At 38.0% G+C, this 144,179-nt stretch overlaps 1 protein-coding gene across 5 annotated transcripts; it reads left to right on the top strand.

The window, feature by feature from the left end:
- Positions 1-12,735: 12,735 nt before the first annotated feature.
- On the top strand, positions 12,736-97,918 carry PTH2R (parathyroid hormone 2 receptor). 5 transcript variants are annotated; one of them, XM_055290423.2, is made up of 13 exons: positions 12,736-13,125; positions 33,005-33,107; positions 45,437-45,547; positions 45,660-45,781; positions 50,583-50,680; positions 51,568-51,757; positions 52,956-53,109; positions 58,939-58,999; positions 63,189-63,255; positions 84,519-84,613; positions 92,447-92,585; positions 94,068-94,109; positions 96,681-97,918. In XM_055290423.2, exons 1-13 carry the CDS (start codon positions 13,051-13,053, stop codon positions 97,074-97,076), a joined length of 1,653 nt encoding a protein of 550 aa, XP_055146398.1. In that variant the 5' UTR covers positions 12,736-13,050; the 3' UTR covers positions 97,077-97,918. The 5 variants fall into 5 exon arrangements, with proteins under 5 accessions (XP_055146398.1, XP_063501104.1, XP_055146400.1 ...); XM_063645034.1 differs by lacking the exon at positions 96,681-97,918 and adding an exon at positions 94,292-94,438; XM_063645033.1 differs by lacking the exon at positions 12,736-13,125 and adding an exon at positions 17,376-17,425 and having other exon boundaries at positions 96,681-97,885.
- The last annotated feature ends 46,261 nt before the right edge of the window (positions 97,919-144,179 follow it).

A 144,179-nucleotide genomic window follows, 5' to 3' on the forward strand; every position in this document is an offset into this window, starting at 1 on the left:
CTGGAGTCTGATTTCTTTTCTTTTCTTTTTTTTTTTTGAGATGGAGTCTCGCTCTGTTGCCCAGGCTGGAGTGCAGTGGCATGATCTCAGCTCACTGCAAGCTCCGCCTCCCGGGTTCACGCCATTTTCCTGCCTCAGCCTCCTGAGTAGCCGGGACTACATGCGCCTGCCACCACGCCTGGCTAATTTTTTGTATTTTTAGTAGAGACGGGGTTTCACCGTGTTAACGGGGATGATCTCGATCTCCTGACCTAGTGAGATCGCCTTGGCCTCCCAAAGTGCTGTGATTACAGGCATGAGCCACCGTGCCAGGCCGAGTCTGATTTCTAATGGTGCAAAAGGAAGCTGTGGTATTGCTGTGAAAAAAAAAAAAAAAAAAAAAAAAGTGCCTCATGCAGAGGATTTCTATTTCCACTAGGTGGTGGTGTTGGCTTAGAAATACTGTGTGCTCACCAGCGATGTGGTAGCAAGAAACCTCACCACCGGGGAAAGGGAAGAACTCTGTTCCTAGAAGATTGCAACGACATTTTCCCCATCTTGCCTAACAAGATTACTTTTCTAGGCTCCGCAAATCCCTGCACATTTCACACAGAGAAAGAGTATGAGACTGTGGATAGAAAAGGAAGGAGAGTTTTGCAACAGGATAGCTGAGGATTCTCTGCCAACACCCAGAATGGACTGTCAGAGGCTGGGTCCAGTTCAGAGGCCTTTGAATCATGCCAGGGTGTGCCCTGGCCAGAAATTCTCAGTTACCTCAGGACTTTTCCCAAACTTGCACGATGGCAAGGTCTGCCTGTGAAAAGAAGCTGGTTCAAAACATGGCCAACATTCCCAATGATGCTGGGGTACTGTGGGTTTCTCCATGTTTTCACCAGCAAGCCTCATATCCAAGCAGTCAATGCTAAGCATGTGTACTCATTTGATGGATGCCCATTGATTTATTTTATTTTTTTTAAAACAGAGGCCAAGACCAGGGCAATCAAGCAAGAGAAAGAAAAAAAGGGTATTCAATTAGGAACAGAGAAAGTCAAATTCTCCCTGTTTGCAGATGACATGATTGTATATTTAGAAAATCCCATCATCTCAGCCCAAAATCTGCTTAAGCCAATAAGCAACTTCAGCAAATTCTCAGGATACAAAATCAATGTGCAAAAATCATAAGCATTCCTATACACCAATAACAGAGAGCCAAATCATTAGTGAACCCCATTCACAATTGCTACAAAGAGAATAAAATACCTAGGAATCCAACTTACAAGGGATATGAAGGACCTCTTCAAGGAGAACTACAAACCACTTCTCAATGAAATAAAAGAGGACACAAACAAATGGAAGAGCATTCCATGCTCATGAATAGGAAGAATCAATATCGTGAAAATGGCCATACTGCCCAAGGTAATTTATAGATTCAATGCCTTCCCCATCAAGCTACCAACGACTTTCTTCACAGAATTGGAAAAAACTACTTTAAAGTTCATATGGAACCAAAAAAGAGCCCATATAGCCAAGACAACCCTAAGCAAAAAGAACAAAGCTGGAAGCATCATGCTACCTGACTTCAAACTATACTACAAGGCTACAGTAACCAAAACAGCATGGTACTGGTACCAAAACAGAGATATAGACCAATGGAACAGAACAGAGCCCTCAGAAATAACATCACACATCTACAACCATCTGATCTTTGACAAACCTGACAAAAACAAGAAATAAGGAAAGGATTCCCTGTTTAATAAATGGTGCTGGGAAAACTGGCTAGCCATATGTAGAAAGCTGAAACTAGATCCCTTCCTTACATCTTATACAAAAATTAATTCAAGATGGATTAAAGACTTAAATGTTAGACCTAAAACCATAAAAACCCTAGAAGAAAACCTAGGCAATACCATTCAGGACATAGGCATGGGCAAGGACTTCATGACTAAAACATCAAAAGCAATGGCAACAAAAGGCAAAATTGACAAATGGGATCTAATTAAACTAAAGAGCTTCTGCACAGTAAAAGAAACTACCATCAGAGTGAACAGGCAACCTACAGAGTGGGAGAAAATTTTTGCAATCTGCCCATCTGACAAAGGGCTAATATCCAGAATCTACAAAGAACTTAAACAAATTTACAAGAAAAAAACAAACAACCCCATCAAAAAGTGGGCAAAGTATATGAATGGACGCTTCTCAAAAGAAGACATTTATGCACCCAAGAGACACATGAAAAAATGCTCATCATCACTGGTCATCAGAGAAATGCAAATCAAAACCACAGTGAGATACCATCTCACACCAGTTAGAATAGCGATCATTAAAAAGTCAGGAAACAACAGATGCTGGAGAGAATGTGGAGAAATAGGAATGCTTTTACACTGTTGGTGGGAGTGTAAATGAGTTCAACCATTGTGGAAGTCAGTGTGGCGATTCCTCAGGGATCTAGGACTAGAAATACCATTTGACCCAGTGATCCCATTACAGGGTATATACCCGAAGGATTATAAATCATGCTACTATAAAGACACATGAACATGTATGTTTATTGTGGCACTATTCACAATAGCAAAGACTCGGAACCAACCCAAATGTCCATCAATGATAGACTTGATTAAGAAAATGTGGCACATATACACCATGGAATACTATGCAGCCATAAAAAACGATGAGTTCATGTCCTTTGCAGGGACATGGATGAAGCTGGAAACCATCATTCTCAGCAAACTATCACAAGGACAGAAAACCAAACACTGCATGTTCTCACTCATAGGTGGGAATTGAACAATGAGAACACTTGGACACAAGGTGGGGAATATCACATGCTGGGGCCTGTTAGGGGGTGGGGGGCTGGGAGAGGGATAGCATTAGGAGAAATACCTAATGTAAATGATGAGTTGATGGGTACAGCAAACCAACATGTCACATGTATAAATATGTAACAAACCTGCATGTTGTGCACATGTACCCTAGAACTTAAATTAAAAAAAAAAAAAAAAGAGGCCAAGAGCACCTTGGAATGACAGAACAGATTTTAAGCTTACTCCCATACTTGCCACTCTGATGAATGCTGTACCTTGGATTCCTGGCCAATGCACCAAAATGATATGGCTTCGATGACTGGAGGAACACCAGGGTCCTTGGTCTTGCGCCGGTTTGAATAAAACGACACAGACACATGTGGAGTGGCTTTAGGGAGTGGAGAATTGTAAAAGGCAAGAAAGAAGGAAGAGGCTCCCTCTGTACAGAGATAGAGGTGGGGGGGCTCTAAGCTGAAAGAGGGAACCCTGAGTGCGGTGAAAAACAGCCATTTATATGAGGAGGCTGGAGGAGGTGGTGTCTTACTGGCATAGTGCCCAGAGGATTGGTTTGACCAGGTATGCCATTCAAGTAGCCGGCGAAAAAACTGGCCCTCCCACCCTAGCCTTTTAATATGCAAATGAAGGGCGCCATGATGTTCTACACATGTGGGGATATGTGGGGTGGCCATCTTGCCAGGCACATGTGGGCACAAGAAGATGGCAGGAATCGCCATGTTTGGTGGACCTAGTTTCTAATGGCCTGCATTTGCATATCAAAGCTTGCCTGCCGGGGTCTAAGAGCCAGGGTTTTTCTGCTAGGCAAGAAACATTTCTGGAGCCGCTTTAAAAGAAAAATAAACTTCCCAAGGACCCCTTTTCTTCTTTATCTGCCTAAAATAATTTTTTAATAACTCCTATAACATAATGATTACTAGAAAGCAATTTATTCATGAAACTTAAAACTAAAATCAAATAATTGAAAATTAATTCATTGGGTCTTTGATGTTAATATTCTTTAAGCCACAGAAGTCATGGAAAAGACTGAATTTGTCACCCTAGGCATTTCATTAAAAAAATGTTAGTTTCTTTTGTCTCAGAATGAAGTAGTCTAAGTTCCAGAGCAGATATATCCTCATTATAATTAGTGAAATGGTGGTTTACTTTTTAACATATAAATAGAGTCACATTTATCACTCCTTGGCATTCTCTTTAAGGATCCGATGCCAGAATGGCCATGGAAGTCAAACAGCTCACGCAAGAAATGGAACAAAAAGTTTCTATGAGTTTATGGTAATGGTTGGTTGGAAGTGTTTATTTTTTGTAGTAGCTAATGGTTGGTTGGAAGTGTTTATTTTTTGTAGTAGCTACTGTCAGTCTTCCAATTATTTCCGATGATCTTGGTGATTTGGTAGATAATTAGACGTGTGTCCTTAGACCAAGAAACTGCAAAGGCATAGAAGAAAGACAATCACGCTCTTGTGTTCAAAATGAAAAGCTTCTTTAGGGGCATTGTATTTTACTTAGATAATCATTTTAGAGCTTTATATGAGGTGTCTGGATGTGGTTTGGGGAATGTAATTAGATCAATTCCCTTAAAACTGTTTAAAGTGATTTCTCTCTTTCCATAAGTTATTGTATTACTAATGAATTTATTTACTATCTTGATTTTGTGCTGTTTGAATCTTAAGGCAGAAAAGAGTTGTCTGTATCTCTTGTGATAACACATATACTGGAATTATAAAATTAGACTCTCTTGAATTCCAGCTCTTAACCAGTCCCAAACTTGACTCAGAATTCAAAGGACCGGGCAAACACCAGGCACAAATAAAACAGTCTTTTCTTGGAGAAGTCTGAGACCATTTGGCACAGATTTCCAAAATAACCCTATTCTCATGCAGTAGGATAAGTTTTAGATTTAACAGACAAGCTTCTTTATAAGCAATATGTGCAGAGACATTGTTTAAACAAAGGGAATAATTCCAGTTATGCAATGTCTCTTCTTCATACCTTACTGTTTACATAATCATCTCTTAGTTTCCCATATCCACAAACCTGTGAATTCTAAGTTTATTTATACACACAATCAAGATGTGTGCTCATAAAAACATTTTATACTCTCCATTATCTTTCCATTCCTAGTAATACTTAGTGGGTTTACTGGAAAATTTGGTTATTCACATGTGTGCAGGGAAGGGTTAACTCAGTAGGTCTGGGTTGCTCAAACCCTGTACATTTCCAAGAAAGGCCAATCCTCAGGACTGGCCCTTGGCTGGTTTCTGGGAGATGAGCTCTAAGTCCTCCGCATAATCTGCTGGATAAGAGTGGTTTGTATATCTGCAGCCTTGGGCTATGCTGTACTAGTTTGACCAGGTAGTTTATGCTAACAATGTGATCTGTGAATGCCTGTTTTTGCTTGTGGCAGAGTTATGGTGGGGCTGGGTTCCGAGTAGGTGATTAAAAACCCTACACACCAGGACTCAGATAAGCTTCCCTAGTTGGCAACACTTTGCACAAGGTGTCATACATCATTGCTGGGAGAATTACATGCATCTGTGTGACTCCACTGGGAGAAGACTCCTGGAAGTTTGTTCCTAGTTCTGCCTGAACATCATCTTATGTGACATTTCCCTATGTTGAATTTAATCTGTATCCTTTCACTCTGAGGAATCATAACCATGAGATAACATCTTCTGAGTCCTATGAATCCTTCTAGCAAATCATTAAGCATGATGGTGGTGGTTTTGGGGACTCCCAACACAGCATGTTTACCAAGAGATTTATTTGAGGTTTTTCTTTCCTTTCTGAGAGAGAAAAGTTCATACCTGCTGTTCACCTTTTCCTTCCCACCATGTAGTGTGGAGCTATGAACCTCTATGCTGATGTCCTTTCAGCCCTTTTTATTGATACTCACCCTGTCTCTGGGGCCTTAAACCTTCATTAATAACCCTATGGAAAGTAAAACTTTATTTCAGTAGGTCTCCAGTTATAGCACCTGGAAAATTAAACTCTTCTTAAAACTTAAAAAAGTTAGTTCTTTCAGTGATTTGACCTATTTTGTTTTTCAGAAAACGCTCCTGTTTATACCTTACTAAAATATTATATTGTAGTGGTTATATGTCCAGAGGCTAGTAGAGTACCTGTTTATTGAAAACAGAATAAACTATGAATTCTAAATAGTAATGTCTAAATTATTCAAAATGTCAGTGGTGGAATTGACTTTGATAGCCCTTTTCTCCTGTAATATATTGTTGTAATATCCTGAGACATACTCAGCATAAATATCTGCCCAGTCATTAAATGAGTCATCAGCACCTCTCTTTGGGGACTGCCTACAATGAAAGGATATGTCCTTTGGTGGAGTATTCTTATATTTCCAGGGGTAGCAAGAGCTATTTGAATTTCTCATTAGAATGTCTTTTTCAGATGTCTAGTTTAACCTGGTATCCTAGTAAAAATGGCAACATCCGGATCACTAAGGGATGGTTCAGAGTAGATTATATTAGTGGTTATTTTGGTATTAGGTTTGTGGCACTATCTGTGACCTTTTATAAAGATCTCATTAATTTACTTTAATGTGGGGAAAATCATTTTAGACATGGATGAATCAGACAATAACTTAATTTTATCTAAATATTTTGCATATTAGATCAGCAAGAGTTCACTATATAATTGCTAAAATAGTCTCTTTAATTTCCAAAGCATATATATATTTTATTGGAAATGTGATTTATGTGCATTATATTCAACTAATAAACATTATATTTGATGTCTTAGTAAGTATTTAACCAGATGTATATGTATCTCTTGAACTTTTATTGCACAAACATAAAAGCTCTGTTTGTGGAGAGAATAAAAGCAAATTTCATAGTAGATCTCAATATACATTTGACAAGTACTGACCTCATAGTTCTAGAATAGAAACCAACTGGGTATGATACATGAGAGTCAGTAGACGTAGCTTATGATCATTATGCGAATTCATTGGTTGTATTCTAGATATCAGAAGGAGGTATACAATAGGATTATGCCATGCTCAGAAATATTGGATGTATGTGTATGAATCCTATGAGGAAATCATTCATATTCCCATAAACACTGAGTTTCTTCGCAGTCTCTCCTTCCATCTGTATGGGAACTATTCCCAAATCTGTTTTCAGCACTTACCTGAGCCCCATTCTCCAATTTCACATTCTTTTCAAAAGTCTCCAAATTGTCCCCTACCTGCCACCTGTATGTTCCAATGTTACCTGGAATGGAACATGAGGAGAGTTAGGATTAGCATCTGTCCCCTGTAAAAACAGCGGCCTTTCCTGCTGCCTTCCCACTACTATCAACACTAGTCTTGTTCTTTTGGCCTCCAAGACTTGCAAAAAGGTTTCTTTCTTTCTTTTTTTTTTTTTGCCCCGTCATTCCTTTTACCTTCCAAACCGCTCAGTGATCAGGTCCTGTTAATATTTTCTTTATGGTATCTCTCCTTCTTATTCCTTCCTGTGTATTTTTTAAAACTTAATCCTTTTCCTCCTCAGGGTTTGCAGCTGCCCTTCTTCCTCTGGGGCACACCTGCTGTTTTAGAATCCCTCCTGTTCTGCACGTCTCCTGCTTTGCACATGTTCTTCTTTGCTTCGAATGCCCTCTTCAGCATCCTCCATTGGGTCACACGCAGCCCTTCATCACACTCAGTTCTGATGACTCCTCTGGAAATCCTCTCTCACCACACAGGGCTTAGAGGACTTCTGCTGTCTTCAAGGCTCTGGGAGTGCACTGGGAACAGGACAGGATCATTCTCCTTGAAGCTCTGGTGCCTAAGAGACCCTAGCCACAGTGTGTTGTTGTTATTACAGGTTGTCCCCTTACACAGCTCCCTGGTTCCTCTCCACTGCACCTGTTCTACAAAAGCCAACACAACACTTTTTCCTACAAAAACATTTTTGTATCACAGCCATTTGGTGGCACATGACTGGCTACCATACCATTGCAATGCCATGTCTTAGCCAGGCTTTGAGGGACCCCCAGTTCCTGCTACTCCTCCTCACTTTCCCATTTTTACCAACAAGGCAGTTTTCTTCCTGTTTTTGCACATTATATAACTCACCCAGTTTCTTGGTGTGCTTTTGCCATTCAAAACACTTAAAAATGCCCTTTCCCTTTGTCATAGCTTCTGAGAAGCTTTGCAGATTTTCTCACTATCCTGGAAGACTTCTTCAAGTAACCTTAGCCTCAAAGTAATCAGTCCCTCCCTCTGCAGCCTATAGCTACTTTTATATTACATTATTTTGTCCATGTTGATATTTTGCTTTGTCATATAAATTCTTCAGGGGAAAACCAGTATGTTCCATTTTTTTTGTTTTTATCAATATTTACTTTTTACAGTGATCTTTCTTGTCTAGAAAGTACCTAGTATAAATTGCTAACAAAATGTCATAGCTCCCTACATCTTAAAAAGTCCTTAATCAAATTTTATTTTTCAAGGCTTCTTGTACTTATTTTAAGTGATAAAGAAACAACTAGATTGACATTTTCAATGTTCTTTCCTAATCCATCTCCAGATTAAAGGGTTGTTACTTATCTAGGTGAAATTTCTCTTTCTTGTGGTATTTGGTACATTCTTGGGAGCATATGCCTTTGTGTGCTGAAAGACTCAACATAAATTGCTCATAGATATGTCATACTGCCTGTAATGTTGAGTGATCCTTTGGTTTAACAAGGATTAAAAATGTAATTCTACTGGGAAGTTATCTCTGTGGGGGAAATGAGAAAATGAATGAGAAGGTGCTTAGTACATCTGTGAAGTTCTATGGAAATGCTAACGCGCATTCTATAGGGGCATGGTAGAATAGTAGAAAAAGTGATAAATGTGGAAACAGAAGACCTAAGCTGAAGTCTTCACTGGCTGCCGTGTGTCCTTCTGCACATCATTTAGCTTCTTTCTGAGTTATAGTTTCCTCATCTAAATGGGTACTACCACTAAAATGGATATCTTAGTTTATGTATCTCTAAGGCTTGTTTGGGGAATCAGGATATTTTGCTGGATGCAAATATCTTGCAGAATGCAGATTTATGAAAGAAATTGGTAATATGTTAAAAATATGAGCTGGCCGGGCGCGGTGGCTCACGCTTGTAATCCCAGCACTTTGGGAGGCCGAGGCGGGCGGATCACAAGGTCAGGAGATCGAGACCACGGTGAAACCCCGTCTCTACTAAAAATACAAAAAAATTAGCCGGGCGTGGTGGCGGGCGCCTGTAGTCCCAGCTACTTGGAGAGGCTGAGGCAGGAGAATGGCGTGAACCCGGGAGGCGGAGCTTGCAGTGAGCCGAGATTGCGCCACTGCATTCCAGCCTAGGCGACAGAGCGAGACTCCGTCTCAAAAAAAAAAAAAAAAAAAAAAAAATTGAGCTATTGTTATAGCCAGAAAATTATAGCCATTTAATCCATGATATTGTCTAGTTCAGTCAGATGTTTTCCATGGATGCAGTAAGATTTTCATGATTAGAATTGTTTTTATTGAGGAAATATGCTATACATATGTAGGGATGATTTAAGTATTGGGAAGAAGTTAAATGATTTTTTCACATACTAAAATCCTATGGGGTTTCTAGAGAAGACTTACAGCTCTCCTAGATTCTTGACAGAAGAGTGTGTCAACTCTGAGAAAGCCATTTAATTTTAGAAAGACAAAATGGAGGTACAAAAAGCAGAAGGGGCTATTTGTCCAGTTAGCATTTGGACAGGATTAAATCCTGGTGCTAAGTGATCTAACAATTAATGAAATCACGTTGCTCTCACATCAGATGCTAGCAGCTAGATTTCACACTGCAAGCACGGGAGTTCGATGACAGGATGGTGTTCAGTTATTACTGGTGTGTAGCAAGCTACCCCCAAACTTAATGACTTAAAGTAAGTACAACCACTTACATAGCTCAGAAATCTGTAATTTGGACAGGGCTCTTCTCTGCTTAAGTTGGTATCAACTGAGGCAGCTCAGCTTGGGTTAGAGGATTCAGTTCCAACATGGCTCACTCATAGGGCTGATGAGTTGCCACTGGTTGTTGCCTGGAACAGTGGTTAGGATTGAGACCTGAGATCTTCAGTTGCCTGCACTGGGCTTCTGTATGGGCGTCTCAGACTTCCTCACAGCATGGTGGCTAAATTCTAAGACTGAAAGGAAGTCCTAGAGCCTAGAAGTAGAAGCTGCCAGTTTCTTAAGGCCGGAGTTTATTTCCACTATATTCTATAGGTCAAGCAGTCATAGAGCCCATAATCATGGGAAGGAGACATAGACCCTCACCTCTCAATGAAAAGTGTGTGTCCAAGAGTTTTGGGGACATATTTTAAAACCTCTACAGTCAGAGAGTGTAAGGGGAGATCAGAAAGAAGAAGAACATTAAGTCTTAGGAGGACAAGCTTGAGTTGGTGTTAGCTGGCTACTGAGAAGAAAGTTCTCATCTAATTATTTGAGAAACAAAGGCAGAACATTGGTAATTTAACAAGTAGGGCAGTGTAGATTTAAGAGAGAGGAAATGGCATGGTGCCAAGCACATAATTGTCCAACTTCTTAATTTTCTTCAGGCTTTATCTTGACTGAGGTGGGCCTTGAATTTGTTAATAATTTTCTTTACTCCTCACTAGGGAAACTTTAAGATTGGCGATTGCTTCCTTTTCATTATTTTCCCTTAAGCTACAAATTAATCACTATTTCCATAATAGCTTTGCATATTAATAATTATAAGTGGAATGTAATAGTGTATATGAAAGTATTTTGCAAATACCAAGCTTACTGTCATTTGTATAACTGTACAGCTGATAAAGTTTCTTTGACATTGTCATTATCTCATTTAATTGTTACACGGGCCTTATGAGGCAAGTTGTTATTAGTAATAACAACCTTTCCTAATTAAACAGAGAGAAAGACACTTGCACATGAGCCACTGCACATCAGTTTGGAGTCAAGACAAAAACCCTCGCCTTGGGGAGTACCTTTTCTCTTCAGATGTACCCCGAGAAGTACCCGTGTTTGAATGGCCAGACTTCCCTGTTGTTATCTGCCTACTTCCTGAGTTCAGTGAGAAAGCCCTCAGGACTGAGCTTCAGAGGCCTAAGTTCTTCAGCTTTCCAAATATAACAGTCAGGCACTCAGAGGAAAGATTGCCAACAATTTGATGGAGGTGTTTCACATCTGAGTTTCATGAATGGTATTCCACCCTGGATAAACTGGAGAGCTGCTCTATTTAATCAATTGCAAACCCTACTTTGATTTCTAAGCCTCTTCTATCAGAGCAGCCTTACATGGAGCTAAAGTTGTGATTTCAGAGGCATTAGCAAACTTTTGTCCTCCACCTCCCTTCAAAATATCTTTCCCATTAAAAAGATGGATTCTTTAATAAGTGACGTTGCATTAACTGGTTAGATACTTGGAGAAATTGTTACATTACTTAAAAAATTGATACTTTAAAACATTAAATGTAAAATTATGAGATGGTAGAAAAGAACTAGAAAAAAGATCTGATGAAAAGATTTTCTAATTTTTAGTATGCAATTCCTTTCTCGCATAAAAAGCTAAGGAAGAAATTATAAAAGAAAAGATTTCTAGATTTAGATACATAAATTAAAAAAACCCTCTGCACTGATCAAGATATTATAAATTAGGCCAAAAACAAAGTTGAAAAACATTTTGGTATTTATGTCAGAAAAATATTTTATATTGTAAATATAGACAGTGCTTTTCTACATAAATAGGGAATACTCAAACTTACCACAGCCCTTTGTCCATTCACAGACTATGATCACAATAATAATAATAATATTCATCATCACCAAACAATGCTAATGATAGTAGCTAATACTTATTGAGCATTTCCTTGGACTTTATGTTTGTTTACTCACTTAACTTTTCCAACACAATTTTGAGGGACAGCAGTGGGCTGAATGTTTATGTTCCCCCAAAATACATATGTTGACGTTCTAGTCCTTAAGGTGATGGCTTACTAGGCAGGGACTTTGAGAGGCGATTTGGTCATGAGGGCTCTGAGATTAGTGCCCTCATAAAAGAGACCTCGGAAAAATCCCTCATCCCTTCTGCCATGTGAGGTTGCAATGAGAAGACAGCAGTGGTCAATGAGGAAGCGGGCTTTTATCAGACACTGAATCTGCCAGCACCTTGATCTTGGACTTCCCAGCCTCCAGACTGTGAGAAATAAATCTCTGTTGTTTATAAGCCACCCAGTTTATGGTATTTTGTTATAGCATCCAGAGCTGATTAAAGGAGGTTCTCTCATTTCTCCCATCTTACAATTGAGGAGATTAAGACAAAGAGAGGCCAGTATGTAATTGGCTCAGGGTTATGCAGCTAGCACATGGCAGAGCCAGAATTCAAAGGCTTTCTTCCTTCAAGAGGCAAGAACAAGAGATTTTAAAAGGATGTAATACAATTGGCCAATGAATGTCTAAAATAGTCAAACTTAAAAATAAACTAAAAAAAAAAAAGAATATTAGTTGTCTTTTTTTAATGCCAGGATTCAAAGCACAATACCACACGAAGAACTTTTGACCCACAAGAAATATATACATTATTTCTACTTAACACACACACAGTATTATTATAATGGTTAGGAGAAAATGAATCAGAGCATTTTAGAGGGCTTTAGGACTGTCCAGCGAACAGCCCAGACGCAGGGCCCACCTGGCCTCGGGAGCCTTTAGCCATCTTGTCGCTGTCCTCGGGGCCTATGGTCAGCGCACGCAGGACAGGAGGAAACTTCTGGATCACTCCCCGAAGACCCAGGGCGCCCCTACAGACAGGGCCCTGGAACCCTGGACGGAGTGGAGGGAAGCAGAAACATTGCGAATCGGGGGTGGCGGCAGCAGCGACGTGGGATCCTTTGCCATCCGCCCCCTGGGCTGCGGGACCCAGTGACTTCGAGGAGGAGCGCGAGCGCAGCCGCGCGAGGCGCACCGGGATCCGCCTGGCGCGGGAGCCGCCCCCTTCCCGCCGCAGGCGGCGCGGGGCTGCGAGTCAAGTCCAGGACTCGGGCCAGTCTCTCTGGAAGACAAGACCAACCTCGCGCCGCGGCGCAGCAGGACGCGGGCTCTGAGAAGCGCGTAGCTCCGGCGACAAGACCCCAAGCACCCTCGGCCGGTGGCCCGGGCCCGGCCACCCCAGCTGCGCGTCGTTACTGGCCACAAGTTTGTCCCGGGCCAGCCAAGTTGGCGACTTGGAAGCTTCTTCCGGGCTCTGGAGGAAGGTCCCTGCTTCTTCCTACAGCAGTTCTGGACATGGCCGGGCTGGGGGCGTCGCTCCACGTCTGGGGTTGGCTGATGCTCGGCAGCTGCCTTCTGGCCAGAGCTCAGGTAAGAGCCCGTGCTCCGCGACACCTGTTTTCGCGGAGCCTCCGGCGGGGACTCAGCTTTAGCGACACGGAGGCCAGGTGCGCGCGAGAGCGCATTCACGTTCACACGTCCACACACGCCCCGGCACGCACCGAGGCGTACCCGGCAGGTGCTGGCAGGCAATTAGTGGAGCTTCAAAGATCTGCTTTAGTGGAGTGATGTCCTGGGGCCGGCACTGTTTAGAGCAGCATCCTGGCATCCGCAAAGTAAGGGGATATTTCCTAACAGCGGAGTCGTGGATCAGGTGTGTGAGGCTGGGAAGGTGAAGGAACTTTTCTTACTCTTAAACTCCGTGGTCTCCATTTAATTAATCGAAATGACTTTTGTCTGCTGGTAATTTACCATCGCTTTTGAGAATTTAAACTTACAGGATGGATTGTGACCACTATCTGAAAGAATAATTGGCTGTCTGTGATGCAGAATCACATACGTTCAAGTTAGGAGACAGAATAAAAATACCAAAATACAGTTTATATTTAATGTTAAGAAGCGGTGGCTGTCACTTTTGTACTGCTAATATCATTTAGAGATTTTCTGGGAGATCTTTTACAATGAAGCCTCTTTAATGGGCAAGATACAATTCATACGCACTTTTTTTTTTGAGTCAAATCAAATGTAGGGTTTACAGTCAGCTTTTCAGATGAGCTAGAGAGATGCGTGTAGTGGTGGATGTTATGCAGTTCAAGAGCCCTGTGAATTTAAACCGAATCAAGGTATTTCTCTCCGGTTCGGTAGGGGGTGCACCTAGACCGTCAAATGAAGGCCCAATAAAAAATTATTTCACAGTGAGAATTTAAAGCAGTGATTTATGTATTGATGCTATCTAAACTTAATAGTATGTTCTCAGCTTTCAGGTGACTAGTTTAAATTTCAATTATTCTAAAAGTGCAGTTTTAAAAACCTATCTGTTAAAGTCATAACCAGAGACATGAAAACTTACAGGGGATTTCTAGGCTAAGTGCCACGCTAAAAGTGGGCTTTACTTAACATGACCAAGATGTTCCATGTAGATTTATTTTGTTAATAAATAAATTTTGTTAATAAACTAAACAATTTGTGTGTCATACATTGAGTAATAATATTAGCAATGGATAGCTGAAAGTAAGGTACACTTAAACCTGAAAAAATTCATCAAGTTACTAGAAGGAATATGAATGCGTGCAAAAAAATTTGGTGATAAATTTCCATGACCATTATAGAACTCTGGTATAATCTCTACTATACTTCCTACATTTTTATCTCATAAGATATTTGGATAATATGCTAAAAGATGGCATCTTCTTGTATACAAGAGGCAACCGAACTCTAACCATTTATTTTATTTAGTGTTCTAGATTACTTTTTATAAGGAAATGGGGAGGTATTATTTAGTACAATAAGAAAAAAAAAAGGCTTGGTGTGGTAGCTCATGCCTGTAATCCCAGACCTTTGGGAGATCGGAGGATCTCTTGATCCCAGGAGTTCGGGGCCGCTCTGAGCTATATCATGCCACTGCACTCCAGCCTGGCAACAAAGTGAGACCCTGTCTTGAAGGAAGGAAAGAAAGAAAAGAAAGAAAAGAAAGGAAAGAAAGGGAGAGAGAGAGAAATAAATAAATGATAAATAAATCACCATGGGTTTGTGGGCAGAATATTTTCTTTTGCTTTCAATAAAACAATCAGGACACTGAATACTTTTTCTATAACTTTAAACCAAGGTTTCCCAACCTTGGCATTATTGACATTTTGGGCCATATATAATAATTCTTTGTTTTGGTGGGGGTGGGAGTGTTGTCCTGTATATTGCAGGGTATTTAGCACCATCCCTGTCTCTTCTATCCACTAGATGCCAGTAGCACCCCTCCCCGTAACTGAGACAACCAAAAATGTCTCTAGATGTTGCTATACATACTTTGGAAGGCGAAATCACTCCTGGTTGAGAATCATTGCTTTACACGGATTTCCATTTATATCTATAGATTATGAATTGCATAAAACGACAGTGTGTGGTATTATATTACATTTGCCAAATTTTTGACATTTTAAACAAAATCTGGAGGTTAAATTCAAGTGATTTACATTGACAAACTGATACATTTTCTGACCTTCAGTTTCTTCATCTTCAAAAGAGTCATATTGGTCTAAGATTATTTTAATTCTATAAGTCTTGGCTTATTACTTTAGGTTACAGTAATTCTCTACTCTGAAATTCCATTAGTTAACCTGGAGTATAATAGAGACTAAATACATTCTGGGTATTATTTACTTCAAATATCAAATGCTGATATTATTAGCTTAAGTATGAGAGACAAGGTATTTATGAAAAATGAGCCTGGCTTTATTAATTTTTTTAGAGTACCCAGTTAATGATGAATATATTGCTAGCTAACACAGATATTTCAAAAAAATTATATTGAAAGAAAACCAAAGGGAACTCACCCAGGCAGAATGAGCTTGTGTAGAGTATATTTAGTATTCAGTAAACATTGGATCACACCACAAAATAGATGATATAGACCAGTGCTCATCAATTGTTTTAAGGGTCTCTGTGGTTTCTGGTTGGTAAAGATATACTTTTGTTTCAATGCACAGTTCAAAACCGATGCATTCATACATCATTACAGAGCCCAGCAGTGCATTTTCTGTAGTCAGATTATCACATGGTAATGAGGACCACTATATAAACATGTTCAGCATTTTCTTTACTGTGTTAGTGGATCTTCCTGGTAACAGAGTGTGGGATGGAATTGGGGTGCCAGAGGTTTATTAGGGGAGGAGGTAATGCTTGTGAAAGTTGAAATGGAGAGGGAGAAGGATTGGACAGGGGTAACCTCAGACCGGCAAGCGAATCTGACAAAATTTTGTCCAAGTCAATGGAGAACCTTGGGGGAAAGGTTGCCCATCAGAGGAGTCTCATGCTGTGAAAAAATTGCCAGGTCTTAGAATTCCTACTGTTGACCTTCCAGTATGAAGATTCAGAGCTTACTAGAAAATCAGAAATCTCTTTCTGGGTGTGGAAAAATGGTAATCAGTGATCCTACTTGCCAAGTACCAAATACGGTGCTAAGTACTTGATTCTCTCATTTAATTATCACAGTAACTTTATGAGATGGGCACTGTAATTGTTCACATTTTTATAAATGAGAAAATGGGGCTATGAGATGTTAGATAATATAGTCAACTCACAGAAGCAGCCATGATTTATACTCTGGCTTTTGGTACCCTCATTGTGGAGAGCAGCTGGGCACTGCTTAGTGACATTATGTATACACATGTCCTCTGTCCCAGCAATCTCTGCCCCGAGTCTCTATCCCAGGGAATTTCTCACCCAGGTCTATAATGATCCTTGCAATAATTCTGTGGTGTTAGAGAATTAGGGACAATCTGGGTGTTTATAATGGGGTATTGTGCAGCAATAAAAAGCAATGGCTTAAATGTGCACAAATCAGCATGGACAAGATCGTAAAAACAGGATAACATGTGACACAGAAACAATAGGATATATGGTGTGATGTCATTTACATACATTAAAATACATGCACATAAAACAGTAATATATGTTTTATGAACATATTCAGATAAAAGATTGTCTATGTGTGTGTGTGTGTCTCACATAAATGCTTGTATATGGGAGGTAGGGAAGTAGGAGTGGGGTATAGAGATAAAATGGGATAAATCAATAAATCAAGTAGGCCTACACTCTGCAACTCAACGCATGTGTTAATTGCAAATTGTGGTGATAATAAACAGAACTGTCAAAACTATTACTGGTGGAGTTAAGAACGAGGACAGTCAGGTGCAATGGCTCATGCCTGTAATCCCAGCACTTTGGGAGGCTGAGGCGGGCAGATCACTAGAGGTCAGGAGTTCGAGACCAGCCTGGCCAACATGGTGAAACACCATCTCTACTAAAAATACAAAAATTAGCTGGGTGTGGTGGCACACGCCTGTAGTTCCAGCTACTTGGGAAGCTTAGGTGGGAGAATTGCTTGAACCCTGGAGGCAGAGGTTGCAGTGAGCTGAGATCATGCCAAATCCTAAAATATAGGCAGCTTCTCCAAAGTGGAAACTAGGGACTGTCTTTGGCAGAATGAAATGGAAACTCGACAGTTGATTATCTCTATACTGTGTTTATTGCCACAAACACTATTGTAGTTAAAGATAAGAGAGTTGGTTTGTTCTCATTCTTTTCTGTTGACAACCAGGACTGTTTCCATTTGTCTTCTAGTTATAAGGAAGTCTTAAATCCCTGAGGAATGGGCTTCTTCGTGGCTGCATTAATTGTAAGTAGTCTCTTCAGCCCTGGTAGACCAGAGGCAGTGAGATGGAAGGGTCCCAGGTGTGGCTCTTTCTTGCCAATGCACAGAGAGTAGGTTTCATATTCCCAAAACTTCCTCAATTCTTTGTGACAAAATAAAATATTTTCAACAGGCATTCATGCATCTCACTTATTTTCCTGTCTTGAACTTCAATTGGTTTTGTCATCTGCTGGAACCTATCTTGTCCTTTCTTTCCCCTGTTTTGTTTTTATCTTTTCTCTGGGTTATTCATTAAATTTTTAAACAGCCATGTGACTTTAGGCAGTTAATTTCATCTCTTGGTTGTCTCCACTGGCTCCACTGTAAAATAGGACTTACTCATAGAATAAGCATTATAGTGACATCTACTCATAGAATGTGAGTCTTGAATTTAAAAATATACAAACAAAAAGCTTAAAGGTTCCTGATAACAAAAGATGTCAGCTCTTTCCTCTTCTTTTATTAGCAGATCAGTCAAGTTATTTTTAATGGAATGATTACTAGATTAAGATTATTTCTAAGCATTAGTGAGAACTCCTGAAGGCTTTTAAATGGGGTGTGTATGTGTATGAGGATTTTGTGAGGCTGTTTTCTCTTCCTTTTGTTTCTTATGACTTCTCCTTCAGAAACCATATTTTTTCTGATAGCAATTGGACATTTTCTTCATAACACTGATAGCTGTTATATTACATTTATTAATATAAGTACTTGATCAATATCTAACTTCCTCATTGCTTTTGCTCAAAATTTGTTTCCTTCTTGCTAATGGATATTACCACTTTACTTTTCCCAGTTGCTATTGTCTCCCAGGATTGCACAGCTGTGCTGCATGACAGATGTGTTGCCTAGAGGGAGTGACACTAGTTAGAAATGAATAGGACATCGGCCACTGTTGCTATTATGTGTAGATCTATAATTTGGCCTTCAGCCTGTTTTCTGTAATCTCAGATTCTCGTTGCCAATTGATGGCAGGAAACAATCTTCCTGATGATTTGTCATGTCCAAAAACAGGTCAGCACTATTTCTAGAGTGATAATCATTGGCTGATTTCATTTCCCATGAAATGAACTCCATCACTGAGTAGAGCTGCCATAGAATAGCCTTGAAAGGCAGAGGTAGTGCTGTGTGAGGACACTGTACTGGGAGATGGGACACCTGGCTGTAGTCCATGTTTTACTATAAATTAGCTGGGTGGCCACAGATAAGTGGCAAAATTCTGGGTCTCATTTTATCATATGTCAAGAGTATAAGGTTTAGAGTTCCAGCATACCAGAGATTCAGATTTTTTCAGGTTATCAACAGTGCTAGCTTTAAAAAGAATGTTTTTACTATATACATATAACAGGGATCAAAAGCAGAAACTACCCACATTTCTATTTAGTCTTTGTCTATGTGCCTATTCAATTAATACATACTTTCAATTATGTCATAAATGAAATTTTATATATATTTTCACTTGACATTATACAATCCACTTTTTTCCCATTTTCCTATGACTATTTTCCTGTCTTACATACTCATTCTCTTTCTCTCTCACTACTGCCCCATCTCCTCTCAATCCCACTCAGATAATACTGTGTATCTTCCACCTCTTTCTCCATAATTTATTTGCTCATATAAAATATATACACAGATGTAGTTATTTCATCTTTATTTGTTTAAAAAGTGACCACACACACACACACACACAGAATGTTTATAAACAATGTAGAAGACTGGCAATTTGAACTCATTAAATTATATTACAAATGACAGAGCCAGCACTTGAATCTTGAGAAAGTGGTCCTCCTTTCATCTTGGAGTGTTATTATCATGGTATGTGCTCCCCATGTGATGCCACTCTAGCAATTTCAGACACAGCTACATAGAAGTCATGATTACAGAAACTCCAAGAGCCAACCTTACCAGAGAGCATTTGACACTATCAAGTGTCACTGAGGTACAGAAAGAAAAATTAGGCTTTAAGGAATGAAAATGTAAAAAAGATTCTGTGCTCAGGAACTATAAAGTGAGTTACTTCAAAATGGAATTTGAGCTCTGTTATGATTTCAATAGTGCAAGAACACTTAATTATTCCTGCATTAACCAATATTTTTATATTTTTGAACATTTTTAACATGGAGTGTAAAATATTGACTAAATGGAACATGTGTTATTTTTACATTCGTGAAGTTTTCTATGTGTTGCTGAAAACCATTTATTTATCTGTATTACCTAATTAGCTACCTTGAATAATGTCACAACTAAAAGCTGTAAGGGTTGAAAAAGGAAAAAAGAAACACAAAAACTGGCTGAAGAGTCAAAGACAGGTTTATTTTGGAGAATAAACCTGAGAGGGGCTTCTGGCCAATTTTGGTCAGGAGCATGCTCTCTTACAGACTAAGAGTATTTAAGGGTTCAGGGCGGGAGGGCTTATCACAGGCTTGGACTGCTCCTGTGCCTCTTTGTCTTGCTTGTCTGGGAGGGAGAGTTTTTGTGTTTGTTCCCATACATCTTCCTGCAGCTGCAGGCATATCCCCCATGTCTTTTAGCTTCCCTATCTTAGTGCACGTAATGGGAAAGGAATATGCTTATTAGGGCTCACTGTTTTACTTTGGTTCATTGTATGAGTGTGAAGTTTGGTGGTTACTCAAGAGACTTTCCCTCTCCTTCTATGCCTGAGATGTCTTATCTTTGTTTTACTGTCTGCTCTTTCTGGTTGCTTGTTTAGAAGAGAAGTGATTTCCTTGAAATGCATGAGGTTAGAAAGGGAGCTAGAACTTAAAAATGGTGGTGTTTGTCCAAGATGACAGTGCTCCTGCTCTGTCAAAAGCAACTAAAAGTGGAGGTAACATTCGCTCCATAGCCCGTTTTCTTAATATATATGGTGACAATAGTAGTTAATGATATTTTTGTATTCAGTCTTGTCCATGTATAGATATAATATACTCTACATGGTTACATTCCTCATAGTATTCCCCCAAGTTCAATAAAAGCAATAACCATTGTACTATTTCTTTTTCTGGTTATCTTTTGAGTCCTTTGTCAGCTAATGAGGATAGCAAATTTTTTTTCAGTTTTTTTTTCTATTAGAATAGCTATTAGAATAGGTAATTTTGGGTTGATATATCCTGAGTTCTCAAACTTTATTCCAAAATTTTTATCCACTAGAACAAAAATGGGCAAACTATTGCCTGTTATCCAAATTCGTTCCATCATCTGTTTTTCTATGCCTCATAAGCTAAGAATGATTTTCACATTTTTAAGTCATTGAATAAAAATCAGAAGAATCTAGGTTAACATTAAGAGTGAAGTCATGTTGATAGCTTGCACTCTTGATAGGTGAGTGGCACTTTACCTCTGTGGTCTTCCTTTTCAAAACATATTGGCCCAGTTCCATAATGAGAAAACCATAAAAAAAAAAACCCAACTGTGGGACATTATACAAAATGTCTGACTAGTGTTCCTCAAACTATTAAGATAATTAAAAATGAGGAAAGCCTGAGAAACTATCACAACCTAGATGAACCTAAGGAGACATGACAACTAAACGTGATGTGGTGTCTTGATGAGACCCCAGAACAGACAAAGGACATTAGGTAAAAACTAAGAAAATCTGAATAAAGTATCAACTTAGTGAATAACAATATATCAATATTGATTCATTAATTATAACAAATATAGCTACTAATATAAGATTTTAATAAGGGGAAACTGAGTGTTTATGAGAACTCTGTACTATCTTATATAACTATTTTTTTCTGTAAATCTAAAACTATTCTAAGATTTAAAACATTTAAAAGGGGATTTTACTGTATTTTAAAAGGATAATATTTTGTAGATGTGAAGATTAAATAAAATTAAAATTTCAGTGTTCATAAAATTTTATTTGAACACAGCCACATTCATTCACCTACTACCGCTTCGCATGGCTGTTTGGTGCGTTCTGAATTGCAGTGACTCAGTCATAACTTGACACATTTCAAGTGCTACAGGTATTGCTCTACATTTTCACTTTGCTTTTTTCACTACCAGGGAGCACCCATCACGTCAAAATAAGAAGAGAAAAATGGACTAAATATTCTGCTTCTAAAGGCACAGTGTATGTGGATATTTTTTGCTATCAAATAAAATGGAAAAGCATTGTGTTTATTATTCAGTGACACCACAGTTGTGCTAATAGAATACAATATATGTTGACATTCCCAGATTAAGCAATCATTACAATATTCCCAGCTGATAGCACAGCATTCAGTCAGAAAAATTAGAAAATTTAAGATGAGATATCTCATCATATAACTTCTTTTAAAAAATGAGGCTGCAATAAAAGTAAAGTTCAAAGTAAGGTTCTCATTTGTTAGCTAAGCAAGGAAAGCCATTTACCAATGGTGAACTAATAAATGGGTTAAATCATGTTTGACTGTAGTAGGCATGAAATGTGTCTAGAGAAAATAACTAGTTTAAAACTACTTACCTTTTGAAAAGAATAGAGTTGAGGATGTTGTAGCAACATCAATAATCAATTAAAAAACAAAGCAAATGATTTTAAGGGGTTTTCCTTGGCCCTTGATGAGTAATATCAGTAATAACATTTGTTACTGATATTAATCAGTTGTTTATTTGAGGAGTCAGTGCTGAGTTTGGTTTACTGAAGAGTTTGCCTTGAAAAATAGTCTGCGTGGAAGAACATTTTCAAAGAATTTGAGAAAATGACTAATTTAGTTCAACCTGAAATGGAGTGTGCTAAGACGTGTTAAAAATGATGGTGTTAAACCTTTGTGTGGAAGACCAATCAAAAGCTCATGAAAATATAAAGCATTTAAAATCAATGGTTATTTATTGTATTATCTGCAAGCACTTTGTAGGAAATATTTGAATATATCGTGTGTCATTGAACCAATAATGTCAATGGCCAACTTTGTTCACCCTTACTAACTTAATTATCATCAGTTCTTTAAAGTTTTGTCAGATACAGAAGCCGCATACTTTGACTTGCCCTACTATGGCTTAGCCATGATAAAGCTTACTATGATATTTCTGAGCTCAGGGTTAAAACGTTGAAATTAGGTGAACTACTTTTTCAAGCTATCTGCCGTTCTGTATGTGATGGTTAATGCTGATGGTCAACTTGATTGGATTGAAGGATACAAAGTATTGATCCTGTGTGTGTCTGTGAGGGTATTGCCCAAGGAGATTGACATTGAGTCAGTGGGCTGGGAAAGGCAGACCCACCCTTAAGCTGGTGGTCACAATTTAATCAGCTGCCAGCATGGCTAGAATATAAACAGGCAGAAATATGTGAAAAGAGAGACTGGCCTAGCCGTCCAGCCTACATCTTTCTCCCGTGCTGGATGCTTCCTGCCCTTGAAAATTGGACTCCAAGTTCTTCAGTTTTGGAACTTGGACTGGCTCTCCTTGCTCTTCAGCCTGCAGGTGGCCTATTGTGGAACCTTGTGATTGGTGAGTTAATACTTAATAAACTCCCCTTTATATATATATATATATATATCTATTCCATTAGTTCTGTTTCTCTAGAGAACCCTGACTAATGCAATGTACCTCTCAATGAAGATTGGAAAAGAAAGAAGGGATGAAGACAAAAAGAGTTTAGTTTTAGGTCTAACAAGAGTCTCTTGATCTTTGGTACTTTTTTTTTTTTAGAAGGGGTTTATAATTCAGTGATGATGGATGAATCTCATATTAGTTTCAGGAAATTTGTTAAAGCTGCCAAAATGTCCTTCCTAGATTTCATTATTTATCTCTCGAAATGCATTAAGGATCCATTTTACATACATTGTAAAATTAGCCTTTTTTGCTATAACCCTGGAAGCTGAGTAACTAGGCATGTGTATAAAGAAAGAAGAGGAAGAAAATTCCTATGCCAAAATTTGTAACTGAGGTGTAGCTAGATGTTTTTTCTCTTGGAGGCAATCTAGTTCATTTGCAAGAAATGGTGTTGAAAAGACATGGATTTATTTATTTGGAAAATTTCCAGGTCTGTTTGTTACAATAAAGCTGGTCATAAAAACACAAGTACTTGTTAAGAGAGAAGTACTGTTCAAAGGTGGGAATCTTTTTTTTTTTAAGATGGTGTCTCACCCTCTCACCCAGGCTGGAGTGCAATGGCACAATCTCAGCTCACTGCAACCTCCTCCCGGGTTAAAGTGATTCTCCTGTCTCAGCCTCCTGAGTAGCTGGGATTACAGGCACATGCCACCATGCCCGGCTACAAAGATGGGAATCTATGGTCTAACAGGAGGAGAACATCATTAGAATAAGCTGGATAAAATAAGAAAGCTAAATAGAAAATCCAGGAGTAACTGTGCAAGTCAGCCATCTCTTGAGGGAGAAACAAAGGCAAAATATTGCAGAAGTAGATCAGTCTTGCTTATCATTGCAAAACATGAAAAATCAATTTTAACTCTATGTTAAAATACAAATAACCTTATGAGCAATTTTGGCTTTATTCTGTTGATTCTGTTATTTGCAGATGTTAGCAATACTTTTATAAGAAAGCCACGAGAATTTACTAGAAACTATTAAAACTAAAAAGAGTTCAGTAATGTCACCAAGAATGACATTAAAAATAGGAAATGAAATAGCTTCCTTATGTGTAAAAAAACTACCACTTAGCATAATAAAACTATCCTATTAGTAATAGCGATCAAAAATAAAATAACTAGAAATGAATAGAAGAATTATGCTGAACCTATATGACAAAAAAGAAAGCTTCACTAAGGCTTAAAAATGTAAACATTAAATAAATGAAGAAATATGCCATATACTTATCAAAGGATGATAAAGGGAATGTCTCATATTTTCAGGAGCCTATGTAAGTTGTGAGGGACTACCTAATGCATGAGTTCTTTTGCACTCAATTTTTTTTTTGCTAATGAAGTAGTCTTAATATATTTGACCTTACTTTATCTCAAAATACTATATTGTACTTAATTTATAATTAACTTAAAATTTAATTGGTGTTTTTCATGGTTATAGTCATTAAACTAAACAATTCCTTAAAAACTTTAGCAGATGAATTTTTAAAAATCTGTATTTTGAGAGAATTATAGATTCACATGCAATGTAAGAAATAATACAGATACTAAATACCTTTCATGTAGTTTCTCTCAATGGTAACATCTTTCAGTACTATAGTATAATATTACAATCAGGAAATTGACATTGATATAATCCCTCTGTCTTATGCAGATTCCATTGGTTTTATACATACTTATTTGTGTGTGTGCACATCTATTTAGTTTATGCAGTTTTATCACATGTAGAGTTGCATGTGATCACCAACACAGTGAAAATATAGAATAGTTTCCACATAGGAATCCTTTCATAGCCACAACCACTTACTTCTTCCTTCCCCGCAACACCTGGCAACTGCTAATCGGTTCTTTGTCTCTGTAATCATTATATGACTCTTAAAAATTTAACCGTGCTTTTTTTTCTAAGTATAATTGGAGCTCTACAAATATCTATAATAAATTCACATGTAGTTAATTAAAATATAAGAGAAAAGGATGAGTAATAGCTTTGAAGGATGACAGCTCAATGTGATCGCATTCTTAATGTTTTCATTTAACTGTGTATGAGCCACACCACAGATAGATACATGTTTTTCTTTTTTTTATTAATTTTTTTTGCACACAAAACAATAAACATTTTCTAAAAATACATACAAACAAAAAGATGCATATCAAACATATTAGGAAGGTTGCACATGGGAAGACGGGGAATAGAAATGGGGAGTGGGAATTAAAGAAAATGAATGAGAGAGGGACTTTGTATGGATCAATGATAATAACTCAATCCTCTATTTGACAAAGAAGAAGGAGAAGGAAGAGGAAGAAAAAGAAAGTGGGATAAAGGATCAGAAAGGGAGGAAAATAGAAAAAATTAGAGTATGACTCCAGGGTAGACCTGTTTTATTGTCGCTGGGTTGGTTGGTTGGTTTGTCTGTTGCATTTTTCGTATGTTTCGCCATGTTGGCCAGGCTGGTCCCGAACTCCTAGCCTGAAGTGATCAACCCACCTCGGCCTCCCAGAGCGCCGGGACTACAGGCGTGAGCCACCACGTCCAGCCGTCACATTGCTTCTGGCCTCCGTAGTAGACCTCCCAGACGGGGCGGTCGGGCAGAGGTGCTCCCCACATCCCAGACGGGGCGGCCGGGCAGAGGCTCTCCTCACTTCCCAGACGATGGGTGGCCGGGCAGAGGCGCTCCTCACTTCCCAGACGGGGCGGCCGGGCAGAGGCGCTCCTCAGTTCTTCTCTACATGTTTTTCTTAAATCATTTTCAATTTGCTTCTTGCATGAACAGGGTCATGGGAATTTTTAGAATTTGTAGCCAAATGTGCAAAATCAACTGATCTTCAGATTTAGCTTGAATTAGAGTTCATTATATGAAATGATTAAAAACTTAAGAAGCCAAGACATTTTCATATTGTGTGTGTGTAGTGTCTGTGTGAGTATGCATGCTTCCTTGTGTGTGTTTGTGTATATATTTATGCTGTATATCTTATCTGTTTTTCTTTTTTTATGTTGAATTAAAAAAGGACTAAACAAAAAGTTTCATGGTTCATAATTTTTTTTTTTTTTTTTTTTTGAGAGGGAGTCTCGCTCTGTCGCCCAGGCTGGAGTGCGGTGGCGCAATCTCGGCTCACTGCAAGCTCCGACTCCCGGGTTCACGCCATTCTCCTGCCTCAGCCTCTCCGAGTAGCTGGGACTACAGGCGCCCGCCACCACGCCCGGCTAATTTTTTGTATTTTTAGTAGAGACGGGGTTTCACCGTGGTCTCGATCTCCTGACCTCGTGATCCACCCGCCTCGGCCTCCCAAAGTGCTGGGATTACAAGCGTGAGCCACTGCGCCCGGCCCATGGTTCATAATTTAAAGGTAGATGATTCAATAATATTTTTCTCAAAACTATAATGTTTATTATAACAGATTTCTTTATTTTAAAGCAGTATTACAGACAATACATTCTAAGTAATTAAAAACATGTTTTCATTGTTAAACCTCCTTTAGAACATAAAAGCTTCAGCTACTCTCAAGGGAATCACATTCGTGAGAGTGACATTGGCATTTAAGAAAAGGAAAATAAAATAATTATAAGTTCATATGAACTTTTTTGAGGCCTGTGGGAAAACATGGAGTAGAGCGTTCATAAAATTGATTTGTTACTTGGCCCATTCATACTGGAGTATATGAGAAACCCTGAATTCCAAGCAAAATTCCTTCTTATAAACCAGCTCAGTTTTCTCTCATACTGTGGAAAATAGAATGGCTAGCTGTATTAGAGTTCTTCAGGGAACAGAACCAGTGGGATATATATATACAAAGAGATTTATTGTGAGGAAGTGATTTACACAATATGGAGGCTGAGAAGTACTAGGATTTGCAGTAAGCAAGCTGAGGATCCAGGAAAGCTAGTGGTATAATTCAGTCCAAGTCTGAAGGTCGGAGAACCAGGGGAGCTGATGGCATAAATCTCACTTTGAGGGCTAGAGAAGATGAGATGAAATGTTGCCAGGAAGGGAAAAAAAAGGTGCAAATTCCTTCTTCCTCTGCATTTTGTTCAACTGACACCTTCAACAAATTAGATGAGGCCCAGTTACACTGTGGGAGGGCAATCTGCTTTGCTGAGTCTACTGATTCAAACGTTAATCTTGGATGAAAACAGACACACAGACACACTGGAAACAAATGTAATCTGGGCACCCATGGCCCACCGAAGTTGCTACATGAAATTAACCACCACACTAGCCTAGAAGGGAATTCATTTTTAACAAAACATATCCTTGTGATCCTTTCGAAATTCAAGTAAAACTTAATATATAAATGTTATAATAACTTTCCAAGAGAACATTATATTTGTTAAGTAGACTTCACTTTAGGAAAGATATATTTTTGTAAAATTATAAAATAATGATATCTAAAACATTTTTATATACCTTTTTTAATGATCACCTGTGGTAGATTCTCATTTGCTAGAATGAGGTAATATTTTGTGGTTTTTTTAAGTGAGAGAAGAATGCTGCTTTTTTTAAAAAATGATTTCTTTGGTGATAATTGTAAATTCACATGCAGTTGGAAGAACTAATGAGAGAGAACATGTGTATCCTTTACCCAGTTTCCCCCCTTATCACTTGTAAGATAACATCTTATAAAACTATAGTAAAATATCACAACCAAGATAATAACATTGATAACCGTCAAGATACAGAACATTTTCTTCCCAGAAGGGTCCATTCTGGTGTTCTTTATAGCCAAACCCCCTTCCTTTGCACTTACCACTCCTCAACTCCTGGCAACCACTATCTCTTTTTCATTTCTATAGTTTAATTTGTGTATTCTTCCTTTTTTATCTTGGTTGGCTTTCTAGAAGCTTGTCAATATTATTGGTAATTTTAAATCACCAGCTCTTTGTTTCACTGACAGTCTGCATTGTTTTTCTGTTTCAATTTCATTGATTTCTCCTCTTATCTTTATGATGTCCTTCTTCCTACTTGGTTTGGTTTTATTTTGTTCTTCTTTTTCTAGGTTCTTGAGGTGGGAGATTACATTATTGATGCAAAACTTTTCTTCTTTTCTAATGGATGTATTTAGTGCTATGCATTTCTCTTAGCACTGCTTTAGGTCTGTCCCACAAATTTTGATATGTTGTTTTTGTATTTTCATTCAGTTCAATGTACTTTTGATTTCCCTTGAGACTTTCTTTTTGACCCATGGATTGTTTAGAAGTGTGTTTAGTTTCTAAGTGTTTGGAGAGTTTTGTTATCTTTTTGTTATTGATTTCCAGTTTGATTCCATTGTGGTCTGAGAACATTGTGATCTGAGAACTCTGTATGCTTGCAATTCTTTTAAAATTGTTGAGATTTGTTTTATGATTCAGGATATGGTCTACCTTGGTATTTGCTCTGTATGTATTTGAAAAGAAAGTGTATTCTCCATTGCTGGGTGAAGTGTTCAGTAAATGTCTATTAGATCCTGTTGGTTGATGGCATTGTTGAGTTCTATATCCTTGCTGATTTTCTGTCTAGTTGTTCTATCAATGTTGAGAAAGGGGGTTGAAGTTTCCAACTGTAATTGTGGATTTGTTTATCTCTTCTTTCAGTTCTATCAGTTTTTGCTTCACATATTTTGCAGCTCTGTTTTTTTGATGCATACACATTTTTGAGGGCCATGTTTTCTTGATGGAGTGACCCTTGTATTATTGTATAATGTCCCTCTTTTAGTCTCTGGTAATTTTGTTTGCTCTACTTTATCTGGTACTAATATAATTGGGGAAGTGGGATTATCACCTTATTACTGCTCATAGAAGTAGAAGTTTTGATTCCTCCGTCAGCTATCACTGACACCTATGATGGGCTGCTCCATGGTCCTGATGGGTGGGGGTATGAGTTCTGCTCCTCATGTGGCCTCCACTGACACCACAATGGGAGTAGCCTTGTTACTGCGAGGGTGACTCTCTACTAGGTCTTCTCTGACCCCCCTCCAGCAGAGAAGTAGAGGGACACTGTGTTACTGTCAGGAGAGGTGGAAGTCCAGGCTTCTCACATGCAGATTGTGAAGAAATGGTGGGGTGTCCAGAAGCCTTTGTTTCAGGCCAGTGAGAGGGAATGTTTTAGTTCTTTACTTTGCTCTTAAACCATTCTGGGAGGTTGTAGGGGTCCCTTGTCATTTTGGGTTGGGTTTGTGAGACAGCATGTCAGGCAGTGTTCTTGTATAAGTGGTTAGCTGTCCTTGTGTTGCTAGCTGTCCTTGTGTAAGCTGTCCATGTAGTAAACTGTGGTTTGGGAAAATTTCTTGCGATAGTTCCCGTTATCCAGCAAATCATGTGTGACAGCCCTGCCTTCATGGGTCTGCCCTGTTCCACTTGCCAAGGCTTGACACAAGTTACTCTAGTTTGGATCTTACAACTTCCACGTTTCTCTGAAAGCATCACTGATCGACTCTCCTGTGGGTTGGTTTTAATTGTCCCTTGGTGCTGAGATACACCTGTCCTGGATTGTTGGTCTGGTCTCACATTGGGAAGAAGTGATTGGCGACTAGGAATCAGTATCAAAACAGTTTCAGCCACATTTGAGCAACAAGCCTGACCTGGAGAAAGTGGCTCTCAGGCTAAATCTTCCCAGAGTCCACTGTTAAGTTCAATTTTGTTGGTTCCGTAAGTGTTGGTTATCATTTGAAGCACTGGCCCAGCATTATTCTATCAGAAGTGTTGTTTCTATATAATTGGGGCATGACACAGTTAGGTCCAAAGCTTAAAGGAAATAATACAAAGTAAAACCAATAGGAGCATAACGAATTTATTTTGTAGAATGATTTTGAACCAAGAGGCCAAGCCTGAGGCCAAGAAACTAAGCAAATCAAAAGACCATTGGGAAACCAGGTGAGACCTGTTGTAGCCATTGAGATCAATGGGCTAAATAAAAATTTTTAAAACTCTAACGAAAAAACTAATGGGTTCATGAAGCCGCAAATCAAGATCAAGCAGAACAAAATAATTATATAAGATTGAATACTTCTTAAAAATTATAATTTTTATGATTTTAAGGAGAGTACATCATCGTGGAGGCAATGATTTATGACTTGCAAATCACATGTATTGAGATGGAGTAAAAAGCTGAACCCTTGAGATATTGAGGTAGGAGGCGGGGCTCGGAGACCAGACCAAACTGAGGACTAGCTAAAAGAGGGAAATGGTGGAAGCAGCTTTCCATAAGACACATCCTCCAGTGTTCCATGCCAGTTTATCATTGCCATGGCAACACTGAAAGTTACCACCCCTTTCCACAGCAATGACCCAATGACCCAGAAGTTACCACCCTTTTTAAAGAAATTGCTATATAATCTACCTCTTAATTTGCATATAAGTGGGTATAAACATGACTGCAGAACTGCCTCTGAGCTGCTACTCTGGGCAGACTGCCTAGCCCTGCTCTGCAAGGAACAGTACCTCTGCTGCTGCTGTATACTGTCACTTCAATAAAAGTTGCTGTCAAACACCACCAGCTTGTCTTTGAATTCTTCCCTGGGCAGAGCCAGGAACCCTCCCAGGCTAAGCCCCAGTTGTGAGCTGCAGCTTTTTCTGTGGTGTTTTCCCAGGCTGTCTTTTTTCTTCCTTGGCTAGAGAGCAGGCTTCTCTTGAGACTTAAATTTTTCTGCCTGTGCCTATTGATATTCCAGGGTTTCCAGCTTCTTTTACTCCAAGTTGGGGATGTATGAGGCAGAAAGAAAACCCAGGGAATTTACCACCATGTTGTTTTCCAGGATCTGTAGCCTGCTCTGCTATCTTCTCTCTGCCTTTTAGAATATTGTTATATCCATTTTATATGTAATGTGTAGGGCTTTTGTTTATATTTACTGAGAGGAATTGGGGAAAGCACATCAACTCCATCATGCTGGAAGTTCCAGAATACCTCTTAAATTAAGCTAACTTATGGATTTATGGTTACTTAAAAATTGAATAAATGTGAATATTGGGTTAATTATGAAGATTTTCATATCTTGACATTAAAATTGGTATCTATATTTACAACTTTAGGGGCTTTTACTAAAGTACAAATTACCAAATTAGGGCTTCTCTTAGCTATCAAATATGTGACAGATTGGAATTTAACATTTTATTTCAAATCATAAATGATCACTTGTCCAGGAAAAATTACTAACATCTGTTTTTCTAAATGTAACATTTTGTTTTGGGTACAATTGTTGCTTTTGGAGAACTAGACATTGAAAATGTAAACTGCTCTTCTGTTTGAAGTACACTATCATTTTAATGTCATTCTATGTTAAAGAGTGCTTGTATCTATAACAGGAATAAAAGAAAGCAATATAAAAAACAAGTACTTATTTGCTTTTACTGGAAATGACTGATTTGGTTTGGCTGTGTTCCCACCCGAAATCTCATCCTGAATTGTAATCCCCATAATCCCCACATGTCAAGGGTGGAAGCAGGGGAGGTAATCAGATCATGGGGGTGGTTTCCCCCATGCTGTTCTGATAGCGAGTGAGTCTCATGAGATCTTGTGGTTTTGTAAACATCTGGCATTTCCTCTGCTTGCACTCACTTCGTCCTGCTGCCCAGTGAAGAAGGTGCCTCCTTCTCCTTTGCCTTCTGCCATGATTGTAAGTTTCTTGAGGCTTCCCCAGCAATGTGGAACTGTGAGTCAATCAAATCTCTTTCCTTACCCAGTCTTGGGTATTTCTTCATAGCAGTGTGAGAATGGACTAATACAATGACTAAAGATCAATTTAACAGATTGTGATTTAGCACATTCTGATCATACTTGCTCCTGGCTAAACTGACCAGATGTTTTAGAACAAAATATCTTTAGAAGCTGTAGTTTATAAGATGCATAGTTTCTGGAAAAGGTTATCCCTATAAAAAGGCTGCATTGTACACAGAAAGAAATAAAAAAGAATATTTTCAAGTAAAAATGGTACAAGGGATGATTTGAAATATTCACGTTTGATAATTGTAGACAAATTTCTCTGAATCAAATGTATAGTTCTGAAATTTGGTCACAATTTACACAATGTTTTCTAGGATTGAAGTAAAAGGAAGTAACGGTTTAACTGAAAAAAAGCCAGGAAAAAAACAAAACAAAACAAAACAAAAAACTTCAGTTGTGCCTGACTGTTTCTAGAGAACGAATGGGAAGGAGTCAATTTTTCCTGCCATGCCCACTCAGAGACTCGTGTGTTTCCAGTTCATTCTCTCTTTTTGATATGTGAGATTTTAGGCTCACTTTCAGTGTATCTACTTATAACTCAGAATCTGTGTTGTATTACATTGATAGATAAATTCTGGTATGTATTTCAACCCCCAAAATTAGTTTTTGCTTATTCTCTCATTTCCTAAAAAAAATTGTTAAAGTAAATATGGACATTGAGCTATGAATATAATCCAGAAATCTCCAAAACTATGTATCTGACTATTCACTGAGATTCTCTTTGTGCTATAAATATCTTAGAAAATAATACCCAGCTAAGCATCTCCCAAACTGTGAAACAAATTAATGTTTGTTATTTTAAATCACAACAGTATTTTGGGATGTTTTGTTACACAGCTATAGGTGATAAATACAGATGGTTTCTTCTTTAAGGTTCTGTTCCTCTGGAACCAACCACTCTTGGTAGTAAATAAATTGTATCATGTTAGATGGAAGCATAATATTGCAGGAAATTGTATATTTTTTTGCATATTATTTCTATTTTTTGTAGTATATGATCTCTAATATAATTATTTTATTTTAAAATATTTTTTCTTAGTATAATATCTCTATTTTATTTTTTTCATAGTCTATTATCTCTAATATAATTACCTAACTATATTAAAATTTTCTCACTTCTTCTGGTATGGGATTTTTTAAAAGGCTAATCAGGTAAAAGTAAAATTATTCTGAAATCTTACACATTGATGGATTTTGAATTTTGATTCAGATAAAGGACTATTTCAAATAGCTTGATATCAAAACTCATTTTCAATTAGATTAGAAGGTGAAATAATGAAAGCTTGTATCTGACTTGAAAAAACATGATGAAAATGTTTGTATTTTGTTCATTTCTACAGCTGGATTCTGATGGCACCATTACTATAGAGGAGCAGATTGTCCTTGTGCTGAAAGCGAAAGTACAATGTGAACTCAACATCACAGCTCAACTCCAGGAGGGAGGTAAAGATGCCAAGAAAATTGGCTCTCCTTCTACCTCCTATCTGTTCTCATAAAGATTGCACATTTCCCTCCTTCTTTAGTGTTAGGGAGATCCTTATCAGTCAATCCACATTTCCATGTGGAGGGGTGTGCAGCAGAATAACAACACTGTTTTCATCTCTACCCTACATGCTTTTCCTTCCCTGTGGAAAATGCGACTTGCCTGATAGTGAGTATGAGAATAGCAATTGGGCATGTGCACGTCAGCCTATCGCTTAGTCCTTTCTTCAGGGTTTGTCTGCCTGTAGAGAGCGTGCATACTGATTTGCCCTTGACCATGCAGTATGCTTGGAGGAGTAGGCTCTGTCCCTGTGGACATTGCCTCTATTATAAAATATGCAGTTCAAAATCTACTTCATACTTCTCTAAATGCCAATAAATAATTGTGACTGATTTCTCAATTGTTTATGATCAGAGAATGTGGTGTGCATGATACTGAGTTTTAAAAATGTGTTGGGACGGCCGGGCACGGTGGCTCACGCCTGTAATCCCAGAACTTTGGGAGGCCGAGGTGGGCAGATCACCTGAGGTTGGGAGCTCCAGACCAGTCTGGCCAACATGGTGAAACCCTGTCTCTACTCAAAATGCAAAAATTAGCTGGGCATGATGGCGCATGCCTGTAATCCCAGCTACTCGGGAGGCTGAGGCAGGAGAATCGCTTGAACCCAGGAGGCGGAGGTTGTGGTGAGGCAAGATCGCGCCATAGAACTCCAGCCTGGGCGACAGAGCAACTCTCTGTCTCAAAAAAAAAAAAAAGTGTTGAGACTTAATGTCTTATATTCTTGTCAATTTTGATAATTTTCCATGTGGTCTTCAAAGGTATGTATGCCCTCTAGTTTCTGAGTACAATGTTTTATAGTGTCCACTAGATTAAGCTTGTTAGTTGTGTGGTTCATATATTCTGCATCCATAATGATTTTTTAAATGTGCTTGACCTATTATTTTCTGAGATATATATATCTTAAAATATGCTACTATGATGATGAATTTTTCAACTTTTCATTGAAAAATTCATTGGATATTTTTACTTCATATATTTTGAATATATGTTAGGAGGTTATTTAAGTTTAGAAATATTAGATTTCCTGGTGAATTAAACCTTTTGTAGATATGCAGTAGCCCTCTTTATCTCTAGGATACTTGTCCTTTATATTTAAAAAATATGTACAATTTAAAATTACTATATTAAAAAAATTTAACAACACTAGTTTCCTTCTTTCTTGGTTAGTATCTGCCTTGTGTATCTTTTCCAATCCTTTAAAAATGTTTTAATTGTGATAAAATATACATAGCATTAAATTTACCATTAAAATTTTTTTCATTGTACTGCTCAGTAGTGTTAAGTATATTCACATTGTTGTGCAATCAATCTCCAGAAATTTTCCATCTAAATTGACACTCTGTACCCATTAAATAACAACTCATATTTCCTCATTCTTTTATTAAACTTTTCTGTATATTTACATTTCAGGAGTATCTTTTACAAACAGGACACACATAGAGTTTTTCTCATTATCCATTCTGATAATCTTTGTCTATTAACTGAAGAATTTAGCTCAATTACATTAATTGTAGTTACTAATATACAGTATTTGAGTTTAATTCTAAAATCTCATGTGGGCTTTCTATTTCACCAGCTCTTCCTCTGCCCTTCCACTTCCCCAGTTCCAACTCTCTTCTGGATTGATTGAGACCTTTTCCTTATTTTATTCCATCCCCTGCCACTCCCAACTAGTATGGAAGATATGTGTTATATTTAATTCTTTTAGTGGTTATCCTAGAAATTTTTCACATATATTTAATTTCAGAAAGTTTAAAGTTTATCATTCGCTTCCCTTTTCCAAATAATAAACACAGTTTGAGATACTTTGCTTCCAAATTATATGCTCTTTAGTTCTACCTTAATTTTATGTTATTATAATTTTTCTTCTTTGAATAAAATGTCCTTTATTTATATATTTTTGAATCTTTATATTAGAATATGTTTATAGTGATCTCAGTTTTTGTCTGTTGGAAAGTGTCTTTATTTTGGTGTCAACCTTGAAAGATACTTTTTCTGGACATATGATCCTTGGTTAAAAATTATTTACTTTTATCACCTAAAGATATTGTTTTTTTTTTTCTAGCTTCCATTGTTATTATTGACAAATCAATTCTCAGCCTTTGTTGGTGATTAGCTTTTTCTGTCTGGCTTTTTTTGAGAAGGAGTCTCTCTCTGTCACCCAGGCTGGAGTGTAGTGGCATAATCTCAGCTCACTGCAAGCTCTGCCTCCCGTGTTCACACCATTCTCCTGCCTCAGCCTCCCGAGTAGCTGGGACTACAGGCACCTGCCACCACGCCCGGCTAATTTTTTTGTATTTTTGTATTTTTTATTTTTTTAGTAGAGACGGGGTTTCACCATGTTAGCCAGGATGGTCTCGATCTCCTGACTTAGTGATCTGCCTGCCTCTGCCTCCCAAAGTGCTGGGATTACAGGCATGAGCCACCATGCCCGGCCTCTGTCTGGCTCTCTTTAAGAACTCTTTTTTTTTTTTTTTTTTTTTTTAGCTTCAGTTATTTATTTATTTATTTATTTATTTTTTGGATGCTTAAGAGAAATTTATTTTCTCAACTCTGGAGGCTAGAAGTTTGAGATGAAGGTGTTGGTAGGCCTGGTTTCTTCTGAGGCCTCTCTCCTTGGCTTGTAGATGATTGTCTTCTGTGTCTTCATGTGGTCTTCTCTCTGTATGTCTTGATGTAGTTGTCCGTTTACGTCCTAATCTCTTCTTTTTTTTTTTTTTTTTTTTTGATTTTTTTTTTTTTTTTTTTTATACTTTAGGGTTTTAGGGTACATGTGCACAATGTGCAGGTTTGTTACATATGTATCCATGTGCCATGTTGATTTCCTGCACCCATTAACTCGTCATTTAGCATTAGGTGTATCTCCTAATGCTGTCCCTCCCCCCTCCCCCCACCCCACAACAGTCCCCGGAGTGTGATGTTCCCCTTCCTGTGTCCATGAGTTCTCATTGTTCAATTCCCACCTATGAGTGAGAACATGCAGTGTTTGGTTTTTTGTCCTTGCGATAGTTTACTGAGAATGATGTTTTCCAGTTTCATCCATGTCCCTACAAAGGACACGAACTCATCATTTTTTATGGCTGCATAGTATTCCATGGTGTATATGTGCCACATTTTCTTAATCCAGTCTATCGTTGTTGGACATTTGGGTTGGTTCCAACTCTTTGCTATTGTGAATAGTGCCGCAATAAACATACGTGTGCATGTGTCTTTATAGCAGCATGATTTATAGTCCTTTGGGTATATACCCAGTAATGGGATGGCTGGGTCAAATGGTATTTCTAGTTCGAGATCCCTGAGGAATCGCCACACTGACTTCCACAATGGTTGAACTAGTTTACAGTCCCACCAACAGTGCAAAAGTGTTCCTATTTCTCCACATCCTCTCCAGCACCTGTTGTTTCCTGATTTTTTAATGATGGCCATTCTAACTGGTGTGAGATGGTATCTCACTGTGGTTTTGATTTGCATTTCTCTGATGGCCAGTGATGATGAGCATTTCTTCATGTGTTTTTTGGCTGCATAAATGTCTTCTTTTGAGAAGTGTCTGTTCATGTCCTCTGCCCACTTTTTGATGGGGTTGTTTGTTTTTTTCTTGTAAATTTGTTTGAGTTCATTGTAGATTCTGGATATTAGCCCTTTGTCAGATGAGTAGGTTGCAAAAATTTTCTCCCATTTTGTAGGTTGCCTGTTCACTCTGATGATAGTTTCTTTTGCTGTGCAGAAGCTCTTTAGTTTAATGAGATCCCATTTGTCGATTTTGGCTTTTGTTGCCATTGCTTTTGGTGTTTTAGACATGAAGTCCTTGCCCACGCCTATGTCCTGAATGGTATTGCCCAGGTTTTCTTGTAGGATTTTAATGGTTTTAGGTCTAACGTATAAGTCTTTAATCCATCTTGAATTAATTTTTGTATAAGGTGTAAGGAAGGGATCCAGTTGCAGCTTTCTACATACGGCTAGCCAGTTTTCCCAGCACCATTTATTAAATAGGGAATCCTTTCCCCATTTCTTGTTTTTGTCAGGTTTGTCAAAGATCAGATAGTTGTAGCTATGCGGCATCATTTCTGAGGGCTCTGTTCTGTTCCATTGATCTATGTCTCTGTTGTGGTACCAGTACCATGCTGTTTTGGTTACTGTAGCCTTGTAGTATAGTTTAAAGTCAGGTAGCGTGATGCCTCCAGCTTTGTTCTTTTGGCTTAGGATTGACTTGGCGATGTGGGCTCTTTTTTGGTTCCATATGAACTTTAAAGTAGTTTTTTCCAATTCTGTGAAGAAAGTCATTGGTAGCTTGATGGGGATGGCATTGAATCTATAAATTACCTTGGGCAGTATGGCCATTTTCACGATATTGATTCTTCCAACCCATGAGCATGGAATGTTCTTCCATTTGTTTGTATCCTCTTTTATTTCATTGAGCAGTGGTTTGTAGTTCTCCTTGAAGAGGTCCTTCACATCCCTTGTAAGTTGGATTCCTAGGTATTTTATTCTCTTTGAAGCAATTGTGAATGGGAGTTCACTCATGATTTGGCTCTCTGTTTGTCTGTGATTGGTGTACAAGAATGCTTGTGATTTTTGTACATTAATTTTGTATCCTGAGACTTTGCTGAAGTTGCTAATCAGCTTAAGGAGATTTTGGGCTGAGACAATGGGGTTTTCTAGATATACAATCATGTCATCTGCAAACAGGGACAATTTGACTTCCTCTTTTCCTAATTGAATACCCTTTATTTCCTTCTCCTGCCTGATTGCTCTGGCCAGAACTTCCAGCACTATGTTGAATAGGAGCGGTGAGAGAGGGCATCCCTGTCTTGTGCCAGTTTTCAAAGGGAATGCTTCCAGTTTTTGCCCATTCAGTATGATATTGGCTGTGGGTTTGTCGTAGATAGCTCTTATTATTTTGAGATACGTCCCATCAATACCTAATTTATTGAGAGTTTTTAGCATGAATGGTTGTTGAATTTTGTCAAAGGCCTTTTGTGCATCTATTGAGATAATCATGTGGTTTTTGTCTTTGGTTCTGTTTATATGCTGGATTACATTTATTGATTTGCATATGTTGAACCAGCCTTGCATCCCAGGGATGAAGCCCACTTGATCATGGTGGATAAGCTTTTTGATGTGCTGCTGGATTCGGTTTGCCAGTATTTTATTGAGGATTTTTGCATCAATGTTCATCAAGGATATTGGTCTGAAATTCTCTTTTTTGGTTATGTCTCTGCCAGGTTTTGGTATCAGGACGATGCTGGCTTCGTAAAATGTGTTAGGGAGGATTCCCTCTTTTTCTATCGATTGGAATAGTTTCAGAAGGAATGGTACCAGTTCCTCCTTGTACCTCTGGTAGAATTCAGCTGTGAATCCATCAGGTCCTGGACTCTTTTTGGTTGGTAAGCTATTGATTATTGCCACAATTTCAGAACCTGTTATTGGTCTATTCAGAGATTCAACTTCTTCCTGGTTTAGTCTTGGGAGGGTGTATTTGTCAAGGAATTTATCCATTTCTTCTAGATTTTCTAGTTTATTTGCATAGAGGTGTTTGTAGTATTCTCTGATGGTAGATCGTATTTTTAAGAACTCTTTAACATTGATATTCTGCAGTTTCACTCTGTATCTAGGTATAGATTCATTGGATTTCCTGAATCTGAGCATCTGTATCTTTATTTGGTGATTGGAATATTTTAGTTATTTTGCCTCTGAAATTTTGCTCTCCTTTATCCTCTCTCTTATCTCCCTCTGGAACTTTAAGAAGACAAATATGGGACCTATTCATACTACTCTTTGTGTATCAATGTCTTATGTATTTTCCTTTTCTTTCTTTCTTTACTGCTATTTTGGTAATTTCTTCGAATATATTTTCCAGTTTGCCAGCTCTTTGTTCAGCTTTGTCTAACAACTGTTCAATCCATCCATTAGTAAATTTTGATTGTATTTTTATTTTCTGAAGTCTTCATACTCAATTTTGATAGTCTCTTGCTCCTTCAATATTCTTTCAAATTTCTTCTTTCTTTCCTAGACATGCTTTATATGCTGCATATGATAATTGTAATATCTATAGACTGCTGGTCAATGCTGACCACCACACATGGTGGCTTATTTCCTTGTGTGTCTAATGATTTGTGATGAGCAACTCGTGAGGTTCTTGTTTAAAGAACATTTTCTTTAGAGAAAATTTGTGTTTGCAACTGCAAGGTGCCTAGATGAATTATTGACCTAAGTCCAATTTAAACTAAATTTAGATCACACGTAAATATGGGCTTGTGGTTAGAAATGTTTAGAGAAGAATTTCCCCTCCACTGTTTTCTATTCCAACTCCAAATGTAGCCAAGAATGACACAAACCAATCTCTTTCTGAAGGATGGTTTTATTTCTTGCCCACCCACTTAGTGGGAGAAGTGTCATCTTTTGGGGGTACTGACTTTCTAGAGGGGTCTCCTGTTCAATTTCTCCACCCCATCAGGCCTCAGGCTCTTCTTTTGTTACCTGAACACCAGCAAAACTCTAAGTAAACAGGTCAATAGAAGCCTCTAAGGTAAACTCCAAATGTAGAGCTTGCTGCTCCTATATTTCTGGCTTACAATTTATTCCTTTACTTTACAGCCAGCTAAGCCATATTTAAAGAAAGAAGGCTTTTACATTAATATAGCCTTTGTAGGTATCTTGTACTGAGAGGAAGCTTTCTGAATGGCTAGTCTAATAGTGTCTGAAAAGGGAATCACTCATGCAACTTCTAAAGAATGCTGATCCTAATATCTTAGATATGGAAATCTCCTAACAAAGAGATATATCATCATGAAAAAATTTGAAAGCATTATTATCTATGATGGCTGAGTAAGCTGTTTTCTATGAAATCTTATAAACTGTTGAGCTAGAAGATATTTCAGAGATCACCTAGGCCAACATTATCATCGTCAGTGTCCCTTTAACAGTTCAACAAATATTATTATGTGCCCAGAATAAGCTCTGAAAAGTATGAATAAGTTTCTGTCTTTTCTCTATGGGGTTAATGGCTTAATAAGGAAGGCAGGCATCTTTCAGGATGGTGTATGATTTTAACAACAGAGGTATTTTAACAACTATAGAACCATTGAAGATGAATCTTAATTAGTCAGGGAAGGCTTCCTGGAAGAATAATGATCTCATCTTAAAAGTAAAGAAGTAGGAATTAGATGTGATGAGGGGAAAGTACGACTGTATTAGTCAAAGTTCTCCAGAGGAACAGAACTAATAGGATATACGTATATGTGAAAGGCAGTTTATTATAAAGAATTGGCTCACATGATCACAGGGTGAAGTCCCATGATAGGCCATCTGCAAGCTGGGGAAGAAAGAAGACAATAGTGGCTCAGTTAAGTCCAAGAGCCTCAAAAACAGGGAAGCCTTCAGTCCGTGGCCAAAGACCTGAGAGCCCCCAGCAAACCACTGGTGTAAGTCCAAGAGTCCAAAGGCCGAAGAACCTGGAGTCTGATGTCCAAGGGCAGGAGAAATGGATGGAAGCATCCAGCACAGGGGAAAGATGAAAACTCAGCAAGCCAGCTTATCCCACCTTCTTCCCCCTGCTTTGTTCTAGCCAACTGGAGGGTGCCTACCCTCACTGAGGGTGGGTCTTTCTCTCCCAGTCCACTAACTCAAATGTCAGTCTTCTCTGGCACCACTCTCACAGGCACACCCAGAAACAATACTTTGCCAACTATCTAGGCATCTTTCAATCCAATCAAGTTGACCCTAATATTAACCATCACAAAGACATTTCAAAAGAGGAAATAGGATGGGCCAAGATAAGCAAGTGTGCATCAGTCATACACCATATGAATTATACATAAAAGAATAAATTAACTGGTAGTAAACTTAGGTCACATCTAAAATTTGTGAGGATGTGGATGATGTGAAGCATGTAGATGAATAAATACTAAAAGAAAAAAACCACTTTCTTCGAGATCCTTATTTGAATGGAGATCTTTTTCTATGCAAATAAGACAGAATTAAATGTGGTCAAACTTTGGTTTACCTTTCAATTAAAATGTCTAATTATATATAAATTGACTCAAGTGCTCTTTAAAATTGTAAAACACTAGAATGACATTTTGAATTCACTAGCTAATTTCAGGAATTTTCATTTTTACATTCTTCTAAAATCAAGAGATGCATATCAAAATATTTAGGAGTGAGCTGTCAGACTGTCTATACTTTACTTTAAAAATCTGTAGCAAAAAATAAATTAGATTAACTTGCAAAATATTAGCAGCTGTCAATTCTAGGTTATGAGTGTATGATTTTCTGTTTTATTTATGAAAGATTTTTTAATAAAAGAACATAAGAACATAAAAGTATTCCTCATGTTTGTGAAAGAGAGAAAAGGATATATAACTGCAAATATTCAGCTATAAAACTATTCAAGTACTTAAAAAACAAAGACCTAAATATTATTGATCCAAAATATTATTTCAAGTGTGGTCACATTTTGTTTGAAAAGAGAAAAACGTTCTCCAAATTTTAGATTGTTCTGTGTAAATGTCATGGTTTGACAAGCTTCACTCATAAGTAGTTTGTCCTGGCACACAAAAATAATTACAGTTATAATTAATGGTGCTAATTTATAAAGAGAGATGGGGAGCTATTAGTCAATTAATTAGGTCCTTGCCAAATAATAAAAGTATTTACTCACATTGGATGGCAATCTGATCAAGGAGAGAATGCTAGTTAAGATCTCTATTTTTGGCCAGGCACAGTGGCTCATGCCTGTAATCCCAACACTTTGGGAGGCCGAGGTGGGCGGATCACCTGAGGTCAGGAGTTCAAGACCAGCCTGACCAATATGGTGAAACCCCATCTCTACTAAAAATACAATACCGTCATAGTGGCGGGTGCCTGTAGTCCCAGCTACTCGGGAGGCTGAGACAGGAAAATTGCTTGAACTCGGGAGGCGGAGGTTGCAGTGAGCTGAGATGGTGCCACTAACTCCAGAGTGAGACTCTGTCTCAAAAAGAAAAAAAAAATCTCTATTTTCTATGTGAGATTCATGGCTTCTTCAATTTTGTTCAACCTTCTGTGAACATTTACCATTCTCTTTGTCAAAGAGCAACCAAAAAAATAAGCATGATCTACAGAAGTATTTTGGGAGAGTGTCAGTTTTCTAAAAATTGGGCAGCATGTGTGAGGCAGTATCTTGTAGGGAACGAGAAAACTGTCCCTTTTAGAGCATGAGGAAAAAAAATTTCCATGGCAATTTAAAAACTATATAATTATAGAATAAACTGGCCATTGACTTTTGCTAGAAAACAGCACATGACATTGCAGCATACATTTTGGAGGGATATCTAGTTAACGAGAAATAAGAATGTGTGTCCAGGTCCAATTTATGTAATTACACAATAGATACTGGGCACATATCGACTGGACAGTTCAGATATATAAAGACATGTGACTTGTTAATGAAAAGGTGAATTGAAAGATATCAAGATATACTGTTGAGGGCAAAGGTGGAGTTGTTGGGAGAGGTGGAGTCATTACATTCTGTATAAATGAAAAAGAAAACATACAAACAACAAAGCAGATAATGGTGGAAAGAGGCAGGTGGAGCTGTGCACCAGAAGCAGGGGCCAGTGGGATGGGCTCCTTCCTTGCCTGTGATATGTAAAGCTCGGGCTTTTATTATGTGAGCAAAGCAAGGCTTTTTCTAAGAAAAATGTTTTTGGAAAGACATTTTCTTTTCTTATTGCTTCAGCAATGCACAAAGCAAATCAAGTATTTGTTTCTGTGTGATATGGTGGATGCTAAGAAGTTAATTTCAGGTTCATAACTGAATTTATTTTTCTGTAGAGATCAGTGTTTCTGTAAGGTTCTGTTATGCTGACTGTTCAAAACTAAGCAAACAACTTGACAAAATGAACATTAGCTAGAACAAAAATCCTCAGCACAGTTAGTGTAACTGGTAACTAAAAAATTGAGAGAGCTATAATGGGTAGTACTTGTGGTGGCAGAACGATGGCCCTCCAAGGACGTCCATGCCCTAATACCTGCTGTTGTGCCTGTGTATGCTGTGTCACATGGCAGAAGGGACTTTGCAGATGGAATTAAGGTTATGGACCTTAAAATGAGGGAGCTTATTCTGGATTGTCTGAGTGGGTTCCATGTGATCATACGGGCCCTTTAAAGTGGAAGAGGAAGGCAAAAGAATCAGAGTTGAAGCAGAAAATGAGAGAGGAGGAGATATTAAACATGTGAGAAGGACTCAACCTGCCTTGCTGACTTTGAAGATGGAAGAAGGGGGCCATGAGCCAAGGAAAGCAAGCAGCTTCTGGAAGTTGGGAACAGCTCTCAGCTGACAGCTGACAGCAAAGAAATGGGGACCTTGGTTCTATGTCTGCAAGGAGCTGAATTCTCCCAACCACCCAAATGAACAAGGAGACAGATCCTCCCTCAGAGCCTCCAGAGAGGAATGCAGCCCTGCCCAGCCCTTGATTTTGGCCTCACGGGTCTACAAGGAGAGAAACAGCTGAGTCCAACAGACTATTGACCTACAGAAATAGTGAAAAAACAAATTTCTGTTATTTTAAGCTGTGAAGTTTGTGGTAATCTGTTACAGTAGCGATGGAAAACTAATACAGCAGTCATTGAAGGCATCTCTTTTTGAGAAGTTGGGGTATAATTTGGCTGACAAGCTGTCTTCTTGGAAGTTCAGTTCATCACTAATTGAAAGGAGTCTTGCAAGAGCACAGAGAATTGACACTGAATATTTGTTAATCCTCCACCAAGTGCCAGGTGCATTCCCGGAATATGGCTAAAGCTTGAGACAAAACAGGCAAAAACCTCAAGTTTCTTAAATCCTGTGACTTAGGAATATAATAATAAAATAACACCCAATATTGGAAGGTGATGAGAACTCAGGTGAAAAATACAGCAGGAAAAGGTATAAGGAAGATTTTGGGATGCAATTTTAGATAAGCGTGTTTACTCAGAAGTTGACATTTGAGTGAAAATACGAAGGAGGTAAGGGAATAAGTCTGTCTGGGTGAGAGGGCAGATCCTATGTGCACTTCAGGCATTATAAAAACTTACGTTTTGAGATGGGGAGCTGTTGGAGGATTTGGGGCTATTGTGTCAAAAACAAAGGAACGAAAGTGTGAAGCAGGTTTACTGTGCACTAGTTACCAACTTGTCTGAGTCCAGTGAGGCAGAATACCCAGAGCATGAGTTGTATGAAATGGGTTTATTACTCACAGGTAGGCAGCAAGGAACAACAGAAGCCTAGAAGTCATTGACAACTGGTGCCCCACGGTTCGGGAAAGCTGCCTGGGCTGGATGGAATCTCAACTGCTCATGACCTGCGTGCACCACAGCAGAAGGACCCCATACAACAGCCCAACCCTGGTTATATACCTCAGGGAATACAGAGTGCACTGGGCTAATGTCTGGAGACATCCTGTTTCTAGGAGGGCTTGGAACTGAGTCTGGACTGTTCCAGGCAGTTCCTCACCCCTTATCTCAGCATGTTGCATTCCCAGCACATTTTGTAGTTATTCTTGAGAACTACAAGAAAAAAGGGCAGAGAGAATTGGGTTCATCCAATGCCACCCAGAGAACTGTCCTGCAGAAAGAAATGTTGGAATCAGGAGGGCCAGTCATAGACTGTTGCACTCATTCAGGTTGGAGATGAAGTGGCTTGGACTATCGTGGTGGCAGTAGATATTGTGAGAAGTGATGAAGTCTGGATTCATCTTGAGAAGAGTAGAGTTCATGAGAATGTTGTTTGAGATGAATGTTAGACTCAAGGAAAAGTACTGGTAAAAAGATAAACCTGAGTCTTGGGGCTCGCCAGTGAAGTGCGCTGCTTCAGGTGTTATGATCTTTAAAAACAGTTTTCAAGAATCTAGTGTAAAAATGTAGTTACAACTATGGTGGTCAGACAAACTTTACCACAGAAGTGGTTCACAATGATTTCCAATGTTTCTTATAAATTAATTGCTATAGCTACCATAATTAGTATGCTGGAATAATTTGAATATTTTTGATGTATGCAAAGCAAATGTTCCTATGAATGAGCCTTTGATGAAGCCACACAGATGAATTTTGGGACATTTGCATCATATCTATTCTATCTAGTTTCAAAAACTACCAATTTGTTTTAATTTTGCTATAGACAATGACCTAAAATTTTGTTTTTTGAATGCATTTGTTCTCTGGTTCCAACTACATTTTTCTTTGTTTGTTTACTTTAATTTTTTTTTCTCATTAGAAGGTAATTGTTTCCCTGAATGGGATGGACTCATTTGTTGGCCCAGAGGAACAGTGGGGAAAATATCGGCTGTTCCATGCCCTCCTTATATTTATGACTTCAACCATAAAGGTATTGAATTTTTCTGAAATGATTAATTTAAAACAAACATTCACTTGTCCATTTTCTTGGTAATAGATTCTAAGGGAACTGAGCGATCTCAGCATCTTTCATGTCTTTACAGGAGTTGCTTTCCGACACTGTAACCCCAATGGAACATGGGATTTTATGCACAGCTTAAATAAAACATGGGCCAATTATTCAGACTGCCTTCGCTTTCTGCAGCCAGATATCAGCATAGGAAAGGTAATGGAATTTTTCTATTTGTGAATTCCTAAGGGAAAGCAGAATCATGTTTTAATGCAATTCTCAATTGCCAACCATTATATATAAAAACCCTCTTATTCCACGACACAAGGATCATAAAAGATAAAAGCAATGTTGCAATCTTTTCAGATGCATATCAATCATTCTGGTATTTTCTATAGGCTAGAGCTACCTGGCTGAGATACATACATCCGTACTTATACCTGTGTGTGTGTTATGTTTGTTATGTTGGATTACATTGTTTACATTGCATTATATTATGCTATATTATGAATAAAAATCCCAATAGGTAGTTAGTAACATGATTCATGATTTCTCCTTAGTTACCTATGAATGGCTACATCTCATCTGTATATTCCAGAAGGACCTTTGCATTTTAGAGGTGTATTTTCCACCTCATAAGATTTACCAATAGATGATCTCATTAGTGTATAAAAGATTAGAGTTTTAGGATTAAAGGGGAGCAAGGGGCATCATATAAATCTTCTAGCACAATATCTTAATTTCAGAGATGTGAGTCAACTGAGAACCGGAGATTAGGTGTTGGTTAAAGTGACATAGCTTGGTGGCAAGAGGGTTTAAAATAGAGCCCTTATGTCCTAATTTCACATCAGTGCTGTTTCCAATATAGAAATCATATGTAAACTTTGGGATATTCTAGAGAGTTACTTTTAAGTTATAAAAGTTGGTTTAAAAGTCGTGTTTAAATTTATATCACTTAGATCTCGTGAGTAAAAATGCATGATGATATATGCATATGATGCTAAGAGTTAATGTGATAAATTAGCTTTATGAAAACCCTGAGAATAGTCCATCATACATAAACCCTTCGAATTTTTGACATATTTCTTTATGTCTGGTGATGTTTTGGGGAGGTGGGGGAGAGAACAGCAGCAAGAGAAGTAGTGAGTTGAAGGTTTCTTTGATTTTGCATTAATAGAACTTCCTGTCTTAACTTTCTGCCTTAATGAGTTCCTTAGGAATTGGCAGAAAGACTTTCAGTTATCTGTTTAATTGTTGAAAAGCTTCTTAGATAAAATAAGTCAATATGAGGAGATTGTTAGGTACTCTACAATGGAACTAACATCAACATTCAGTTAAGCTAAAATGCTTCAAAAGAATTTCAGTCTCATTGATAGAAATAAACATTCACTGATACTTAGTGTACTCTGTGATTATCTTCATTTTTGCATTACATGATGAAAAATGCAAACCTTTCAGAGCTGTTAATGGCCATTAAATTAAATCATGGTTTTATTTATACTGAACTCTAATCTTATAACCATTTTCTGTGGTTACTGTGTATTTTAAGAATAAAAATAACTAAAGATGGTTGATGTACTCAATATATATGCTAGTTTATGTAAAATGATTTAAAAGTTAATAGAAAATTTGAAGAATTGTGTTAGTATAATTTAACCTCCTTAATTAAAAACACAAAGAATGTTTTCTATTGTTTGCAACCTTTAAGTAATAATTTAGAAAAACCCAAGAAAAAAATGTCTAATAAGAAAACTAGATATCTCCTGAAGTTTTTACACACAGTAGGGCAAAACAATATTACTTATTTGTGAGATATAAATTATTAATAGTTAATAAAATTTTTTTATAAGGAAGGAAAAGCAAAAAACTAAAAAAGTGTACATTTAGAATAAATGCCACATTTTTATCAGGAAAACAAAACCAAGATATTTTTGAGCACTATTTTTTTCTCTAAATTTTTATATAATTGGCTTGGCAAAATGAGGTAATTATTTTAGTTAAAAAAGGGAAGGAATTCTAATGATAAGTCACAAGATTATTAAATTTTTTAGAGTGTGTTATTTAAAACAGTAGCATACCGTAGAAACTACCATATAATACGTCTCCTATCCAAAGGCTAGATGTACTTTTGGAAAGCCATTTAGCAGTATATATCTAAAAACTTCAAAGGAATAATATTTTTGATCTTATAAATTTACTTCTAAAATCGAGCATAAGGATTTAGAATGGGGGAACTGAATGGAAAAAAATGTTCATTGAACAAATTATTATAATGAATGTTTCAACGAGTTTAAATTTCTAATGAAGAACTGGTTAAATAAGCGCAAATATATGCATGTAAATTTTATAAAGAGTTTGCAGCCTTGGGCAATTATTTTGTCACACAAAAAAATTCAGGACTAAACTTGTATATAAATTGAGAATGCAGATGCTTAAAATAATAGGCAATGCTTCACAGACATAGAATGAAATGAAATTGATGAAGTACTAGCTGGGCATGGTGGCCTGTGTCTGTAGTTGCAGCTACTTGGGAGACTGGGCCGGGAGTTCAAGATCAGCCTGGGCAACATAGGGAGATGCCATCTTTTAAAATAATAACAACAACAACAACTTCAAGAAATATGTGAAGTATATGAAGTACTAACAGTGTTTCTTTCTGATTGGTTAGAATTTGTAAGATTTTTTTTTCCTCCTCTCTTTTATGTTTTACACATTATTCAAATATTTTCTTTTTTTCTTTTTTCTTTTTTTTTTTTGAGACGGAGTCTCGCTCTGTCACCCAGGCTGGAGTGCAGTGGCGCAATCTCAGCTCACTGCAAGCTCCGCCTCCCGGGTTCAAGCCATTCTCCTGCCTCAGCCTCTCCGAGTAGCTGGGACTACAGGTGCCCGCCACCACACCTGACTAATTTTTTTGTATTTTTAGTAGAGACGGGGTTTCACCATGGTCTCGATCTCCTGACCTTGTGATCCGCCCACCTCGTCCTCCCAAAGTGCTGGGATTACAAGCGTGAGCCACCGCGCCCGGCCTATTCAAATATTTTCTACGAAAAGTTTTACTATTTTATTAAGAGAAAATAATAAGTAGTAAATAATATTTTTTTAAAAGAAATGAGGCAAAGTCTTCCTGCTTCCAGTCAGATTGTAGGCAGTTGCAACAATAAGTTGGGTTAGATGCAAAATTAATAACTTGTAAAAATGAGTTGAGGATGCCAAGAAATCTAAATGAACTAAATTCCAGAAATGGGCAAGCCCTTCCTATGAGAGAAGAGACCCATAGCTGCGTGTATCCCTAGGACCACAGTAGAAGGGGAGAAAACAGGCTATTGAAGGGGACAAAGAGAAAAGAGACAAGCTTTTATACCAATAGCAGACAAGGGCTGGCATAAAGGCTTAGAATTCCAAGGAGTAAGCCCTAGTCTTAGTGAGCTATGATCCACCAGGCAATTCTTTGCCGTGAGGTCTTCACCGAGTGCATGCGGGAAGTATGCCAAAGGCTGGGACAGGCAGAGGGCTCAGAGAAATTCCTTGAGATGTGCACAGGGCTCTCACAGAGTGAAAGGCAGCAGTTGGCTGAAGGCATGTATCAGGACAGAGGAGCTGAGAGGCATCCCTTGAGGCACGTGGGACCCTCACTAACTGCATGACTGATGCAGCCCACAGGCCAGGAGAAGGGCAGGGAAGCTGAGACAAACCCCCTAGAGATGCATAGTTCTCACTGAGCGCAAGGCAGCAGCCAATCGCAAGACCAGGCCCCTGGAACTTCTGACTAACCACCTTCAAGTTGGGGTTCCCACGAACCCCTCTTTAGGCTCGATTAATTTGCTAGAGCAGCTCACAAAACTCAGAGAAACATTTATGTTTACTATATATTATTATAAAGGATATTTTAAAGGATACAAATAAACAGCCAGGTGAAGAGACATATAGGGTGAAGTCTGGAAGAGTCTGAAGTGCAGGAGCTTCTGTTCCGGTGGAGGTGGGGTGCACCACCCTTCTGGTAAATGGATGAGTTCTTGTTCACCTTCCTGCAAGCCTCCGTAAATTCAGCTGTCTAGCAGCTCTGTATATCCCATTTTCTTGGCCCTTTTATGGAGGCTTCATTGGATTAGCCTGATTGAAACATGGAAAACCCTTGCTGGGTTTCCCCATTTAGTCTGTTAGTATTAGATTACATCCTTTTTGTCCAATCACATTTCTACACCATTGTCCAATCTTAAAAGATCCCATACTATATAATTCTGCTTATATGACATTTATGAAATGACAAAATTATGGAGATGGAAAACAGATTAAGGGTTGCCAGGTGTTTGGGATGGTGGAGAGGAGGTGGTGTCACTATAAAGGGACAGAACAAGGAGAACTTTGTGCCGGTGAAATCGTTCTGTACTTGATTACAGTAATGGTTACAAAAATGTACATATGATCAAATGACATAGAACTATAAATATGCGTGTTGCATCAATATTAAATTTCTGGTTTTGATATTTTAGTAAAATTACGTAAGATGTAAGCTTTGGAGAATACTGGGTGAAGGGAAGCTGGGGCATTTCTTACACTATTTTCTACTTCTTTTGAATCTATAATTATTTTAAAATAAAATAATTGAAAAGGAATGAACCATTTATAAATGTAACAATATCGATGAATATAAAAAACAGTATGTTGACAAAGAAAGTGTATGCTGTAACATGTAATCCTAAGAAGTCTAAGAATAGTCAAGAAGTATATGAAGTATGTGAACAGAGAAAGCTAATCTGTGGTGACAGATATTGGAGCAGTGATTTCCTGGGGGTGGATGGCAGGTGTTTCTTTGACTAGCAAGGGACACAAATGAACTTGGTTTGTCAAAACCTATCAAAATGCTCACTCCAGATCTCTACATTTTATTGCATGCAAATTACAGCTCAAAAAAGTTAAAGGGAATTAGAAATAAGATTCCGAAAATGACATACTATTTCTTTGCCAGTTTATTGGTAAAATAGCCCCATATCATACATGAGCGTCTCTTCCCTTGCAGCAAGAATTCTTTGAACGCCTCTATGTAATGTATACTGTTGGCTACTCCATCTCTTTTGGTTCCTTGGCTGTGGCTATTCTCATCATTGGTTACTTCAGGTGAGTGATGCCCATCACTTTCCCCATGAAGGGACACATTCTCTTTCCTATCCAGAGAAGACGTAGAGGTCTCACAGTATTTTCCAAATGTTTTCCTCAAATGCAAGTTTTAAATTCAGCCTAATGTTATTATATTATTTGACAATTAATTTTTCATGACAAATTCAGGGTTCTTTGTTTAAAAACTTAAAGCATCAAAGTAGTATGAAACCTTTAAGCCAATAGATATGTATCGCAGTATATTTGTTGCAAAGTGAGACAGCATTGAGTTGAACGAGTTCCCAAGTGATTTTGGTGCTACTGGACAAAAATTCATCTTAAATAATCTCCCAAATTATTGGATATCAGCACATAAAGAAACAGTATTTATTGCTTTTGTTATGGTTTATTTTTTATCCACTTTAACATGTGTCCAATTCCATTCAACTTAATCTAAATCATTACAAAATTTTGAGCACCAATTCAGTCAGCCCTTCATATAACGGGATTTCACATCCCCAGATTCAACAGACTGTGGATGGAAAATACTCAGAAAAAAAAAGTCTGGTTGTGTTTGTACTGAACATTTACATACTTATTTTTTGGGTCATTTTTCTCTAAACAATACAGTATAACATCTACTTAGATATCATTCACATTGTATTTGGTATTATAAGTAATCTAGAGATGATTTGAAGTAACAAGATGATGTGCATAGGTTATGTGCAAATACTGCACTATATCATATAAAGGACTTGAGTATCTGCAGATTTTGGAATTTGTGTGGAGTCTCGAACCAGTCCCTGCTGGAGGGGAGCAGGCTGGTTCGTGGTGGCAGCAGTCGCCCTGGGTGTTTCCCCCATTTTTAATTTTATCCAAATTTAAATACCGAATATTTCTCTCCATAGACGATTGCATTGCACTAGGAACTATATCCACATGCACTTATTTGTGTCTTTCATGCTGAGAGCCACAAGCATCTTTGTCAAAGACAGAGTAGTCCACGCTCACATAGGAGTAAAGGAGCTGGAGTCCTTAATAATGCAGGATGACCCACAAAATTCCATTGAAGCACCTTCTGTGGACAAATCACAATATGTAAGTGTTTTCACCATTTTCTCTCATTACTAATTTGTATAACATTACAAATAAGTACGATTTTACAGTCCACTAAACATGTTAACTTGCTTTTACTTATCTCTGAACTAACTAAAATGGATTATCAATTTGTATAGTGATGTTTTCTCCCTCAATTCTGTCCTTTCATGTCTAATCAATCATTTTATTAAAAGTTCTTGGTTTTTTTCCTCAAGAATATTCTGGAATGGAAACTGCAAAATGCACAAGATTGGAATGGTATTTGGTGTAGGCACCACAGCAACTGTCATGGGGCTCACCACTTTTGAAAGTAAAAAATCCGTCAGCAAAACCAGAAGCTTGCAATTTAAAAGCCCATGATATTTAGTCCCTTTATTGAATACTCAAAGACTTGTTCCAATATAAAATTTTATGTTACTTGATTCTGCTCTTGAATGTCCTGGTGGTAGTAAATAGATTGATCCAATAATTTACTCAATTAGATCATTGAAGCAATATATCTGAAATTAGGTATAGTAGATTGATTGTCTTGATGGTGTGAATTAATACCCTGTCTGGATCTGTGCCTTTGCCCTATAACTTTATAGTCCCTGCTGATTCTGATTCTGGGCTGGCACTGTGATTTGCTTTCCCCAACAGAAGGAAGTGGAAGCAACAGTGTACCAGCTAAGAGTAGACCTCTAATGAGTGAGCCTAGTCGAGACAAGCCTAGCCCAGATCAGCCGAACTACCCAGCCCATCCACAGATTTATAAGATACGTTAAATGTTTATTGTTGTAAGTCACTAACTTTGGGGGCAGCTTGTTTTGCAGCAATAGCTGCATAAAAAGACCAAAATAAAATAAATTCAAGCTAGAAATATGGGCAACATTTTCTTCTTTATGCTTTTCCATATGTTCCTAATTTTCTGTGATGGTCGTGTATTATTTTTATAAAGTGAAAAAATTGAGAAAAGGTGATTTTTTTGGTAACTTCTTAAAGACAAAAACTTGTTTTAAAAATAGAATCAAGTCCACAGTCTTCAAAAATGATGCATTAAAATAACTGTTTTGGCCTCTCGACAGTTTTGACTTTACTGTGTAAAGGAGACATATTAGCCTGAAAAAGAAACTGAAGACTTGTTTTTTATTGGTCTAATGTTGGCATCCAGTACAACGAAGAGTTCTAATATGATGCAATTCTGGTTTATTTGTAATAGATCGGGTGCAAGATTGCTGTTGTGATGTTTATTTACTTCCTGGCTACAAACTATTATTGGATCTTGGTAGAAGGTCTCTACCTGCATAATCTCATCTTTGTGGCTTTCTTTTCGGACACCAAATACCTGTGGGGCTTCATCTTGATAGGCTGGGGTAAGGCATTTATATCTCGGTTCTTTTCAAACTGGATGATGCATTTGATGACATTCTATCATGCCCATCATTAGCATCCCTACAGCCATTTTCCTGAAACAATCACTCCCATTCTTATTTTTTATCTCCCTTTCTTTTATTGTTCTATTCTTAGACAAAAATAATAAAGATCAAGTCTATAATTCTCCCAGTGGTGACGAACTTTTAAAGTTATTCGTGGCCAGTATTCTTAGGCCAGATTCTTGAGAGGATTCTTTGGAGGAAATATAAGAGAACTCATTGTAAGCCATACACATGTATAACTAAATGTCAGTGTTCTGCTTTATCAATAATTTCATCTTACAACTTTTTATTTTTGAATTTCTAAGCCATGATGATATATTTTTGGTTTGTATTTCTAGGTCATATGATGAGAATGCCAGAAATGAATTTGTAGGACCATCCTGACTGTATTTAACAAATACAAATTACAAACTAATTATGTGGACTTACCATGTGTTTTAGAAGGAAATTATTCAAATTACTTTTGGCATAAGTAATTAAAAAAGTATTCAGTTCTCATTTCAAAAATGATTTAGCAGTACAAGGGGGATTACTGGATTAGACACTGACTCAACATGACATGGAGAAAAGAAATTGTTTGCTTGTTAAAAATTAAGGGAAATTAAAACTCATACGTGGTGAAAATTGAGAAGAGGTTGGAGATTAACAGTTGCAGATCTCAACTGCTGTTTTAATATTTAAATTAGGAGGTGCTCAGCATAGGAAAAAAATTCACTAAGTAGCTCACGACTAAATTTGAAGGTTTTTTTCCTCTCCAAAATAAGAATATGCCTTTGCCTATTTTGCCTTAACTTTTTTTCTTAACAACTGAAATGTGAAGTAAAGAATGCTGAACTTTCTGCTAGCTAATTAATAACCTTTAAGAAGACAAAGAAAATCAATTTACTGTTAAACTTATTTATTATGAAATAATCATCACAATTAAAGTTGTATATTTGTAGACAGCTCATCTGTTTTAAGGCTGCTTCTTATCTTTGACTAGCAGTTACTGAAAATAAAAAAGAGAATATTTTGCTTTTTTAGGATCCTTTGGAAATTTTCTTGACAATTTGTGGTAGTTTGCCTTCCTTCAAATCAAAATTATATCTGTGAACCCCCATAATTATTAGGAGTTGGAAAAGGTGTTGATAGAAAATTCAATAATGAGTGTAGACGTTTGTTTATTTGGGTTATATTTTATTTTTCAAATTTCTTCATCATTGCTCACATTTTTAATAAATTCTTTTTTTCTCTTTATTTATGCCTTGATAGCTACCTGGTGCAAGCCTCCTTATTAACTCTTTATTTGGGCTTTATCACTCAGTCTGTCTCTCCTTACAGTTAGGAGTTTGTCCCACTGAATCTCAGAAAACATAAATCTTTCTATGAAAAACAGAATGTAAAGAAAAGCTAAGGTGCTAGTGAGCTTCTATGCGAGTATGATTTCTTACCTTCCTTTACAGCTTTTATTAATTTGTCCACAAAAGTTTAGGCATAGAAATGACAACTACAATAGAAATCTTCATTTCATGAACTAGTTTGAGAACACACATGAAAACTAGTCGACTTTTCATGGAAACTGTCTGTGAAAGCATTTTACATGCCATATTTTCCTCACTTAATTAGCCACAAGTCAAAAGAGTAATAACTATTATTTATGGAATTATGGTTCTATAGCTAGTCTGTCTTCTGACTCTCTCTTTGCATTTCCATTCTTTAAAAATACACTCTGGTCTAGGGCATATATAATGAAAATAATAGTAGTATTCTTTTAAGATTCTCTGTCTGCTCCTAAAACTCAGCTATCATTGAATGAAGTACATATCAAAATCTGTTTGATTTATGGATTGTCTTTCTCTTATCTCAACACTGACAGACTGATTTAAAAACATTATTTATATATCTGATTCATTTTTCTAAATTCATTTTCTAAATGATCAAAAACATTATATATGCTTTGCAGGATACTTTGCTAGAATAATTGAGAGTGAGCCCAATTTTATACTTACTTGCAATGATGTGATTTACTGGCTTCATTAGAGCAGAGAACTTGCTTAAATTCCTTTGTTACTCATTTGGACCCAAATGTTTATAACTTTAAGCTCTTTTCAGCTAGATAAATACTCAGAACTCTGTTAGTCACATTGTAGTGATGTGTGGAGTTACTCTTATATTGATTGTGATGATCCTTTTCTTTTTAAATGTTTTATTATTTTATTTCTTATTATTTGTTAGAGATGTGGTCTTGTTATGTTGCCCAGGCTGGTCTTGAACCCCTGGCCTCAAGCAATCCTCCTGCCTTGGCCTCTCAAAGTGCTGGGATTACAGGTGTGAGCGACTGTGCGCAATCTGATTGTGATTCTTAAAAATAAATTGGAAGGAGGCCGGGTGCAGTGGCTCACGCCTGTAATCCCAGCACTTTGGGAGGCCGAGGCGGGTGGATCACGAGGTCAGGAGATTGAGACCATCCTGGCTAACACGGTGAAATCCTGTCTCTACTAAAAATACAAAAAATTAGCCAGGTGTGGTGGCGGGCGCCTGTAGTCCCAGCTACTCAGGAGGCTGAGGCAGGAGAATGGCGTGAACCCAGGAGGTGGAGCTGGCAGTGAGCTGAGATCGTGCCACTGCACTCTAGCCTGGGCGACAAAATAAATAAATAAATAAATAAATAAATAAATAAATAGATAAATAAATAGGAAGGAAAGGAAACGACAATCTGAAGAAGAATAGGTGTCATATCTGACCTTTACTAAATTAAGGACAAATACTTAAAATAACTGTTTTTACATTTTTTTATTATAAAACAAGATGTATAGAGAATAAAGGTGAATACTAGTGATAACTGTTTCTTTTCTTTCAACCAAGCATTGTTATTTCCCCTATCCTTGTCTCAGTTTTCCCATAAATAAGGTGCTTTATTCTTAGTTCTATTTTATTTCAACTACACATTTTCCTCTATTTTAATTCTGTATGTAAAAGGTATCTCTTGTTTTTTATTGTTACTAAATATGGTAATTTATTTCTATATTAGCAGCCATCCTTAATTTTCAACTGTCAGATGAAACACCAGTATGTACATATCATCATATAAAAGCACCTATCCTAGTAATACCATCTTACATAGAATATTTTCACACAATATGTTCCCTGAAAATAATCAGGAGACAGTCCCACACTCCCATTTTATTCCGTTCGTAAAATATCTTAATCCAACAAACATTTTTTGATCATCCACTTGGCAGTAAGTGTTTAAACACAGAGACATGTGTTAAAGTCTCCCACACAAGATGCGTGCACTCTGACCCTTTAGGTTATTTTGTTTGTTTGTTTTCTTGTTGTGATCATATGTATCATATTCAACATTTTTAATTTGTAGTTATTTTAAAGTTAATTTAAAGTTTTGTCTTCACGAAACTTATTTATTTTGTATTGACATGCCTTATGAAAGTAACTCCACTTTGGGAGGCTGAGGCGGGTGGATCACGAGGTCAGGAGATCGAGACCATCCTGGCTAACGTGGTGAAACCCCGTCTTTACTAAAAATACAAGAAAATTAGCCAGGCGTGGCAGTGTGCGCCTGTAGTCCCAACTGCTGGGGAGGCTGAGGCAGGAGCATGGTGTGAACCCGGGAGGCGGAGCTTGCAGTGAGCCGGGATCACGCCACTGCACTCCAGCCTGGGTGACAGAGCAAGAATCCGTCTCAAAAAAAAAAAAAAAAACTCAACTTTCAGTAAATGCACATATTGGATAACATTTAAATTTATATTAAATTTACTTAATTTAACATTTAAATTTAAAACAACATTTACGTGTCAAGTATTTTTGCCTTTATTTCTGTGTTCTAAATTATGTAACAATTCATATTAAGGCTGGTGATCAAAAATCCTTAAAGGATCCCAAAGTAGTTTTCTGTTCTTTATTCTTCCATGGTAGTCTCTATGCTAGTCTTATGCATAAGATTCTTTAAGAAGATGAGGAAAGCAATTCCATGAAGACATAGTGCCTGTGTATGATATTTGATATAATTATCATCTAAAACATAATGCCAATTCAACCACCATTAATAAATATTGTATAGAACAGCATTCAGGAAGTACCTGATCAGAAGCATGTAAAGGAAGCAGAAGATGCAGATATAAGAATGATAAAATGTGAAAATTGATGAAAGACAGGCAGACACTTTTTGAAGATAACCAAGATAGAACAGCAGAGGGATCTATGTCAGGCCATATGGTAGGATCTATGCCAGGCTGTATGGTGGATTTATATCTAATCATCCTACCAGAAGCAGCTGTCCCCTCCCAATTACATAGTATAACTTTTATTTATTCTTCATAGCGCCAATTCATAACCAAAAGCAACTGAAGTTGCTTTGTTAATTTTGACTGCTTCTCCAGAATGTAAGTTTTAGAAAACAGGGATTTGTTTATTTGTTCATTATTTATGTCATTTAGAACAATCTTTGACACATAAATAGACACTTAATAAATGATTAATGGAGAAATGTGATAGATAGATAGACAGAATATGCAAATGGAACCTAAGAAATAACCAGAATTAGGTAGGTCTATTTTGACAAAAAATTCCTAGAATACAGAATTTGAGCAGATTAAAAAAAGAATACTATAGAAACAAGAAATAAAATTGGAATATAGAATCATAAAATTCAGTAGTGGTATAGGCAGGCTGAACTTAAGTTAGATGGTCACCAAGGAGACCAAAGACATTATTGTGCATATCATCATTTTCATCTTTTTCTGAAAATTTTCTTTTTCTAAGCCTATTTCTTTGTTCACTTTGTTGCTAAGAATATAAAAAAAACTACAAATTTTTTTTAAAGGTAAAGAATTTAAAATTATGCTTGATAAAAAATGTTCTTGGCTAGACCAAAATTTTGTTTTCCCCTTTTGTAAGGTGCTTCCTAGAGTCTTCCTTATGGTTTCTGTATATCCTTTATTTAAACCTCTTTCATAAAGGCCACATAATCAAAAGTCATCTCTTAAGTCTTTCAGTCCCCTACTGCAGTATTCCATAAAAGTTATGGTTCATGATTTTTTTGTGTGTGTGATGTCAGAGTTTAATCAAATACAACATGAGCTGGACAGTGAACTTTTACTGGGGGGCAAAAGAAAGTCGGTATAATGGATTTGATGTTACAAGCCCAGAAGGTGTTTAGCACTTATGAAGGACAAATATCTCGCACTAAAATCATCAGACAAATATAGTGGTCACCCTTTTCTGTTAATGCATGAAAATGCTTCTGTCTTGTGCCAATATGAACTAAAAGAAGAGACTAAACTGGTTAAAACTTCCTGATTTTTATAACTTGCCTCGGTATGCCTTCCACTTTTAGGATGAAAAAATTCTAAGTTTTTAAAACAACAGCATCTCTCAGCTTTTCAGGAGTCCCTGTTGTTGCTTCACTCCTTGAGAGCATGTGATGGTCAGCATGACAAGAGTCAAAGTCAAATGCCAACCATTGCTTACTTCCGACCCTAGGAACTTCACTCTTCTCCAAATATGGCTTTTCCCTACACCCCTCAAATGAAAATTAGGCCAGTTTTTATCTTCAGACTAGAGGAACAAATAACATCAATATTCTTGCTAATTTCTCAAACTGACATGATTAAAAATTAAGTGGACTTTTCTTGTTCACATATCAGAAATTTTCATGTCTATTTTTCTCTCTGAACTGCTAATAGTATATTCTTATGTATGGTGAATTTGAGGAAAAAAACCCCTTAATCTTAAAATAAATCTAGTCTCTGAATCGTTTTCTGATTGCAGGGTTTCCAGCAGCATTTGTTGCAGCATGGGCTATGGCACGAGCAACCCTGGCTGATGCGAGGTGAGTGAAAAGGCAGAGGAAAAGAGAGAACCTCAGATGTTCTCAAGACTCAGGCTTCCTGCTCAGAATTCACACTCGCTACTGTTCTTGATGCCATTGCTCTTTAGGGATGCCACAAGGAAAATTACCTTGATGCGATGATAGCTTCCAACACATTACCAGCAAGCTGTGTATTCCAGAAGTCATAGAGCAGAAACACTTGCAGACTAGATGAAGGTGCCTGACCTCCATAGATTATGAAACAAATTTAAAATATAGTGTGAGAAGCAAGTGGAAAGAGATAGGTAAGAGAATCCACTTAGGATTTAGTGCAAGCAGGTTGAAGAACCACACTACCTGATTCCTAGGATAGGCAGCATTCATACTCTCTCTCTCTCTCTGCCACATCAACTTTCCCTGAGGATGGTGTGGTTATGAGGACCTGGGATAAGGTGGCAGGAAGGGGAACTACAGACACAATCTGGTGCCCTGGGCCAGTGACACATACTCCCTCATAGAGATGGAGGGGCAAGTACACTGGCCACAGTTGTAGCTTCCTAATTAGCCTGCCGAGAAGTTCTGGGTTTTATTTGTGGCCCTTGGGAAAAGGACATGTGGGAAGGAGTTCCATCAATCAGTGGCTGATGATGCCCTCAAAAATATTAAGAACTTCCTGTGTATCAGGGATTGTTTGTGGCTCTTGTATATTTAGTATATTATGAATGTTTAGAGCCCAGTTGCCTCATGTGTCTTTAGTACCTGTGTTTAACACACATGTGGTCTACTAACTCATCCTTATCTATATTTAATGCAAACTGTGGGTTTCATCCATCCCATTTGTTATCATATCTTCTATAGCAGAATTAAATATTTTAAAATAATAAACACACATTAGAAGTGGAATTTATCTCTAACTGTGAGTCATTAAGTTCTTCCAGGTAGCATGGAGCTAATTTAATGTATCATTTTAAAGTACGGGGCAACAATGCTGTAAATCTTTTAAAATGTATCATTTTTAAGAATACATTTTAATGTATCATGGTACACCTAATACATTTAAATAACCATTTAAGTGTAAAGGGTACATTTGCATTAAATAGTAAAGAATCCTTTCTTTATATTTTGACAGACCTGAGTTCAAATCTTGATTTAACTGCTTTGCTCGGTTAGGGACCAATGGACCCAAAACACATGATCTCTTTGTGTATCAGTTTCTCGTGTATAAAGCAGAGATAATAATGTATAAATGACATTAATACATTATTATGAACACTTAGCATAGTACCTGGCACTAAATGGGAGTGTGCTGAGAAGGAGCTCAGGTACAGCTGTCTTATAGGCTTGTTCTGCTACTTCTTGGTTCTGGAACAGCAGATGTACAACCTAACCTCTCTGATCTTTCCAAACGAAAAACCTGATTCCTTCACTTTCCAATGTCTAAACCTTTGGTTGTCACCCCTTGCAGGATTAGGTGTCAATTCTTTAGTGAGGCTTAGAAGCCCCTTCAGAGTCTGGCCCAGCCTCCTTTTCAGCTTCAGCTCTTGACACAATTCCACACCCACACTCAACCTTGGCACAGACCATTGGAATGTTCTCGTACCACTTGCCAACCTGTGATGAATAAATTTCCCCCATTAATCACTACCACCTTTGCTCATGATTTTGTGTTTATTATTTATTTCTAATGCAGATATTAAATTAGTTTTTTTCCAAATGTTAATCATGCTTACAAAGCTCTGGTCTTTGGCATTCTAAGTGTAAGGTTCTGGTTGATTTGGCTGTGGTATGTTCTCCTAGTGGAATGCGGAGCTGCTGAGCTCTGTTGGTACGGATATGCAAAGAAATAAAAATACACTTTTAAAAGGAAAAAGCAAATTGCAGAATAGTGCATACATGACATTTTTGTATGACAGAGGAAAGTAAGAATATAACCTTTGTATTTGTTTGCGTATGCATAAACATGGGAAGCATACACAATAAGGTAATAAAAGATGTTATCTGTAAGGAGAGGGATGGGGTCAGAGGCAGATAGGAACACGGGGAGGACTGAGACATCTCAATGGCTGTCTTTTTATATAGTTTGATTTTAAAAATGAGAACATATTGCCTATATGTAAAAGTTAAACTTTAAAAAAATGTAGTTCTTAGTATGTACTGAAAATGTTTTACCCTTAAGGAAAAGTCAAAATGGTATTTTATTATCTATAGCTTGCTCATTAATAAAAATTAACTTTGTGATAACTTTATTATCTAGAATTAAAAAATTATCATCATATCCCACAAATTTCTTTATATTATTTACCATTGCCACAATCAATACTGGGTTTTCTGAAAAGAGAAAGAAACTAAAGACTTTTATTTATGTGTCTTTAGTTAGAAAAGACTGTTTCAAGTGTTATGTTAAAGTGCCAAGTGGTACTAGTTTCTTATTTCTGTACTATTTATTCCAATGTAAGATCTTTACTAGTACAAACCAGATTGGGTGAGCATGAGTAAAACTTAATTTGAATTCAATTGATGTCATTCAATCCAATAGATATTTATTGACTACCTACATACTGTTCTAGGACTTGCAATACATCAGAACACAAAAACAACAGTGATCTCTGCCCATGTAGAACTTAAACTCAGGGTGGAAGGGAAGCACCAAATATAAAAAAAAGGCAAATTATATAATTTTTAAATTAAGTACTGTTAAAAGCAAACTTTTTAAAATTAAGATAAGGTCATGGATCTTATACAAATAGAAAATGAACACCTGTCAAAGATTTTTAAAAAAATTTTTATTTTAGGTTTGGGGGTACATGTGAAAGTTTGTTCCATAGATAAACATGTGTCACAGAGGTTTATTGTACATAATATTACATCATCCAGGTATTAAGCCCAGTACCCAACAGTTATCTTTTCTGCTCTTCTCCCTCCTCCTACCTTCCCCCCTCAAGTAGACCCCAGTGTCTGTTGCTTCTTTGTCTTCACAAATTCTTATCATTTAGTTTCCACTTATAAGTGAGAACATGTGGTATTTGGTTTTCTGTTCCTGTGTTAGTTTGCTAAGGATGACAGCCTCCAGCTCCATCCATGTTCCTGCAAAAGACATGATCTTGTTTTTTTTGTGGTTGCATAATATTCCATGGTATACATGTACCACATTTTCTTTATTCCGTCTGTCATTGATGGGCATTGAGATTGATTCCATGTCTTTGCTATTGTGAACAGTGCTGCAATGAACATTTGTATACATGTGTCTTTACGGTAGAATGCTTTATATTCCTCTGGGTATATGCCCAGTAATGGGATTGCTGGGTTGAATGGTAGTTCTTCTTTTAGCTCTTTGAGGAATCGCCATACTGCTTTCCACAGTGGTTGAACTAATTTACACTCCCACCAACACCATATAAGGGTTCCCTTTTCTCTGTAACCTCACCAGCATCTGTTATTTCTTGACTTTTTAGTAATCACCATTCTAACTGGTGTGAGATGATATCTCATTGTGGTTTTGATTTATATTTGTCTAGATATATTTTAACCTTATTAATTAATGAGGGAACTACTAAGAAGTTATGATTGATTCCAAGGAGAAATCTAAAGAACCACATTTACATTCAGTACAATAAATACCAAAAATTTACAAATAAATGCAAAAACTACTCAATACTTACAGGATACTAATCACATTCCACTGAACATCACAGCTAATTTTCATTTCTATGGACAAGAATAGTTTGCATTCATTTTCTATTGCATTTCTATGGATAAGAATAACTTGCATTATTGTAAGGATTCTACAATTTTTGAAGTAAAATAGAATTGCTGTAATGTCTGTGAGAGAGAACTTTCTCTATCAGTGAATTTAAATTATCATGGCTCATTCTAATAATAGTAAAAGTGAAGTATCAATTGTATGACATTTAGAAGACTATTACCTTTTGTGGCTCTGGAAACATGGTTGACTCTCATCACAATAAAAGTAATTCAGTAATATTTATAATTCTCTACTCATCTTCAAGGGGTAGCTAATAATATGAAAATCAATACCTGTTACACTTTTTCCCTCCACTGGGTTGGGTGTTTTAAGATAAGATTTCTTTGTCTATTTGTTTCTTAATTGGAAGTGTGGGGTTGGAGTTTTTGGTAAAACTTAAAATTCTACTTAATACTACCCATTTGCTTTGCCAATTTATTCATGAAAGCTTTTTTTTCAATGTCTCAGGTGCTGGGAACTCAGTGCTGGAGACTTCAAGTGGATTTATCAAGCACCAATCTTAGCAGCTATTGGGGTAAGTTTAAAAGTTTATATAGTTAAAAAAGAGATGAAAAATTAACCTGCTGCTAAAATCCAGAGAAAGTGTGTCTGTCAGTGCATTCTACAATAGATTTCAGGAACTCTCATGTACAGCAACATCTATTGGGAGAGTCTGGAACAGAGATCAGACGCTTATTGTGACTGACACTGAGATCCATGCAGAAAGCCTTCCTTTAATCAGCTAACACTTGGGGTCAATTCTGAGACTTCAAAATATCTATGAGCATTTATATGTTTAGGGAGTTGGAAGGCCCTATGTCTCCTTTTCATCCATTATATTATTTTACCACTTTAACATTCTGATCACCTGGTAGTAGGTCGGTGTGGCAGGGAGGAAAATGTGGAATAGCAGGAAAGCAGAGAAATTACTGAGAGAGAAGAATGGTAATATGATGTATAAAGTATTCCCTAAAGCTTTTATTTGGCATACTTCCCCCAAGGAGTTAAGTGCATCCTATACCAAGAAATATCCCACATAATTCTATCTAATAGGTATTAGATAGAATATTAGAATTGAAAGTAATGGCAAAAAACACAATTACTTTTTCACTAACCTAGTAATAGGGAGAAAGACCACAATGCATGTTGCACTGGACCTTATCTGCCTATAATATTTCCAGTGCACATTGCATCTGTGTTGCAAAGGAAAACAAAATCACACACTTCTTTGTATCTAATAAAACTTATCAAAATGTTTACTCTTGATCTTCTTTGAAGACTTTAAGGCATCAGCTTCTTTAGGCTTGTTAAAGAGATTATACCACCTTGTGTTTTCCTGGTGTCCATGTATGTAATACATATTACAAGCATTTTAAAAAAAACAATTACTATCTTGATAATAAATGTTAAATTAGAAAACAATGTAGCAACTTGATTATTAACTAATTTTGATGTTTTTCTTTGTTTCCCAGTTTCATATTCTTCTTGTTTTCTTTTGGACAATGTGTCACCTACTTTGTCAGAAGGGCAGTTATTAATGTAGTTAAGGTATTGTAACCTCATCCAAAGAATCAGATAAAAGCTTATTTACCTCATAGGAAAAATGCATAAAGAAAATAGGAGAGATCAAAAGGAGTCTTCAGTTTAGAAGCCCATTGAAATAAATGTTTAGAGAGGGGAAATAAAATACAGAACATGTTTAGAGAAGCTATTTTGTATCCTTGCTAAGCCATCCTATTAACAAATTGGTGCCAATGTCATATATCCTAGGAGAAGCTCAAAAATCGATTATGGATGAATGCATGGCTTAAATGTATAAACACCTGTATTTTTAATTTTTAATGTAAATGAAATGCTGCTATATTAATTTAGTGATAAACAATCCTAGATCTGTAACTATATCCCTGAGAGACATCAGTGAACTTAAAGATAAAAATTAACTGCTCAGATTTCCCTTTCACTCATTGGTATTTAATCCTTATTTACAGTTTCAAGCCTTTTAATTTCTTCCTTTCTAGTTCCTCCTCTGTGTGTTTGCTTCTCCATATCTTACTATTATCTTTTTAAGGGAACAATCTATATCTTATTACTTTTTCTTTGCCTTCAGTGTCTTGTACTGAGACTGACCAGTAAGAGTTAATTAATGCTCTTAATTTTACCCACATTTTAATATAATGATTATATAACGATTAAGTCTGATTTTACATTTGATGAAAAGGAAGGACCTATTGAAATCCAAGAGATCCTTGTAAAATTATCAGGAATTGAAGCAAAGGACAGTGGAGAAAAGGAAATCCTAGGGCATTTTCCATGGAAATGACTGATTTTTATCCAAAGCTTTATAGTTTGTTTACAGATCTAACTCACTCACATCATCAACATGGATGAAAAATTTATTTTCTGAGATTTGTAACTTGCAATGTGAAACAGTAAAGCTAGGTGATTAAAAGCTAGAAGATTCGCCATTGTGAAGGAGAAATAGAAGTGATGGCACACTCAATAAACTTTGAAGAAAATTAATGTAGAAGGCCATTTTCATCTTCTTGAGCTAAAATTATGACAGTTCTAAGCTAAGAATTCTGAAGTACTTTTCCTATATTATGAAGTTGATTTAATCTCAGAAATCACAGCTGAGACTCAAGAATATCTTTCTGTTCACTAAGTTACCTTTTTGTTTCATTATTATAATTTAGTGTTATCACAATTCCCTTGAAGGTTCTTAACTTACTCACAATCTACTAGTGTATCTGAAAGTTTTCATAAAATGTCAAGAATTGGATTTGAACTAAATAATTCACTTATTTAATCAATAATTTAGAGATGGCTGAGTTATGAAAGAGAAAAACTAAAAAAGCAAGTGGAAAACTAAAGGAAAGAAAAAATAGAATTATAATGAAAAGCTCCAAGGTATAGTCTTCAATTCAAAAGAGGGAAATACCTCAAGAGACAAGAAGATACACCTCAAGAATATAGAGCTCCTAGGAGAGAGATTTGACCCTCCTGGGAATAAGAATGTGGAAGGCCTGTGTGGATAATTGTGTGATGTGTAACACCAGGTAGTTAGATTGCTAGTGGCACCGGTTCAGAGGATCAACTTGAAGCACACACAGAAATCCTGGAAATCCAGGAGTTTGGATTATACATAGTGAACCCAAGTTGATATGTTTTAAAACCTGGATTCCAAGGACAGTGATTATTTCACTTAGAATGCCAAAGACCAGAGCTTTGTAAGCATGATTAACATTTGGAAAAAAACTAATTTAATATCTGCATTAGAAATAAATAATAAACACAAAATCATGAGCAAAGGTGGTAGTGATTAATGGGGGAAATTTATTCATCACAGGTTGGCAAGTGGTACGAGAACATTCCAATGGTCTGTGCCAAGGTTGAGTGTGGGTGTGGAATTGTGTCAAGAGCTGAAGCTGAAAAGGAGGCTGGGCCAGACCCTGAAGGAGCTTCTAAGCCTCACTAAAGAATTGACACCTAATCCTGCAAGGGGTGACAACCAAAGGTTTAGACATTGGAAAGTGAAGGAATCAGGTTTTTCATTTGGAAAGATCTCAGGGCTTTGTTGAAGCTGGCAGTGGGTAACCACTGTGGGTGTCTGCTGGGTGGGGGTTTAAGCCACAGTGATGTGAAGTGGAAAGGACATGGGTCTGAGAGAGTTAGGGCGTGGAATTCTGAGCTCTGTCCCTTCACACTTGGCATGCACATTCTCCTCATTTCCATGACCTCCCCCATCTCATGTCACCTTATCTTCTCCCTCCTGCTGCCTCAGCTCCACACAATGGCTTTCTTCAGTTCCCTGAACATGCTACACTGTTCCCACCTCAGGTCCTTTGCCTGTGCTGTTCTGTATGCCTGATGTACTGTTCCTCCTGCTTGTCCATTCTTCCTTCAGGTCCCAGCTTATGGACAACCTCTTCAGACAGCCCTTTTCTGACCACTTGACAGTGTCACAGTGGTTACAGCATAGGCTCTGGGCGAGACTGCCTTCGTTAGAATCCCAGGTCTGCCCTTTTGTTGAGGGTGCAGGCTGAAATTTTATGGTACAGGCTGGCCTTGGGCAAGTTACTTAAACTCACACTCCCCTTTTGCCATCTACAAGATGGGAATAATAGTGTAGATTACGAGAGTTAATCATTGGGCTGCATTAGGAACAGTGGCTGGCGCATAGTGCTATAAGCATTAGCTATTATCATTTTTACTTTTCACGTGTTAATAACTTGCTCACACTCCAGGTAGATTTCTCCTACTCCCTGCAACACATTAACTTAAAAAATGTCTCCATAAAGTCATAAAAATAATGTTGGTTTCTGGACAGCAATAAGGCTAACACAGTGTACGCTCAGACCTGAGGGGACTCCCAGGGATGATCTGGCTTCCCAGACTCCATGGTCCCCTAGGATGACACCATGATTGCTTCTCTGTTTGTGCATAGGCACTTCTGATTGCAGAATGTCCACTCTCCTTATATCCCATAAAACCTGGCATACCATTGGTGTGACTATTTTTTAAAAGGCTGTAACGTTATCTACCCAAAATGATATAATTATTAACTCTTGTTGGTAGGAGTAGAGCTTATTTTTAACCTTTTGTTAAAATTTTAGTATTCTCCATCTTAGGGGTATCAGAAGGCTTTACTTTATAATCGAGAAATCGATATTTATGTTTTGAAAAAGTTATTAAGCTCTCACTTTTGTAATTTTCTAGGTAAACCATTCCATGATTCACCTTCTATTCAAACACAATAAAACACGAGGTGAGAAAAGTATAACATAATGTTATTTTCACTTTCGCTTTCTTCCTATGTGAGGTCCTGTTATTAAATGCAATAAATATTTGATGAAAAAGAAACCTCTTCCTAAGTACATTCTATGATCTTCCCCGTGACTTGCTGGCAAACCAAGGAGACAGTAAGTTAGCGCCCCTGTGGTGAACCTGACGGGTACCCGAGGTCTCTTCTCTCCAGGTCTGCGTGAAGATGTAAAGACGGGGAAAGCTCTGCCACACCAGTGCATGATTTGTCTGTCCAGCCCGTTTGAGATGCACATGGACACAGTATGAAGGACCAAGGAGGTCTGCCCTTTCTTGGGAGTGATGCCAAATGTGTCACAGTAGTTACAGCATAGATTCTGGGCCAGGCTGTCTTTGTTAGCATCCCAGGCCTGCCCTTCTGTTGAATGTGCAGGCTGAAATTTTACTGGGCAGGCTAGGCTTGGGCAAGTTTTAAAAACTCAGGGTCCACTTTTGCCATCTATAAAATGGGAAGACTGGGCATGGTGGCTTGTGCCTGTAATCCCAGTGCTTTGGTAGGCATAGGCAGGAGGCTTGCTTGAGGCCAGGGGTTCAAGACCAGCCTGGGCAACAAAACAAAACCCCTAATTTTTTTTCCCATAATGACTGTACCTACTCACATTCATACTAACAAGGTACACATTTTTTTTTCTCTCCACATCCTAGCTAACGTTTATCTTTTGTCTTTTTGAACTACCAACGGCCATTAAGCTATTCTTTGTTTGTTTGTTTTTTTGAGACACCATCTCACTCTGTCACCCAGGCTGGAGTGCAGTGGTGCAATCATGGCTCACTGTAGCCTTGATCTCCTGGGCTCAAGTGATCCTCCTGCCTCAGCCTCCTGAGTAACTAGGACTACAGGCATGTGCCACCATGCCTGGCTAATTTTTGTATTTTTTGTAGAGATGTGATTTTGCCATGTTGCCCAGGCTGGTCTCAAACTCCTGGGCTCAAGCAATCCACTCGCCTCTGCCTCCCATAGTGCTGGGATTACAGGTGGGAGCCACCATGCCCAGCCACATGAAGCCATTCTAACAGGTATGAGGTGATAGCTTGTGGTTTTGATTTGGATTTCTCTGATAATTAGTGATGATACTAATTTCACATACTTGTTGGCTATTTGTAAGTCTTTTTTTTTGAGACGGAATCTCACTTTGTCACCCAGGCTGGAGAGCAGTGGCGCGATCTCAGCTCACTGCAACCTCTGCCTCCCGGGTTCGAGTGATTCTCCTGTCTCAGACTCCCAAGTAGCTGAGATTACAGGCACGTGCCACCATGCCCAGCGTATTTTTGTATTTTTAGTAGAGACGTGATTTCGCCACGTTGGCCAGGCTGGTCTCAAACTCCCGACCTCAGTGATCCACCCGCCTTGGCCTCCCAAAGTGCTGGAATTATAGGCATGAGCCACCGTGGGGCCAACTCCTTTTTTTTTTTTTTTTTTTTAAGTAGTTTAATGCGTTTTTGTAGCAAACTGACAGGAACAGTGCAAAAACAACATTAAAAACATGTACTTGCCTGTAGGATTATTCAGAAAAGTATAGTGAATGGATGGAATTTACTGTATGATAAAAGTGCTACAAACACCAGTTAGTTACTGTCAAGAAATTTGTTTTATAAAAAATCCAAATGCTGGCATTGTTCAGAAAAATTTAATAGGTCTATTTATAACTGCTGTAAAGGTGAAACTGCTGAAACTTGTTCAGCTGAAACATTTGGTGTGCATTAATACTTTGTTTCCATGCATTTATATTACAAATTCACACAAAAACGAAAATGGAAAAACTGCCAATACCTGATTTCTATTCCCTATTTTTTCACTCACAGTCATTTACTTAGGCGCCTTTTGACTCCATGGGGGTGGCTGCAGGGGGAATCTAACGCTCAGAAATACCAATAAGAGGAAGAAGAGCTTTTTATTTTTTTTCTTTGAGAATGAAATGTTTCCCATCATAGTGGATTGTCAAGCAAGTTCTCCATGAATGCAGCATGGATGTCTTTTGGCATAATTGTTACACATTTGGCCTGGATTGCACACATCTCGGTGTCTCCAGAAAGGCCAACCTGATAGATCTCACTTGTTTCCTGCAAAGCACCAGCAGCTGTGCTCTGGATGTGCTGATCTGTTTTGAAGTCCTTAGCAGTTTCTTGCACCAGATGCTAGGAGGAAGGTTTATGGATTAGGCATTCAGTGGACTTCTGATAACATCTAATTTCACCAAGTGCCTTGGTATCCAGCCTGTTAATGGTGAAGTTTCTTCACCCCTCCAGTAGATGGCACACTGGCCTTTGTAGTTTTTTTGTAGGTTGCTTTGAGGGCAATCTGCATGGCATAGAGACCTCCTAACTCACCCCACTTGGGCTTGGTGAGCTAGAGCTGTATGTCTTCTTTTGAGAAACGTCTATTCAGCTCCTTTGCCCATTTTTAAATTGGGTTGTTTCTTGGTATTCAGTTGTCTGAGTTCCTTATATAATTTGGATATTAGCCCCTTATTGAATACATTAATTTTATTGAATACATTAAATACATAAATATTGCAAATATTTTCTACCATTTCACAGGTTGCCTTTTCACTCTATTGATTGTTTCCTTTGCTGTGCAGAGGCATTTTAGTTTAATGCAATCCTGCTTGTTAATTTTTGTTTTTCTTGCCTGTGCTTTTGGTACTTATTTCTAAGTATTTTATTCTTTTTGTTGTTATTGTAAATTGATTTTGTTCTTAATTTTTTTTTGGATAGTTCGTTGTTTGTACAATTTTTCAACATTTCAGCCAAATTCTTCTTATCAGCTAGCTTTTGGCATCTGCGCCAGGGAAGCAAGTGCTTACATTCCATCCTCCTTGGAGATGTCAGACTTTCCTTAAATTTCGAGTTAATTGGTCATCCTGTAACTTTGTTCTCTGATGCATTTTAAAAAGTTAAAAAAATTTTTGTCAGATTATCCAGCATTTGTTTGTTATAATGGTGGGAGCAAGTTTTATTTTCTTTTCTTTCTTTTCTTTTCTTTTTTTCCCCCTAGCTTTCTACTATTGGGGAAATATAATTTAATACAAAAATCTTCTCCTAACCTAAAAATCTTCTCCACAAAGGTAATACAGAAGAAAAACACTTTTAGTATTAAGTTATTCAACCAGAATGTGGTGTGCGTTACACACAATCTGCTAAGAGATTGCAAAGAGAAAGAAATCTCACTCCTTTTTATAGCCAAGCAGTTATAACGCATTATATACACGTTTTCAAGAGACACAATAACTAGTTCTCAAGTAAGACGGACTTGACAATACTATATGCTACACATGATTCATCCTAATTTTACCTGGTAATTGGGGTGACCACCTGTTGTGGCTAAGTAGCTTTACTGGAGGAAAAACAAGCTTGTCATTTCTTTATGGCAGGAGGAAGTTCTGCAACTTCAAGATAGGTGCCTACAGAAGTTAAGCTTCTACTCTACAAAAACCAAGAGATAGGGATGCTATCTCTCTTGATGTTAGCATTTCAAAAAGATGGTTCCTAGGTCCTTGCGAAAGACATTCCTGGGCCATAAAGCTAACCAAAGCCTATCTAATCTTCAAAAGGATTTATAAACATTTCAGGCCGGGCGCAGTGGCTCACGCTTGTAATCCCAGCACTTTGGGAGGCCGAGGCGGGTGGATCACAAGGTCAGGAGATCGAGACCACGGTGAAACCCCGTCTCTACTAAAAAATACAAAAAATTAGCCGGGCGTGGTGGCGGGCGCCTGTAGTCCCAGCTACTTGGAGAGGCTGAGGCAGGAGAATGGCGTGAACCCGGCAGGCGGAGCTTGCAGTGAGCCGAGATTGCGCCACTGCACTCCACCCCGGGCGACAGAGCGAGACTCCGTCTCAAAAAAAAAACAAAAAAACAAAAAAACATTTCAAAGACATGAGAAAGTACACACAAGTTTTCTAAGGTAAATGCTCTAGGAAAAAGGAGGAAAGTGAAATCTCTTCTCCCATTTTCAACAGGGAGAATGAAGCCTCTTATTTTTAAATTTGTATTTGGCCTTACACCATCTCCTATGCAGCAGCTGACATCTCTAGGCTAATCTGATAATGAAATGCTCTTGCAGTGATTTCCAGCAAAACTCTCCTATATATTTTCCTCCTGGGATTTCAGGCCCACATTCTTAGGGACCATGAAGCCTACATCCCTCATTTTACTTTAGAACGTGTCTGTAAAGGGAGAAATAAGCCCAGAACTTAACCTCCATGTGTGCAGAGTGTCGTGCTCCTTCTTCTGAGTTGTTCTGTCTGGTGAAGCCAGGCAGGATGAAGATAATAACAACAACAAACATGACATAGTTCTTACAACGTACTGAGCAGTGTTTTCAATGTTCTATGTATATCAATGTATCTAATCCGACCAATAACTCTAAATAAGGAAACTGCCCAAGAATACCCAATATTAAGTGATGGAGCTGGGTTCTGACTTCAGGATCAATGTCCCTACCCAATGAACTCCATGCACTTATAATAAAGTCTAACATCTCTGATAATCCAGCAAAGATGCCTCACTCGTGCTTGTGCCTCTTTACATGCCACACCCTGGCTATGTTGTTTTCCAGTCAGTTGCTTGACCTTGTCCGCCTCTGTTTTTCTCAGGGCTGTTCTACATGCCCCACTGTACTTTTAGAAGGTTGAAATGTACTTCCCCCTGTGCCTCATTTGAAATACTACTTTTTCTTTGTGACCTTGATGCTCTCCAATCTAAATTAGATTACCAATCATAATCTACAGGGCACAGAAAGGCTTTTTCTTTTCAACATCACAGTATATCCTGTCTTTCATTGTTGAATGTCCCTCTCATCCACCGAACTGCAAGGTTTATGTAAACAAGAACCATTTTTTTTTTCTAAACTTATGATACCTAGAGCTTAGCTAGTTTCCTGGCACAGAATGACCACTCAATAAATACTTGTTGGAAAAACAAAACATGCATATAAAATAGAAATCATGGGGAACTGGGAAGAGGAAACAGGCAAAGTAAGAGCACAAAGCAAGTAAAATTAAAGAGCTTGTGAGTTCATTTTATGCAATCTTTTCAATTTCTAGAGGAGAAAACTACAGCTCACCCAGTTATAGGTCACATGACTAGTGTGATGAAACAGACCTTAATATGCATTTTGTGGCCACGTTCTTTTCACTTGCTTTCTAAAACCTGTCAAACTGTGTCTTGAATTTATGGGAAAAATCTTTCCATTTATATAGCTGTGTGCATAGTTTTAAAAATAGGTTAACTTTAGGATATAAAGTTGTTTTTTAGTCATGCATTGCATGTGGCATGGTTTTATGTAAATATATGCATCATATATGCTAACAAAGAAACTATTTGCTCAGAATTTAAAATCCAAATTAGATCCCTTACTTAATTCTGTCTTTGGCTATTATAATACTGTAGATTCTATTAATTTGATGTTTGTATACCTAGGAGTAAAATTAGATAAATTATGGTCAGAATTTCTAAGCAATATATGAAGTAAACTAAATTTAAGAGAGTAAAGGAATTTGTTAAGTATGAGCAGTCAGGAGAAGTCATGTCAAGATAACTGGTTTTTAGAGATAACCATAGACTGCAGTAAAGTTTGGAAGGAATCACTTAATTTCGGAATTGTAGGATCTATAATTATAGCGTTGTTGTTTTTTGTTTTGTTAAAGTGTGTTAAAAGTATGTTTAAGAGAACTAGAGTCATTGGAAAACACTAAATTTTGTTCTGAAAATAAATATCCCCAAATGTAATCATTTATCAGACACCTGTGTTGTCTTGGTGTTGATTTGAGGATGATGTTTTAATTCTTCCCTGTAAGATAAAAATATAAGAGAAATATTTCCTAATTAACAACAGAGCGTGATGCTTTGTTTTGGTTCTGGGCCTCCTGAAGCATCATGAGAAGGCGTAGGGATGCTCAGCCTGAAGAGCAGGAGACGCTGCAGGCAGGACAGCTGGCCTGGAAGAAGTGGGAGAGGTGAGATTGGTTGATTCAGTACATTCTGACCAAGCTGAGGCACTGACTGAGACACGAACACCTGCATTTGCACTGAAGTCAACCAAGAGGTACTGTAATAGCTGAAACAAAATAAAACCAGAGACATAAAAATACAGATTGGGATATTGAGCAGACTTACTCTTGGGCACTTATGAGAGGGCCTTGAGAATACCAGTATTACGGTGTGGACAGTTATATGGTACTAGCAGAAACCTGAGATCTTGAATTTACAGGTTAGGGAAAAGAAAAGGATGAACTGTGGTATTTGTCTTTATGTATTTCCTTCATGCTGTGTTACTCTCCCCATTCACCCATCCTTTCATCCAGCATCCATTGATAGGTGATCAAACTATCTTTCTAGGCCCTGCTCAAATTTTATCTTTACCAAAATGTTTTGATATGGTTTGGCAGTGTCTGCACCCAAATCTTATCTTGAATTCCCATGTGTTGTGGGAGGGATCTGTGGGAGGTAATTGAATCATGGGGGCAGGTCTTTCTTGTGCTGTTCTTGTGATAGTGAATGTGTTATGAGATCTGATGATTATATAAGGGGGAGTTTCCCTGCACAAGCTCTCTTCCCTTGTCTGCCGCCATGTGAGAAGTGCCCTTTCATCTTCTGTCATGATTTGAGGCATCCCCAGCCACGTGGAACTGTAAGTCCATTAAACCTTTTTTAAATTCCCATTCTCAGGTATGCCTTTATCAGCAGCATGAAAACAGACTAATACACTAAATTGGTACCAGTAGAGTGGGGCGCTGCTGAGAAGATACCTGAAAATGTTTAAGTGACTTTGGAACTGGGTAACAGGCAGAGGTTGGAACAGGAAAATGTGGGAAAGTTTGGAACTCCCTAGAGACTTGTTGAATGGCTTTGACCAAAATGCTGATAATGATGTGGACAATGAAATCCAGGCTAAGGTGGTCTCAGATGGAGGTGAGGAACTTGTTGGGAACTGGAGCAAAGGTGACTCTTGTTATCTTTTATCAAAGAGGCTAGTGGCATTTTGTTCTTGCCCTAGAGATTTTTGGAACTTTGAATTGGAGGGAAATGATTTAGGTATCTGGCAGAAGAAATTTCTAAGCAGCAAAGCATTAAAGAGGTGACTTGGGTGCTGTTAAAGGCATTTAGTTTTAAAAGGGAAACAGAGCATAAAAGTTTGGAAAATTTGCAGCCTGACAATGCAATAAAAAAGAGAATCCCATTTTCTGAGGAGAAGTTGAAGCTGGCTGCAGAAATTTGTATTAGTAACAAGGAGTCAAATGTTAATCCCCAAGACAATGGAGAAAATGTCTCCAGGGCATATCAGAGGTTGTCTTCACAGCAACCCCTTCCATCACAGGCCTGGAGGTTTAGGAGGAAAAGTGGTTTTGTGGGCTGGGCCCAAGGTCTCTGTGCTGTGTGCAGCCTAGGGACTTGGTGCCCTGTATCCCAGCTGCTCCAGCCACGGCTGAAAGAGGCCAATGTAGAGCTCTGGCCATGGCTTCAGAGGGTGCAAGCACCAAGCCTTGGCAGCTTCCATGTGGTGTTGAGCCTGTAAGTGTATAGAAGTCAAAAACTGAGGTTTGGAAACACCTGCCTAAATTTCAGAAAATGTATGGAAATGCTTGGATGTCCAGGCAGAAGTTTGCTGCAAGGGCAAGGCCCTCATGGAGAACCTCTGCCAGGGCAGTGTGGAAGGGAAATGTGGGGTTGGAGCTGCCACACAGAGTCCCTACTGGGGCACTGCCTAGTGGAGCTGTGGGAAGAGGGCCACTGTCCTCCAGACCCCAGAATGGTAGCTCCACCAACAGCTTGCACCATGTGCCTGGAAAAGCTGCAGACACTTAATGCCAGCTTGTGAAAGAAGCCAGGAGGGGTGCTATACCCTGCAAAGCCAAAGGGGCAGAGCTGCCCAAGGCCATTGGAGCTTGCCTCTTTCATCAGCATGACCTGGATATGAGACATAGAGTCAAAGGATGTCATTTTGGAGCTTTAAAATTCAACTACTTTTGTGAATTTCAGACTTGCATGGGCCCTGTAGCCCCTTTGTTTTGGCCAATTTCTCCCATTTGGAATGGCTGTATTTGCCCAATGACTGTACCCTCATTGTATCTAGGAAGTAACTAATTTGATTTTGATTTTACAGGCTCATAGGCAGAAGGGACTTGCCTTGTTTTGGATGAGACTTTGGAATGTGGGCTTTGAGCTGTTGCTGAAATGAGTTAAGACTTTGGGGGACTGTTGGGAAGGTATGATTGCTTTTGAAATTTGAGGACATGAGATTTGGGAGGGTCCAGTAGTGGAATGATACCTAAATCATTTCCCTCCAATTCAAAGTTCCAAAAATCTCTAGGGCAGGGACAAAATGCCACCAGTCTCTTTGATAAAAGATAACAAGAGTCACCTTTACTCCAGTTCCCAACAAGTTCCTCACCTCCAAATCTCATCTTGAATTCCCACATGTTGTGGGAGGGACCCAGTGGGAGGTAATTGAATCATGGGGTCACTTTCCTGAGCCATTCTCATGATAATGAATAAGTCTCATGAGATCTGATGATTATATAAGGGGAAGTTTCCCTGCACAAGCTCTCTTCTCTTGTCTGCTGCCATGTGAGATGTGCCTTTCACTTTCTGTTATGATTGTGAGACATCCCTAGCCACATGGAACTCTAAGTCCATTAAACCTTTTTTTTTTTCTTTTCAGTCTCGGGTATGTCTTTATCAGCAGCATGTAAATGGACTAATACAGTCTTCCTTTGTCTCTTAACAAAGTTAATCTCCTATATTTTATTAATCATCTGATGAATAAATATTTGAGTCCATTTTTGTTTCAAGCATATTTCAGAGTCTTTTTTTTGCATTAATCCTCAAATAACTTTTAAGTACGTATTTTTATTATTCCCAGTTTGGGTTCAAGAAAGGTTATATAACTTGCCTGAGGTTATACATTTAGAAAATGCTGAAGCCAAGGTCAAACCCAGGCAATGCCATGCCAGAGCCCACAGTTTTTGCTCTTTCTTGCAATAGGATTTAAGCTAGAGCAGTGTTTCCTTATGTAGGGGCACATACCCTGGTGCATGAGAGGACTTAGGTGGTATATGCAAGGTCATTAAGCAATACTGAATCATATATGAATATTGATCACTTTCCAACCCTTCTGAACACATCAAGGAGAAAGTTTTATTTTGGTCCTGGTCTTGAACAACACTCACATGTGTGGTGTCTTTCTTTGGGGGTAGGGGGAGGTATGACGGCAACCCAATCTAGATAACATTTCATAAGGCTTTTTGTTTCCATCATATGTACTTCACAGTTGTCTCTTATTTATAAAAGCTTCTACTGGTTCTTTATTTATGTTTAATGGTATGAAATATGAATTTTAATAATTTAATGAAAGTTGATTGAAGAAAGATATGAAGTAGACAATAGTAGGTAAATAATATCAATATGGCAAAATCACGATGATGGCACCCTAAATGACTTATTTGGAGAACACTGGACTGGACAAATTCCTTCAACAATGAAACCTGAATTTACACAAAAGTCCTGGCCAGTGTAAGCAGTGGGTGTTCACATGGTTGTGGGAGGCTAGTTGTGTTTCATGTGATCAGACACTTTAGAAGTGTACCATATTGCATTTTATTTACTAGCTCTGTCTTCCCTGTGTGCTCCTCATGGGGAGGGATGATCTATTCTTTTATTTTTCTAGAATGCCTGACCTTTATTGGTGCCTAGGAAATATTGGTTGAATGAAAATATAAATATATATTTAACGATATTACTTATAGTGGATCATAAGATTATTTGATAAGCATGCCACATGTAGGTACCTTACAATCATTTAAAATATAGTTTTCTTCATAGTTAACTGACATAAATATATCCATATGATTGTTTCAATTTTATGACTGGCAATACTGGCACACAGAGAAATATTTGACTTAGAATTATAGGGTTTTGGAGCTGGGGGTATCTTAGATTTTGTTGAGTCTCACTAACTTTACTAGTCTACAAGCAGTCAAACTCATATCCAAGGTCATACAGGTCATTAGTGGAGGAGGTGCAACTCATAATAGTTTTTATTATAGGGTTGGTAGTTGTGTGAACAAGTGTATGAATCCTGTGTGAACTCTTACCAGTTGCTGACTGTACTATGATTTAGCCCCTTTTAAAATGAAGTTTTCTAAAAAGGAAATTGGATATTCTAATATCTACTTCATAGGGTTATTAGGAGGACTATGTAAGATTATTAAAGGGCTTAGTATAACCTATGAAAGGCATTCAGTAAATAGTAGTCTATAATACAGGTAGTAATACTAGTAATACTACTACTAGTGGTAGCATGGTAATAGTAGAGGTGTAGTAACAGAAATGGTGGTTCATGTAGTAGTGATATAAGCTTATCCAAGTCTTTCTGACACCATCATGAAGTTCAGAATAGGGAACAGACAGCACCAAACTCTGTCTGGAGGGCTTAATAAAAGGAATCAACAAGAACGTGAGATTTGAACTAAAAGTATGAAGGAAGAGTAGAAATCACTTACCTAAATCACTTAATAGGTAAAGCACAGAGAAAGGTTTTCCTGGCTTAGAGATTAGCCCATGCCAAGTGGGCATGTTATGTTTTCTATGGCTGGAAGGAACAATGCATCTGCAGAATATGCAGGAGATCAAACTGTGAAGTTTGATGGGAGTGGACTCACATGTCATGCTAAAGCACGTTGGAATTTTCCTTAAAATTGTGATGAGACATCAAAATATTTTAAGCAGGTTAGTAAGTGGGTCAGATTTGGGTTTTAAAAAGAAAACTCTAGAGGTATTATGATGGATGGATAAGATGAACTAGCTTGGAGACGCAAATGTCTAAGAGAGACACTATTCACCTTTACGTGCATAGTCCTGTTTGATTGATTCTGACATCTGTATGATAGACTGTACCCTTGATGCAACCTTCCAAGAAAGAGACAGGAATTAAATAGTTTTATTAAAATGGTAACAACCGTAAATAACTGTCAGCTGCTGATGTGAGTAATGGAAGGAGATCAGTGCTGCAGCAGCTGGTGAGCTTGGGCAGCGAGCATGATGGCAATCCATGGCTTTTGCTATTTGATGAGAGTTAGTCCCACATATTCCATTCATTTAAATCCATTTCTTTGGAGATGCTGTAAAGTCTCAAAATATTTTCCTTTATAATGAGTTGATTCATCTTAGCTGAATTAAAATGTGAATGTGCAGTAAGGAGAACTTTTTTTTTAAGAACCAAGAAAAGGTAAATATTGTCATAAAGTGTAAATGTATAACTAATTTAATGACATATCTTTTATCTTTGAATAATAGAAATTTCTTCCAGGGTCACCTTTCTTATAGTACATACGTCTAAGCTATGCTTATAGAATAGGAGTAATAAAAGAGAAAATCCTAAACTCAGTGTTTAAAGCAACCCTTAACTGGCATTAAAAAAACAAACAAACCATAAAACCTATTAGGGAATTAGGGTCTGTCACTCATTGAGACTTTAGAAGTCATATGCTTATTTTTTTGCAGTAGTTCAGGCAGTAGTTCCTTTTCTGGTAACTCCATAAAAATAATTCATAGAATCAAAGAATGTTCAAGTTGGGAAGCATTTTGGGGATATTTTGTCCAATGTTTGTCTGACAACATTATTGCAGACATTTTGACCTTTAAATAACCCTCCAGAGAACTAATGTAACTGACACCTTGTGGTTTGCATTAGAGATGTTGATGGGTATAAGGAATATATGGGGCAGTGGTGATTATTTCTTTTTCAGGTCACTTTTTATTGGCATATATTTACTTACTTTTAGATGTTTGTTTCATCATGCCTCACATCATCATTGTGTATCCAAGCTAAGAACTAATCTTTCTGGTCAATAAACAGTTTGTGGTGTTTTTCATGGGTTTGCTCATTGTATCAGTAATGATCAAATTTGAATATTGAATGACGTTGAATGACTAAGCAAGTAGGTGACTCCCGAGGAAGCTGCATACTACATAGAGTGCATTAAATACTGAGCTGAATTTTTTTAAATAAATGTTTTGTTTTGCATACCTGTCACAGGGTATCTTAGGGAGCTCTGGCAGAAGGAATAAGATGGTATTTCTAATAAAGGCCTTTAGGAAATGTTTTAGGTGATAAGTTTTAAAAATATTATATCTAGTGCACTTTTCAAATTATGAAAAGAAAGGGACAAACAAGGTACATGCTTCTCAGCTGCTCTTGGGTGAGTGATTCATTTTCTCCCAGTTGCAGGGAGCGGTGCAGTCACCAAAAACGAGGGTTGACTGGGAAGGAAGGAATTTTAAGAAAAATGGAGAAAATTTAATCTCTGATCATTGACACAATTATAAATACCAAATTGATTTTTCCCCAGAGAAAAATCTCCCCTTCAGAACTCCTTTTCTTTTATAAATCAGTTAGAAATATAACTTTAAATGAAATTAAAGCTCTAACATTTGCCATAGAAACTGTCTCCCAAGTTATAAATTGGATTCCAACTGATTAGAAATGAACTATATATTTTGTCTTTATATTTGTGATACAGATAATCAAATTATAGTGTTTGATAGAGATCAGGGAGTTTATTACCTGTTATGTAAAAGTTCAGCATTTAGCACCAATATGCAAATAAGCAGTGCAAAAAAATTCTTATGTTTGTGATATTGAAAAATAAGCCAATATGTGGGGTGAGCAGATATGATGTATTTAGAGTGTCTCTGAGGGAAACTAACACATAGCATCCCTCTTGGCTGCCCTGATTCTAAACATGTTAAGATATAACGCAAGGGAGTGAGGGAGAACCTTATTGCTGTGGGAGGCTGGGGTGGATCATGTGACCCTAGGTCTGTTAGACAAGTGGGTCTATCGAAGAACCCCATAATTAGTCAGGATCTTCCCACCTGGGCACAGGATGCTGAGCGGTAGGCTCCTATCCCTGGAGACGCTGCAGAGAAAGTCTGCTCACTGCAAGTTGCCTTTTCTATGCCTAAATTTTGACTTCTTTCTATGATTACATTTTTGCGAGTTCTGCCTAGAAGTGAAAATTCTACATTGAAGGGAGATGTGCTGATTTACCTCAATATAAGTAGTGTTTACAGCGCACGTATCTCATTCGCCTATTTATTCACTCTCATTGGACAAATCTTGATTAAACACCAAGAACATTGCAGGCCCTGTGTGGGGCAATGGAGAGGAGAGAGTAGAGGGGAAGATAGACACCAATTTCTTCTCCCACAGCTAAAGCTTAGTGAGTGAGACTAACATTTAAACATGAAAAATGCTTCTGAGAATAAGTGACATTCAGCTTGAACCCTGAGAACCGACCTAGGAAGGGCGAGTGAGCGGAGAGAGTAAAGGATCCAGGCAAAGAAAACTCCAGGAACCAAGTCTCGAGACAGGACAGACTGAGCAGCCAGCGCTTCCATGGCTGAAATGTTTTGTTTTAGTTCATCTGTGGTTCACTCTGAACAAATCTTTACATTTATTTAAATCATTAATTGCAGACTACGTATTGGGTACAGTGTACACTGCTCAGGTGATGGGTGCACTAAAATCCCAGGAATCACCATTAAAGAACGTAGTAATGTAACAAAAAAACCCCTCTACCCCAAAACTATTGGAATTAAAAAAATGAATCTTTAATTGCAGAATAATTTGATTTCTATATTTGCATTATTTTAAAACCATATTTACAAAAAATTCATTCTATGTGTTATTGGCTTTAATGTTTATTAAAGGTCATGTTATTCTAAGCCTTCTCTCTTTTTTTAAATTTCTTTGCTTTGTTTTGTCTGTAGTTTGCTTCAAGCAAAATTTTTCCTACAGGAAGTTTACATGAAATATGCAAGAACCTTTTAATGATTTTTTTCTTAGAATTATGTCTTAATTTAAAAAAATTACTACTACTACTGCTACTTCTACTACTACTAGTACTTCTACTACTAAAATCTCACCAGAAACTTCCTCTTTGTCTTATTCTCTTTTATTTCTTTTGCCTGGTATAAAATATAACCTTCCCATTTGCAGACTCAAGTCTTCCTTTAGTGCAAGATTTTTCTTCTGTTATGTTTTTATTGATTTATTCTATTTGTTGTTATCTTTTCTTCAGAAAGAGAAGTAATCTGCCACATCCTCCAGATAGGCATCTTATACCTCATATACCTCTTCACACCAGTCTTTGTTCTTCTTCGTTTCTTTTTTTAGTGGCTTAAAATAACATGCATTTGTTCTCTTACAGTTCTGGAAGTCAGAAGTCCTAAAATCAGGGTGTCGGCAGGGCTGCCTTCCTTCTGGAGGTGCTGGGGGGAATCCTTATCTTTTTCAGCTTCTAGAGGCCACTGGCATTCCATGACTCTTGGTCCCTTCCTCCATCATCAAAGCCAAAAGTGTAGCAATTTCCTCTCTTACATCCCTGGCCACATCCTCACTTGAACGCCTTTTCTCAAACTCTCAAGTCTTTGTTCTTTTTCCCTCCCTTTGGGAGGATTCTTAAAGTGTCTCCTAAATTGCCAAATCCATTTTCTTGCTTGGTCAGATCTACTGTTTTTTGTTCTAATATTGATTTTAAAACTTGGTTATATTTTAGATTCCTTATAATCTTTTGTTAATCCATCCTGCTCTTAAATTTCTGTCTCCATCTCAGTCTACTATTAACTCAACTCTATTTTATGGACACTATAGTGCAGTGCTTAAGGGTGTACAGTGTGGATCCAGGCCGCATGGGCTGCATTAAGGCCCTGCCACTTGCTAGCTGTGTGGCTGGGCAAAATATGTGGAATCTGTGCCTCAGGTTCCTCATCTGTGAAATGGGAACAAGAAAATGCCTGTCTTATAGAGCTGCTGTGAGACTAAGAGTCAATTCATTTACCATAGCTAGTAGTCAGTAACTTAGTTTCTAATTAACCCATAATCTATATTTTTCTAAATTATTCAGAATAATTATTTAGAATGTCATCCAGCTGTTGTTGCATGTATCAGTATGTGTGTATATAGGTCCTGTGTGTGTTTTGTTACTTATCTTTTAAGACATCAAGTTTTACTCAGTCTTAATATTTTAAAATTCTTAATTCTTTCCAGAATCAATTTGGTTGGCCTTGAACATATCTTCTCAGTTATTAAATGGATGGACTGATTGGCATGTATTTCCTTTAGTCAATTTTCTGGGGGTGGGGGGTGCAGATTTATTTAGTATAATCTACTAAAGGACAGAGTGCTTGGTCCTGGGCCTTTTAATAAGGTGAAGCTTAAGGTTGGCTCATCAGAAGCCATCTATACTTCTTCCTTTTCTGGGATAAGGCATGACAAATGGCAATCCAGCTGGTATTGCCCCACAGCTCTTCCAGCTTCAGCTCCTAGCACTTAGTCCTTCACCCAGCAGTTCCATGCATCACTCCCCAATATCTTCACCTCAGCTACATCATATTGCCAGGGGCTGTTGTCTTAGAGAGACAAGAATTAATGGGGCATGAAATAAATCTTGTTATTCAGAAAGTAGCACTCACGTGCTTCTTTCTCAGTGAGCTGAGCAGTACTCAAGTAGCTTTTCACCTTATTAAAACAAAATCTGTCTGTGAGCTGCGAGTTGTAGTGGGTGAAGATGGAAATCCTCAACTCTCACATTTTGCATCTTTTTGTCCTCCTGAACAGAAGGTATCAGATGGTGGTTAAGGATTCACAATACAGACTGACATAGACCTGCTTCAAATTCTAGCCGATTGGTGGATATTCCAGGTTAAAACAGTTAATCTCTTTGAGCTAAAGTTTCTTCATCCATAACAAATGGATGTAAAAAAATTAAAGGGTCTCCTGCATGTTCATGTAAGGTTTTAAATTAGAAAATGTTCAATAAATGGCAGCTATTATCAGCCTGGAAACATCCCTTTCTTTTCATCAGCTCACAGCACAACTTTGTCTTTTGCCCAAGTGTCGGGCTCAAGACCTAGCCCTCAGTTCTTGTAGAAAGTTGTGATTGTTGAGAGGTGCTCACAGGGTTGTCAGTGGTCGGATAGCAGAGAGTTTGGTGGGGTGTTCAGGGCTGATACAGTCAGCTGAGTTTGGGACTGAGACACACAAATCCTCTGATAACCAAAATTCTCTAACTTGTAGAAATGATTGAGGACTCTGCCAGACAAGATATCCCCAGGACTGCAGGACTTGATGGCTTTCTCTTCTGCCCCTGCTCTGGCAGGGACAAGTGCCTACTGTTGGCAATCTACATTTCCGTTATTCCTAAGCACTAGCACTTACTGGAAAGCAGACATCTCCCTGAATGGAGGGACCCAGAGTTTCAGGCCTCCTTCCCCTTATGACCCCAGACCTGGAGACATATTCTTCATCTGGAATGTCTTCACTGATCCTTGAGGTCCTCAGACAGAAAGGGGCTTATTCTTTCAACACTCCTGTCCTTCCCCTTTTAAAAGCCAGAACTTGATTATCCCTAGTGGTATTCACACTTATAACATTTAAAAAATCAATCTCATTGACTACACTGGGAGTCTTTTCTTATATAGCATCTTACTTCCTGTTTAAAAAAAAAAAAACACCTCATATCACCTTCACCTAATACTTTTCATACATCATAGACAGAGCGAATCCCCAAAATAGCTCTATTATTCCTCCCTGTAAAGTAGAGATGTAGCTGGGAATTCATTTTAAAGAGGACAGTTGATTACATTTATATAATAACTATTACCCTTTGTCCTGCCAGTTTGCCAAAGGGTTTCATCTAAACTTCAGTTTAGAAAGCTCCTGTGGATCCCAGCAGATCATCCTCTGGTACTTTCAGTGTTGTTGAAACTTTATATTTCTTTGTGTTTTCATGAGGGTGAATTGAGAATCACTAGCCTTCCAATATCTGATCTCAGGTTCCCCTGTTCACATTTATGAAATGGATAATTTTTCTTATTTGAATGGAAAAAACTTCAATTTATGTAAATGTTTATAAGAATCTTGAAGACCAACAATAATTCTTTGTAATCTTCTTCTTAACCTTCTTTTTCAGCTGAATTTTATCCTGTTTCTGAATACGGTTAGAGTTCTAGCTACCAAAATCTGGGAGACCAATGCAGTTGGGCATGACACAAGGAAGCAATACAGGTAATTTCAGGGCAGGCATCCATCAGAGGAAATATTTTGGTTACTATTTCTTTCCTTTTTTTTTTTTTTTTTTTTTGAGACAGAGTCTTGCTCTGTTGCCCAGGTTGGAGTGCAATGGTACAATCTCGGCTCACTGCAACCTCCACCTCCCGGGTACAAGCAATTCTCATGCCTCAGCCTCCCGAGTAGCTGGGATTACAGGTGTGCGCCATCATGCCCAGTTAATTTTTGTATTTTTAGTAGAGACGAGGTTTTGTCCTGTTGGCCAGGCTGGTCTCAAACTCCTGACCTCAGGTGATCCACCTGCCTTGGCCTCCCAAAGTGCTGGGGTTACAGGTATGAGCCACTGTGCCCTGCCTTTGGTTACTGTTTCAAGTAAAGAACAGATATAAATAGATTTGAAGTATCTTTAAGAGATTAAGTTTATGAATGTATATTTATTGTGTGATTTATCAGAAAAGCATATATATATATTAAGAAAACATAAGTAACCCCAAAAGCTACCCCTTGTGCTTAAATTCTAAGTATATTTTAAAATCTGTTTTTAGCAGATTGGGATGTTCCCATCAACTATATATGAACTCCCAGAAAATATCTTGATGATCTCGGCAGACAATTTTATTTGCATTCTACAAATATGTCATAACTGAAAAGATCAAGTGGATTTGCTGTATTGTTTCTAATCTTTACATCAAATTGTCTCTCACTGAATATGCAAATGTATTGATTGAGAGAGGTCCATTCTTCAGCCTTTCATGAAGAAAAGGACAAATCGAGTGTTCGTGATTATTATCAAACTATCTTAAGGTTGTGTGCATTTCACATAATGATCATTTTGGAAATTTTGAATATTAGTGGCATCTATCCAACTGGACACATACATCTAGTAATCAGGTAGATGTGGATTTGCCTTTATAATCTCCAGTTAACTATTTATTTCTGTCTCAGATTGTTATGAAATGCTATCTCAGACACAGAGAGGAAAAACATCATCGTCAGCATTTTGATCTCTCACAAATCTTCCATAAGTCCTCGTTGATTTAGTCCTCTCCACTGTTTAGGTAGTTATTGTGGGATCTGGCCAGCAGCCTGCAATGCAACGGGGCTCTCTCTTTGTTCCCAGGCAGATCGGCAGGTCGAGAAATAATAGACACACACAAGATAGTGAAAGCTGGGTCCAGGGGGGTCACCGCCTTCTGGTCCCACAGTGCCAACAATGCAATGGATATACCAGTGTTTATTATTTAATTTAGTGAGGGTGGGGGTAGGTTAGTGAGGGATTTAGGGTCATTTGATTATGAGGTGAGATGGTCACATGGGGATGAAGTAATTCTTCAACATAACATCTGTATGCAGAAGTACAGTATACAGAGATAAGAATTTACAATATAGTGTGTGCATCAGTAATTTCTAACAGAGCCTTAAAACAGAAACACAGTCTTTCCATAACCTATGATTAAAAAGATATTAATCAGCAGTAACAGTTGCAGCAAAAGCTGGTTACAAACAATCCATAGAAACAGGACGTGAAGCTAGACAATTGGTTAGACCAGAAATTCTCAGAAGGGAGTATGCCTTAACCCTAAAGAGGCCTAGAAGAGCCGTGGCAAGATGAGGGCGTTTATAGCCCTATCTTATCCAAATGGACAGGGGCCCCTCATGCGTCCATTTATAGGCTCTCCGCAAGGGTCGCATTCCACTCCCAGAGCTATGAACGTCTGCTTTTCTGGGATAGGAATCTTGGTGATGTGAAACCTCCCTGACTGCACATCCATTCATAGGCTCTCTGCAGGGGGAAGCACATCACGTGCTGTTGGCTCATTCTGGCAGTCCAACCTGGCGTTATCTTTACACAATCCTGCATGCAACTTTGTATTTACAATAATCAGGAACATTTCATCTTTTATTCCATAGCAATAGTTTCAGGGGGTCTCCCTACAGGTAGTATTTACTGTTGAGCTGCAAAGACTACAGGTATGACCTGCAGGATTCACAGTATCCTATGCCCATAGGATGCACAGTATTAACAAATCAGCAGCTGCTAGTGCCAGTTATTTTTAATATGCTGTCAGTGGTAGTATTATACATTGTGCATGAGTTTACGGTGAAAGGTCTATGCTATACTAATATAGCTTGTCTCTCACGTCACATCCCATCTGAGAAGACATAGGCCAAAGGATAGAATAATAAAAAATGTAAATAACTTTTCACTCTTCTTCATAAAGTGGAAGAGTATAGTGGTGTTTAGAAGCTACTTCTCTAGTTCTGAACAAAGCTGCTTATTTCTATAGTTCTGAATGACATGAACTAATACTTTTAGTAAAGTAAATTTTGGAGGTAACAAAGTGTGGACTATCTTTAAAAATGGATGGAATAGACAATAGTTTGAATTAATTCATGGAGGATTATTTCCCAGAACAATTGAAGAGAATAATTTATCAAGGATTGAAATAATCAACTACTCAGAATTCAGAATAACTTTGAAATAATCTGGTGCCCAGAAGATTTCAAGTATGAAATTGTTAATTAGAACAGTTTAGACTAATAGAAGTCAGAAAAAGTATTTTTCATCCAAATACATTTTTTTAATGGCTGAAACATATTTGATATCCTTAATTATGTCCAAAGTTAAGTCACAGATAAAAATGTAGTGAAGAGTGACTCTTTTTTCAGAGAAAAATGTGGGAACCTACTTGACACCAATTTGAGAATTCAGTTCCATATTCTGTTTCTGAGGCCTTAGATTTTCAAGTTTAAATAGCATCTCACTTTTTAAATAGGCTTAGGAAAATTAAATCTGTGTCCCTGTCTCAGTGACATTCCTACAATGAGGGTTGAGTATTTAAATTTATATCAGCTAATTTTTGTACCTTTAAACTTATCTTCCATTCTGTTATCACCTTTGTCTAACAAATGTTCAAATATTCTTGCTAAAATAAAACAATATAAAATTTCCAAATGTTGGCATCTAAAACAGTTACAGAGCATGTTTCCATGCATACTACTATGAAAAACTGAAAACACCTTTCAGAGCTGAGATAATCTCTCCAGGTGAATGTGTGCTCACACACAAATAAGAAAGACTTCTGAAAAGTACATAAAATCCCTTAGTTGGCATGGTGGTTTAAAATGGAAATGAGTTAATGAATCAGTTCTTAAAATAACTTTTTATCTTGAGATAATTGTAGATTCACATACAGTTGCAAAAATAACACAGAGAGATTCCATATATCCTTTAACCAGTTTCCCTCAATGGTGGCATAGTGTATAACTATAGTTTACAATCATTTACCCTAAAACAAAATTGTGTGAATAAAATTCAATCATCTATTAGATTTAATAACATGGATAATACATTTTTTTCCTTTTAAATTACAACTCAATTACTTCATAAAGCAAGAAGAGGTTGCCAGGCCTGGAAAAACAGATATGAAAAAATGCAAGATTCAGTGAAAAAGAATACTTGAATGTTTTGACTGATTTCACTCCCCATTTAATGTCAGACAAAACTCATATTTAATGTTTATTATTTTTATAATAAATCCAACCAGTATTTATTACGTAGCATGAGAGTAAAGAGGAGAGGTTTTAAGGCTGCATCCATCACTTACTGTATCACATTGAATGGATACTTTCTCTCTGAGCCTCTATCCTCTCTTGGCAATGGGATAATAGTAGCTCTCTCCCATGGTTGTTAGAATAAAATGAAGCAACCAGCATGGGATGTAACAGGAGCATGGTGCTTAATGGCCAGTAGCGTCATTTGCTGAGTGCCCTTCTTGAACCCCCAATTTAGGTGGGGATGGGTAGAGACAGAGAGAGTGAGAGAGATAGATATTATGATTGATTTAATTAAATAAAATGGGGAAAGTACCAACAGAGATGCCCGTACAAAGTGCTATGTATACAGAAAATAGGGAAGGATTAATTCAAGGCCATGGGGATCAATCAAGAAAGGCTTAAGAGCAATAGTGGTTTTTTAAAGCTAAATTGATTCTTAAAAGAAAATCAGAGATTTTCTAGAGCTGCTTACCTGGAGAGACATCACCTAGGGAGAGAGCACAGAATTAGGAATCTATTTTCTAAACAGGACACTGAGTCCTAAAACCACCTGACTTCTTTGCATTCCTCTCATGGCTTTGCCCTTGGACACAGTGCACACCATGTTTCCAGCAAACCAGAAGACCGCTATCAGTTGGTACATCCCTGAATCATCTTATTAGACAGCTGTGCATTTTCAGAGAGCCAGGGTATAAAAACGTACAATGTGCATGGGTGACCATATGGATGCTGAAAAAAATCAGTGCCCAGGATTGCTACATGATTTGAATAGAGAGTAAAAGTCCATTTTAAGTGAACAGCCAGACCCATGACCCATGTACACATTTGCCTGGCATATGCAAACTAGCAAAGCTCATCAATATTCACAGGGCTATAATTAGTTACATTCCACTGGACAGAATTTGTATTTCTATGGGCAGGAATTATTTGCATTACTGTGGTAGGCATATTTCTATATTGGCCCCCAAGATTCCTGCCTGTGGGTGTATAAGCCTTGTAAAATCCTGCTCCCCCAATACCCTTCACCTTGAGTGTGGGTAAGACCTGTGATGGGGTAGCCTTTCCATTGGTTAGTTTACTTTATATGACAAAGATGTTAGGATAGTCATTCCTGTGATTATGATGTGTTATATAAGATTCTATCCTGTGAGCTTGGAGAGAGATTCTCCTACTGGCTTTGAGGAAGCAATCTGACGTGTTGTGAGGGCCTGTAGCTAGAACCTGAGAAAAGCCTGCTGGTATTGAGTGACCGCTGGTTGACAGCCAACACATAGCCCCGCAACTGCAAGAATCTGAGATTTTTCAAGCAACCTGAATGAACTTAGAAATGAACCCTGAGGCCCAGATAAGAATGCAGCCAACACTTTAATTTTAGCCTTGAGAGACTGTGGGCCAGGGGCCCAGGGTATGTGCCTGGACTCCTAGCCTATAGAAACTGAGAGAGAACAAATGAGTATTGTTTTAAACCACTAAATTCATACTAGTTTGTTATACAATAGAAAATGAATATAATTATTACCTGTTTTTAATAAACTAACTTCTATCTCCATGGAGTTATAAAAAAGCTTAGTCCTAGAAAAAGAGGGAGAAAACCCAGATGGCTGAGCCTGCAGGATACCTACTACATTGTGGTTGCCTAAAGCAACTTTTCCTTATTCTGCATTGAACCAAACTGTCCCCAATGTTTACATTTGTGATAATTTCACAATGTGCTACACTGGTGTATTTTTTGTTTTAACTTAATTTTGGGCTCCTAGTCATACACAGTAGGAAAAATCAGTAGCTTGATTTTGAGAACAGTCTCTGGGAGGATTTACCCTTTCATCTTAAAGGAGGAAATATAATTTTTGTTTCAGAGTGATGTTAGACAAGACTTCTTTCAAGGTTTTGCAAGTGAGTTAATTCTGTCCCCTTTTATCTGATTAGGCTGAACTAAAATGCCATGAAGGCACTCAGTGTCCTGCCCACATAGGCAGTAATGGAAAGAGGGCACTCACCATCAGGATTCAGGAGAACAAACACATCCCAGGGAGCCCTGACAGTTGAAAAGACTGGTTAGGTCAGAGGAACCCACTGTTTATCAGGGATCTTGCCTCGCATGGAACAGATTTAAGGTAGAATCTTCATATTGAATAGGCTGTAGGTAACTCAAAGTATGAAGTGTGAGGACCAGGAGCAGCATAGGAGAAAGCCCATAGGCTGCAGGGAAGCTCTGAATGTGAGGATGAGTGGGTGGAGCAGATGGTTCAGGCACTAGTGAGAGATAAGACAGGCAGAGGACAATGAGGTGGAGGAAATGTACAACTCCATGTACATCTACATTAGGCATTTCAATATGATTTCAACATGATTTTATGGGACATTTTAGCTCCTATTGTCAAGACGGTTATGATAGGAAAGTGTATGTACATGGAAGACGATTCCCAGTAAAGCCTGAGAATATTATAGCTCATATGGACTTCTAGGCTCTATTTCCTCATTTTGGAGATAAAACTAAATCACACTCACATAGGTAGTTAATATCAAGTATGGAACCTGAATCAAGATCTCTGTAGCTTTAGTCTAGTGTGATCTCTACTCACTCACACAGCTTATTTCCAAGAAGAAAAACAGATAAACAAATAAAGCAGCTGGAGGAAAGACTAGTGAGAAAGGAAGAGGGTCAATTGTTTGAGATTATTAGAGTGTAAATAATTCACAGAGAAAGGGAGATATTTGCAATAAGTATGAAAGAAGAAGCCAGATTTGGCAATTTCTTGGATAAAAAGTATAACCTCACCCACTCCTGGAAAACCTCCCAGAAAATAGTATGCTTGAGGATGCTAGCTATCTATTGCTGCAAAAGGAATGACCACAAACCTAGTGGCTTAAAACAACTCCCTTGCTATTTCTCAGTTTCTGTAGGTCAGAAATCTGGGTATGGATCCCCTTTTTCAGGATCTCTTACCAGGCTGCAATTGATTTGTCAGCTGGGGCTGTGGTCTTATCTTAAGGTTGGACTGGGGACGAATCTACTTCTAAGTTCATGTGATTGTTGGTAGGATTCAGTTACCTGCTGGCTGTTGTCCAGATGCCACCTTTCCTTGCCACATGGGCCTCTCAGTATAGCAGCTCACAACATGGTGGCTTGCTTCATCAAACCAAGCAAGAGAGCCAGTCTACTAGTGAGATGAAAGTTACAGCCTTAAGCAATGTAATCTCAGAAGTGGGACGCTGTCATCTTTGCCATAATCTACTGGTTAGACACAAGTTCCAGGTCTTGCCTGCATTAGAAGGAAAGGATAAAACAGGGGCATAAATAGCAGGAGGGGGGATCATAGAGGCCCACTTAGAATAACCATCATATTGGAAAGCCTGGAATTCTTCCAAATACTTAAGAAAACTTGTAGAAAGAGGCAGTTAAGGAGAATGATGAAACTATATCAAACTACTTGGTTTGCCAAAAAAACAGACAAAATAGACCTAAAGGCACTTTGAGACAGAGTATTTGGCAGAGAATATTCAGAGAAGGCAAGATGAACTGACCACATATGGCTCATAGAAAAATATAAAATGTCTCCCAAAATAAGCATCATCAGTGAAAAATGGAGATACAAATGTAAGAGGAAAAAAGGGAGTAATTGATTTTAAAGTGAACAAAATAAGCTAAACTACTTCTATGAAAGTAAAGGCAGTTAATCTGGATGGAAGTAATACTTCTTTAAGTCTCAAATATAGAAGTTAAAGGAAACTTAGGACAGAAAAAAGGCATTTTACAACTTTATGTAAATAGATTCCTTTAAGCAAGAAGAGTGGAAATAAGACTGGAGAGATTCAGGGGCTAGCAATTATAGGGAGTGAGAATAAACTACCTGATTTAGTATGTAAGTGACAGAAAGAGGAGGGAAGGGAAAAAACTAGTAGAAGCAGTGGGATCCAAAGAGATAGAGAAAGGTCAGCCCAAGCCTGGGCAACATGGCGAGACCCCGTCTCTACAAAAAAATTAAAAAAATAGGCATGGTGGCAAGGACCTGTAGTCACAGCTACTTGGAAGGCTGAGACAGGAGGATTGCTTGAGCTCAGGAGGTCAATGCTGCAGTAAGCTGTGATCACACCACTGTACGCAAGCCTGGGAGACAGATAGAGTGAAACCCTGTCTCAAGAAAAGATAAAAAGAAAGGGTCAGCCCCACCCCCATTAGCTCTGCTAAGTTTTTTTTTTTTCCTCCAGCACGCTGTCTCTACTGAAAGGCACTCTAGTTAATGAATGAAAAGGCTTGCTGTTCTCCTTTAGGAAACTGGCCAAATCGACACTGGTCCTGGTCCTGGTCTTTGGAGTGCATTACATCGTGTTCGTATGCCTGCCTCACTCCTTCACTGGGCTCGGGTGGGAGATCCGCATGCACTGTGAGCTCTTCTTCAACTCCTTTCAGGTAAAGGGTGCTGCCTAGTCATCTGATTCTTGTAATTTGCAGTTTTTTTTTTTCTTTCTGGTCCCTTGCAACCTTTTTCTCTGCCCTCTGTCTGGCTTTGATGCACCTGTCTGGGGAGTCGGGGGTGGCAGAAAGGTCAATATTCTATAGTGCTTTTCTGTCCTATAGAGGTCAGGTTAATCCTCTGCTCACAGCAGGAGCAGTTCTGGAGCTGTTCCTCACACAAAAAAGCCTGGACAGAGAGATAAGGAAACATCTTGTAAAATATGTAACACCTATAAGAATGAGGACCTCTGCTTGTGTGTATGGAAGATAAATCAAAGTAAAAGAAGGTGAAGGCAGGAAAGAGCAAAAAGGAGTGGGGAGGGGAGACAAAACTGAGGAAGAAGTTGCTGGCACACATTTTATCTCATTTAAAGCTGTAATTACCATCATCTCTCACATGGATTACTATTCGTCCTGCTTACTCATTTGCTAGTCCACATATCATAGTCTGGAGAATCTTAAGAATATACATTTGATCATGTCATATACTTGCCAGAAATACCCAAAGTTTTCCAGTTGCAGGCAGACTAAAACTCACATACTATTGTTTCGCATACACAGCCCTGCATGTCGTGGAGCCTGTCTGCCTTTCACCCTGTATCACACCAGCCTCCATGTAGCTCATTAAGTTAAGGCACAGTATTGCTTCCATACGTTCTGTTGCTTAAGTTCACCTCTGCCTCCAGGGCTCACACTTCTACTCCCTTTGCCTGGACTGCTTTTTCCCCAAATATTTACACAGCTGGCTACTTGTTCTTGTCACTCAAACCCACTTGAATATCACTCTCAGAGATACTTTGTTGAGTTCCTCATCTAATATACCCACTACATTACTCTTTTTAAAATCACTCATTTCTTTTCTTGCATAACCCTTATCATTTTGCACTTTTCTCATGTGCTATTTGTTTATATTTTATCCATGTCTCTTCCTTTCTAGAACAGGGAACTTGTCTGTTTTGTTTACATTGTTTATCCCTGCCCTTGTCATGCTGAACAGCTACCACAGTGCATAAGCTCAATAAATATTTTTGAATGAACGAAATAAAAGGTTTCTTTGTATTCTTACCATATAATACTTTATGTTTGTAGTTTTCAGCATTTACAGCTTATAACTTCCTCTTACCAAGCAGAGGATAGGTATCATGTGATCCATGGGTCACAACATAAATGAAACTGATAGGATAGAAACCTATTCCTTGTGTATATTGGAGTGTTTTATTTAGTGGCTTATTTGGTTCAGCTGACACCAAGGAAAGACGTCAAACAAATTTAATGTAAACATAAGGATTTGGAAACACTAGGAGAGAATAGTTTGTATGTAATTCTCTGAAGGAATCATAAAAAACAATTTTTGGACGTACACATTTTGGCACAAGATGCTCTAGTGCTGTGAGTTTCGTGAGTTGGCAGTGGGCTAACTTTCTCTTTTGTCTGCAGGGTTTCTTTGTGTCTATCATCTACTGCTACTGCAATGGAGAGGTAGGTTTGTAGGAACCTTGGACAGGTCTCACTTCAGCTTGTAAATGGCCATCACAATGTATCCTGAATCTCTTTAGAATTTCCAGGATGGAACGGGTTATGATTATTAAAATAATTTTAATCATAAATTATTTTGGAAAAGAAAGAATTAGTGTAAATAACCTAAAGTCTTCCTCTTCTAGCACTTTTAAATGTGAACTCATCTGTACACTCTGATATTAAAAAGCAACTTGTTGGAATACAAACCGACACTTGGATGGACAGTGAACATCATATTCCAGTTAAACTTCTATTCCATTTCAAGTTCTGTACAAAACTCAAATAAAAGTTTCCTTGGGACAAATTCATTCAAATATTTTGATGTTTTTTGAACTATAAGATGATGATGGGACAATTTCAGTTCATTTAGGAGTTGGCTGGAGAGAAGTAACTACACTAGATAATAATACATTTTACCTTGTAACTTTTAATATGCCCTGCTGTTGGATGAGCTGCTGTGTTTCTTCTCTCAAACTTTAAGCTTGCTGCAGGCGGCAGAAGTGCATGGATACTTTTATTGTGGTAGACCAGCTGATGCTTCTGACCATGTTTAGGGTTTAGACATTGTGGCATGCTAGTCCAGTGCTTGCAGAAAGAGCTTAAATTAATTTCCTGACTTACTTTTGTATTGTTCTTACCTTATTTTGCAGGAGGGGTAAGTAGGTCAGTTTAAGAGTTAAAGAAAGAAGAAAGAAACCCAAAAAGCACTCAACAGTCAAAGATGGGTTTATTTTGGAGAATAAACCTGGGAGGGGCTTCTGGCCAAGTTAGGTCAGAGAGCCTTCTGTCTTACAGACTAAGAGTTTTTAAGGGTTCAGGGCGGGAGAGCTTATCACAGGCTTGGACTGCTTCTGTGTCTCTTTGTCTTGCTTATCTGGGAGGGAGAATTTTTGTGTCTTTTCCCATACATCTTCCTGCAGCTGCAGGCACAGCCCATCCTACCCCCTGCCCCCCGAGTCTGCTTTTAGCTTCCGTATCTCGGTGCACCTAAAGGGAAAGGAATGTGCTTATTAGGACCCACTGTTTTACTGGGGTCCATTGTAGACTGTGAAGTTTGGTGGTTACCCAGGAGACTTTCTCCACTTCCTCTGTGCCCGAGCTGTCTTATCAGTGTTTTACTGTCTGCTCTTTCTGGCTGCTTGTTGTTAGAAGGGAAGTGATTTCCTCAAAATGCATGAGGTTAGAAAGGGAGCTGGACTTAAAGTGGTGGCGTTTGTCCAAGATGATGGTGCTTCTGCTCTGTCAGTCAGGTGCTGATTTTTTTTGCCAAGATGAACAGATAGAAGTTTGTTGTTTCAGGTGACATCAGCACACCAGGTTTCCACTGCTTCCCATGGAACTTCCAAATAAACTTTCTTCTGAAAAATGGCAATTGAAGTAGAAATGAATCTTCAGTAGTAGGAATGGAAATAAGAGCCCCACCCTATTCAGAATGCATTTGCAGTGCCTGATTTTCTATCCACGAGCCTTCTTTTCTCACTCTGACTCCTTCAGGCTGCCGATGCAGATTGATAGCATGACAGTTACATTTCAGATTGAGTACCTTCTACGCCATTCCTCAGCCTCAGCTGGTGCCAAAGACATCAGCAATTTAAGTGGTGAAAACAGATTTTATTCAGTAACTACTGACAGTAGGGGAAAGAGCTGAGCCTGATTCCACTTCACACAGAGGTGATTTGGGCATTTTAAAGGGAGAATGAGGGAGGTGGAGTGTAAGGGCTCAGTAGAGTCAAGGAAGTGAAAAAATATTTGGTCAGTATAAACACGTTTAGGCCAGCTGTACTAGCAAGCAGGCAGTTATTTAAGATAGAATTCTATCTTCCCACAGAGACTGGGAGACAAGAGGCCTTATCCCTCTTGATTTTTATATTTTGAAGGGATGGCTCTCAGGTCCTTGACAGAGATGCTTCTGAGTTAGAAGAGCTGCATATTTACAATTGTGAACCCTTTTTAGTAAATGCCCTAAGAAAGGGGAGTCATGGGCCTATCATCAGGTGTGTGCTGGCTAGAGCAAATAGTAAATTCTCCTGGCAGCACTGAGCTTTCTCAGGCGGGCACTATCAATGGCTGAGATCATCCTAGGGACGCCACCTTGTGCTGCTAGAACCATGCTTGAGTTTGGGCAGGTCTCAGTGCAGGGGTTCCAATGGGCTTGTCATGTGCCAAGCGAGAGTTCTGAAGTTCTCACTGGCACTGTTTATCTTGAGTTTCTCTTCCAACCCAGAATCTCCTTTTTTCCTCTCCCATATGTCAGATATTTCTATTGGCTGCATTTAAGCTTCTATTTAAATTCTGATCTTGGACAAGTCCCTTTACCTCTCTTTAAGCTTCGATTTGCTCACCTCCATAACTAACACCTATCTCAAAGGTTTTCTGAGGTTGAGAGAAAATACATAGATAAAGTCCCTGGCACGTAGAGGAACCTCAATCAATGATTTTTGCTGTCATTGAAATCAAGGCAAACATCCTTGTAACAAGGCTGCAGGGTCTCCTTTAGGATTTCTCATGCACAACATGTTTCTCATGGCTTAGGTTCAGGCAGAGGTGAAGAAGATGTGGAGTCGGTGGAATCTCTCCGTGGACTGGAAAAGGACACCGCCATGTGGCAGCCGCAGATGCGGCTCAGTGCTCACCACCGTGACGCACAGCACCAGCAGCCAGTCACAGGTGGCGGCCAGCACGCGCATGGTGCTTATCTCTGGCAAAGCTGCCAAGATTGCCAGCAGACAGCCTGACAGCCACATCACTTTACCTGGCTATGTCTGGAGTAACTCAGAGCAGGACTGCCTGCCACACTCTTTCCATGAGGAGACCAAGGAAGATAGTGGGAGGCAGGGAGATGATATTCTGATGGAGAAGTCTTCCAGGCCTATGGAATCTAACCCAGACACTGAAGGATGCCAAGGAGAAACTGAGGATGTTCTCTGAATGGACACTTGTGGCTGACTTTCATGGGCTGGTCCAATGGCTGGTTGTGTGAGAGGGTTTGGCTGATATTCCCTATGTTCAAAGGCTAAAAATTCAGAGTTAAGGTGTTACTTAATAAAAGTTTTTAGGCTCCATGAATTGGCTCCTGTAAATACTAAAGACATGAAAAGGCAAGTGTCAATGGAGTGGTTTATTACCTTCTATTGGCATCAAGTTTTCCTCTAAATTAATGTATGGTATTTGCTCTGTGATTGTTCATTTTTTTCTGCTACTTTTGGGTAGAAAAAAGATGCAATTGCTTGGCTGTAGCTTTCTCTCATATATATCACCCTAAATATAATGATGATCATTTAGTGTGTATCATTTTCCTTTTAGAAACTAGTATTCTCTTATTTGTTACTTTAATGTACTTCTATCATTGCATTTATTTTGCCTGTGCATAGGAGCAATTAGGATCTAAAAAAATATGGGAAGATAAAAGATCTAAGAACAAGTACTTGCTGGAAAATTAGTTGGCTGGACATTGATAAAATAATGCATTTATAACAATTATACGTGTTTCTGGGAACAAGGAAAATTTCTCAAAAAAGAATATTTCACACATCCCTTCTTTTGAATGTCCTCTTTGTGACCAGCCAGACCTCAGGTCTTCACTCTTTCTTCTTTGTTAACCATGTCTTGTAGAAAGATTTCCTCAGTTAGTGAGCTTGTGTCTGCAAATTGATTTTGTTTGTAATTTATTTTGATAGCAAATCACACTGCATCTATATCCTTTTCTTATTTGAGCTATTACTACATTGTACTTGGCATGTGGGATCAATTAAAAATGTGTTTTAAAAATACATTTTGGATCACTTTTTAAAATTTTTCTTTCAACATCTCACTTTATTTTTGAGAAACACCAAACTTCCCTTCTCCAAATGTATACATATCAACATTTAGCATTTGTACTTTACTCAACTTGAAATTTCAGTATGTTGTAGGTTTGGAAACATGTATTGAAGGCATATTATGTATCAGCAGGCATGCTGCTAGGTTCTTACAAGCATTCATTTATTTAATTCTCACTATAATTTATGGAGTAAGTCTTACTACTGTCACCCCTTTTACAGATGACAGTGTGACTCGTGGAGGTGGAGTTAACTTGCCCAAAGTCGCACAGCTGGTCACTGACAGCTCTATTGACTTTAAGTCCCATGTTCTTAATCATTATGTTGTATTGTCACCAGTATATATGTAGCCTATTAACCCATCAAAAATTCAATAAGGCTGGGCGCGGTGGCTCACGCCTGTAATCCCAGCACTTTGGGAGGCTAAGGTGTGTGGATCACGAGGTCAAGAGATCAAGACCATCCTGGCTAATATGGTGAAACCCTGTCTCTACTAAAAATACAAAAAATTAGCCAGGTGTGGTGGCACATGCCTATAGTCCCAGCTACTTGGGAGGCCGAGGCAGGAGAATCACTTGAACCCGGGAGGCAGAGATTGCAGTAAGCTGAGATTGTGCCATGGCACTCCAGCCTGGGCAACAGAGTGAAACTCTGTCTCAAAAAAAAAAAAAAAAAAAAAAGAATTCAATGAATTCTGAATAGAGAGTGCTTTGGAGTCTTGCACTGTAGTATGTTTTAGCTTCTGATCCTCATAAAATTTCCACTCAAGTGGAGAAGACATACACCTAGGAAATAAAAAAAATCACAGAACAATATGTTTCCAGATAAAATGATATGGATCAGGCTGATTTATGTCGTTTTGCTGAATGACTTAACCAATAGGCAAGTAGTTTCATGATGAATAAGGTGCTCCAATATCGACAAACCCTCTTGAAAAATATTACACTTCCCTTCCATGCTTTTTCTTTCCTTCCTCTTCTGTGCCATAGCAGAGGCCATTCCCACCCTTTCTGTTTACGAAGGTGCCATTGTGCATATGTAATTCGCCTGATTCAATTCTATATTGTTAGTTCCCAGTGGTACCTCCCTGTTAGGAGAGAACCATCATGAGCTGAGGCAGAGATTAAGTTCTATTGCTAATTTTATGCAAGGCATTATAAAATCACTTACCTTCCTGTACAGTTCAATTTTTCCATCTTTAAAATGAATACAGTATCTGTCTAGCTCAGAGCGGTGTTCTGTGTTAAGGCAAAATAACATGTTGAAGTCACTTTGTAATGTAAAATTTCCATACAAATACTTGGTTTGGGTTCTTGTTAGGTTCTTGTTTTAAGTTAAATCTCATACCCCTTTATATTATAAAAGCTCTCATTAGTCACTGCAGTGTTATAGAATTACTAGAATAGATATATTTTGATAATACAGAAAACACAGAGTTCTTACTTTTCAAGCCAACTCCAAATTCTAAGGCTACACCATTATTCCTTTTCTTCTATTTTCTTGATGCCTTTGAAGACAGAATATTTCTTTACATTAAAAAGTATAACAAAGCCCTCAGAGTTACCAAGATTTTTCTTAAAGCTTATTTATTTGTTAATTCAACAAACATTTACTTAGAGTCTGTTATGGAACAGATCCTATGTTAAGTGCTGACCCACAAAAAAGAACAAGGTGTAATCTATTTTCTCAAGGAACAAAAAACTTAGTTGCTAGGGCTCTTAATCTCTCTCTCAAAGATGAGGTTTTGCAATGCTGCCCAGGCTGGTTTCAAACTCCTGAGCTCAAGGGATTTCCACCTCAGCCTCCCACGTAGCTGGGACTACAGGCATACTACACTGTGCCTGGCTTAATCTTTGTGCACAGGTATTTTTCCTTCTAGGTTTTGATAATGTCTGCATCCAATTAGACCACACAGACAATAAGTTATGCCAGTCTGTTGATTTTTCTTGTAAAATATTGGACAGTTATTGAAGATTGGCTGATGTAGATCGAAAGGTGCAAACTACTGGCTCATGAGCTAAATTTGGTTCATACTTATATTTTATTTGCTGTGCCAAGGGGTTTGAAAATATATTGTTTACTTGCCAACATTTAAAATTTCAGCTATTTCTCATAAATTACACTTCCTGACTTATAAAAATACCCGAGGATTTAATGAGACAACCATGAGCTGGTATTGACTGATGGCTAGCTATTCAGACAGGTCAAGAGCTCCACTATGGCCAGGGGGACACTGGGCAGTATTTTGTGACTGTCAGAATAAAATGTAACTCTAGCTGTTCTGTGTCCTCTGATCTAGATGATGCACTTATATACAACCAAGCAATCATTTTCTAAAATATTGTTGAGGAATGATATGTATACAGTTTATCATTTTTACTAATGAAATCAAGCAACCAAATATCCTTAGGTATAATGGAATTTAATTATAGCTTGACATATCAACAGTTACTCTGTTTAAATGAGCCTGTTAAGAGGGAAACCCATTACAATTTCTGTATTCGTAATGTAGATACCAACCACACTATTCAAAGATTCTCTTTTTAAATCCCTAGATTCAATACTTTAGCTTTTTATTTTCTTGTCAATTGTATTTTTTTCTATATGGATGAAGCTGGAAACCATCATTCTCAGCAAACTATCACAAGAACAAAAAACCAAACACCGCATGTTCTCACTCATAGACGGGAATTGAACAATGAGAACACTTGGACACAGGAAGGGGAACATCACACACCGGGGCCTGTTGTGGGGTGGGGGAACGGGAGGGAAAGCATTAGGAGATATACCTAATGTAAATGACAGGTTAATGGGTGCATCACACCAACATGGCACATGTATACATATGTAACAAACCTGCACGTTGTGCACATGTACCCTAGAACTTAAAGTATAATAATAATAAAAAAAAAGATTCACTTTCTAAATCATCACTCTGAGGTACTTACCTGTGGAAGACATTGTCATCTTTTCTAAAGAGTTTAAAACATCTTATTTTATGGGTTGGATAGCAGTTTTCTTCTCTCTTTAGACTTGCTCTGCCTATTCAAGTCTCAGGCCCTCTCCCTAAGACACACAGGGAATCAACTGTTCAGTAAATCTCTTACCTGTGCATCCAGAGAAGTGCTAGGCTAAAAAATTGGCTTTTCTATGGTTGTTAAGGAATAAAATAGAAAATTAATGAAACTTGCTTTATTTTAGAAACTGGGCATAGTATTTTGGGTATATTTTATCATATAATGATTGTAACACAAAATGGTGTCATTATCCCCATTTCAAAAGTGTAGAAACAATTAGAGAGGCTAGATGACTTGTTGCAGATTAAAGTGTCTGAGTCGGGATTTGAACCCAGTTCTGTTTGACTCCAAGACCCCTGATCATTCTCCCACCTATGTGGTCTTTACTTTCTTTATGACAAGTGTAATAATAAGCCAAATCATTAAGAAAATAAGTATTCATTTGAACTATTTTGATGATATACTAATAATTATGGGAATGTGAAAATCAATAATTACATAATTATAGTTTTAGATATAAACATTCTTATCTCCCAGTATTTTGTGACTATAAGAATAAAAAGTAACCATTAAATCTAAATTCTCCTTTCAACCCCATCCAAAATGTATAACTAGATATAAAAATCTAAATTCTGTTCTTAAACTGCGTCATAAGACCATGGAAATTTGCCCACGTATTGTAAAAATAACTTTGAACAACTTTATCTTTAAATTACTCATCTGTATCACATTTAAAGACAGCTTTTATGTAGGTTTCCATTTATTCACTATTATAATAACTACCCAAGGCAATGGAATATCTATAAATGGTGCAGAAGCCAGGGAAAATGGGCTAACATTTTTATCCCTTACTGACTCTTATTTTAATACTATTAACATTTAAATTCCATTCCTGTTTAGACACCTAATCTCTATAAAACTACATTTTATTTTGGGAGCTTATATGGTTTATTTGATTAATGATTTAAATGGTGAAATACAAAAACAAGATTAGTACATAAAGGTGTCATTTGCACACATTTTTTCCTATCTCTAGGACATACAGTAGATTCTTGCTGATCAAAGATATTTCCAGCATTTGCCCTGCTTGACCTCCCCAGAGCATGGCAACAGAAATCTGTGCCTCAGAAAAATGCCAGAGCAGGCAAAAGCCAAGCACCCCCAGTTCAGCTTAATTTCAGGGGCACTGGAGGCACTCTTTTCCAGCTCCATTCCAATTGGCTGGCAGGGCATCTAACATTTTCAAAGGCAGAGTAACTTGGAAAGAATGCCTTACTAAGTCATAAGAAGTCCTTAAAATCTGCATGTACCTCAAACACTGCAATGCCTGATTTAATCTTGTTGGATCTAGTTTTGGGGTCTGATTATGAGCAGAATAAAGCAAGAAGGTTTTCACAGCTTTTTTTTTTTTTCCCACGTAAAATGACTTCTTAACATAGGACTATTTAAACAAGTGGCATTTCCCTTAAAAAAAAAGTCTTATTTTATTCTGGTTTAATAATGAAACACACATACACACACACACACACACAAAACAAAAAACCCAAACAAACTTAGATTGAGGGACAGTTGGTCATACTTATATTGAGAATGCTTGATTAGTACTCCTGAAGACTGTCAGGGTCAGGAAAAAAGGGAATAGATGGCCAGGCATGGTGGCTCACGCCTGTAATCCCAGCACTTTGGGAGGCCAAGGTGGGCAGATCATGAGGTTAGGAGTTCGAAACCAGCCTGACCAACATAGTGAAACCCTATCTCTACTAAAAATACAAAAACTAGCTGGGCCTGGTAGTGGGTGTCTGTAATCCTAGCTACTCAGGAGGCTGAGGCAGGAGAATCGCTTGAACCTGGGAGGTGGAGGTTGCAGTGAGCCGAGATCTCACCACTGCACTCCAGCCTGGGTGACAGAGTGAGACTCCATCTCAAAAAAAAAAAAAAAAAAAAAAAAAAAGGACGGATTCAGAAGCTGTCATAGGTCAGAGGAGACTGGCAACACATGACAACTAAATGTTAGATTTAGTACATTTGTTACTTTAGGGGAGTGATGGGACAGAAAGCAGAGATTAATGTTAAAACTGGTATACCCAAATGAAGCCTGGAGTTTAATTGTTAGCAATGTGCCAAAAGTATAATGGTAATGTAAAATGTTAACCATGAAGGAAACTAGAGGTCAGGTATATAAAAAACTGTACTATATTTGCAACTTTTCTATGAATCTAAAACTATTCCAAAATAAGAAGTTTATTTTTAAAAATCTCATTTTAGCAGTTTAGGAATAAATTTAGTAAATAATCGTGAATACTATAGTCCAGCTCCACTTGAGTTTTTCCGTATCAAATATTTGATATGATTGGGCTGACATGTCACAAAAATCACACACCAAGATTCTTTAGTTAATAAATATATACAATATCTATTCTACATTTGAGAATAACTAAAAATTACTGAATGTTTTTATCTGAAAAGGTTAAATACTTATTTTTAGCTGTTCCCATACCAAGCCTTCTGCCTCTTTCAAATTCAGTAACTACACTATAAATTTTCCAGTTTTAATTTGTCTGCATGATGTTATATCTTAGATGAATTTAGCAATGTTTTATTTAAATGTAAGGGTTTTGAGGCCCTTGAGGAAAAATGATAAACTCTGAAAGTGTAGTCTGTGGCCTTAACTTTAGGAATCTTCCCTTCATCACAATTATTTTTGGTAAAGCTTCATTGCCACCTCCCACATTCCAGATCTTTTGAATGCCATTTTTATTCTAGCTGAATTTCTATTACACAGAAAAGTAGTTGGTAAAATGTCATATTTAGAGTTCAGCTCCTATAATTTTTTTGTATTGGTTGTAATATTTGTAATATCATCAAGCATATCACAAGCACCTGTCTGCAGATTTCCTGTTTGACAATTGCTCTTTTGTGAAGTTATCAGTTTCTATCATGCAATCTATTTTACATGATTTTCTTTGTAAATAAAAGTTACAATAATCCCATTGTCCTCTCATTATAATTTTCATACACATACACATTTATTGATTAGAGTTGGAGATAAGTAAGGTGGAGAATTTATTCTTTGTAGAGTGTTAGGCTGTATGTTTATAATTTTTGAAACTGCCAACTGGGCAACAGGGGTATGTCAATTTATTCTTTCATTTAATCAACACCTATTGAACTCTGACTAAAAACTGTAAGTTTAAGACACAGAAATAACAGACTGCTCTCTGATTTATAAATTCAACTGCTCTCAAGAAGCTCACAGTTGAATTTATTTATTTATTTAAATTAAAAAAAATTTCAGTAGCTTTAGGGATACAAGTGGTTTTTGGTTACATGGATGAATTGTATAGTGGTGAAATCTGGGCTTTTAGTGTACCCATTACCCAAATAGTGTACATCAGTGGTCCCCAACCTTTTTGGCATCAGGGAACGGTTTTGTGGAAGACATTTTTTTCCACTGACTGGAGTCAGGGGTGGGGGGATGGCTTCAGGATGATTCAAGCACATTACATTTATTCACTTCAGTCTATTATTATTACATCGTAATATATAGTGAAATAATTATACAACTCACTATAATGTAGAATCAGGGAAGCCCTGAGCTTTTTTTCCTGCAACTAGACAGTCCCATCTGGGGTTGATGGGAAACAGTGACAGATTATCAGGCATTCGATTTTCGTAATGAGCGTACAACCTAGATCCCTCGAATGCACAGTTCACAGTAGGGTTTGCACTCCCATGAAATCTAATGCTGCCGCTGTTCTGACAGGAAGTGGAGCTCAGGCAGTAACGTGAGCCATGGGGAGTGGCTGTAAATACGGATGAAATTTTGCTCGCTTCCCAGCTGCTCATCTCCTGCTGTGAGGCCTAGTTCCTAACAGGCTGTGAACCGGTATTAGTCCGCATGGGGGTTGGGGACACCCAGTGTACATTGTACCCAATAGGTAGCTTATCCTCTCCCAAGCCCCTCCTTCCCTCCCCCTTTCTGAGTCTCCAGTGTTCATTATATCACTCTGTATGCCTTTGCATACACATAGCTTAGCTCCCACTTATAAGTGAGAACATTATTTGGTTTTCCATTCCTGAGTTACTTCATTCAGGACAATAACCTCCAGTTCATTCAAGTTGCTGCAAAAGACATTATTTCATTCTTTTTTATGGCTGAGTGTATTCCATGGTGGGTATATATACCACACTTTTCATCCATTCGTAGGTCGATGGGCATTTAGGTTGATTCCATACCTTTGCAACGCTCACAGTTGAATTTAAAAATTGTTATGAGAGAAGACAGTTATGAGGGTGCAAAGGAGGAGAAATTGGTTTAGATATGGAGTAAAAGGAAGACTTCCTGGGGGAGGTAAAGTGGAATCCCTAAAAGAGATAAGAAATGAGCAGGCAGAGAAGTGGGGAAGACGTTCCAGGTAGTTGAAATTTAGATGGGAAGCTACAAAAGTGTGGGATAATTTAGTACATTTGGGGAACTGCAAAGGTTTCATGACGAAGTGTGATCTGGGAAGGAGGAGACATAAGCAACAAGGCTGGAGAGGCAGGGGAGAAGAAGATTGGGAAGGGCTTTTATACCCTACTATGCCAGTAAAGGTGGTGAGGAATCCCTGACAGGTCTAAGTAGCAGTTTTTTAAAAAAAATTTTAAGGACTTCATTTTTTTTAGAACAGTTTCAGGTTTGCAGCAACTTTGAGAGGAAGGTACAGAGATAGCCCATACATCCCTGTCCCCACACATGCATGGCCTCTCATTGTCAATATCCTCCACCAGAGTGGTACATTTTTAAAAGTAGATGTTCTTACATTAAGCCATCATTATCACCCAAAGTCCACAGTTTACATTAGGGTTCACTCTTGGTATTGTACATTCTATGGGGTTGGACAAATGTGTAATGATATATTCCACCACTGCAGTATCATACAGAGCATGGTTTATTGGTATCTCACTGTTATTTTAATTTGCATTTCCCTAGCAACATATGATGTGGAGCATCTTTTCACATGCTTATTTGCCATTTGTATACTTTTTGGTGAGGTTTCCGTTAAGGTCTTTGGCCCATTATTTAATTGGAGTGTTTATTTTCTTATTGTTGAGTTTTAAGAGTTCTTGGTATATCTTGGATAAAAGCCCTTTATCAGATGCATCTTTTGCAAATATTTTCTCCCAGTCTGTGATTTATCTTTTCATTCTGTGGACAACGTCTTTCATAGAGTAGACATTTTCAATTTTAATGAAGTCCAGCTTATCAATTATTTCTTTTATTGACCATGTGTTTGGTTCCATATCTAAAAAGTCATCACCATACCCAAGGTTGTCAAGGTTTTCTTTTATGTTATGTTCTGGGAGCTTTACAGTTCTTTTGATGCTTATGTAAATGTCATTATGTTTTAAATTTCAAATTCCACTTATTTATCGTTGGCATATAGAAATGCAATTGACTTTTACCTTGTACCCCACAACCTTACTATAACCACTTATTAGTTGCAGGTTTTTTTTTTGGTTAATTCTTTAAGATTTTCTACGTAGACAATCATGTTATCTGTGGACAAAGATAGTTTTATTAATTCTTTCCAATTGGTATACATTTTATTTCTTTTTAATGTCTTAATTCATTACTTAGGACTTCCAATACGATGTTGAAAAGCAGCAGTGAGAAGGTCATCGTTCCTTACCTTGACCAATCTTAGTAGGAAAACTTCAAGTTTCTCACCACTAAGTGCGATATTACTATAGGTTTTTTTGGTATATTTTTAAAAAATCAAGTTAAGGAAGTTCTTCTCTATTTCTACTTTACTGAGGGTTCCTTATTTTGAAATTGGTATTGAATTTTGTGTTTGAATTTTCTGCATCTATTGATATAATCACGTGCTTTTTCTTTTTTAGCCTGTTGATGTGATGGATTACATTAACTGATTTTTGAATACTAAACCAGCCTTAAATACCTGGGCTAAATCTCATTCAGTTGTGACTTATAATTCTTTTTATATATTGTTGGATTTGATTTGCCACTATTTTGTTGGGAATTTTTGCATAAACGTTCATGAGACATAGTGATCTGTAGTTTTCTTTTCTTATAATGTCTTTGTCTGGTTTTGGTATTTGGGTTATGACAGCCTCATAAAATGAGTTGGGAAGTATTTCCTCTGCTTTTATCTACTGAAAGAGATTGTAGAGAATTGGCATAATTTCTTCCTTAACTGTTTGGTATAATTCACCAGTGAACCCGTCTGGGCTGTGTCCTTTCTGTTTTGGAAAGTTATTCATTATTGATTCAATTTTTTAAATAGATTATAGGCCTATTCGAATAGTCTATTTCTTCTTGTGTGAGTTTGGGCAGGTTGTGCCTGTCAAGGAATTGGTGTATTTTATCTAGGTTATCAAATTTGCAGGCATAGAGTTGTTACTTTATTATCTTTTTAATGGGCACAAGACCTATAATGATGTTCCCTCTTTCATTTCTGATATTGGTAATTTGTTTTCTTAGCCCGGCTAGAGGCTCATAGACTTTATTGATCTTTTTAAAGAATTAGCTTTTGGTTTCACTGATTTTCTCTATTGAGTTCCTTTTTTCTTTTTTAAAACTATTATTTGTTTTTTTTTTAAGTTTCAGAGTACATGTGCAGAATGTTCAAGTTTGTTACACAGGTAAATGTGTGCCATAGTAATTTGCTGCACAGATCAGCCCATTACCTAGGTAGTAAGCCCCGCATGCATTAGCTATTTTTCCTGATGCTCTCCCTCCCCCTCACACCCCTGACAGACCCCAGTGTGTGTTGTCCCCTCCCTGTGTCTATGTGTTCACATTGTTCAGCTCCCACTTATAAGTAAGAACATGAGGTGTTTGGTTTTCTGTTGCTGCGTTAGTTTGCTGAGGATAATGGCTTCCAGCTCCATCCAGGTCTCTGCAAAGGATATGATCTCATTCATTTTTATAACTGCATAGTATTCCATGGGGTATATGTACCACATTTTATTTATCCAGTCTATCATTGATGGGCATTTGAGTTGATTCCACATCTTTGCTATTGTGAATAGTGCTGCAATGAACATATGCATGCATGTATCTTTATCTTAGGGTGATTTCTATTCCTTTCAATATATACCCAGTAATGGAATTGCTGGGTCAAATGGTATTTCTGGTTCTAGGCCTTTGAGGAATTGCCACAATATCTTCCACAATGGTTGAACTAATTTATGTTCCCACCAACAGTGTAAAAGCATTCCTATTTCTCTACAGCCTCACCAGCAACTGTTGTTTCTTGACTTTTTAATAATCGCCATTCTGACTGGGATGAAATGGTACCTCACTGTGGTTTTGATTTGCATTTCTCTAATGACCAGTGATGTTGAGCTTTTTTTTTTTTATGTTTGTTAGCCACATAAATGTCTTCTTTTGAGAAGTGCCTATTAATGTCCTTTGCCCACTTTTTAATGGGGTTGTTTGTTTTTTTCTTGTAAATTTGTTTAAGTTCCTTGTATATTCTGGATATTAGACTTTTTATTTTTTTTTGAGCCAGGGTCTTGCTCTGTCACCCAGGCTGGAGTGCAGTGGTGCGATCTCAGCTCACTGCAACCTCTGCTTCCTGGGTTCAAGCAATTCTCTGTCTCAGCCTCCCGAGTGGCTGGGATTACAGGCACCCATCACCATATCTGGCTAATTTTTGTAGTTTTAGTAGAGACAGGGTTTCACCATGTTGGCCAGGATGGTCTCGAACTCCTGACCTCAAGAGATCCACCTGTCTTGGCCTCCCAAAGTGTTGGGATTATAGGCGTGAGCCACTGCCAGATGGATAGATTGCAAAAATTTTCTCCAATTCTATAGGTTGCCTGTTTTCTCTGATGATAGTTTCTTTGCTGTGCAGAAGCTCTTTACTTTAATTAGATTCTATTTGTCAATTTTTGCTTTTGTTGCACTTGCTTTTGATTTTTTTTTTTAAATAAAATCTTTGTCCTTGACTATGTCCTCAATGGTATTGCCTAGATTTTCTTTTAGAGTTTTTATAGCTTTGAGTTTTACATTTAAGTCTTTAATCCACCTCAAGTTAATATTTGTATAAGATGTAAGGAAGGGGTCCAGTTTCAATTTTCTGCATATGGCTAGCCAGTTCTCCCAGCAGCATTTATTAAACAGGGAATACTTTCCCCATTGCTTGTTTTTGTCAGACTGATTTCCTATTTTCAATTGCTTTGATTTCTGCTCTAATTTTTATTATTTCTTTTCTTTTTTTTTTACATTAAATAGATGTTAAAATTTATTTTTTCTTTTACGTTTTATTTTAGACTCGGGGTGGGTACATGTGCAAGTTTATTACATGTGTAAATTGTATTTTGCTGACGTTTGCTGTGCAAATGATCCAGTCACCCAGGTAGTGAGCATGGTATCTGATAGGTAGTTTTTCAGCCCATTTTCCACTCCCTCTCTCCCTCATCAAGGAGTCCCATCTTTGTGTCCACGTGTATTCAGTTCTTACCTCTTGCTTTCTCACTTGTAAGTAAGAATGTGTGGTATTTGGTTTTCTGTTTCTGCATTAATTGACTTATGATAATGGCCTGTAGCTGCATCCATGTTGCTGCAAGGACATTATTTCATTCCTTTTTATGCCTACATAGTGTTCCATGGCACATATTTACCACATTTTAAAAATCCAGTCCAACATTAATGGACATCTAGGTTGAGTCCATATCTTTGCTATTATGAATAGTGTTGTGATGAACATATGAGTCCACTTGTCTTTTTGGTAGAATGATTTATTTCTCTTTGGATATATATCCAGTAGTGGGATTGCAGGTTTGAATGGTAGTTCTGTTTTAAATTATTTGAGAAATCTCTACACTGTTTTCCACAGAAGCTGAAGTAATTTACATTCCCACCAATGGTGTATAATTGTTTCCTTTTTCCACAATCTTGCCAACATCCGTTGTTTTTTGACTTTTTCATAGTAGCCATTCTGACTGGCATGAAATGGTATCTAATTGTGGTTTTGGTTTGCATTTCTTTAATAATTAGTGGTGACGAGTGCTTTTTCATACGTTTGTTGGGTGCATGTATGTCTTCTTTTGAAAAACGTCTGTTCATGTCCTTTGCTCATTTTAAAATAGGGTTATTTGTTTGTGCTTGTTGAATTAAGTTCCTTGCAGATTCTAGATATCAGACCTTTGTTGGATGCATAGTTTGAATATTTTCTCCCATTCTGTGTGTTGTCTGTTTACTCTGTCAATAGCTTCTTTTGCTGTGCAGAAGCTCTTTAGTTTAATTAGATCCCACTTGTCAGTTTTTTTGTTGTTGTTGCAATTTTTTGGGGGGAGTTAGTAATAAAGTGTTTGCTAAAGCCAACATCCAGACTGGTATCTCCTAGGTTTTCTTCTGGGGTTTTTATAGTTTGAGGTCTTACATTTAATCCATTTTGAGCTTTTTTTTTAATATGGTGAAAAGTAGGGGTTCAGTTTTAATTTTCTGCATATGGCTAAATGGTTATCCCAGAACCATTTATTGAATAGGGACACCTTTCCCCATTGCTTGTTTTTGTCAACTTTGTTGAAGATCAAGTGGTTTTGGGTATGCAGCTTTATTTCTGGGTTCTCCGTCTTGTTCCCTTGGTCTATGTGTCTGTTTTTGTTCCAGTACCATGCTGTTTTGATTACTGCAGCCTTGTAGCATATTTTGAAATCAGGTAGTATGATGCTTCTCACTTTGTTCTTTTTGCTTAGGATTGCTTTGGTGATAATCCACAATCAATGCACAAAGATGAGTAGCATTTTTATGCACCAATGACATCTAAGCTGAGAGCCACATCAAGAACACAATCCCATTTATGATAGCCACATAAAGAATAAAATACCTAGGAATACAGCTAAGCAAGAAGGTGAAAGATCTCTACAACAGGAATTATAAAACACTGCTGAAAGAAATCAAAGGCTACACAAACAAATGTAGAAACATTCCATGCTCATGGATAGGAGGAATCAATATTGTTAAAATGACCATACTGCCCAAAGCAATTTATATATTCAATGCTATTCTTATCAAACTACCAATCTTATTTCTTTTCTTCTGGTTATTTTGGATTTAATTCACTCTTCTTTTTGTAGTTTTCTGAAATGGAAGCTTAGACAGTAGGTTATAGATCTTTATTCTTTCCTAATATATGCACTTGATGCTATAAGTCTCCTTCTATGTGCGGCTCTTGCTACATTTCACAAATTTTGATAAATTGTGCTTTCATTCTTATTTAGTTCAAAATACTTTTTAATTTATTTTGAGATTTCTTCTTAACCCGTGTGTTATTTAGAAGTGTATTGCTTTTAATCTTCATGTATTTGGGGATTTTCTAGTTATACTTCTGCCATTGATTTCTAGTTTAATTTTATTATGGTCTGAGAGCAGACATTGCATGATTTCTGTTATTTTACATTTGTGAAGGTGTATTTTATGACCCAAAATGTTGGTCTCTCTTGTGGAATATTCCATGTGAGGTTGAGAAGAATGTATATTCTGCTATGGTTGGATGAAGTAATCTACACTTGTCAATTATATCTAGTTGATTGATGTTGTTGTGGAATTCAACCACATCTTTGCTGATTTTCTGCCTGCTAGATCTGTTCATTTGTAATAGAGGGGTGTTAATGTTGTTAGCCATAATAGTGAATTAGTCTATTTCTTCCTGCAAGTTTATTAGTTTTTGCTTCACATATTTTAGTGCTCAGTTGTTAGGCACATACATGTTGAGGATTGTTTTGTGTTCTTGGAGAATTGACCTCTTTATTATCATGTAATGGTCCCTTTTTTTTTTTTTTATTATACTTTAGGGTTTTAGGGTACATGTGCACAATGTGCAGTTTTGTTACATATGTATCCATGTGCCATGTTGATTTCCTGCACCCATTAACTTGTCATTTAGCATTAGGTGTATCTCCTAATGCTGTCCCTCCCCCCTCCCCCCACCCCACAACAGTCCCCGGAGTGTGATGTTCCCCTTCCTGTGTCCATGAGTTCTCATTGTTCAATTCCCACCTATGAGTGAGAACATGCGGTGTTTGGTTTTTTGTCCTTGCGATAGTTTACTGAGAATGATGTTTTCCAGTTTCATCCATGTCCCTACAAAGGACACGAACTCATCATTTTTTATGGCTGCATAGTATTCCATGGTGTATATGTGCCACATTTTCTTAATCCAGTCTATCGTTGTTGGACATTTGGGTTGGTTCCAACTCTTTGCTATTGTGAATAGTGCCGCAATAAACATACGTGTGCATGTGTCTTTATAGCAGCATGATTTATAGTCCTTTGGGTATATACCCAGTAATGGGATGGCTGGGTCAAATGGTATTTCTAGTTCGAGATCCCTGAGGAATCGCCACACTGACTTCCACAATGGTTGAACTAGTTTACAGTCCCACCAACAGTGTAAAAGTGTTCCTATTTCTCCACATCCTCTCCAGCACCTGTTGTTTCCTGATTTTTTAATGATGGCCATTCTAACTGGTGTGAGATGGTATATCACTGTGGTTTTGATTTGCATTTCTCTGATGGCCAGTGATGATGAGCATTTCTTCATGTGTTTTTTGGCTGCATAAATGTCTTCTTTTGAGAAGTGTCTGTTCATGTCCTCTGCCCACTTTTTGATGGGGTTGTTTGTTTTTTTCTTGTAAATTTGTTTGAGTTCATTGTAGATTCTGGATATTAGCCCTTTGTCAGATGAGTAGGTTGCAAAAATTTTCTCCCATTGTGTAGGTTGCCTGTTCACTCTGATGATAGTTTCTTTTGCTGTGCAGAAGCTCTTTAGTTTAATGAGATCCCATTTGTCGATTTTGGCTTTTGTTGCCATTGCTTTTGGTGTTTTAGACATGAAGTCCTTGCCCACGCCTATGACCTGAATGGTATTGCCTAGGTTTTCTTGTAGGATTTTAATGGTTTTAGGTCTAACATATAAGTCTTTAATCCATCTTGAATTAAAATAATAAGAGCTATCTACGACAAACCCACAGCCAATATCATACTGAATGGGCAAAAACTGGAAGCATTCCCTCTGAAAACTGGCACAAGACAGGGATGCCCTCTCTCACCGCTCCTATTCAACATAGTGCTGGAAGTTCTGGCCAGAGCAATCAGGCAGGAGAAGGAAATAAAGGGTATTCAATTAGGAAAAGAGGAAGTCAAATTGTCCCTGTTTGCAGATGACATGATTGTATATCTAGAAAACCCCATTGTCTCAGCCCAAAATCTCCTTAAGCTGATTAGCAACTTCAGCAAAGTCTCAGGATACAAAATTAATGTACAAAAATCACAAGCATTCTTGTACACCAATAACAGACAAACAGAGAGCCAAATCGTGAGTGAACTCCCATTCACAATTGCTTCAAAGAGAATAAAATACCTAGGAATCCAACTTACAAGGGATGTGAAGGACCTCTTCAAGGAGAACTACAAACCACTGCTCAATGAAATAAAAGAGGATACAAACAAATGGAAGAACATTCCATGCTCATGGGTTGGAAGAATCAATATCGTGAAAATGGCCATACTGCCCAAGGTAATTTATAGATTCAATGCCATCCCCATCAAGCTACCAATGACTTTCTTCACAGAATTGGAAAAAACTACTTTAAAGTTCATATGGAACCAAAAAAGAGCCCGCATCGCCAAGTCAATCCTAAGCCAAAAGAACAAAGCTGGAGGCATCACGCTACCTGACTTTAAACTATACTACAAGGCTACAGTAACCAAAACAGCATGGTACTGGTACCACAACAGAGACATAGATCAATGGAACAGAACAGAGCCCTCAGAAATGATGCCACATAGCTACAACTATCTGATCTTTGACAAACCTGACAAAAACAAGAAATGGGGAAAGGATTCCCTATTTAATAAATGGTGCTGGGAAAACTGGCTAGCCATATGTAGAAAGCTGAAACTGGATCCCTTCCTTACACCTTATACAAAAGTAATGGTCCCTTTTTATCCCTGATCACTTTTTTGCTTAGAAGTTTGCTTTGTCTGAAATTAATATAGCTACTCCCACTTTCTTTTGATTAATGCAGAATTCTAGGTTGGTGGGTTTTTTCTTCTTAACACTAAATATTTTATTGCATTCTCCTCTTGCTTCCATGGCTTCTGAGGAAATGTTGGATCTAATTCTTATCTTTGCTCCACTACAGGTAAAATGTTTTCTCCCCGCCAGCTTCTTTCAGGACTTTTCTTTTATCTTTGATTTTCTATAGGTTGAAAATGTTATGCCTAGGTAGAGGTTTCTTTTTTTCTTAGAATTTATCTTGCTTTGTGTTTTATGAACTTCCTGGATCTGTGGTTTGGTGTCTGATTTTAATTTTGGAAAAATTCCCAGTAATTATTGTTTCAAATATTTCTCTTTCTATTTTTCTCCTCCTTCTGGTATCCCCATTATGTGTATTTTACAGATTTTGTAGTTATCCCACAGTTCTTGAACATTGTGTTCTCTTTTTCCCCCACATTTTGTTCTCTTTCCTTTTCAGTTTTAAAGTTTCCTATCACTATATCCTCAAGCTCAGAGATTCCTTCTTTATCCAGTGTACAAATGAGCCCATCAAAGACATTCTTTACTTCTATTACAGTGTTTTTGATCTCTAGCATTTCTTTTGGTTCTTTCTTAGGATATCCATCTCTGTGCTTACACGGTCCACCTGTTCTTCCATGCTGTCTACTTTTTCCATTAGACCCCAAAGCATATTAATGATTTATTTTTATATTTCCTATCTAATAATTCCAACATTCCTGTCACACACATAGTACATGTGAATTGTGGCCAAACTGCACCTGTGCTGCTTCTGGCCAGTAGACCACTCAAGTAAAGAGAACAGCTGCAACACTAACAAGAACTGTGCCTTTACTAGGCTCTGCTCACCTTCTCCAGATGGTTTTTTAGAATTTAATCATACATTTGTATGATGCCATTTATGACTAAATTCCTAGCCTAGCCTGATTATCTATTATCAGACAAATTTGCCAGTGGAGGTTCTGCTATCTGGTCTTATCAGATAGTAGGCCTATTTAGTACAAAAACTGTGATTCAGAAAGTCAATTAATTTATTAATTTTAGAAGAAATAGCTCTACTAAAACAATATTTGGAATTACTAGCACTCACCTTGTGTGATCTATTTGGAAATATTGCTTACTTTTGAAACAACACAATTCTTACTTTTCCACACAATATCTGTGACTGCAACTGTCTGGGTAAGTCAGTTTGTAATACTAGTTAACACATATAGAGAATATTCTAATTATACATATTTCTTGAGTATATATATGTATACACACATATACATACATACAAAATTCTTATGACAACTTTCTGAGATAAATACTATTATCCCTATTTAACAGATGAGGTAATTGAGGCAGAGAGCAATAAAGTAGCTTTTGCAGAAAATACTTTCTTAATCAATAAAGAAAAACTCCACTTTTTAATGAAAACTGGGCTATTAGAGCTCTTTAAGTTAAAGTAGCCGAGGATGAGACCTGAAGGAAAGGTGAGGACATTACCTCTGAAGGGAGATTCTATATCATGGCTCCAGCAAATCCCTAGCCCCAGCAGTGAACCACCCTGCCTGCTGAGCAGCCTATTTCTCTAGAGCTCTGCTGGCTATACCATTGAGACTTTCCTAAACATTATCTAATAGGCTCAAAGAAAAGAGTCACAGTTTACTAATTTAAGGCTGTTAAAGGGAGGAATGAGCCTTGATAGAGGTGCTGCTCTCCTGTGTTTGGAGACATTCAGGCAGAGTAGTAACCAGCCATTAGGAGCTGTAGAAATATCCATAACAATAAAAGGATATTAAATAACAGACCCTCTGCACTCCTTTCTGTTTTTTTTTTTAACTCTGATAAAAATATAACAACTGTGTAAGGCTAAATAACATTTAAATAAAACATAGGTCTTATTCAAACTGTGACTGATGGCAATTAAAGGATTAGAAGACATACTGTAGAAGACATTTTTGTTTGCTTCTCAGCATCAGTTCCTTCTCCTAGTATTAATGCAACAAATTTATTTTAGGAAACCACTTTTCCCTTATGTTCAGGCAGATGATTTAGGTGAGATCGGCTCCACGTTTAAGTCCTAGGTGGGACCTGTTACACTTTAGTCAAGCAGCTTATCCCTTCCCTCTGGACAATTATTGGGTTGGCAATGAGGCCATAATCAAGAGAAGATAGCTTGGGCTCCTGGGGAAGAGATCTCTTCCCTAGTGGATTGAGTGTTAAGACATGTGGCTGAATCTGTCATCATACAGAGCTTGGCAGTAGAGCCAGCCCAAGCTAGGCAAAGCTGATGTGTGCATCCTGGTGACATTGTGTGAGGTACGAATTCCTCCTTCTCACATATAAACTTTTTAATGATGAAACCAATAAAGTTTTTTTTGCCAAAGTTTTTCTGTCATTTTCAACTGAAAGGATTTTGATATATAAGTATGTCACATTTTATTTAGAAGTTTATTTTATTCAACAAGCATGTAGCATGTGCCAGGCTGTGTTCAAGAAGCTGAGATTAAAGCAGTGAACAAGATAGATAGGATCTTTATTCTCAAGATGGTTGTATTCTTTGGGAAAAGACGGTACTAACAGTAAAGAAATAAAATGCTGGCAATGAGGCCATAATCTAGGGGAAATAGATTGGGCTTCTGGGGAAGAGACCTTTTCCCTGCTGGGCTGAGTGTTAAGACATGTGCCTGAATCTGTTATCATACAGAACTAATAATTTCAGATTGCATTGACTGCTGTGAAGAGAATTAATAGGGTGATGTGATTGAGGGTAATGCTGGAAGAAATGCTTAAGATACCATAACTGAGGGAAGGCTTCTTCCTGAGGATGTTGCTTCTGAGTTGAGACACAAAAAATGGAAAAAAAAACTAGCTATGGAAATATATTTGAGGCAGATGGCACAATAAGTGGAAACTTCTTCTGCATGAAACAGCTTTGGATATTCTAAAAACATAATGAAAATCAGTATTATTTGAAGAGAATGAGCAAGAAAGAGAAAAGATATGACTGGAGAGGTGAGCTTCACATGACTGTCTTGTGAACACATTCTACCCTCTCTTTTAAACCAATTATGGGTTGGTGATGAGGATGGATTCCTGCTTCATTCACATAGTAATCATTCAACTAAATGTTATGCTGTTTATGTGCCAGGTTCTGTGATAGGTACAGCAAATAAAGGGGTGAATAACTCAGACTTATTCTAGAAGATCTCATAGTATTTGAAGTTCTTCTCACTTACAACTTCTAGAATCTCACGAACTTCCCAGTGCTGTGATGTCTTCTTAGTGTTCCAAACTTGAAGTTCATCTCCTCACATTCCTCACCAATTCCACCAAGGACTATCACTCCCACTGCGCATCCCATTACATTTTTCATGGGACCTTCTCAGACCTAAACCTCTTTCCTTAAAATTGAGCTCCCACTTGCTGGGTTGTAAGTAGTTTTTTAAATTGCTAATCTTTATTTGCTACCAAATAGCAGAAATGTCATCAAATTTGATATATTATTCGTTGTCATAGTTGCTGGTGGTCTTAGCACACGCATGCTCATCAATATAACTTTTTATATATACATCTTCTAGGATAGTATCAAGTTTGCAACAATAAATTTGGGAATTCCATAGAGAATCTAAAGACTATTCTAATGATGTTAATGAAGATTATATGTTTGAGATTTTCTATAAGTTTTTTAAAGAAACTTAAAGCCAGGCTACCAGATAGATGGTAAGAAACAACTAGAGAAATTTGCACATGCACACATATCTGCCTTCTCAATTAGGAAATCCAGGAGAAATAGCCTTAAATTTTTATCAGTCTGTTAGAAGAAACTTCTTTTATGAATATCAGACAGAATACTAGAAAATCAATGAGAGAGATAAACAAGATAATTTTCAGTCTTCCACTGGCAAATATTCATTAATGATTATTATTTTTGCAAGTCACTGAAGCAAGATTGACACTGTACTATCAACATGCGTAATTTTATAATTATGAAAATAGTGTTTGAAAGCAAAATGAGCAATTGTGGAACAGTTCCAAATAGTGAAAATGTTTGAAAGCTTGGATATATCAAAATTCATTTTATTTTGTCATTCAGAATGCTGAGACAAGTATTTCACACCAATCCTAACCATTGCCCAAGCAGGAAAATGAATACAAATTTAATTAACTTCACCTTACTTTCCCTCATTTAATATTTATTTTTCCTTAGGTTTCTAATGTCATCATGTAGCAATCCATATATAGATATCCAAGTATGAATTTTATATTGATGCATCTAAATGTATTTAATAAATAGTTCTTTCAATTAAATGCCACCTCCTTTATTCTTTATTCTAATAGAATAGCATGAGAAATGAGGAGCATGTAATGAACATAGGGATCACCATAAAAAGCCATGATGTTCAAAAGAAATAAATAGTATGTAAGTTTCTGAAAGGCAATTATGCATGAAATATAACATATACATTCAGTCATGTAAATTATGAAACATAAGCTAAAATTCAGTGTGTACTGAATTTGTGTAAATATGAAAAAATATGTTAAAATAGGAAGACAAGAAAAACAAAGATAAACTATATGTGCCATTTTGTTGCATAACTTACCAATACCACTTTAAACATGAACTTTGCCTCTATAATCAAATGCCTCTACCTGTAACACAGTTGGGAGAAATGCTAACAGGAGGAGAAAGGACTGGGTGATGTAAAACTCCTTCCTAAGCCACTGCTGAACCAGTGCAATCTATTTTCTTTGTGATTAACTTGTTACTGTCTCCAAATGATCCCATTGTGATTGTAACATAATTTAATTTAAAATGGTTTGTCTTTATACTATTGTAAACTAAACTGAGAAGAAATCTGAAAACTCACATTTTCATGCCAGGTTTCCTAGTGATTCCATTAAAAAATGCTAACATTTAGTAAAAATGTACCTATTTTCAAGTACAGTGAGTTTTGATGAAAGCATATTCCTATGTACCATGGTCACAATTATTAAGATTTATCATCCCCAAAAGCTTATTTGCAGTCAATACTCCCTCCTCACTGCAACTGGGTAATCATTGAGTTCGTCACATGAATATAATTCCATGCCATGCTTATTTCTTTTGTTCAGCATAATGTATTTGAAAATCATCCACATTGTTAAGGTATCAGTACTTTGTTCCATTTTGTATTAGGATGTTCTCACATTGCTATAAAGAAATACCTGAGACTGGGTAATTTATAAAGCAAAGAGGTTTAGTTGGCCCGTGGTTCCACAGACTGTACAGAAAGCATGATGTATCATCTGCTTGGGTTCTGCGGAGGCCTCAGGAAACTTACAATAGTGGTAGAAGGCGAAGGAGGAGCCAGCACATTACATGGCCAGAGCAGCAAGAGTGAGAGAAGGGGGAGGTGCTATACACTTTTAAGCAACCAGATCTCATGATAACCTACTCACTTACAATCATGAGAGCAGCACTGAGGGGATGGTGCTAACCCATTAATGAGAACTCTGCCCCCATGATCCAATCACCTCCCACCAGGCCCCACCTCATTCAACATGAGCTTTGGCAAAAGACACAGATTCAAACCATATTATTCTGCTTCTGGCCCCTCCCAAATCTCATGTCCTTCTCATTTAAAAATCCAGTTATACCTTCCCAATAATCCCCAAAGTCTTAACTCCTTCCAGCATTAACTCAAAAGTGCAAAGTCTCATCTGAGACAAAGCTAGTTCCTTCTGCACATGGGCCTGTAAAATTAAAAACAAGTTAGTTACTTCCAAGATGCAAGAAGTTATAGGCATTAAATATGCTTGTTCCAAAAGGGAGAAATTGGCCAAAAGAAAGGTCCTACAGTCCACATGCTAGTTTGAAACCTAGTAGGGCGGTCATCAAATCTTAAAGCTTCAAAATAATCTCCTTTGACTCCATGTCCCACATCCAGGGCATTCTGAGGCAAGGGGTGGGCTCCCAAGGCCTTGGGCAAGTCCACTCCTACAGTAGGCTTCTGCCTAGACTTCCGGGCTTTTCCATACATCCTCTGAAATCTAGGTGGAGGCCCCTAAGCTGTAACTCTTGTACTCTGTGCACCCGCAGGCCTAGTGTCATGGGGAAGCTGCCAAGGCTCATGGCTTGCTTCCTCTGGAGCAGCTGCCAGAGCTGTACCTAAGTCCGTTTGAGCCATGGCTGGTGCTGTAGTGGCAGAGATACAGGAAGCAGTGTTTCAAGGCTCTGCAGGGCAGCAGGCCATGGACCTGGCCAATGAGGGAAGCAGGCCATTCTTCCCTCCTAGGCCTCCAAGCCTGTGATGGGAGGGGCTGCCACAAAGGTTTCTGAAATGCCTTTCAGGTCTTTTCCCCATCGGTTTAACTATTAGCACTTGGCATCTTTTTACTTATGCAAATTTCTGCAGCCTGCTTGAATTCCTACCCTGAAAATGAGCTTTTCTTTTTTATCACATGGCCAGGCTGCAAATTTTTCAAACTTTTATGTTTTGCTTCCCCTTTAAATATAAGTTCCAACTTTAGGTCATTTCTTTGCTCCTATATATGGGCATAGGTTGTTAGAAACAACCAGGCTGCTTCTTGAGCACTTTGCTGCTTAGAAATTTCTTCTGCCAGATACCCGAAAACATCACTCTCAAGTTCAAAGTCCTACAGATTCATAGGGCAGGGACACATGCAGCCACATTCTTTACTAAGGCATAACACACATGACCTTTGCTGCAGTTCCCAATAAGTTCCTCATCTCCACCTGAGACCTCATCAGTCTGGCCATCTGTCTCTATCATTCTCAACATTTGGCTCACAACTATTCAACAAGTCTGTAGGAAGTTTCAAATCTTCCTGTCTTCTTCTGATCCCTTCAAACTCTTCCAATGTCTGCCCATTACCCAGTTTCAAAGTTGCTTCCACATTTTCAGGTATCGTTATAGTAATGCCCCACTCCCAGTACCAATTTTCTGTATTAGGCCATTCTTGCATTGCTATAAAAAATACCTGAGCTAGGTAATTTATAAAGAAAAGAGATTTTAATTGGCTCATGGTTCTGCAGGCTATCAGGAAGCATGATGCTGGCATTTGCTCAGCTTCTGGGAGGCCTCAGCAAACTTACAATCATGGTGGAAGGCAAAGGGGGAGCAAGCACATCACATGGCCAGAGCAGCAAGACAGAGAAAAGGGGGAGGTGCCACACACTTTTAAACAACCAGATCTCATGAGAACTCACTCATGATGGCGAGGACAGTACCAAGGGGATGGTGCTAAACCATTCATGAGAACTCTGCCCACTTGATCCAATCACCTCCCACCAGGCCCTACCTTCAGCATTGGTGATTAAAATTCAACATGAGATTTGGGCAGGGACATGGACCCACACCATATTACATTTATTGTTGTATAGTATTCCATTCTGTTGCATGGATATACAATAATTTTTTCAAAATTAATTTCCTGTTGATTGACATTAGTTGTTTCCAGCTGTCAGTCATTATAACTAATGCCGCTAAAAACACTTAGGAGCAAGTCTTTGTGTGAACATGTGTTTTTATTTCTTTTGAGTGAATACTTAGGAGTGGAATTGCTAGGTGGTATGTTTAAGTGTATGTTTAACTATATAAAGAACTACTTAGTAGTGTTGGTTGTGTTATATTATACTCATATTAGCAACATATGAAGATTAAGTTGTTCCACATCTTTGTCAACAATTGATTGTCTATTAAATTAACATGTGATTTTAATTTTTTTTCTTTTTCTTGTGGGTAAGGGGAGCCAGTTATGTGTATGTGCATAGAGGTGAGGGATAAGGAATGGAAGGTCCCCACTGGGAGGAAGATGCTTCAAGAATTTCTGCATTTGTGTCTCTAGTGCCCCCATCAACAACTCTCTGCTGGTGGATGAGAATGTTCTGGTCACTGGGGATGACACAGGTGGTATCCATCTCTAGGTCCAGTGGAAGGAGGGCCTCTTAATGGATATGAGGTAGCATGAGGAGTACACTGAAGACATGGCTCTGCATCTAGCTGAGAAGCTGCTGCTGATAGCCAGTTGCAACCTCAAAGCTGCCTTCCCTCCCCATGTTCAGTATCTTCCTGAAGGGGAACTTGTGGCTAGATTGTTGCCCTACTCTCTATAGTGGAAATGGCTACCTTGGCATTTTCAAAATCAAGAGATGTTGGTTTGAGTTGCAACACAGTGATATATCAATGTAGTTTTAATTAGAATTTCCACGATGACTAATGATTTTATCCTTTTTTGTGCTTATTGGCCATTCATATATCTTCTTCTATGAAGATATACAAAAGGTATATTTATTTTTTCATCTTATTAGGTTATTTGTCCTTTAATTGTTGAGTTGTATAAATTCTTAATATTTCTGGATACAATTTATTTTTAGAAATACGTTTTGTGGTTTTGTGAATATTTTCTCTGTACTAATCTTTTTATTTTCTAAATGATGCCTTTTTAACAGCTGAACTTCAAAATTTTGATGAAGTACAATGTGTCAATTTTTTTTGATTAATTGTTTCTATGGCCCGAGATCTTTTTCTATCCCAAAGTCAAGGGTTTTCTCTTATGCTTTCTTCTAAGAGTGTTAGGGTTTATGTTAAGAATTACAATTCATTTTGAGTTTATATTTGTATATGATATGAGGAATTGTTCAGTGCTTATTTTTTCCTATGTAGATATTCAGTTGTTACAGCACTATTTATTGAAAAAGACTATTCTTTTGTCCATTGAAATTACCTGGGCAGCATTGTTTAAAATTAATTGACTATGTTGTTGTGGGTTTATTTATGTACTCTCTATTCTGTTTCATGAATCTATATATCTACCTTTATGCCAAAAATAAGTTTTATTTTAAGCTTTATAATACATTTTAAAAACCAGGCAAGAGTTTTGTTCCTCCAGTTTTGTTCTTTTTCAAAATTACTTTGGCTATTCTTAGTCCTTTGCATTTCTCTGTAAGTTTTAGGATCAACTTTCAACCTCTGCAAGAAAGACTGCTAAGATTTTGATTGGAATAGTATTAAATCTATAGATTAATTTGGGTAGAACTGGTGTCTTAATAATATTAAGTCTTCTGCTCCACCAATGTATTAAATCTCTCTATGTATTTACATCTTCTTTGATTTCACTCAGCAATATTTTGTAGTTTTCTGTGCATGGATCTCACATACATTTTGTAAAATTAATCCCTAAGTATGACATGCTTTTTTTTTTTTTGACAGATTCTCACTCTGCCTCCCAGGCTGGAGTGCAGTGGTGCAATCTTGGCTCACTGCAACCTCCACCTCCCAGGTTCAAGTGATTCTCCTGCCTCAGCCTCCTGAGTAGCAGGGATTACAGGTGCCTGCCACCATGCTAATATTTTGTATTTTTGGTAGAGATGGGGTTTCCCCATGTTGGCCAGGCTGGTCTTGAACTCCTGACCTCAGGTGATCCACTCACCTCAGCTTCCCAAAGTGCTGGGATTACAGGTGTGAGCCACTGCGCCTGGCCAATTACGTGCTTTTTGATGCTATTGTAAGTGACATTTAAAAATTTGAATTTCCAAGTGTTTATTGCTAGTTTGTAGAAATATTTTGATTTTGGAATGTTAACCTAGTATCCCGCAACCTTACTATACACACTGAGAGTTATAATTTTTACATAATTTTTTCCAGCTTTATTGAGATATCATTAACAAATAAAGGAGTCTTTCTACACAGTCATGTCAGCTGTGAATAATGACAGTTTGACTTTGTTCTTTCTAATATGTATGTATTTTCTTCCCTTTTCTTGCCTAATTGCCATAGCTAGGACTTCAAGAACAATGTTGAGTAGATGTGGTGAGAGTAGACATGTTTGCCTTTTTCTCAGTCTTAGAGAGAAAGGAATCATTCCTTCACCACTGAACACGGTGTAAGCTGTGGGTTTTTCATAGATTCCCTTTGTCAGAATTAGAAAATTTTCTTCTAGTTTGCTGAGAGTTTTTATCAGGAATAGATATTACATTTTGTCAAATATATTTTTTTCTGCATCTATTGAGATGTAGATCATATATAGACATATATTTTATTCAACAAAATGGTGAATTGGTGAATTATATTAATTGGATCCCTGATGTTAAACCACTAAGAAAACTTTTTTTTGTCATGGTATATTATCATTTTTATTATTATTATTATTTTTTATTATACTTTAAGTTCTGGGATACATGTGCCGAATGTGTAGGTTTGTTATGTAGGTATACATGTGCCATGGTGGTTTGCAGCACCCACCAACCCATCATCTATATTAGGTATTTCTCCTAATGCTGTCCCTACCCTGGGCCCCCACTCCCTGACAGGCCCCAGTGTGTGATGTTCCTGTCCCTGTGTCCATGTGTTCTCATCGTTCAACTCCCACTTATGAGTGAGAACATGTGGTGTTTGGTTTTCTGTTCCTGTGTTAGTTTGCTGAGAATGATGGTTTCCAGCTTCATCCATGTCCCTGAAAAGGACATGAACTCATCCTTTTTTGTGGCTGCGTAGTATTCCATGGTGTATATGTGCCAAATTTTCTTTATCCAGTCTATCATTGATGGGCATTTGGGTTGGTTCCAAGTCTTTGCTATTGTGAACAGTGCTATAATAAACATACGTGTACATGTGTCTTTATAGGAGAATGATTTACAATCCTTTGAGTATATACCCAGTACTGGGATTGCTGGGTCAAATGGTATTTCTGGTTCTAGATCCTTGAGGAATTGCCACACTGTCTTCCACAATGGTTGAACTAATTTACACTCCCACCAACAGCATAAAAGCTTTCTTATTTTTCCATATCCTCTCCAGCATCTGTTGTTTCCTGACTTTTTAATGACTGCCATTCTAACTGGCATGAGATGGTATCTCATTGTGGTTTTGATTCACATTTCTCTAATGATCAGTGATGATGGGTTTTTTTCATGTGTTGTTGGTCGAATAAATGTCTTCTTTTGAGAAGTGCGTCTGTTCATATCCTTCGCCCACTTTTTGATGGGGTTGTTTTTTTCTTGTAAATTTGTTCAAGTTTTTTGTAGATTCTGGATATTAGCCCTTTGTCAGATGGATAGATTGCAAAAATTTTCTCCCATTCTGTAGGTTGCCTGTTCACTCTGATGGTAGTTCCTTTGCTACCATCAGAGCATCTTTGCTAGCTTCTGCTGTGCGGAAGCTCTTTAGTTAGATCCTATTTGTTAACTTTGGCTTTTCTTGCCTTTGCTTTTGGTGTTTTAGTCTTGAAGTCTTTGCCCATGCCTATGTCCTGAATGGTATTGCCTAGGTTTTCTTCTAGGGTTTTTATGGTTTTAGGTATTATATTTAAGTCATTAATCCATTTTGAGTTAATTTTTGTATAAGGAAGGGGTCCACTTTCAGTTTTCTGCATATGGCTAGCCAGTTTTCCCAACACCATTTATTAAATAGGGAATCCTTTCCCCATTGTTTATATCAGGTTTGTCAAAGATCAGATGATTGTAGATGTGTGGCACCATTTCTGAGACCTCTGTTCTGTTCCATTGGTCTATATATCTGTTTTGGTACCAGTACCATGCTGTTTTGGTTACTGTAGCTTTGTAGTATAGTTTGAAGTCAGGTAGCGTGATGCCTCCAGCTTTGTTCTTTTTGCCTAGGATTGTCTTGTCTATATGGGCTCTTTATTGGTTCCATATGAAATTTAAAGTAGTTTTTTCTAACTCTGTGAAGAAAGTCAGTGGTAGCTTGATGGGCATAGCACTGAATCTATAAATTACTTTAGGCAGTATGGTCATTTTCACAATATTGATTCTTCCTATCCATGAGCATGGAATGTTTTTCCATTTGTTTGTGTCCTCTCTTATTTCCTTGAGCAGTGGTTTGTAGTTGTCTTTGAAGAGGTCCTTCACATCCCTTGTAAGTTGTATTCCTAGGTATTTTATTCTCTTTGTAGCAATTGTGAATGGAGTTCACTCATGATTTCACTCTCTGTCTATTATTGCTGGATAGGAATGCTTGTGATTTTTGCACATTGATTTTGTATCCTGAGACTTTGCTGAAGTTGCTTATCAGCTTAAGGAATTTTTGGGCTGAGACGATGGGGTTTCTAAGTATAAAATCATGTTATCTTCAAACAGAGACAATTTGACTTCCTCTTTTCATATTTGAATAACATTTATTATTTCCCTTGCCTGATTGCCCTAGCCAGAACTTCCAATACTATGTTGAATAGGAGTGGTGAGAGAGGGTATCTTTGTCTTGTGCTGGTTTTCAAAGGGAATGCTTCCAGCTTCTGCCCATTCAGTATGATTTTGGCTGTGGGTTTGTCATAAATAGCTCTTACTATTTTGATATATGTTCCATCAATACCTAGTTTATTGAGAGTTTTTAGCATGAAGGGCTATTGAATTTTATTGAAGGCCTTTTCTGCATTTATTGAGACAATTGTGATTTTTGTCATTGGTTCTGTTTATGTGATGAATTACATTTATTGATTTGCGTATGTTGAACCAGCCTTGCATCCCAAGGATGAAGCTGAATTGATTGTGGTGGATAAACTTTTTGATATGCTGCTGGATTCGGTTTGCCAGTATTTTATTGAGGATTTTCGCGTTGGTGTTCATCAGGGATATTGGCCTGAAATTTTTTTTTTTGTTGGGTCTCTGCCAGGTTTTGGTATCAGGGTGATGCTGGCCTCATAAAATGTGTTAGGGAGGAGTCTGTCTTTTTCTGTTTTTTGGAATAGTTTCAGAAAGAATGGTACCAGCTCCTCTTTGTACCTCTGGTAGAATTCGGCTGTGAATCCATCTGGTCCTGGACTTTTTTTGGTTGGTAGGCTATTAATCACTGCCTCAATTTCAGAACTTGTTATTGGTCTATTCATGGATTCATCCTCTTTCTGGTTTAGTCTTGGGAGGGCGTATTTGTCCAGGAATTTATCCATTTCTTCTAGATTTTCTAGTTTGTTTGCATAGAGGTTTTTTTTTTTTTTTCTGGTGTTTGGGCTTTTTTTTTTTAATTATACTTTAAGTTTTAGGGTACATGTGCACAACGTGCAGGTTAGTTACATATGTATACATGTGCCATGTTGGTGTGCTGCACCCATAAACTCGTCATTTAACATTAGGTATATCTCCTAATGCTATCCCTCCCCCCTCCCCCCACCTCACAACAGGCCCCAGTGTGTGATGTTCCCCTTCCTGTGTCCATGTGTTCTCATTGTTCAATTCCCACCTATGAGTGAGAACATGCGGTGTTTGGTTTTTTGTCCTTGTGATAGTTTGCTGAGAATGATGGTTTCCAGTTTCATCCATGTCCCTACAAAGGATATGAACTCATCATTTTTTATGGCCACATAGTATTCCATGGTGTATATGTGCCACATTTTCTTAATCCAGTCTATCATTGTTGGACATTTGGGTTGGTTTGAAGTCTTTGCTATTGTGAATAGTGCTGCAATAAACATATGTGTGCATGTGTCTTTATAGCAGCATGATTTATAATCCTTTGGGTACATACCCACTAATGGGATTGCTGGGTCAAATGGTATTTCTAGTTCGAGAACCCTGAGGAATCGCCACACTGACTTCCACAATGGTTGAACTAGTTTACATTCCCACCAACAGTGTAAAAGTGTTCCTATTTCTCCACATCCTCTCCAGCACCTGTTGTTTCCTGACTTTTTAATGATCGCCATTCTAACTGGTGTGAGATGGTATCTCATTGTGGTTTTGATTTGCATTTCTCTGGTGGCCAGTGATGATGATCATGTTTTCATGTGTCTTTTGGCTGCATAAATGTTTTCTTTTGAGAAGTGTCTGTTCATATCCTTTGCCCACTTTTTGATGGGGTTGTTTGTTTTTTTCTAGTATCCTCTGATGATAGTTTGTATTTCTGTGGGATCTGTGGTGACATCCTCTTCATCATTTATTATTGTGTCTATTTGATTCTTCACTCTTTTCTTCTTTATTACTCTGGCTAGCAGTCTATGTATTTTGCTAATCTTTTCAAAAAACCACCTCCTGGTTCCATTCATTTCTTGACAGGTTTTTTGTGTCTCTATCTCCTTCAGTTCTGCTCTGATCTTAGTTATTTCCTGTCTTCTGCTAGCTTTTGAATTTGTTTGCTCTTGCTTCTCTAGTTCTTTTAATTGTGATGTTAGGATGTCAATTTTAGATCTTTCCTGCTTTCTCCTGTGGGCATTTAGTGCTGTAAATTTCCCTCTAAACACTGCTTTAGCCGTGTCCCAGAGATTCTGGTACATTGTGTCTTTGTTCTCACTGGTTTGAAAGAAATTATTTCTGCCTTAATTTCGTTATTTACCCAGTAGTCACTCAGGTGCAGGATGTTCAGTTTCCATGTAGTTGTGCAGTTTTGAGTGAGTTTCTTAATCCTGAGTTTTAATTTGATTGCACTGTGTCCCAAGAGACTATTTGTTATGATTTCCATTCTTTTCCATTTGCTGAGGAGTGATTTATTTCCAATCATGTGGTCGATTTTAGAATAAGTGTAACGTGGTGCTGAGAAGAATGTATATTCTGTTGATTTGTGGTGGAGAGTTCTATAGATGTCTATTAGGTCTGCTTGGTCCATAGCTGAGTTGAAGTCCTGAATATCCGTGTTAGTTTTCTGTCTCATTGATCTATGTAATATTGACAGTGGGGTGTTAAAGTCTCCCACTATTATTGTGTGGGAGTCTAAGTTTCTTTGTGGGTCTCTAAGAACTTGGTTTATGAATATGGGTGCTCCTGTATTGGGTGCATATATATTTAGGATAGTTAGCTCTTCTTGTTGCATTGATCCCTTTACTATTATGTAATGCCCTTCTTTGTCTTTTTTGATCTTTGTTGGCTTAAAGTCTGTTTTATCAGAGACTAGGATTGCAACCCCTGCTTTTTTTTTTCTTTTTTTGCTTTCCATTTGCTTGGTGAATATTTCTCCATCCATTTATTTTGAGCCTATGTGTATCTTTGCACGTGCGATGGGTCTCCTGAATATAGCACACTGATGGGTCTTGGCTGTTTATCCAATTTTCCAGTCTGTGTCTTTTAATTGGGGCATTTAGCCTGTTTACATTTAAGGTTAATATTGTTATGTGTGAATTTGATCCTGTTGTTATGATGCTAGCTTGTTATTTTGCCTGTGAGTTTATGCAGTTTCTTCATAGCGTCGATGGTCTTTACAATTTGGTATGTTATTTCAGTGGCTGGTACTGGTTTTTCCTTTCTGTATTTAGTGCTTCCTTCAGGCGCTCTTGTAAGGCAGGCCTGGTGGTGACAAAATCTCTCAGCATTTGCTTGTCTGTAAAGGATTTTATTTCTCCTTCACTTATGAAGCTTAGTTTGGCTGGATATGAAATTATGGGTTGAAAATTCTTTCCTTTAAGAATGTTGAATATTGGCCTCCATTGTCTTCTGGCTTGTAGGGTTTCTGCAGAGAGATCCACCATTGGTCTGATGGGCTACCCTTTGTGGGTAACACAATCTTTCTCTCTGGCTGCCTTTAACATTTTTTCCTTCATTTCAACCTTGGTGAATCTGATGAGTATGTGTCTTGGGGTTGCTCTTCTCGAGGAATGCCTTAATGGTGTTCTCTGTATTTCCTGAATTTGAATGTTGGCCTGTGTTTCTAGGTTGGGGAAGTTTTCCTGGATGATATCCTGAAGAGTGTTTTCCAACTTAGTTCCATTCTCCCCGTCACTTTCAGGTACACCAATCAAATGTAGGTTTGGTCTTTTCACATAGTCCCATATTTCTTGGAGGCTTTGTTTATTCCTTTTTATTCTTTTTCTCTCTAATCTTGTCTTCATGCTTTATTTCATTAAGTTGATCTTCAATCTCTGATATTCTTCTGCTTGATTGATTCGGCTATTCATACTTATGTATACTTCATGAAATTCTCGTGCTGTGTTTTTTAGCTCCATCAGGTCATTTATCTTCTTGTCTAAACTGGTTATTCTAGTTAGCGATTCGTCTCACCTTTTTTCAAGGTTCTTATCTTCCTTGCATTGGGTTAGAACTTGCTTCTTCAGCTCGGAGGAGTTTGTTATTACCTACCTTCTGAAGCCTTCTTCTTACAATTTGTCAGACTCACTCTCCATTCAGTTTTGTTCCCTTGCTGGTGAGGAGTTGTGATCTTTTGCAGGAGAAGAGGTGTTCTGGTTTTTGGAATTTTCAGCCTTTTTGCACTGGTTTTTCTTCATCTTTGTGGATTTATCTACCTTTGTTCTTTGATGTTGGTGACCTTTGGATGAGGTTTTTGTGTGGATGTCCTTTTTGTTGATGTCGATGCTATTCCTTTCTGTTTGTTAGTTTTCCTTCTAATAGTCAGGCCCCTCTGCTGCAGGTCTGCTGGAGTTTGCTGGAGGTACACTTCAGACTCTGTTTGCCTGGGTATCACCAGCCAAGGCTGCAGAACAGCAAAGATTGCTGCCTGTTCCTTCCTCTGGAAGCTTCATCCCAGAGGGGCACCTGCCAGATGCCAACCAGAGCTCTCCTGTATGAGGTGTCTGTAGACCCCTGCTGGGAGATGTCTCCCAGTCAGCAGGCATGGGGGTCAGGGATCCACCTGAGGCAGTCTGTCCCATAGCAGAGCTCGAGCGCTATGTTGGGAGATATGCTGCTCTCTTCAGAGCCTGCAGTCAGGAACGTTTAAGTCTGCTGAAGCTTCACCCACAGCTGTTCCTTCCTTCAGGTGCTCTGTCCCAGGGAGATGGGAGTTTTATCTATAACCCTCTAACTAGGGCTGCTGCCTTTCTTTCAGAGATGCCCTGCCCACGGAGGAGGAATCTAGAGAGGCAGTCTGGCTACAGCGGCTTTGTGGAGCTGTGGTGGGCTCTGCCCAGTTCAAACTTCCTGCTGGTGGCGTTATTTACACTGTGAGGGGAAAACCACCTACTCAAGCCTCAGTAAAGGCAAACGCCCCTCCCCCACAAAGCTCCAGCATCCCAAGTCAACATCAGACTGCTGTGCTGGCACTGAGAATTTCAAGCCAGTGGATCTTAGCTTGCTGGGCTTTGTTGGGGAGGGATCTGCTGAGCTAGATCACTTGGCTCCCTGGCTTCAGCCCCCTTTCCAGGGGAGCAAACGGTTCTGTCTCGCTGGCATTCCAAGAGCCACTGGAGTATGAAAAAAAAGTCCTGCAACTAGCTTGCTGTCTGCCCAAACAGCTGCCCAGTTTTTGTGCTTGAAACCCAGGGCCCTGCCGGTGTAGGCACCCGAGGGAATCTCCTGGTCTGCAGGTTGCGAAGACCACGAGAAAAGCATAGTTTCTGGGCTGGAATCCACTGTTCCTCATGGCATAATTTCTCATGGCTTCCCTTGGCTGGGGGAGGGAGTTCCCCAACCCCTTGCGCTTCCTGGGTGAGGGGGTGCCCCACCCTTCTTTGGCTCACCCTTCGTGGGTTGCACCCCCTGTCTAACCAGTCCCAATGAGATGAGCCAGGTACCTCAGTTGGAAATGCAGAAATCACCCACCTTCTGCATTGATCTCGCTGAGAGCTGCAGACCAGAGCTGCTCCTATTCAGCCATCTTGCCAGCCCCTGGTATATTATCATTTTTATATCTTGCTCTTAAGGATGTTAGCATCTAAATTCTTGAGGATTAGAGTCTTGTGTTCTTATAAAGTCTTTTTTTGAATTGCTTATTTCATTTTTTCATCCAGCTTTCATTTCTTTTTAAAAACATTTTTTGACACATATTTGTACACCCTTATAGGGTACATAGGGATGTTGCAATACATATAATGTACAGTGATCAGATCAGGGTAATTAACATATCTGTCATCTCAACATTTATTATTTCTTTGTGTTGGAAATATTCAATATCCTTCTTCTAGCTATTTGAAAATACATACTATTGTTAACTATAGTCATCCTACAGTGCTATGGAACACTAGAACTTATTCCTCCTATCTAGCTGTAATTTTGTATCCTTCAGCAAATCTCTGACCATCCCTCCCTTTCTCCTACTCTTCCCTGCCTCTAGTAGCCTCTGTTCTACTTTTTGCTTCTACAAGATTAACTTTTTTTGGCTTCCATATATAACAGAACATGTGGTGTTTAACTTTCTATTCCTGGCTGATTTCACTTAACAGTGTCCTCCAGTTCCATCCATATTGCTACAAATGACAGGAGTTTTGTGGCTGAATAGTATTCCACTGTGTATACATATATCATATTTTCTTTATCCATTCATCTCTTGTGATATCTTTGTCTAGTTTTGGTATCATGGCAATATTGGTCTCATAAAACGAGTTAGGAAGTCTGTCTTTTTTCTCTGTTTTTGGTGTAATTTGTGTAGGTTTGGTATTTCTTCCTTACATGTTTAGCCTCTGTATATAGAGTTCTCTTAGTGAAAATGCTTTAAATTTTGAAGTCAGTTATTTAAAAATTTGATATGGGGTTATTTGGCTTTTTTACTTCTTTTTGATTCAGTTTTGATTATTTGTGTCTGTCAAAGTGTTTCTTAATCTAAGATGGCAAATTTACTAGTGTAATGTTATTCACAATATTTTCCTAGTTATCTTATTTTTTTTATTTGAGATGGAGTCTCTCTCTTTCACTCAGACTGGAGTGCATTGGCACAATCTCAGTTCACTGCAACCTCTACCTCCCGGGTTCAAGTGATTCTCCTGCCTCAGCCTTCAAGTAGCTGAGACTACAGACGTGCACCACCATGCCTGGCTAATTCTTGTACTTTTAGTAGAGACAGGGTTTCACTATGTTGGCCAGGCTGGTCTCGAACTTCTGACCTCAGGTGATCCACAGGCCTCAGCCTCCCAAAGTGCTGGGATTATAGGCATGAGCCAACACACACTGCCCCTAATTATCTTTTTAATGCCTGTAGTTATGTTCTTTTTTTCATTCTTTATATTGCTAATTTTTTTATTTTTTTTTCAGTGCAGCTAAAGGTTTATGAAAATTTCAACCCTTTCAAAGAATTAGCTTTTGATTTCTTTGATTTTCTTATTGTTTGAACATTTTTCATTTCATTGATTTCTATTCTTTATTATTTTATTCTTTCTATTTTGTGCTTATTTCCTCCTATTTTTATAGCTTTATAAAGTGGAAACTTAAATCATTCATTTTAGAACTTTCTGTTTTTCAAAATTAAACATTTAAATTAAGTATCTACCCCTTCACCACTACATTTGCCAGCCTTTGGTTATCATTACTCTTTCTATCTTTATGAGTTTAGAGAAATTGGTTAATGGGCACAAAAATATAGTTAGATTGAAGGAATAAGATCTAGGGTTTGGTATCACAATAGGGTGACTATATCTAACAATAATTTATTGTATATTTCAAAATAACTAACACAGTGGAATTGTAATGTTCCTAACAAAAAGAAATGATAAATGCTTGAGGTCATGGATATCCCAGTTACCCTGATTTGATCATTACATATTGTATACTTATATCAAAATATCACATGCCCCTGTAAATATGTACAACTATTATATCACAATAATTATAAAAATAAATTTTTTAAAGATAAGCATTTAAAATTACGAAGTTTTAAAGCACTGCTTATTAGCATTGCAGATATTTTGATATGTCATGTTTCATTTTTATTCTTTTCAAACTATTTTCTAATTTCCCTTGTGATTTCTCTTTGACAAAAGTGTACTGTTCAACAATGTTCACCATGCAGGTCACGGGTACAATAAAAGCCCAGTCCTCACTACTATGTAATATATGCATGTAAGGGACCTGGACTTGTATCCCCTAAATATATGTTTTAAAAGTGTACTGTTTAATTTCCAAATACTTGGGGGACTTTTCAGATATGTTTCTGTTGTTTGTTTCCAATTTAATCTTATTGTGATCAGTGAACATATTTTGAACTACTTTCATTGTTTTAAATTTATTGAGACTTGTTTTATGGAACATTATTATATGATCTATCTTTGCTCATATTCCACATCCACTTGAAGAGAATGTATATTCTGCTGTTGTTAAAGAGTTAATTATAGTTAATATAGAGTTATATCAGCATTTGTATGGTTAGCACTACAATATTTTAATATTAGTCATTGAAGCACCCATTATTAGCACTGTCAGTGAGAGTTTTGTGTATCTTACATAAGATGCTTTTAACCTTAAGATACACCCATCCGTTATTCAATAATCCATGTAATTATCAGCTGGAAATGATTAAGGAAGCAGGTGTAGTAAAATTTTTTGAAAGGCAGTAAGTCACACTCAATTTGCACCCAAATCCAACATATCTGCTGAGATGGTTTAGTTCTTAATTAAAATTTGATTTTGAATGAAAGCAGCTTTTCCTGTCAGCCAGGGAAAAGCCACGGACATATGCTTAGAAAGAGTTGGAGTGGCTTTTATCTCAGGTATCCACAGGAGAAACTACCTCAGGTGGTACATATACTAATATAAACCACAGAAAAAATTAAAATCAAATCCAGAACCAAATTCTGGGAGAGGGGAGATTGAAATTGATATGAGAGAATTTCCTGAGGACATGGAAATGTTTTATTTCATCATAAAGATATAGGTTACACAGTAGCATACATTTGTTAAAATTGTACATATAAGGCCTGGCACAGTAGCTCACGCATGTAATCCTAGCATTTTGGGAGGCCGAGGTGTGTGGATTTCTTGAGCTCAAGAGTTCAAGACCAGCCTGGGTAACATGTTGAAACCCTGTCTCTGTAAAAATACAAAAAAATTAGCCGGGCATGGTGGCACATGCCTATAGTTCCAGTTACTCAGGAGGATGAGGTACAAAATCACTTGATCCCAGGAGGCAGAGATTGCAGTGAGCTGAGACAGCACCACTGCACTCCAGCCTGGGCAACAGAGTGAGACTCTGTCTCAAAAAAAAATGTACATATAAGATTCCTTTAAAAGATATTTCACTGTTTAAAGCAAACAATAATATATTGTGAGATTTATGACATATAGAATTTTACTTTAGAAAAGTAAAAATGATTTGAAAGTGTACAATAAAAAAACAAGTTTTTTTTTTTTTTTTTTTTTTGAGACAGAGTCTTGCTCTGTTACCCAGGCTGGAGTGCAGTGGCACGATCTTGGCTCACTGCAAGCTCCACCTCCCGGGTTCATGCCATCCTCTGGCCCCAGCCTCCCAAGTAGCTGGGACTACAGGTGCCCACCACCATGCCAGGCTAATTTTTTTTTGTATTTTTAGTAGAGACGGGGTTTCACCGTGTTAGCCAGGATGGTCTCCATCTGCTGACCTTGTGATCCGCCTGCCTCGGCCTCCCAAAGTGCTGGGATTACAGGTGTGAGCCACTTTTTTTTTTTTTTTTTTTTTGGAGACAGACTGTCCCTCTGTCGCTGAGGCTGGAGTGCAGTGGTGTGATCTTGGCTCACTCTAACCTCCACCTCCCAAGTTCAAGCGATTCTCGTGCCTCAGCCTCCAGCGTAGCTGGGATTACAGGTGCTGCTCCACCATACCTGGCTAATTTTTGTATTTTCAGTAGAGACGGGGTTTTGCCATGTTAGTCAGGCTGGTCTCAAACTCTTGGCTTAAAGGTATCTGCCCGCCTCAGCCTCCCAGACTTAGTGTGCATATTAAGTATCTGGGATGTTAAATATTTAATTACCATATTCCACGATAAAGATTCTGATTTATTAGGTCTGGGGTGAAACCTAGGAACTGGTTCGCTTAACCATTCCAGGTGCTTCCTATAAGGATAGTACAGTGGCTTACACCTGAGAAATAATGAGCAGAAATCATTCTAAAGGGGACAAGGGAGAGATAGGTTTCTGGTGGTTGGGAATGGCTTTTTGAAAGAAGTAGGAGGTGGGGTAAGCATTGTCAAATAGGAAACTTCTGCTAAAATTAAATAAACAGTGAGGAGTTGCGTGAATTTTGTAGAGAAACATTAATTGCCCGAAAGTCCTGAGATGTAAGGATCCATCCATTTTGTAAACTTCAATCCTATCATTATTTGGTGTATAGAAAGTTTAAAAAAACAAACACAACCAACTGATTTCTGAGCCATGTGTAACCATGGTAACATTTTTACAACCACAATTCTCTTGAAGAGAAAGTAGTGAAAATGGCTGAGTAAACAATAAAGCATATTCTTTAAACATCCTAATGAAAACTAGTTGAAGAGAGGAAATGAATATAGTGAGACTTGGAATTGCAACTCAAGAAAATATTTTACAACATGATCTATACTAATCTCTCACACAACCTTTTCTCAGAGATAACAGGCAAGATAAGGCAGGTTTTTTTTTCTTTTTGTAAAGACACTTCACCTACGGTGATTAGTAAGTTAGAAGGTCTCTTAAGCTACATGAAAGTGAAGACTTGAATGTTGTCCTAATGCATTTAGAATTTGAAGGTGAACAAAGATAGGTGCAAATTATTTATAATTCACATTGAAGTAGATATATCATGTATTAAAACTGAATGGTGATTTCAATATGTTAGGAACTTGGTGATTAAGAGGTTTTGAGACATGTCAAGGAACATCATTTTACTCTTCATATCTAGTGAGGTCTCATATTCAAAGTCCATGTACTTGTTATGAGTTATATAAAAGAACACGTAATCATCATAGTAATGGAAGGAGGCCATGACCCTAAATTAGTAAGTGCTAAACTCAGACACAAAGGAAACAGGCATAAACCATGTCCTTCTTCCTCATTTTTGTTGTGTTTGTATGCATGTGTGCATGTGTGTGTAGGTATAGGTGTGTGTGTATACATTTTTATATGCTTTTATGCATTTGTGAATGAAATTGGTAGAAGTTATAGATATAGATAATGAAGTTGTATATTATTTATCAAATTTAGTGTCAATGAAATAGGCAGGGTAAATATGTAGTGATTTAATTGAAAATTGAACCAAAAGCCTAATTAATGCAGAAATACATTCAAATTAATTAAAGAGCTGTCACAACCAGTCAGAATATTTTCATAATAACAGTGAATAGTTTTTAAAATTTCTTCATAGATTTAATAATCTCAAGCACCTAGAGCATGTTATCATGATCTTATATTGGGAAATGATATATCCTCATCAGATAAATGTGCATAATGTTAATGTCTTTTGAAGATGCTCTTAAATATAAAAAAAAATAAAATTAAAGCAGGATACTGGAATACATGTACATATTCACAAACAGTGACATTAAGAATCTACAAAAAATAGTCATTTTTCCCTGAATCAGAGCAATGAATCAGAATGATAAGGATGTTATGAGGACTGGTAAGTTATTCCTCTTTGTGTTGTCCCTTCATTCAAGAATATGATCAAAACTTGGTAAAATGAAGTGCCTGAGATGAATGGGGAATAAAATATGAAATGTATTTAAATGTTAAAGATGTGACTGATGAGTGCCTATTTCAGAGAGTCTCTAAATCGGATAGCCTATCAGTATTGAAGTGGAAGACAATATTTTCATCTTGCATTAATCAGTTCTATTGAATTCTTGCTGGGTTCAGAGTTCTATACTAGACATAAAAACACAAGGCTTAATGGAGTTGTTGCTGAGATAGAAAATATTGCCTCCTTTTACATCAATATTTATAATAATACCATTGGATTCTATCTATAAAGCAAATCAATTGTGCAAATAAATAGTACTAGTTATTGGGGAAAGGTCTTATGCTAGCTAGCTGCTTAGTGCTTTGTATGTATTGTCACTGTAAACCTACTTTACCATAATAGAATTCATGTCCACAGTGTAAACAGGGAGGATTTAAATTTTATTATCCATAAGGTTTGATAATATTCATATTGATGATTAATTTGCTATAATTGCAAATTGTTCAACTGGAATTAACCTAGGCAATGAAGGAACTGTTCTCATTTAAATAGAATCTACACAGGGCTGAAAGCCACACGACTTGTCCTACTCCAGCCCTGGAGCAAGCCTGCCAGGTGGCCTTCGTAAGGTTGCAAGGTATTCCATTTTAAAACAAGTGAGCCCACATTCAAACTTTCCATCCGGAATATTTATGTCTGAAATATTGTATCTGGATAATACTTAATCTTTTCATTTGGAAAACAATTTGAGAAAATGACAAACTTAGCAGTGTATTTTCTAGTTAAGTTTTGGTGTCATGTTATGACATATGGGAGACTTCGACTTCCTGCCTGGATATTCACTAACAGTTACTGGATGAGAAACTGCTGGACAAAATAAAAAGAGTCCTTCAGGAGCGCAGAGCGGGAGTTTTTTTGCAGCACAGTCTGTATGCCTCTGGGCAGCAACCAAGGACATTGCCTCTGCCAGGCAGTAAGTGACTGCACAATCATACTGGGGGTTTTAAATATTTGTTTGCCCTGATATAGTCATTTGCCTAGTTTTTAGATTGCCCCACCGCTCCATAGATGAGTAATAATTGAACACTTTGTCAAATATAGTTGGTTGCCTTAAATCAGAATTTATAAAACACAGTTAATTAGAACATTTCTTGATAAAAAAGATCAATGATAATGTTATGGGATCTTTGGGGTTCTGGCTGGAAACTTCTGTGGCTGGTGGTGTCTTTGCCCGAGTTTTGCGGAGGCCTGCTGGGCTCATCTCACCCATTCGGCCTGGCAGGCTGAGCTTGGCTCATGCTACCGGCCTGGTTCCCGCCTGCAAAGGGTGGGTCAGGTGTGGAACAGCGAGGGGTGTGTGAGTGACCGTGCAGCCCGGCCACTGCACACAGACATGCTGGCTGCTGCAGTGGGGTGGGCAGCTCCAGGTGTCAGCATGGGTGCCGGCTCCGTGAGGCTGTGGCTGGACCAGGTGCCCCACATACAGCTTTCATGACTGGCACTGGGGAACACGGTAGCACCCGGAAGCTTGGAGATGCCAGGAACCCCAGGGCCCCAAAGAGGGAGTCACAGCCTTGGCTTGGGGAGCTCCCAGGTCTGGGACCCCCAAATGGCTGCAATTATTTTTTCCTTCTCTTTGCCCATAACATGGCAAGCAAGGGGCATGTCTCAGCCCTGTTTGTGTTACAGCTCTTTCAGGCTTGCCATTGGGTGGTTCCTGAGTTCTTGTCCTGTGACCAGGAAGAATGAGGTACGCAGAGAAGTGGAGGGTGGGCCAGATGAAGAGGAGCTTTATTGAGCATTAGAACAGCTCAGTGGAAACCCACAGGGGGAAGCTCCTTTCCTCAGCCAGGGTGTCCCATCATGAGTTCATCTCCTAGCAGAGATGGTAGCTCCTCTCTGCAGCTGGTCATTCCAATGTCTGCAGCTCTCAGCAGAGAGGAGGCTCTGGAGTGGGTAGCTCCTCTTTGAAGCTAGTCATCCTGACATCTGCTGCTCTCAGGAGAGAGAAGGCCCTGGAGTGGGTACCTCCTTTCTGCAGCTGGTCATCCCCACATCTGCTGAGCTCTGGCTGAGTACAGGGCTTTTATGGGAGGAAGTGCATGCTGATTGGTTCATGGGCAACCATGGGCAGGCCAGAAAAGGCATCACAAGGTTGATGGTGCCTGGCCTAAAGGTGGGGCCTCACCAGAGACCCGCCCGTTTCTGCCCAGGAGTCTGTCTGCCTCTGGCTGCCATTCATGGCACCCAGGCTGTTTGTGCCAAGGAGCACCTGCAGGCCAGTGCTGAGTTGCCCTCCATCCCCCTTGGCTTCCCGCCCATGCTCATCCATGGCCAAAGTCTGGAGGGAGCTGAGGTGACAGAGGGCTGGTGTGTCAGCACTGCCCTGAGTGTGTGCATACCCTGCTGGTCTGTGACAGCACCTGGGCTCAGTCCCAACTTTGCTCCAAGATCTGAGCAGGTGCTGACATCAGGGAAAAGCAAGGCAGTGGGAGCAGGCATTTCTTTTCTTTTCTTTCTTTCTTTCTTTTTTATTTGAGACAGAGTCTCGCTCTGTCACCCAGGCTGGAGTACAGTGGCATGACATTTCTGAGCCGGTGAGGGCAGGGAGGGCCTTCCCAGGCCCCCAAGAGTTCAGGGATGCCTGGGTTTGAAGCTGCAATTTGGGCAGCTGCAGTTGGGTAGGGGGCGGGGCTCCTATCTGCTCCATGGAGCAGGAGACCCGGGTCCACAGCCATGACTTGGCAGCTGTGGCTGCACCCGGGGAACTCCCGCCCCAGCAACTCATAAGGGGCAGGCCTCCCACTTGTCACTGGCTCCACAGAGTGTGCAGCCCGGGCTGTGCCTCCCTGCTGCAGCTGGCATGATGGCAGCGGCCACTCCAGACTGGCTGCTGCTGCCATCAATAAGCTTTAGAGTATGAATGTCATGTTATTAGCACATATAACGAATACTTTTTCTGTTGAAGCAATGAATCTCTTCTTTTGATATCAATATGTAGAAAAAACAATTTCCTTTTGAAAATTTACTGACAAACCCTCTGACACCACTTCATAGAACACGGGGCCATCAAAATTCCATTTTGAAGCCAAGGGATAATGTTCAATATTAGGTTCAAGGGAGTGAGGATAAGCTTGGTTTCCGTTTGTCTTTGACTGTTGTCAATTTGAATATAATAGTATTTTGTAGATGGATTAATAAGATTGAGGTAGAGGTGTTTGTATGTATGCTTGTGTGTACATGTTAATAAAAGTGTTCTGTATGTATTAACAATAAACCATATTCATTTTGATGTTACTCTTCTAAGTACTATTTTATTATAAAAATGAAGGAAGTCTAAATGTATCTTTCATCTCTCAAAAGCCTCACATTTTTAAATGAAGTAGATATTTATTATAAAATGTTTGCTAAATCGAGGAAGGAAGAGATTTTAAAGTAGGAAAAAAGTGGACAGCCTCTTATGAAAATAGTGCACGTGGATGAAGGCTTTTAATGCTCCTTTTTCTAAGCATATGTCAAGATTTTGATTTTTTTCTACCTCTGAACTAGGGATAGAACTCTTAGGGATGATTCTGTTCATTATATCACTCTCAGCAGAAATCACATTACAAAGAGGAAATTGTGATATTATGAAGACTGAAAATAACTATGTTTTAGTATAAATCTACTACAGTATTTTATTATATTGCTAAATGCACTTTCCCTAATAAGCAAAATTGTTCCATAACTCCATTTATAGGTGATTTTTTTCCCATGGGTTATTTTGTTTCTGTGCACTTTTCTCCTCTTCAATATCTCTTTACACAGATGCAACACATCGCTTTCCATTTCCGTGAAAGTTAGTGAAACTTGAAAGCACATGTTGCAGTTAGTCATTTCACTCTTTCAGCAGACACTTCACTCAAAGGAAGGAATTATGCAAAAGTTGCCCCCAACTAACACGACAAAGTGAGCAAATACAGGGCCTCCAATTTTGCTGTTAGAAACACAGCTTGTCCTGCTAACAAGAATTTTTAATGGTTACTCAGAACTACAGGTGTAGAAAACATTCTCTTATTTTGTAAACTAGGGTAATTCCTCCGTTTCAGCTGGCCTGCCTCAGGCTCTTCTCAGGGTGTTCCTAGGACCACTAGGGTGTCCCTAAGGCACTTTCACACAGTTTACAAGGTTCTCTTTTATCCAACTATATATCTGGGTGAGGCCAGATTTTCTTCATATACTTCCACCAAAAACAACACATCACAACAAATTGGATACCAAAGTTATAAGAATCCAACTGTCTTTTGTTAAGCACAACATGAAGTAGCTGTTTCCAAAATGTTAAGACAACTGATTTTCTTTTAAAAATATAGTCATTTTAATACAATGTTTGTATTATGTATATCGTACATAATATATACTATTTTTATTGTATAATAATTTATAAATAAATACTATTTTATTGTGTAGTGATTTATAAGTAAATATTTCTAGATGCCACAGTATTAATTTCAAATCTGGTAAGTATTGATGGATATAACTGACACAGAGTAAACATTCCTTTGGGTTCTTGATTTTTAAGAGTGTAAAAGGTAAAATCAGAGTGTAAAATCTGAAACCAAAAAGTTTCAGATTTTATGTTTTAGAGCATGCCATCTACCAACTAAAGCAGAAGAAAACTAATTTTTTTCCTTAAAATAAGAATTTGAGGAAATATATTTTTGGGTTTATTGTCTCAAGCATTTATTTCAAGGTAGTTTTCATGGCATTGGTGTGAAAATCTAAGAATATCATTGCTAAAAAACAAATGAAAATATTTAGAATGTAAGGTATTTATATTTTTTTCTAGTTGTGTGACTCAAACTTCTATATGAATTAAATTAACAATGACATTTCCAAATAAATAGTTCCCTTGGTGTTATGTGAATTAGAGAGTGAAAGGTCATGAGTACAGGCACACTTCATTTTATTGTTCCTCACTTTATTATGCTTCACATATATTGTGTTTTTCTTACAAATCGAAGATTTGTGGTAATCCTGCATTGAGCAAGTCTATCAGCACCATTTTTCCAACAGTATGTGCTCACTTCATGTCTCGTGTCATATTTTGGTAATTCTCCCAATATTTCAAACTTTTTCATCATTATTACATCTTTCATAATAATTTGTGATCAATTATCTTTGATGTTACCATTGTAATTGTTTTGGGGTGCTATGAACCACATGCTTAGAAGACAGTCAACTTAATCAACAAATATGCATGTTCTCACTGCTCCACTGACTAGCCATTCCCCTATCTCTCTCCCTCTCCTCTGGCCTCCCCCTTTCCTGAGGCATGACAATATTGACAATAGGTCAATCAATAACCCTACAATGGCCTCTCAAGTGTTCAAGTAAAAGGAAGGGTTGCACATCTCTCACTTTAAATAAAAAGCTAGAAACAAGTAAGCTTAGTAAAAAAGGCATGTTGAAAGCCAAGATAGGATGAAAGCTAGGCCTCTTGTAACAGTTAGCCAAGTTGTAAATGCAAAAGAAAAGTTCTTAAAGGAAATTAAATTGCTACTCCAGTGAATACCCAAATGATAAGAAAGTGAAACGGTTTTATTGCTGATATTGGGAAAGTTTTAGTGGTCTGGATAAAAGATGAAACCAGCTACAGTATTCCCTTAAGCCAAAGCCTAATCCAGAGTGAGGCCCTAACTCTCTTTAATTCAACGAAGGCTAAGAGAGGTGAAGAAGCTGCCAAAAAAAAGTTTGAAGCCAGCAGAGAGGTTGGTTCGTGAGGTTAAAGGAAAGAAACCACATCTATAACATAAAAGTGAAAGGTGAAGCAGCAAGTGCTGATGGAGAAGCTGCAGCAAATTATCTGGAAGAACTAGCTAAGATCATTGATGAAGGTGGCTACATTCAATAACAAATTTTCAGTGTAGATGAAACAGTCTTGTGTTGTAAGAAGATGTCATCGAAGATTTCACATATACAGATAAATTAATGAGTGATTTCAAAGCTTCAAAAAACAGGCTGAGTCTCTTGTTAGGGGCTAATGTAGCTGGTGACTTTAAGTTGAAGCCAGTGGACATTTGCTATTCCAAAAATCCTAGGAGCCTAAAGAATTATGCTGAATCTACTCTGTCTGTGCTCTATAAATGGAGCAACGAAGCCTGGATGACGGTACATCTTTTGGCAGTATAGTTTACTGAATATTTTCAGCCCACCATTGAAACCTCCTGCCCAAAAGATGTCTTTTGAGATATTACTGCTCATTGACAATGCACCTAGTCACTCAAGAGTACGTCTGATGGAGATGTACAAGAAGATGAATGTTGTTTTCATGCCTGCTACATCCATTCTGTAGCCCAAGGATCAAGGAGTAATTTTTGATTTTCAAGTCTTAATTCAGATATATATATATATTTTGTAAGGCTATAGATGCCATAAACAGAGATTATTTTGATAGATCTGGGTAAATTCAAAACCTTCTAGAAAGGACTCACCATTCTAGATGTATTAAGAACTTTCATAGGAGGAGATCAAATACCAACATTAAAAGGAGTTTGGAAGAAATTTATTCCTACCCTCATAGATGACCTTGAGGGGTTCAAGACTTCAGTGGAGGATGTAATTGCAGATGGAATGAAAATAGCAAAAGAACTATAATCAGAAGGGGAGCCTAAATACGTGACTGAATTGCAGCAATCTCATGATAAAAAACTTGAACATATAAGGAGTTGCCTCTTGTGGATCAGCAAAGAAAGTGATTTCTTGAGAAACTAACTGCTGGTAAAGATGTTGTGGATGTTGTTAAAATGACAGCAAAGGATTTAGAATATTACATAAACTTAGTTGTCAAAACAGTGGCAGGCTTTGAAAGGGTTGACTCCAGTTTTGAAAGAGATTCTACTGTGAGTAAAATTCTATCAAAAAACATTGCCTGCTCTGGAGAAATCTTTTGTGAAAGGAAGATTCAATGCAT

This window comes from Symphalangus syndactylus, chromosome 8 (genome assembly GCF_028878055.3).
Source record: "Symphalangus syndactylus isolate Jambi chromosome 8, NHGRI_mSymSyn1-v2.1_pri, whole genome shotgun sequence".
Taxonomy (NCBI): Eukaryota; Metazoa; Chordata; class Mammalia; order Primates; family Hylobatidae; genus Symphalangus; species Symphalangus syndactylus.

Coding starts and splice junctions, on each gene's coding strand:
- PTH2R (XM_055290423.2), top strand. CDS start 13,051: ATGGCCGGGCTGGGGGCGTCGCTCCACGTCTGGGGTTGGCTGATGCTC. Junction 45,782..50,582: donor CAGATATCAGCATAGGAAAG/GTAATGGAATTT, acceptor CTTCCCTTGCAG/CAAGAATTCTTTGAACGCCT. Junction 92,586..94,067: donor TCTTCTTCAACTCCTTTCAG/GTAAAGGGTGCT, acceptor TTTTGTCTGCAG/GGTTTCTTTGTGTCTATCAT.